We start from the raw sequence: 144,179 nt of genomic DNA, 5'->3' as shown, positions 1-144,179 counted from the left end.
GTCATTGGAGTCAACACAATTTCCATGACACAAGACGTGAAAGTCACAGAAGTCAAGATCGCCGCGCTTGTGATGGTGACAAAGCTACAATGTAAAGAATGAGTCAGTGAGTGTGTCGGTTTCAGAGTTGCCCTCAATCTCATTAATATCAGATCTTTGTTCTCGCTACCTCGTTCTCAGCGAGCCTGACCACCCGATCCCGTTAGTCGCCTTTTACGACAAGCATAGTCACCTTTTACGGCAAGTATGGATTGCTGAAGACCTATTCTACCCCGGAATCTTCACGGGTCTGTACGATTCGGGCTGTATGGGGTCTGCTTTTGCTACTCCACCTCGGGCAACTGTCATGCCAATATCGGATGCTGTATGACAGTCATTTTAAATGTCCATTTCGTTGAGATGTTGATCTTTTCAATACATTTTACTTCATGCATCTATCTTTTGTGTTTTGTAAACTATTGCGATTTAAAACAATGTGAAAGTTTCTTTGGTCGTCAATTTATTCTGGCCATATCACGAGTGGGACTCTATGAACGGGTTCCATAAATTCTACCCATGTGGGAAGTCAAACTCCAGTCTTAGTTTTTGCTTGTTTTTGTTTGTTGTTTAACGCTGCACACAGCAATATTCCAGCTATTTGACGGTGGTCTGTCACACAATCCAGTGATTGACATCATGAGCATCGATCTACGCATCTGGGATACGATGCCATCACGGAGTCAGCAAGCTTGAACACCCGATCCTGTTAGTCGCCAACATGGGTTGCTGAAGACCAATCAAAACCCCCTCATCGTGGCGTGTCAACGTAATTGTTTGGAAACTGATTTCTGGCAATAGCTTGGAATATTACTAACATGTTTATAAGATCCACAGCCCGCCTTTATCCTCTGGTGATGTGAGTCTCCACGAACCTCCAGATAACATCCCTGTAACGATAAATGTTAACCTGCCTTAAACAACAATTGATGACACTATTTGTAGTTAAACAAATTTGGTATTTTTATCAATTCTTTTCAATTTAATGACAGAACAATTTGACGAACACACAAACCCTCGCAACATTGAAGAAAATCTGTGGTTTAAGTCACATAAATTTTATGTATTTTCGTACTTTACACATGAATGTTTTATTATCATTGGCTAAGACCCATTCTGATATTTTCAATATACCCCGCTAGCATGTAAGTACATTTCTTATGCTCCCCTCGAATTACCCGAACTGTCAGCATTACCTTCGCAACATGCCAACAGCAATTTTGTATCTCGAATTAATTATGTAGACGCCATACTCCGGTACTTGACGATATTTTTTATTAAAATTGATTTGAAGGGAATAACTTTTAAGTTGGTTTTCTGTCGTCGGTTTCTTGGATGAATGTGGAACATATGGATGAATGCCTAACTGTGGTATTCTTACCGATTCAGACCAAAACATTCATGCATGAGACATGCGTTGTTCTCGTGTTCGCGGTCATCCTATGTGAATTGCACGTGCGAAAGGTACAGGGAACACATATCACGTTCACAATGCAACTCCCAATGTTCTCAGGAAAGACTTCCGCCCGTATCTCCCCTCAAAATTTTGTATAGGTATGCATTGCCGCTCAATCCTTTTAGTCATATATATTTTTGAGGGGGATATGGAAGTCTTACCGTTTTAATATTTTAATATCTGGTTTTGCCATCTTCCCGAGGCAAGGACCTCAACTGACTATATATGTACAGTTTCCACCGTAACCGAACTAGGATGGAATTTCGTGGTTATATGGTATTAGTATCTATTACGAGCTATGTCCCTTCTATGTTCCTCCTGTTGACCAATGAAACTCCACTCATATATCACTTGTAGTTGCTTTGAACAAATCTGCGGCGCCCAGTCAAGACGATCTGATCGAGAATCATGATCTCTTACCTCGCAAGCGCACCAAATCACTTTTGCACTTTGATTAAAATCATGAAGAGATTTGGATATATCTGTCGACGCCCAGTTCACGGGACACATGCTTTCCAAATCCTGCAGTCGACCGAAATCTGCACGTTGTTATCCATGTTGTTTCCGAACCGGATGTCGATTTCGTTACGCGAATTTGATTGGACTATGCATAGACTCGCTAGTCCTGCCTAATTATAACACCGGAATTCAAGCCAAGTTCGTCAAGGGTGGAATTGGCCTTAATAGCCAGTTAACTCTCTTGCCTCGGGACGATGAGATGTTTCAAGGGCGGATCCAGCATTTTTAAAAGGCCAAGGTGTTTTGCACGATGGCCAGAATGACAGATCCGTAAACGCAGTAAAATAGTGTAAGGCATCAGTCAATCCAAAACCCTCCGATTGACAAGGCTGACACTGCGAGAAAAGTGACGATTTTTATACGAAACAAACTCACCTCATGACATCCTTCCGCCTCTGTATAACTGCAGTCTGCAAGGTCGCTGACTTCGTCGCAATACAGACAGAAAAATTCTGTAACTATAAAATTTATGTTAGTGGGTTAATGTTGTTTTACGCTACTGTCAGTAACGTTCAAGCATTGTCGTAGTGGCATGTAATCTGGCGCGACGTGCATAGGTAAACGTGTGGGCGACAGCTCGAAGAACGATCCATGTCACCTGGGTACGATGGCACGCAATAAATTAGATTACGGGGTCGAACACATTTTGTCGTTCCCGTGAAGATCCGGGTTAGAGGGGCGGTCGGGTAGCCTAGTGGTTAAAGCGTTCGTTCGTCACGCAGAAGACCCGGGTTCGATTCCCGACATGGGTACAATGTGTGAAGCCCATTTCTGGTGTCCCCCGTCGTGATATTGCTGGAATATTGCTAATATTACAATACTCACTCACTCACTCACTCCAGGTTAGAATTGGTCTTTAGCAACCCATGTTTATCGTGAGAGGCGACTAACGGGATCGGATGGTCATTCTGATGTGGTTGATGCATGTCATCGTATCATCGTAATTGTATAGATCGATGCTCATGATGTCAATCACTGGACTGCCTGGTCATGATTCTCGGTCACAATTCGCTGTGCAGACAACCCATAATTTTCGGTTTGAATCCTATATTCGTACTGATTATGTTTCTAGGTTTGTCAGAGATCTATACCCGTGCCCGTGGGTTTCATCAAAGCGGTGAGTTTTCAGACCTGCATTCCATCGACACCCGTGAAGATCCGGGTTAGAATAGATCTTCAGCAACCCAATGATTGTCGTAAGAGACGCCGAACGAGATCGGGTGGTCAGGTTCGTTTGAAGCATATCATTGTATCCCAATTGCGCAGATTGATGCTCATGATATCAAGCAATGGATTGTCTGATCCAGCCTTGATTATTTACAGACCGCCGTTATGTAGCTGGAGTATTGCTGAGTGCGGCGTTAAACAACAGACAAAAGCAGTACGTCGAGATTTCATCCCACATCACGCTGATATGCCGTATTTTTTAACTGAAATGCTCTTCAAAGCGATGTTAAAATAAATCCATTCACTCACTCAAAATCCGCTATACTGAATAGCTCCTGACATCGCTGTATATGGACACATGGAGTCCATATTTTTAAGGGGTGGGTCTGTAGTCTGGTTGTTAAAGGGTTCGCTCGTCATGCCAGAGCTTCGATTGTTCATGTTGTTGGTACAGTGTTTGCAAATTTTGGTATCCTCGCCTTAAAAATAATATTTACAAACTATACACCCATACACGCCCACTCACTCCCTTAACTTTGTGTAGGGGAAGAGGGTAGCTTAGTATAAAAGGCGTTCACTCGTCACCTCGAAGCCCGAGGTTGAATTCTCCAAAAAGGTACAACGTGTGAAGCCAATTTTTGGTGTCCCCCCGCCGTGATAATGCTGGAATGTTGCACAAAGCGGCATAAAGTCCTCACCCACTCACATATGTTTCACATGACCCATACCTGGCATTATGAGACTGCTACATAGCGGTACAACCAGAATTAGGGCGATTCCTGAAAATAAACCAAATGCGATTGTATTGAACATGTTTCTCAATCTAAGGAATGGACTGGTACTTGATAGGCATTTGGACGTTGAAAGAACATGGAGAGACGAAAAAACAACAATTCATTTATATTAAGTAAAAACCTATTGATGTGGACAATAGCTGTAACTAGTGAAATATGAAAGAGTGTTTAAGAAGAACACTCTTATAGCCCCAAAATATTAATTCTAGACACTCTATTATATTTATCTATTAATTTGGACGTAATTCTCCACATACAGGATGTTCGAGTCTTAAGTATTTTAAGATAAGCAAGTTTATAATTTTAGTCAAATTTGAAGCAATTTGTTAACACTGGGGACCAATTCTAACCCGGAGTCCCAACAAAGCGCGTATTATATACTAATCATATATATACTCAGTTGTGTATACTCAAACACCCCGTGGTGATCTTAGGGCAAAACAGATAATGTCATTCGATGTATCAAGAGTCGACAAATGAGAATTGGATTGTTACAATACACGTCCTGGTTGACTGTGTGCCTCTTCCCGAGGCAAGGGCATTAACTGACTGTGACAGTCCAGTTTCAACCCTTGCCGAACTAGGCCGGAAGTATGGAGTTATATTTTGGCTGGACTAACGAGTCTATGTACAATCAAACTCGCGTTACGAAATCGACATCCGGTTCGTAAACAACATGGCGACTGCTGTGCAGATTTCGGTTGATCGCAGGATTTGCAAAGCATGTGTACCGTCAACTTAGCGTCAACAGACATTTTCCAAATCTTTTCATGTTTATAATTAAAGTGCTCACGTAATATGATGCACTTAGCGAACAAAGACCCGTGAATATAAATCTTGATTATCGATCAAATCGTCTTGACTGGGCGCCGCGGTTTTGCTTAAAGGAACTGGAAGTGATATGAGAGGTGGAGTTTGATTGGTCCACAGGAGGGACACAGAAAGGACTTAACTCGTAACAGCCACAGGTCGCGCTACGACTATGCCCAGAAATCCCGGCCTAGTTCGGCAAGGGTGGAGACTGGGCTTCCTTGCCTCGGGAAGACTCACATCACCAGCGGATAATGGCGGACTGTTTGTGATGACTCTCTTACAATCAACCAGTGTGATTGCGTCTGTGTCATTAAACTATGGCCGTGATCTCCATGCAGCTGAATAGCACAAGAGAGTGTTCGGCCCTGATGACCCCGTGAAGATCCGGGTTATCATTGATCTTCAGCATCCCATGTTTGTCATGTTAGGCGACTAACGGATTCGGGTGGCCAGGTTCACTGACTTGGTTGATACATAGCATCGTATTACAGTTGTGTATGTCAATCACCGGATTGTCTGGTCCAGACACGATTATTTACTCACCGCCGTCATATTACTGGAATGATTCTGAGTGCGGCGTTAAACAATAAGCAAACAATCAAACAAATAAATAATGAAGAACACGGTGACTTTCTGTAATCGCTGTTCTTTCCAACAATTGTTCCAAAACTGCAAAAGTCTCTCATCAGTCAGTGGAGCAGTGTGGCCCAGTGGTAAAAGCGTTCGCTCGTCACGCCGAAGCCGTTCGGTTCCACACATGGTACAATACGTGAAATCCATTTCTGGAGTCCCCTGCCAGGATCTTACTGCAATATTTCTAATAGCTTCGTAAAACCATACTCACCCACTCATTCATTTGTCACCTTAAATCTATATGTGGCCTTTCAAGATTTGATTTCTGCAATGCAGGTTGTTATGTCGTAATGGATGCTCGTTGTGAACATGAACCGGAACAAACGGGTTGACCAGACATCAAGGGTGCCTCAACAATTCTGCGACAACACAGGTACCAATCTGAACGTTTTCGATGCTATTAAAGCAAATATAAGTATACATACCAAGGAACATGTGGCTACATCTACCCATCTTTAGATAAATGTTAAAAATGAAAGATCATACCAGTAATGTGTATTTCGGTCATCAGTGGGTCTTATCTACCATGAAAATAATCATAGACTTGTCACGTGCCAAATTTCACTTGTGCTTATGTACGTCTACGTGAGGCTTAACCTCCACTCACTCGTGTGTACATGCACCTACGTGAGGCTTAACCTCCACCCACTCGTGTGAACATGCACCTACGTGAGGCTTAACCTCCAGCCAGTCGTGTGTACATGCACCTACGTGAGGCTAAACCTCCACCCAGTCGTGTGTACATGCACCTACGTGAGGCTAAACCTCCACCCAGTCGTGTGTACATGCACCTACGTGAGGCTTAACCTCCACCCACTCGTGTGTACATGTACCTACGTGAGGCTAAACCTCCACCCAGTCGTGTGTACATGCACCTACGTGAGGCTAAACCTCCACTACCTCGTGTGTACATGCACCTACGTGAGGCTAAACCTCCACCCACTCGTGTGTACATACACCTACGTGAGGCTAAACCTCCGCTACCTCGTGTTTACACACATCTACGTGAGATTAAACCTCCACTACCTCGTGTTTACACACATCTACGTGAGATTAAACCTCCACTACCTCGTGTTTACACACATCTACGTGAGATTAAACCTCCACTACCTCGTGTTTACACACACCATCGTGAGGTTAAACCTCCACCCACTCGTGTTTACACACACCATCGTGAGGTTAAACCTCCACCCACTCGTGTTTACACACACCATCGTGAGGTTAAACCTCCACTACCTCGTGTTTACACACACCATCGTGAGGTTGAACCTCCACCCACTCGTGTTTACACACACCATCGTGAGGTTGAACCTCCACTACCTCGTACACAACATCGTGAGGTTAAACCTCCACTACCTCGTGTTTACACACACCATCGTGAGGTTAAACCTCCACTACCTCGTGTTTACACACCATCGTGAGGTTAGACTTCCACTACCTCGTGTTTACACACACCATCGTGAGGTTAAACCTCCACTACCTCGTGTTTACACACACCATCGTGAGGTTAAACCTCCACTACCTCGTGTTTACACACGCCGTCGTGAGGTTAGACTTCCACCAAACCCTGTTTATCTCGTCCGTAGCCCCAAGTATTGACAAATAGAAAAACACCCAGCCATCAACGACTTTAATCAGAGGCTCTCATGTTTTTGGTGGGGACAAAAACTTCAAATGTGTTCTTTTCTCAGGGAGAACAGATATTTGTTATCTGAATTATTTTTAGACGCGTCAATGGTGACCTCGGAAAAGGCCATTTTCTCTTTTCTGCCTCACCCGTGAGAAAATAGATTGTATCAGGTCATGAGATGAGATAAAAGCGTTGTTTGGGAAGAAAATTAAGACCAATCCTGTTATCTATTGTGTACTTTCTACATGATATTAGAGAGAAATATTAGAGAATATATCGTTATGTTTCTAAAACGACGTAAATCTGTATCCTAAACATTCGCTCACTAACAAAACTGATGTTATCACGGACGTCTGCTGGTATTGAGATATCAAGGCCGCAGCTGTAATGTAGGAGTTGAGATATCAAGGCAGTACCTGCAATATCGGAGATGAGATATCAAGGCAGTGGCTGTAATATAGGAGTTGAGATATCAAGGCAGTGGCTGTAACGTTGGTGCTGAAAATATCAAGGCAGTAGCTGCAATTTTGATATTGAAAATATCAAGGCAGTAGCTGCAATATTGATATGGAAAATATCAAGACAGTAGCTGCAATATTGATATTGAAAATATCAAGGCAGTAACTGTAATATTGGTATTGAAAATATCAAGGCAGTAACTGTAATATTGGTATTGAAAATATCAAGACAGTAGTTGTAATATTGGTACTGAAAATATCAAGGCAGTAGCTGCAATACTGATATTGAAAATATCAAGGCAGTAACTATTATATTGGTATTGAAAATATCAAGGCAGTACCTGCAGTATTGGTACTGAAAATATCAAGGCAGTATCTGTAATATTGGTACTGAAAATATCAAGACAGTAGATGTAATATTGGTATTGATAATATCAAGGCAGTAGCTGCAATATTGGCATTGAAAATATCAAGGCAGTAGCTGTAATATTGGTATTGAACATTTCAAGGCAGTAGCTGTGAAATTGGTATTGAACACATCAAGGCAGTGGCTGTAATGTTGGTATTGAACATATGAAGGCAGTAACTGTAATATTGTTATGGAAATATCAAGGCAGTAGCTGTAAGATTGGTATTGAAAATATCAAGGCAGTAGCTGCAATATTGGCATCGAAAATATCAAGGCAGTAGCTGTAATATTGGCATCGAAAATATCAAGGCAGTAGCTGTAATATTGGCATCGAAAATATCAAGGCAGTAAGCGTAAAGCAGACATTGAAGATGTATTAGTATTGAGAATATTCAGGCAATAACTTTCTTACTGCTTGTACTGGGAATATTCAGTTTGTTTTATCGACGGCCTGAGTCAGTGTTCATGCTACAACATCTGGTTTGCCTGGGGCAGACTCAACTATTCACAGGACAGACCGCCGTGATAAAACTGCAGCACAAAACAACATCCACTCACTCACTCACTCATTCACTCACTCACGCTCCCACGCGCTCACTCACTCACTCATCCTATCACTCGCTCACTCACTCACTCACTCACTCACTCACTCACTCACTCACGCACTCACTCACTCATCCTATCACTCACTCAGCTACTCACTCAAGCACGCACGCACTCACTCACTCACTCAAGCACGCACGCACGCACTCACGCACGCACGCACGCACGCACTCACTCACCATGTAACTCACTCACTCACTCACGCACCCACTCACTCACACTGTCACTCACTCACTCACCCTGTCACTCACTCACTCAGTTTTAAGAACATATACATTCATTTCAACCTATTCGACACCTAAGTCTCTCACCAATGAGATTCCAGGAGGTGGCACGGAGTAGCAACTGTCAGTAACGGAGTAACCATACATTCACTGACCATACGTCAGTCCACACAGAGAAACCCCGTTAATCCGGACGCTCGTGTTCCCAGTGAAATCGTACGGATTAAAAAATGTCAAGTATAAATAGAATCATGGTTATGGAGTGTTGTTTTCAATTCGTTTGTTTGTTGTTTAACACAACACTCAGCAATATTCCCGCAATATGACGGCGGTCTGTAAAGCATCGAGTCTGTAACCGGACAAGCCAGTGATTGACATCATGAGCACCGATCGACACAATTTGGATACGATGATATGCAAGTCACACGAGCCTGACCACCCGTTCCCGTTCGTTGTCTCTAAGGACAAACATGGGTTGCTGAAGACCAATTCTTAACCCACATCTTCACGGGGCTGGAGTACTGTCTCTTTGTCCCTTCGTGTACACGTAACCCGTCCAAGCAGTGAAATGGAGAGTCCGGATTTTAGGGGTCCGGAAGAACGAGGTTTCACTGTACATGTTATGCATGTAGCATATACAATCGGAGATTAATATTTGACTGTAATGCCTCGTCTGTGATAATTTATCAACAGGTGCGCACTCAATTCATCAGCGACATATTGCAATAGGTATCTAACAATACAATCACCAATTAGCGCAGGTAAAACGAGCGGAGGTTCGCACCTTTACAGGCAGATAAACTCACAGCATCAAGATGGCCGCGATGGTGCCAAATGAACGTTGCGGGAGTGTGACAGCCCTCGGCGTATGTCGTCGCCTGCAGGGTATAAGACAGGGTAGGATTTTAACGATGTCACAAGCATCACTGCCTGGACCATGATATTCTTCATCGCAGTAGCAGCCTTTTGTATAGTTGGAGGTATGTATTTCTATCCATGGCCACAAATTGAGGCCAAGCAGGGTCCCGTTTCACAAAGAGGTTTAAGCGTTACGCGTGGTGAGGTGGTTATTGCACGAGTATATGGCGCCCGTGCGTGGCTGTGTGTACTTGTCCAGACTAGCCAGACAAGGATACCCCACTCAAACACAATATACTGACTCCGAGCCGACCAGTCCTTCTTGTTTTAGCCCCTTAATGCCGAGGGCCAGGGTGAGGTTGTACAAAGAGATCTTAGCGCTAAGGTGATCGTAACTCGCGTACCATAACACAGACTTACGACAGTCGTAGCGCTAAGGTTGTATTGTACAACGGCACCCAGGTGGGTAACAGCAAGTACTAGCTTTGACGGCCGGGGATCGAACTACCAATCAGGCAGACGCGCTATCCACTACACCATGGACGGATTCTCAAAGCATTACGACAGCCGCAGGTCAATGTATCTGTTTAACAAGAGTTTATTTCTCTACCGTGTTTTATTCATTAACACTGGTCACTTGTGCCTAAAAGACACAAAAGAACAGTTTTCACTTGTTTTTTCAATGTTAGGATCCCCTAAGATCGTTCGTGAAACGGGCCCTGAAACTGTTCAACCTCTCACAACCTTCTTGCAACAAAGCAAGGTAGTATGCGGTGAGCCCCAATTGGCAGAGTCGCTTTCATCAGACAAGCCCGACTCCTACGATCATTGGTTAAGGTTAAGGCACCGCAATTGGCTGTGCAGAGTTGTGCCCCTTGGGCACGCAAGCACCCAAAGATCGCGGGTTCGAATCGTGGTTCACCCCGGTTATGTTTCTAGGTTTGTCAGCACCATATCCATGCTCGTGGCTTTCACCAGAGTGGTAAACTGACATGCTGTGATATAACAGAAATACTGTTCAAGGCGGTCAAATTCAACACACTCACTCCGCCCTGATAATGCAAGAAAAGTGCTGTATGTGGCGTACAACCTATCTTACCCATTAAGAAATATTTGCCATGATTTCCAGGAAGCTCCGCTACAAACCTTGCCCTGAACAGGTCAGTGACCCAGAGCAGCTATTGGTCATTCTTCAATGGAACTCTTGCTGTTGATGGAGACACAAACGGCAACTTTGATGAGGGGAAATCTTGTTTCCTCTCCTCTGACGACGACGATGAACCCTGGTGGATGGTGGACCTTGGTCAAGCGTTCCCTGTCGCATCAGTGACCATCTACAACAGAGCCGACTGCTGTGGTAAGCGTTAGTGGCGATGTCTGGAACAGTCGAGCATAGCGATTATTACACCTATGACCTATATATATGACAGCCAATGTGTAAAATCAGCCAATGTGTAAAAATACTGACATGTTAACTTAGGCATTTCACAAAACGCCGACATATTTTAGTCGTATTTTACCATTCGCCTATGGTCTGAACCAATTCTATACCAGACTATACTAAGACAACCCTCCACTCCCCAAAGGGTCGATGTTATAGGCTGGTTGTTAAAGCGTTAGCTCGTCACGCGGAAGGTACGGTGACCCATAAGGGACATGGAGTCTGTTTATCAATATTTTGATATTTCACTTACCGTTATCGTAACCTTTTGCAAATGAACACGATTTGTCATACAAATATGTGATAAATCATGTATAAAGAAGATACTGAATAGCTGAAAAGTGAAGCGAAAATGTCAAAAACTAAAATGAAAATGTCAAAATCAAAAAACGAAAATGTCAAAAACGAAAGCGAAAATGTCAAAAACTAAAATGAAAATGCAGAAAACTATTTCCACCGCGGTGATAATATTTCTACCCCGGTGTTGTTTTTGACATTTTCGCTTTTGTTTTTGACCTTTTCGTTTTTGTTTCTGACATTTTCATTTTAGTTTTTAACATTTTCGCTTCACATTTCAGCGATTCAATAGCTACTTGAAAGTACATTTTCCATGGTTTCGGTTGTATTTATACATGATTTATCACATATTTGTATGACAAATTGTGTTAATTTGCAAAAGGTTACGATGAAAGTAAGTGAAATATCAAAATATTGACTCCATGTCCCTTATGGGCCACCGTAGGAAGGCCTTGGTTCAACTCCCAACATGCGTGAATTCTTTGGAGCCCATTTCATGTGTTCCTCACAGGGACATTGGTGGAATAGTGTTAAAAGCTTAATAAAATCACACTCACTCTCCGGTTAGGCTTGACACTATATGTCCAGTACATTTATGATGTCTGCATTGATAGGAGGTAAAGCTACTCAGAATTGATTTCTTTATCCTTAATCCTCAGTGAAAGAATTATTGCATTTACATATCCCTTATGTTTTTTTCAAATCTTATCATAATTTATAAAGATATGTTTTGTGCCAAAACACCTCGAAGTCTATACTCAATTTGGATGTTTTTAGCGTTAGTTATACAGCAAAAGAAAAGCAAAGGTTTGCAAGTAGTGATACTGTTTTACAAGGTCAATTCAACGTCATCATAATATCTGTTCATTCTGTTAAGGGTCAAGGTTAAATAATCTGGCGATCCGAGTATACTCTGAGAATCCCGGAAATGACCCCTCCACTGAAGGTCAGCTGTGCGGCGAGGTCACCGAACCTCAACCAAATGGCGCTGTGAAGGTCATCAACTGCCCAGCGGGGGTTAAAGGCCGGTTCGTCCGCATTGTCAAGGACGGTGGACTATTGAGCTTCTGTGAGGTCACAGTTGAAGCCAAGGAGCCCAGAGGTAAGGCAGAAACGTTGGATATGTTGATGGTAAGGGATAGAAGATGCAGATCTATTGATCAAGGAGATGCCGAGCTGAGCACGCCCATTATCACCTACTGGTCGAAGAAGGATATAGCCTGGTGGTCAGGCCCTGTGGCTCGATGCATTTCAACGTGGCGTGGATAGTTGCTCATCATTTCAGTCACTGGTTTTCCTGTTCCAGACGTGATTATTTACAGGTCGCCGTGCTAAGTCTACAGTAGTGATGACAATATCCGGGGGAAGACAACAGTATACCATAGGGTGATCTATTATGTGTAGAGTGAAACCTGGGGTATCCGGGACAGAATGGGTAGGCGTCACGTGGTCCTGTGCACAGCGCACAGGTCACAAATCAGGTGAAGTTAAGCAACGTCGGTCGCGGAGAGTAGGTGGATTGGTGACCGCGTACGGCAGCTTGACTCCTGAGTGTGTTGAGCTTCGATCCTGCCCCACAGATGCACATGTGACCCGTGAAGATCCGGGGTAGAATAGGTCCTCAGCAACCTATGCTTGTCGTAAAAGGCGATTATGCTTGTCGTAAGAGACGATTGGGTGATCAGGTTCGCAATTGCGTGGATCGATGCTCATGTCAATCACTGGATTGTCTGGTCCAGATTCGATAATTTACAGACCGCCGTCATATTGCGGAATGCGGCGTTAAATAAGAAACAAACAGAAGCACATGTGGTGTCTCCTTAGGCAAGTGACTTTGCTCGAAATGTACTACCTCTGTTCACCCAGCATTGAATGGGTAATGTGGCAGGTTAACTTCAATAGCTTGTATACTTCCCAGGGAGCTGAGAACGAGAAACAAGTTCACACTGATCTACTGACCGGGATAACAATGCTAGGGCTTTGAGCATGCACCTTGTGTATTGAGTACAGTGCAATATAAGTATACACATTATGAATAGATCTCCACCCCTCCATGTTGAAGGGGTTGATTGTGGCATTACAACAAACAAACAAACAAACTACCCTCACTTCATGTTGCAGTGTGTCCAAGGGGGTTCAACAATGTTGAAGATCGGTGCCTGGCTTTCTCCACCACCTATGCTACTTTCGCGGAGGCTATCGTAAGTTATCCACGACCAGGGCTGGAAATAAATGACCAGGTTACAATTACACGGATCATAAAAGTAAATTAATAACCATGTTTGTTGCATCCTCAATATTCCAGTGCATAATATCGCCATTATTTAATGTCCATTTCGCTACCGCAACCGATCCGTCCAATCAATAGGATGGAGTTACTGATAGGATAAGGAGGCATGAAGCGGGTGGCGTCACTCGCTTCTAAAATGAGGCTATGGAAGCGAATAGGTCCGGGTAGGCTAACGTTGAGTCTGTGAAAATATATATAATTTTGAACCAAGTAACTACTTTTAAATTGAAAGGAGCCCCAGTGAGACGGGATACAGAGACCTGATGAAATCTAGACTTGCTTCATTTAAGGTTATTGCATTGCTGTAAGGGCTGGGCGGTAGGGGAAACAATAGGGTTGAGGGACTGTGGGACAGACTAAGATCCAGGGTACTTATCACCATTGAATGGAAATATTAAATACTAGACAAACAATTATTATATTGATGTTGGGTATTATTTAAGTGGAAAAGACCCGCACAAAAAAACCAAAACGTAGGGTTAGACACGGAATTGGAGACCGAGAAGTACAAGGCCCGACAAGGCCGTATGCAATCACGGTTGAATGAGGAACGTAGTGTAAACAAACACGTGAGGCATTGACAAAACATACCATGGTCCAATGATGGTGTCTGACTCATCATAAATACCATTCATCATAAATACCACCTTCACTCACTCACTCACTGTTTTAGACCTACTGCGAGATGCTGGACTCCCACCTCCTTATGATCAAGACTGTGGACTTCGACAACGCCATCGCAGCCTACATCGCCGGCAACGGACTGGGCGGTAAACACATGAAATAATTCGTTCAAAAAAGTTACAAATTCAATTTTGGCATAAACAGTTTGGGACTTCAAATTTATGGAACTCGGTGCAGAGGCACAATTGTTGTTAGTTATGGTTCGTACCCGTGAAGATCCGGGCTAGATTTGGAAGTCAGCAACCCTTGCTTGTCGTAAGGGACGACTAACGGGATCGGGTGGTGGTGAGTCTCAATGACTGGCAATTGCTTGCTGCATATCAAAATATCCCAATTGCGTAGATCGATGTTCCTGTTGTCAATCACTGGAATGTCTGGTCTAGACTCGAATAATTACAGACCGCCGTCTAGCTGGAATAGTGCTTAGTGCGGCGTTAACCAAAGAACAAACAAAAACGGGGTAGAATAGGTCTTCAGCAACCCATGCTTGCCGTAAAAGGCGACTATGCTTGTTGACTAACGGGATCGAGTGGTCAAGTTCGGTGACTTGGTTGAAGCATGTCATCGTATCCCAATTGCGTGGATCCATGCTCATGATGTCAACCACTGGATAGTGTGGTCCAGACTCGATATTTCCAGACCGCCGTCATATAGCTGGACTATTGCTGAGTGCAGCGTTAAACCCAAAAGACATCCACTACCTCTATGAACAACTGGACGGGCGTTTAAAAGAAAGTCAAAGCAAATTATATTTATGAAAATGAACAATCAAAATATGAACATGCACTTGAACAAATTTCTCGCAGCTTTCATCAAAGGAGTAAAGGTTTGATACCCTCATTAATTCCGGTTTTCCTCCCACATTAACGGTGATATAAATGAAATACTGTTCAAAGCGGCGTAAAACCCAACTCAACGTTTATTTGTTATTTAATACCTCATCTATAACGCCACTCACTTTCAGGCCACAACTACTACGTTGGTGCCAGCGACATGGAGGACGACAATGTGTACCACTGGGTTGACGGCAGCTTGGTTGTATCCCCGTGGCACCCAGCCGGTCCCAGCGCCACTCTGCTCCCGGGACAGACTCAGGAGTCTGGGTGTGGCTACCTCAACACCACCAGCACATACACGTGGGAAGCAATGCCTTGCAGCGAGCCTAACTTCTTTATCTGTCAACAGTGATCTGTGGAAAATGTGTACACTGTCGCGGACTTAACATATATCGTGCGCAAAGGTGAATTTCATGCCCCACCTGTGTACACCTGTGTATGAAAATCTGTTTGCTGTTTAATAAATTCATCCGCTGAAAACATTGTCTTTGGTTTCATGTTGGAGTCCTTGCGATACAATTACGGCGTGTCCGCTTAGAGGTAGCTATCGAGTGTTCATTCCAAGCGCTGCTTTTTCCAAATGCATGGCTTACTTCACCGTGCTCTACTTCAATGGGCTTTGCTTGTGTCGTTTGCAGAAAGTTAATTCCACTGGAACATATTTATGTCACGTGTAATGTTAGGTCTCCCAGCCTATGCGTATCGATGGATGGTTTCCAACTCTGACACTTATAGCCCCTTAACTGGGTCGTATTTCGGATCCAAAATCACAACCAGAAAGACCTTTGAGGTTCGTGACGAATTAGGCTTGATTCACACGATGACCGTTACTTTAGTGCGATGCGTAGTGAAGTTCGATTTCTTAAACACACTATATGCGAAGTTGCATTATGAAATATTAAGGAGGATGTAATTTTTAAATTAACAGAAAAAAACAAATGCAATTTATAAATGTTAAAAAAGGAAATACGTATTTCCCGGATGGAACTCAACCCAAGAAAAGACTAGAATCTGTACAAAGAATCCAAAATATAACATTTGTTAGAAATATATATAGTAATAGTAGAAATAAATATTTACGATTTATTCTTTCTTTCAAATTCAGATTCATATTTTAATTAAATGAAATATAATTTGATATATGATATATAAACAGTTACATAAACAATAAGACTGAATACATGAACAAAATACATAAAACATAGAAAAATGATAGTTGATAGCTAGAGACATCATGTAAAACCTCAGGTACACACAAATATGAATAGACACACAAACACACAAGCCTACATACATGAGGTGAGGTGAAATGGGGTTTGACGTCGCGTCCAAGATTACATACACGAAGCATGGGGAGGAATTACCCTGCGTGCAAAATATGACGTCATGAAAGGAATTCAGCAGCAACTATTTTCAACGCGTCGGGTTCCATTTACTATAGGTTACACACAACCAAGTGTTTTCCCATAGACTTCTATAGTAACGTTATAATTTTTTTGTAAATAACTAAGCATTCAACAGCTATTACCTGTACGTGTGTGCACAGTTTGGCCTTAGAGCAGCAATAAAAAAATAAAAATGACTAGCTTAGCCAGCTCCTTTTCCGAGTACCGGAAGCTAAGTACCACCCCCAGTTTCGCAACAAATGTCACCTACTTGAAAATAGCTGTGGTCACAAGTCATCATGTTGAAAAAGACAGTACTAAATATAGACAAACATGGTCAGTTTTAATAACTGGATGGATGTACATTTGAAAGACATAAAAATCTTACAGAATATCCTCCAATCACAGCCTGCAGATATCTCTCGATCTGCACTGAAGGCCCTACGAAAACCGCACTGTCCAAACTGGTTCTGTTTTGGTGTAGTAGAACCTATATAGAAAAATATAGCGGGAGCCTTAGGCCACTCTGCCGTTCGTGTCACCCTGCTCCTTTCCCCGAATGTTCCGGGATTGGCTACTCCTTGGTGATGCATAGATGCATAGACGCCATGGGACTGCCATGGCTGTGCAAGTTGCTGTCTGGAACCTGTGTCGAAGATTCGCGGTTTAAATCCATATTTCTTGGTGAGGGTTATCATGGGTGAGTGGCCACTACGGGGACGATCTCTGATGTTGTTGACGTCCCCGACGGTGTCATAACGGTGTTCCTGTGGACATGAATGGACGTGATTAGAGCCGCGAGAAACAGGATTCAAACAATCCTTGGCTAAACATGTCATTTTCACTTAGGCGCGGCATGGTGATATCTAACGTAAATGATGTGTTTTTCTGAACACTGCACATCCGAGGATTCCTGAAAGTGGCAATGAAATATGACTGGATATCTGGCCTTCTGATGCATCCCAGCTTGTGGCTGAGGGAGCCTTTGATTAGATTCGGCCATCTTCCATACATTGTAGATTTCATACATAAATGCCCGGATGTAACCAATATGTGGTGTCTGAAGTGAGGTTGCAAAATCTCCCATGCAAAGTCAGTAGCTATGTTCTTTACAAGAAGAGACATGCCTCAAGATATTTAATTCAAGCTTGGGCCTAATCCAATTATTTTTGTACCTGAATTCAAATTTCTGGGTGTCTATTTTCACCAACGGCTTACAAAGCCCAATCACATTGCACAGCTACTAGTTGTAACAAAATAATAAACCTACTGAAATGTGTATCTAAGACCACATGGGGAGCAGACAAATCGTCCATGCTGATTCCATACAATTAAAACCGACAAAACACTTTCTATACTCACACGCAAAAGAAACGCAAGTCGAGTATGCAGTATACATGTTTTTTATTTTCAACAGTAAAGACAAGAAAGACTAATAGGGCAAGAGTGACCAAAATTTGACTGAAGGACAGTTTAATGGATTAAAAGGCAGAAGACATAATTGTTTTTTTTCAAATGTTAAGGGCTTACACAGTTTCGGGTCAATAACCAAAATGTCAGTCAATACCTTGTGTGACCACCATTAGCATTGATCACGGCCACACATCTCCTGTACATTGAGTGGATCAGACGATTTGTGAAGGCCCTAGGGATCCTCCTGCACACACCCAGAGCAGCTGTTCGTAGTTCATCGGCAGTTGTATGGACTGGGCGCACATTGTGCAGACGCCTTTGAACCTCATCCCACAAGTGTTCGATTGCGTTCTGAGGGCTAGCCACGGTAGAACACGGGGTTTGTGTTGTTGCAGAAAGGCCATGGTAGCTCTGGCAACATGGGGACGAGCGTTGTCCTGCTGGAAAATGTGTTGTTGATGCGCAAAAAATGGAACAACGTGGGGTCTGATCACTTGGTCGATATACCGCTGAGCAGTGACGCCGTGTCACCGACCTTGACCAACACTCAGAAAGCACATGGGTCCAAGTCTCGCATTAAGTCCAATCCCTGCCTATATCATGACGCTAGGTCCACCCCATGGATCCCTTTCCACAACGTTTCTGTCAGCGAAACGATCACCTCGACGCCTCCAAATTCTGACTCTTCCGTTTGCATGGGAGACAAAAAAGCTTCCACTCACGATGACGCCAACTGCGATGACCCTGTGCCCACTGAAGTCGTGCTTGTCGATGCCGTGGTTGGAGAACAGGACGACATGCTGGTCGGCCACATCATAGTTTGTTGAAACGGAGACGTCGGATCACAGTGTCCCGGCTAATGTGTTGATTATGTGTTCCTATGGTCTGTCGAGCACTTTCACTTGCAGTTAGGAACAGATGTTGCTGGTGTTGACGGGTAATCTGCCGATCTTGTCGAGGTGTGGTGACCCTAGGACGACCGCTCCGAAGAAGGTCATCTGTGGTCTGTGTAGCATTGTATCGATGCAGGAGACGGTAAATTGTGGTTATGTTAACGTTGAAATGACGGGCAACATCTTGGACAGACTCTCCAGCTTCCAAACGTCCGATAGCCTGGTTTCTCTGAATTTGAGTTAGGCGTGGCATTGTTGTCCAAGGAGTGGTAGGTCCAAGAATCTGCCACAGTTTTATACCCACTACAGTTCGTGACAGTTCGTGCATTTTCAATTTCGCGAGATATGGGTGCATGATACCCACATATTCATTGAAATGGAGCGTTTTGGGCGATTTGTTTTTTTATGTTGCGTTTTTACTCGGGGCTTCCAAAATGCAACCAAAAATATTGATAACACCATCATGCTTCACTACATGCTAAAACTCGTATCAATTTATGGTTCCGTGTTTGTTACCTATTTGCTTAAAACCACTTGCGTTTCTTTTGCGTGTGGGTATATATTTATAAGAAATATCTGCTAAAATCCGTGTGTATTGCACGAGTCCGACTATATCATGGTCACGTGTTTATGAATCACTATCAAATAGTCACTGAATTCATCCAGGGTATGAGTATGTTTGCCATATTTCCAAAAATGTTTTCATGAAGTGTCATTTAGCAAACCCTTTTCAGTCCATCTCCTTGAAGCGTGTGCACAGGAGAGTTTTCAACAACTTCTGTTTCCCATGCACATGTTGAATGACAACACAATTCCATTTAGAAAGCGGTCAAGCGTAACAAATGTTATATTTGGATACAACACTTTCTGAGTTAGTACCGTACAGATTCTAGTACTTTTACTAAGAAAGTGTTATTCCGAATATAACATTTGGTACATATGACTTTCTATATGGCATTGTGTGTTCATAGCTTTCGGTCATGGGAGCCGTGCCAATTTACCCTTGTCAGAGGGTTACAAGACCGGGATCTAGACAAAGCAGTTGTCGGATTTTTATTTTGTGGAAGCCTCGGTGGCTGTGTGGGTTAGAACACTGACTCTGTGTGCTGATTAGGTGTCTCACTCTGAGAGTGTGGGTTCGAATAACCCATTGAAGTACTATAACTTGTACTTCACAAAGAAAGTGTTATCCCAAATATAATAGTTTCTGCATGCGGAATGTTCATTGGCGCCTCTATGTCTTTACCGTCAGATGTTATCTTTGGGATATCATGTCAATGTAAATCAAACCAACAGATGTTATGAATGATGTTGCTGAATGTGCTAATGGTAAAATCGCTGTTAGATTGGATGTTCAAAGACCTGCATGACAACATGGGGTTCTTAATGTTAACATCGTGGAACCAGTTTCCCAACCACGTCTTCTCGATGGTGACTTCATAAATCAGAAAGAGGCGGCGAACCTTTCCAACAGGTAGTGAGCGAGTTGGAATCGGGTCTCAGACGTGTTTACCAGTTTGGTGAAACCGACGAGCACGGGTATGGTGCTGACAAACCTAGAAACATACCCGGGGCGATCCAAGATTCGAACTCACAAGGGACATAAGGGACATAACTCTGCACAGCGAATTGCGGCGCCTTACACGACTGGGCCACATGAGTCATATGTTGTCAAAACTGTAGCCAAGACTTTATTTCTGAAAACTATGCAGTCACCACACATTTTCAAAGATGTATCTGCGTTACCTCGAGCAATCAAATTTCTGGACCCTCTAAGTGGGTGTTTTGTTTATCTCCGCAATGAGCAATATCCCAGCTACATGATGGTGGTTTGTAAGTAATCGAGTCTGGACCAGACAATCCAGTGATTGACAGCATCGATCCACGTAATTGGGATACGATGACATGTTTCAACCATGTCAGAGTGCCTGGCCACCCGATCCCGTTAGTAGCCTCTTACGCAAAGCATCGGTTGCTGAAGACCAATTTTAACAAGGATCTTCATGTGGGAGGGTGGATGGTGGTCATGGCACTTAATAGCTCAGCCTATAGCGGACATCAACTATCTGATAAGACAAGTCAAATCGCCATCGTTTTGTCTCATACGACAAGCATGGGTTGCTGAAGACCACATCTACCCCGGAACTTCGCACGTCTGTCATTCGGAATACCCCGTGTTCACCTTTTCGAGGTTGCATGGTCAGAAAACACATTCCGACTGTCACTTTCCCGATCCGGTAAGCGCCGCTCTGATTGGCCGTTTTAAAGATCGTTCTGACGTGACCCGTAATGGGATGTCCTCAGATCTGTGTTTAGCGGGAGCGAGAACTAAGATCTGATTTTAATGAGATTGGAAAAAAATTATTTTCAACTGACAATGAATGAATACAAACTCATCAATGAATTTTTCCACAATTTTAATCCCCAAGAAATTATCACTAAAGTGGTCTCTGACAGATGAAGAAGTTAGGTTCACTACAGTACATGGCTTGCCAAGCTCCCGTGGCTCCGTTCAAGTAGCCACATGCTGCATTCTTTATTTCTTCTACTGCAGCGGCAGCGATGCCAGCGTTCTTGTTTCTCCAGGGAACGTCGACGGTGGAACCATCCACCCACTGAAACACTCCAGTCTCCTCCAGGTCCATGGCGCCCACGTAGTATGTGTCTGAAAGCATCGAGTGAGTGTGTTTTTACGACACGTTTTATATGTATTTTTTCGCTTTGTTCCAGCAATATCACGACGAGGAATACTTGAAATGGGCATTGTGCTTATGTAGGAATCGAACCTGGGCATTTGGCCTGACGAGCGAACACCACCCGGCTAACAAAACGCCCTCTCTGGGATTAGGATGATATGGCGTTTATGTGATTGGTTCTTATTGGATGGATAGAGCTAACCAGTAAGTCCCGACCCCGTTAATCAAGAAACCCTGTACTCTGGACCTTTGCCGTCGGGAACCTCTCTCGAAACATATAATGTAAATAATAGCCCCAAACCCATTTGTCTGAATGATGACTTACGTACAGTGCCATCTCTCCGCAAACAGGATTAGTTACAGAAATTAATTAATCTGAACCTCTTGATCTGTCAGACTCTGACGACCAAGGGCACCGGGTTGTACTTTTAGTGTTCAAATATCCAAACCGGTTTAGTACCGGACAAAACCTTAACTTTACTTATAATCCTTTGAACAAAACCGTTTAAAAGGCACGATAAATGACGCATAACAGTGAAAATATATTTTTAAACTATTCAAAGATAAACTACCTTAGTAGTAATAAAACAAACTTACCATTGAGTTTGTTTTCAACCATATAGTTTCTGACGGCGTTGTCAAGGCTCTCCGTCTTAATCATCAGCAGGTGTGAGTGCACGCTCTCGCAGTTCGTCTGCAACAAAGGTTTACCTTGACTGCAACGGAACCTCGTTAATCCAGAAAACCCCGTCTTCAGGACGATAACTGTTTCTACATATACTCAAGGCAAAAGTAATATATATCATATAATGATAGGGTGATATATATGTATTGATAACTGAAATTGATATTGATAACAATTACGACAATCACTCAAGGGGATGGTGAAAACTAATCAGCCACCCCCCCCCCCCCCCCCCCCCCCCCCCCCCCCCCCCACACACACACACACCCGTCTCCAAGGACCATCATTACTAGAACAATTTTCACATAGTGACCCAGTGAGGATTACGAAACAATTAGGGGTGCCAACAATAAATATTGCTGACGCAGTTGCTGCGTCATTAACGGCGACGGCATCCAAGACGACTGGGCCACCCAAAGCACAACTATCTAAGCGCTACGACTATCGTAAGCCTTTGTTAAAGTATGGGAGTTACGATCGTCTTAGCGCTACGACTACCGTTGCATACGTCAAAAGTTGTACCGACTTGCCCGTTCACACGATGCAATGTGTTGCATGCAACAAATTGTATACAACTAGTTGTACCGTGTGAATGCCCCTTTAGACCTGAGACCGTTTTGTGCAAATGGGCCCGGGTGGATACGGATTCTGAAGGGACCATAGAGTTGCTTCGCCTTTAACGTATATGGAGTCAAGAGAATCCGGTTCATAAGGTCTTCCTGCATCTAACTTATGATACCAAAGGTCCCAGGGCGATTTTGTGTCGAATATTTACTTGTTTCAAGCTCGCTTTCGAAACGGAACTCGAGAGATTTGCTTATGTCCTTGAACACTTACCAGGGCCTCGGCGAATGTGGCGAAACTCGGGACAAACCTCAGGCACTCGGTGTCTATTGGGGAAAACCCGGAAGGACACTTGGCTGGAATTGTACAGAAATGATTTTAGCATGAAATAGAAAACATATATTCAGGGTTTTCTATACAAAGTATTCAATTATAGATCTGTTCACCCAGCAGTGAATGGGTAGGATGAGATGGTTAGGTGGCAGGTTAACTTTCAATAGCTTGTATACTTCCCAGGGAGCTGAGAACGAGAAACAAGTTCACACTGATCTACTGATCGGGATAACAATGCTAGGGCTTTGAGCATGCACCTTGTGTATTGAGTACAGTGCAATATAAGTATACACATTATGAATAGATCTCCACCCCTCCATGTTGAAGGGGCGGCGAAGCAGCCTAGTGGTTTAAGCGTTCGCTCGTTCCGCTGAAGGCCCGGGTTCTATTACCCACGTGGGTATAATGTGTGAAACCCATTGTCGGTGTCCCCCGCCGTGATTTGCTGGATAATTGCGGCGTAAAATCATACCCACTCACTCAATCATATAGCATTTCACCGTTGACATTAATTTGATCATAATTAACGAACAGTAATTTATGAAAGTAGAAGGCATATGTCTTATTCTCCTAAATGGTGATAAACGTTATCGAAGGAATGAATGTCATTCTGCGATACTGTCGTGATAATATAGTTCATTCGGTTTTTGTTGTACAGTGAAATCCCTTTACTCCCAGAACTGTTCTTTGTGAAGTCGACCCGATTAACCGTATTCCGGATAAACGAGTCATGGGTATGGAGTTTTGAATATGTATCGTCGGATCATACAGTTCCGGGCATCATGCGTTTTCGGACGGCCATGTTTATCGCGATTTCTCGCGCTATAACAGCGGGTGTGCCGTCACACAGACATTGTAAATATACTCAGATGATGGCAGGGCAGGTTTTTAAAATAAAGTCGTCTTTTATAAGTGAGTGAGATGTTTTACAGTTCTTGTGATTAGCGAGAAAACTACGAATGTTTCTTAAGCGCCCGAAACCCATAATACGGGAATATGTAGCCGTTTCTGTAAGTGATCGTCAGGATTGCAGGGTTTTCGAACAAACAATGTTACACTGAGTTGATAGTTATCTTCTGATTTGATATCATGGGTTATTTTAAGAAGATGTAAATTGATTTAAAGATGCAAATATTTGGTAAACGCGAGTTTATGTGGACCAAGTTAAAAATTATGATTAGGAAGTTAGGCTACTTGGTTTTTTTTTCAATTTAGAAGTTTCGAACGTATATTTGATACCCCAGGGGGACCAATCAGAATGCCGGATTCTAAAACGTCGTGGAAGAATCATATTTTCACTCGCCTGACATCATTGTTGACGTTTTCACCAATAATAACGTCATTTGTAATGAAGATATTTTGTAATGACGTCGACAATTGTCTAATTCTGGATCCCCATCTACAAAGCGTTCGTAGCCTTACGACAGTCGTAAATAAGAAGTTGTATTTAGACTATCACAGCACTACTAACGCTGTGTGGATCGGAAGCGTGCCCTATACTCATACCTGTTACTTCCACTTCACAGAAACTAAGAAGGTCCAACTCGTTCTCCAAGCTCTTCTGCTTAGTGATGCGTATATATCTTCCGCTAACTTCGCCCTCGCACTGAAGGGTTACGACATCTTCGTCATCAGCTGGCCCCTCGAACGTCGCACACGGCGTTCCTTCAGCGTCACTAACGACGTCAGGGTTCTCAGTGTACACCGTTACAGTCAGCATCTGAAGCCTCTCGCCTGAAGAAGATATAGGAATAAAAGGCTCTTTGAACATTATAAGTCTAACCGCGGAGTGTCAGAGAACGCGGGAAAGTAGCCAATGGGCCACGTTTGAGGGCTAGCAATGTCTTTTTACGCATTTTACGCTAAATCATAACATTAATCATAATCATTGGCGTCAAATGAAATGGGAATTCTAGGTGAGAGTAAACCCGTTGGGGATTACGGATAAGAACGGTCCAGCAGCAGATACGTGTAAGACATGACAAGCATGGGATGCTGAAGATCAATTCCAACCCGGAACTTTAACGGGGGAAGACTTCATTAATTGCAGCCACTCTAAAATAAGGAAGATAATTTATGGATGTCAACTTCTTTATTATGAGGATCACAACGTTTCGGAGTATATGCTTACTCCTTCATCAGGTGAATGAATGCTATGAGCCAGAGAGCACATATATGTACATGTAAGTAAAACAAAGGTAATAAGATAACAACAAGGGAAGCCAAAAGATAATTGGCGCCGATAGGTGATTAGCAATAGACAATGGAAGCCAACACTTTACAGTAATTAGCGCTGATAGTTCTAGATAACTGGACGCCAGGACTAAATTATCACTGTCTGGTAGTTGGCAATGGAACAATAGGAAAACGGGAGGCCGGGGTAAGTTAGCACTGATTGGTAAAAGAATAGAAATAGCAAAGGAAAAATGGAAGCCACTCTAATATTGTTGCAATATTGCTGGCTGCGGCGTATAACGACATTCAGTCACTTTCTCTGTGGTTGCAATGAACGTACCGCAGCAGTCTGCTCTGTTGTAGATAACGACATTGTCGACGGTGATAACCTGCTCCAGATCCACCATCCACCAGGGAGCTGAGTCCTGTATGTTTGTAGCGAAGCAGGACTCGGATTCCCAGTCACCGTCGGTGTTGCCGTCAGTGGCGAGGGAGCCGTTATACGAAACCCATGTGCTGCTGGTCGTGGCTGGTTTACCAAGGGCGAAGTTTGTTGCGGTGGCTGAAACAAAGTGCCAGAAAAGCTCATAGTGAAACCTTGTTGGTAAGGACCCGGGTAATCTGGAAAATGGACCTCCCGATGAAAACAAGTCACTATGTGTAACAGGATAGCACTTTAACAAATACGATGGCTATACCAATAGGATCCCGGAATATATTATGTGTAACAAAACGTACTTACTATTCCTTTTTGAAGCAAGCACTTCTCTACTTCAGCTCAGATGAGGAGAGGTGAAATTGGGTTTAACGTCGCGTCCTAGGTTTTTGCACTTATGTCGCGACGTGCATGCACGTGTGTGTGAGTTAGTGTCTGCTTGTACTAGTCCGGACTGATGCCGATTTATAGTGCTAGCTCACTTAGATACCATGCCTCAGTTTAACATGAATACTCCACTCAGACACAGTATACCGACTCCGAGCCGACCAGTCCTTGTTTTTGCCCCTTAATGCCGAGCGCCAGACAGGGTAACAACAGGTACCACCTGATTTGAGAGTCGTTGTTAACTTGTAAAAAGCTGTTGATCTTTACAATAAAGTAGGACGTGTTTATACTTACCACTGCCAACCAGAGCTGCGATGAGAAGGTATTGGATCATTGTCGTATGAAAAGGCAATGTATCCTCCAGCTCAGGGTCAGGACGTTTTATAGTCCGCGTCCTAACTTTAATCTATGACCAGCCCATTAATTAGCCACCTTAAGAATTTCACTCCACTGTCCAGTGCTAAAGCAATATGTTACATTGACCGATGGTCAACGCAAAATCAGTGTTACTTTCATCTCTCCCGTGATCTGTTACATAATAACTCACCGCAGATGTTGCATGGGAAGATCTTGACTTGCTGTGCGAGCCCTTTGAACGAGCAGGACCCGATCCGGGTTGGAATTTGTTGTCAGCAACACAGGCTTGTCGTAAGCGACGACTAACGGGATCGGGTGGTCAGGCTCGCTGACTTGGTTGATGCATGTAATCTTTTTTCCAATTGCGTAGATCGATGCTCATGATATCAGTCACTGGATTCTCTGGTTCAGACACGAATATGTACACACCACCGTATAGCTGGAATAGACCAGAGTGCGGCGTTAAACAACAAACAAACAAAATGATGGAGTAGGTTCAACTATAGGTATCACAGATTCGTTAAGTCTTTTCATTTGCGGTGCAATATTCATATTGTCTGCGAACTGTGACGACGCTGGTTAGAATAGGTCTTCAGCAACCCATGATTGTCGTAAAAGAAGACTATGCTTGTCGTAAGAGGCGACTAACGGGATCGGGTGGTCAGGCTCACTGACTTGGTTGATGCATGTCATATATCCCAATAGCGTGTATCGATGTTCATAATATCAGTCACTGGATTGTCTGGTCCAGACTCGGGGCGGTCGGGTAGCCTAGTGGTTAAAGCGTTCGCTCGTCACGCCGAAGACCCGGGTTCGATTCCCGACATGGGTACAATGTGTGAAGCCCATTTCTGGTGTCCCCCGCCGTGATATTGCTGGAATATTGCTAAAAGCGGAGTAAAACCATACTCACTCACTCACTCTGGTCCAGACTCGATTATTTACAGACCGCCGTCGTATAGCTGGAACATTGCTGAGTTCGGCGTTTAACAGCAAAATAACAAACATTGTTCCAGTTTGGTGAGTAGAGTTATTCAGTAACCTACATTTGCGTGAAGTCACCTAACTTGTCATTTGACTTGTGTATACAAAGGATTCTGACGGGGACTTCGATATTCCGTCAACCCAAAATTTGGCACCTGTTTTTTTCATTAAATAATTATTTACCTTAAAACACACAATCACGCAACGAAAGTTGGTTATTTAGGAGAAAAACCTTCTGCGTTTTGAAATTTGATATAGTCCCACTGTAGAGTAGATCTAGTCCTCTTGCATTAATTTGACACCGCTTTAGCTCGAGGTTACAATTGTATAAATAAGAGGTATCTACTCTACAGTGGGACGACATCAAGTTTCAAAACACAGTAGGTTTATCTCCATTCTACCATGACAGCAACGGTGCTCTCTTGCAACGCGTAACAACACAGGGTACAAAGGTCCTATCTTAGAACATTCCGAAAAAGGGGTCATAGGTAGTTATATAAACAATTTATATGACTAAAGTTCACCATTGAAATACTCATAGTCTTAATTAGTTCAAAATAAATGTTCAAAACACATAGTTTTTCAAAAGGAAGTTGACAAATAAGCCTCCAAACTTAGTCCAAAGATATGTCATTGCAACCTGCGTTGCACTGTTTAGACTTAACAAGTCACATCTTGAAAATCAGCGGAGCAAGCCATTTCTTGGAAATCGAGTATGCCATTTCCCATTGAAGGTGTGAAAGGTTGTAGATAGAGTTGATGAAATGATGAAACGAATATATTTTTAAAAAACCCGTTATGAATTATTTATTTTACAGTGTAAGTCTTATTAGGTAGTTAGCAATTACCCCGAGTAAATAATAAACAAATCAAAATATATGCCTCTCCACCCCGAACTTGGATGTGGCAGAACTTGACCTACATCACGGTTACTGACTTCTCACAACTGTCAATGGCTGCCAATGTTGTTGTTAATATTCTCACGCCTCAGCCATGTTACAGGAAAATAAAAAAAATTCAAACTCTTTCGGATAATGTTATATTTTACTTTCATTGTCGGTTGTTTCAATGAGGAAATTGTGTGTTCCGAGTCTGTTCACCTTCGAACATTTCTATGCAAAAGATATCCCTGCTTACTAAAATCTCATCAAACCTAAGGAAACCTCTTACTAACCAATCAAGATGGTGCCTCTGAAATCTGCAACGGCGATGTGATGGTGCTGGGATCTATATTGAAAAGCCTAGTTACAGCTGACTCCCCTTCCTGCATTCGGCCTATGGCGTTGTTTCTTTGCTCTTTGCACTTCTGTTAATCTTGGCATGTTGTTGAACTGTCACTGTTCGATTGACACAGGTGCCAGGCAATCAAAAACCCTACACTTTAATACCATTCAAAGTGCTGCTGCACATGCAGTGCGTGCAGCTCCATGGGCATTTTGTTAATGCACTGGGTGCATTTTTCCGAATTGTACTGTTTCACGACTAATGGTTTGCATGTCTTTGTTTTGATCATTTTGATCCGGGAAATTTTTCACTGAAATTTGTGGCTTTCCACATGTGCAGCCTAAGTGGAGTGACAGGGTTACAAACACAAGTTCTTTCCCATGCCACGATCCAGACTAACATCTAGTCTCTGAAATGAGCATATTTTACAGAAGAAAACAGTGGTTTATTTATCTTAAAAATAATAATAAAAGGAGCCAAGAGACTCATAATTGAAACTGCAGTAACTTAGACTTGCCCACTATTATAGACTTGCATGATCTGCATTGGATATAATTGTTTCAGGGTCAGTGAAAGGCAGTGTAAAATCCAACTCACTCACTCTTCAAAGGACCTCCTTTATGGCAAGCGCCTCAGGGTGATGTGAGGTGAAATGGTGCTTAACGTCGCGTTCAAGATTATTGCACTTATCTAGAGACGTGCATGCACATGTGTGTGTGGCTGCTTGTACAAGTCGGATAGTGCTAGCCCACTGGGATACCATATGCCGTAGTTTAACATGAATACCCAACCCAGACACAGTACACTGCTTCCTTGTTTAACCCCTTAATGCCGAACGCCAGGCAGGGTAACAACAATTACCATCTTTTAACGTCTTCTGGTATGACGCGACCGGGATCGAAACCCCGGACCTTCCGCTCTCCGGCCAGAGGCTCTACCGCTAGACCATGGAGACAGTCGTGCGCCTTCAGAAAAGGCAGACTTGAGGTCACTGGATGCTGAGAGGTGGGAAGAACTCATCAAAGAAAAAAGGCACAGTTCGATTGCTTTATCTATATTTTTTTAAAAACTCAAGAAATTAAGCACCTGTTAATGCTAAAGAAAATAATTGAGCTCCAAACCATTAAGAACGAAAATGCTGATCTCAAACCAGACACACACCCAATTGATAATTTTATTTAATAAAGAAGGAAGTGTTGTCGAAATATGAAAAACAAAACAGATTTCCTAAAACATTTGTTATTTTACGGATTTCTTAATTTTTTGTCAGATGTGTTAAATATAAAGGTGAACGATTTCTTTTTCGGAATGACAAGTCAAAGCGGCAACGTGGCTTCCTTATATGATTTGTTCAATTACAGAAATAACAATTTCACCTTTTAGAAATCTGGATCGTACGGACCTGGAAAACCAAACAATTATTAATAAAGTTATTTCAACAAATCGGCATTTGTTCAAAACACATTGATCAGATCTTTACGCCATACAGTTGACCTCAAAATGACCTCCTAGTTTCCACAGCCTTTAGATGGCATCTCCACCACCACCAGATGGCCGTTATCCCGTGACCAGTAATATTTCAGGCAGACCAGCAATTATTCTTCCTCCTCCCCCATAGCTTATGAACCTACGTGATCTTTATATCCAAGTTTTACAGCTTGTTTGTGATGGTCATGCAAGCATGTTTGGCACACATTATGTCATTGCTGTGAGACCTTAAATCGTCTGTTCTTAAACCCCACTACAGGGTGAAGTCAAATGTCACAAACTTACATGATAACAGTGAAGTAAGTATTTTTGTTCGGATGTTTTTGCTAAGGAAACCCCTTTTAAATACATTAAGTTTTTTCACACAAAAAAGTGAGTAGATATACATCGATAGCCTACATATTGATTCATAAAAAATGGCTGCCGATCGACCACCCACAGGAACTGTAAAACGTATCGATATTTCCTCTGTTACTCGCTGGGTCTCTAATACAAGCCAGGGCCCCGTTCCACAAAGCCATCTTAGCGCTAAGGTGATCGTAACTCCCATACTTTAACACTGGCTTACGATAGTCAAAGCGCTGAGATCGCTTTGTGGAACGGGTCCCAGGTCCTAATACACGCTGGGTCAACGACTCTCGTGAAATTAATAGAGGGCATAGCGTCTAAAAGAGGAACTATGGCAGTTTGATATCGGGTGTTTTTAGCGACGATAAGATGTTCTAAGCTGTAAATCTGATTTGAGTAAGAATGGATATCTTTTACATACAAATGAAATGTTTATGAAATTGTTAGGGAGATGTTTGATGGTGAACAGACTCGGAACACGCAATTTCCTCCTTGAAACAACCGACAATGAAAGTAAAATATAACATTATTAGAAAGAGTTTGATTTTTGTTTATTTATGACAACATGTTGTTTACAAACCATTTTGTAATCAGTCATACTGTAGTAAGTTTGTAAATTGGTAAATTGTGTTATACCAGCAGGCTCATTCCCAGTAAATCTACAGGTTAATGTTGAACCACATCATTGATCGGGGTTGTCATGTTTCTTCCTGTAACATGGCTGAGGCGTGAGAATGTAAAAAACAACATTGGCAGCCATTGAAAGTTGTGAGAAGTCAGTAACCGTGATGTAGGTCAAGTTCTGCCACATCCAAGATAAAGGTGGAGAGGCATTTACCGGGGGTATTTTGATTTTTTTATCGTTTACTCGGGGTAATTCCTAACTAAGTTAAAACATATCTTTGGACTAAGTTTGGAGGCTTATTTTCAACTTCCTTTAGAAAAATACTATGTGTTTTGAACACTTATTTTAAACTAGTTAAGACTATGAGTATTTTAAAGTTGAACTTCAGTAATATGCGTTGTATATACAACTACCTATGACCCCTTTTCGGAATGTTCTAAGATAGGACCTTTGTACCCTGTGTAGTTACGCCTTGCAAGAGAGCACCGTTTTCAAAGCGCTCTTGCCGTCCTGGTAGATTGGAGATAAACCTACTGTGTTTTGAAATTTGATGTCGTCCCACTGTAGAGTAGATACCTCTTATTTATACATTCGCGCTAAAGCGGTGTCAAATTAAAGCAAGAGGAATAGATCTACTCTACAGTGGGACTATATCAAATTTCAAAACACAGTAGTCTTTTCTCCTAAATAACCAAATTTCGTTGCGTGATTGTCTGTTTAAAGGGTAATTAAGAAATTTAATGTGAAAAAAAACGGGTGCGAGAATTTGGGTTTGACGGAATATCGAAGTCCCCGTCACAATCCTTTTTATACACAAGTCAAATGAAAATTTAGGTGACTTCACGCAAATGTAGGTCACTGAATGACTCTGCTCTCCACCTGGAACAATGTTTGTTATTTTCTGTTAAACGCCGAACTCAATATTCCAGCTATACGACGGCGGTCTGTAAATAATCGAGTCTGAACCAGACAACCCAGTGATTGACATCATGAACACCAATTCACGCAGTTGGGATACATGACATGCATGAACCAAGTCAGCGAGTCCGACAATCTGTTCCCATCAGTCGCCTCTTTACAGCAAGCATGGGAACATGGGTAGCTGAAGACCTATTCAACCCCGGATCTCCGCGGGTCTGAGGCCGCGTCATACCAAAAGACGTTAAAATATGGTACTTGTTGTTACCCTGTCTGGCGCTCGGCATTAAGGGGCTAAAACAAGGACTGGTCGGCTCGGAGTCAGTATACTGTGTCTGAGTGGGATATTCATGTTAAACTGCGGCATGGTATCTAAGTGGGCTAGCACTATAAATCGGCATCAGTCCGGACTAGTACAAGCAGCCACACACACACACACAGACACATGTGCATGCACGTCGCTATATAAGTGCAATAATCTTGGACGCGACGTTAATCCAATTTCACCTCACCTCCACGGTTCTGAAACAATGTACAATCGATGCAGACAACACAGTACGAAGAGTATATTATGATCGGTTTATTGTTTATTTGAAAGTTCAATTTTTCTGGCAAACAAAGTAATTGGCGTTCTCACACTTGGTTGACTGTTGTTCATATCCTTCTCCTTTGACGAAGATACTGCAAAGACCTAGGCCGGCTGGACCTTTGACGTAGAAGCTGTCTGAAAAAAATATTTGGAGAATATTTAGTGAGTATGGTTTTATGCCGCTTTTAGCAATATGCCAGCAATATCACGGCGGGGGACTCCAGAAATGGGCTTTACACATTCGACCCATATCGGGAATCAAACCCGGGTTTTCGGCGTGACGAGCGAACGCTTTAATCACTAGGCTGCCCGACCATCCCGGAGAATATTTAGAGAATATGGGTTAGAAGGAGGCACTGAACAACTCTTCGATATCTGTACGTGCATTTTAACTATTTGTGTCTAATTGTTTAGTTTAAGCGAAATGAAGTGCCGAATGTTTTTTAGAAAGTACGATATGAGGTCATCTATAGTTCATGACGTCACAGATTGATAACTTTACGTCAATAGGAATCCGGTGAAGTTGGACCGAATGGTTGACGTTTCCTGTTTAAATGATGACAAACCAAGACTTATAATCAGGCCGAATCAAGGATGCGATCACTCGACCAACGATTCAGGCACGCCTGGCTACCAGCCCACTTTCGCGATGATGACCGCGATATGTTACGATGTGTATGATGCGTATTTTGTGATGTCGATGAAGTACACTGGACACTAACACGGAGTCATACGAGCACACCACGAGCTTACTACGAATTTAACACGAGTTTAGTACGATGTCAGTGCGAAATCATACCGATGATGGACTAGACTAGTTGAATACGTGTTGTGTACGAGTTAGTTACGAGCTTCCCACGACATGACACGATCTCCACGAGTTTATCACGATGTCCATTCGTGACCAACTCGTGTTATTCCGGCACAAGCCGAATAGCGACTCGTCTTCTTGCAGGTTACGGAAAGGGGCGAGTGGTGACGAAGTCTAAACCGAAACCGGAATAGGGCCTAATTTGGGGGCGTTTTACTGGTATTCGCGGCACAAACAACACAGTGCTTACGGCAGCAACATGGCATCTGATTTCCAGTACAGACGGTATGTGGAGACGTAAGCGAAGGGAAGAAGACTTCTCATTAAAATCAGATCTAAGTTTTCGCTGCCGCTAAACAAAGATCTGAGGGCATTCCATTACGAGTCGCGTCAGAACGACCTTTCGTGAACTTTGACAGAAAGCTGAAACGAAGGACAAGAAGTCGATATCAGCCAATGAGAAAGCAGCCTAGCTACTTCCATTTCAGACTACGCTTTATAAATGTTGACACAGTTCTCGATTGAAATTTTGAAAACTGAGCAAACGAACATTCCGGAATGTCTAACATATGGTTGCGATTGTTTGGCAGTGCTTCTCGCGTACTGTGCAACGCCTCCTCCGTTCAAATATTTATCCCACGGAAGCGATAGACAGACGATAACTTTGACGGAATCAGTCGTACGGGCCGTAACTGTCGTTCGGAATAGCCAGTTTTAACGTTTTCGAGGTTGCATGATTAGAAAACACATTCCGACTGTTACTTTCATGATCTGGTAAGCGACGCTTTGATTGGTCGGATGAAAGGTCGTTCTGACGTGACCCGTAATGTGATACCCTCAGATCTTTGTTTAGCGATAGCCAGAACTAAGATCTGATTTTATTGAGATTGAGGGAAGAGGAGGAACGACCTTATCGGTCAAGTGCAGTGCGAGGTTTGGGTGAGGACTTGGCTTCTAAGTCGGCCGAGGCACAGGTTCTATCCCTCCTGCAGAAGCTGGCACGAGAGGACAGGACAGGGTTTCAGAAGTTCCAGAGTTCCTGGAGCCTCTGGATCGGGTCGGTCCAAGGATAGAGGGTCCCTAACATTTCCCCTGAGACTCATCCTCGCGGACTATGGCTTGTCCTCGGACTGGTCCTGGCTCTGTGTGGGTGTGGGTGTGGGTGTGGGTGTGGGTGAGGGTGAGGGTGAGGGTGTGGGTGAGGGTGAGGGTGAGGGTGAGGGTGCGGGTGTGGGTGTGGGTAATCTCTTCAAACCGGGACTGTGGGTAGAGGACTGGTCCTGGCTCTGTGTGGGTGTGGGTGTGGGTGAGAGTGCGGGTGTGGGTGTGGGTGTGGGTGTGGGTGTGGGTGTGGGTTAGGGTGTTGGTGAGGGTGTGGGTGTGGGTGTGGGCGAGAGTGCGGGTGTGGGTGTTGGTGTGAGTGTGGGTGTGGGTGTGGGAGTGGATGTGGGTGAGGGTGAGGGTGTGGGTGTGGGTGTGGGTGTGGGTAATCTCTTCAGACTGGGACTAAGGGTAGAGAGTTGGTCCTCGGACTGGTCCTGGCTCTGTATGGGTGAGGGTGTGGGTTAGGGTGTGGGTGTGGGTAATCTCTTCAAACTGGAACTGAGGGTAGAGAGTTGGTCCTCGGACTGGTCCTGGCTCTGTGTTGGTGACGCGACCCGTATTCATACTCATGATGATCTTGCGTCAACTGCGCGTCCCCACGTGATCATATCGTAGCGCACTCGCGATAAGCTCGTATTCAGCAATTGATTTATGGTAGTAAGCTCGTGGGACTTCGTAGCTAGCTCGTACTACGGGTCCAGCTCGTATAAACATCGTATGATGCTCGTGACAAGGACGCAGTTTGCTCTTCACCATGAAAATTAAAACGTGTTGTGCTCGTATAAATCGTACTCACATCGTGTCTTTCGTGAAGACTTCGTACTCATATCGTGTCTATCGTGAAGACATCGTACTCACATCGTGTCTTTCGTGAAGACATCCTACTCACATCGTGTCTATCGTGAAAACATGGTACTTACATCGTGTCTATCGTGAAGACATCGTACTCACATCGTGTCTAACGATCTTTCACACGAGCTTAACATCGTGATATATCGCGGCCAACGTCGCGAAAGTGGGCGGATAGCGTAAGGGACCGACTCTGCACAGCTAATTGCGGCGACTAAGACGACTGAGTTTTGTGTTTGTAAATAGTTGGTTGAGAGATAACACAACGAAATGTTCTCCAGCCTACCATTAAGGTTCAATGTTTGGAGGAATGTGGACAAAGCGAGCTTATCGGCGTCTGTGGTAGGGGCAGCCAGCTGGCTCCTCATTAAACGGCAGAGGCTCTGCAAAAAAAAGAGTGAGTGAGTATGGATGTTTTTGAGTGAGTGAGTGAGTTATAATTTAACGTCGCATCGGTATTATTTCAGCCATATAGCGACGAAAACAAGTTGATATATATATATTATTGAGTCATGAATAAAATGTCAATATTTTGGAAATACCACGGCTTCACAATATGTAAGGAGTCGAACAAGGAATTTTGGTTGACAAGCGAACACTTTACCCACTATGCTACCGCACTGCAAGAGTATTATACTGCATTAGGTACACGTTTGATGACGTTTGTAAGTTTTGGGTCAAATCAAGAGTATACTTTCTTTTTGCTAGGCAGGATTGTTCAAACGAGTGAGTGAGTTGGGTTTAACGCCGCTTTTAACAGTATTCCAGTTATAACGCGACGTGTCAGCTTACTATGGGAAGAAAGACCGAAGTGATGCAGGTCTCAGACGTTTACCACTTCGGTGAAACCATCACGGGTATGGTGCTGACAAACCTAGAAACATGATCGGGGCGAACCGGGATTCGAACCCACAATCATAGGTTTCTGGCGTGCCCAAGGGACGCCACGCTGCACAGCGAATCGCGGCGCCTCAGACGACAAGGCCACCCCTAACCCCTTTGTTCAAATGATCAACATGAAACCCTCTATATATAGAACGGTGAATGCTTTGAGAGTCTCCATACCTGCAAATGTAGACTACGTTACAATGATTAGTTATCTGGACGACGTTGGTACTGCCCGGATAGGGGTGTTTCACCGTGTAACAACCACGGGAATAAAAGACTTAATTTTAGGTCTTGAACAATTAATATCTCAAACAAAGAAAGTTAGGGATCAATAATATTTTTGGTGATGTTTTATTCTTAGTGAAAACTGAGCACGCAATTTCATAAGTATATGAGTGATCGAACTTCAAACAGTATTTTAATCATATCGACGTTCACATCTTAAGTGAAACCGCATTGAAAGGAGCAAGTACATTAATAATAATAATAATAATAATAATAATAATAATAATAATAATTTTCATTCCCAGTCCATGGGGGAGTAAGTGAGTATGCTTTTACGCTGCTTTTAGCAATATTCCAGCAATTTCACGGCGGGGGACAGAAATGGGCTTCACATATTGTATCCATGTCGGGAATCAAACCCGGGTCTTCGGCGTGACGAACGAATGCTTAAACCACCAGGCTACCCGACAGCCCCGGGAGGACAAAGAGCATGCTTCATTTTGAGGCTTTTCTTCATATATAAACCTTTAAATTCTCTATTTTCAATTTAGTATTTTATGTGTATTTCGATAGGAATGTTAAGCATTTTACGGTGTTATCTGGGCACAAAGCCATCCACTGGACTACGTGTGATGGTTTAAATAGTAGAGTCGGCATTTATACATGTATATTATAACTGATATTGTACTCCGTGTCCCATGTTCCTGATTACAAATCCCACGCCCACTTACGTAAGCTTCAGCATATGTCGACTGTATGCGATGCGGGTGCACGCACATTGTTCCAACACTTGAATATCTGTCTGGGCAGCCTGAAATAATTTTCAGAAAAACGATACATTAAAATCCCACAACCTACATTTTCAGAAAAATGGCAGGTTTAGATATAGTTTGTGGAGAATAATACCCGGTATTTATACTAAAGGAGAGCTGGATGAACATGCAACAGACAGATTCGCAATCATCTTACTTCGATGATACCATATGATTGACTGGGCTCCTGTCTATCTTAATGCGCTTAATATGGCAAACTATAACTATGAAAACAGTACAGTAAAGTACGGTTATAACGAACTCAAAGGGACTACTAATTTTAGTTCGTTATAACTGTAGTTCGTTATAAGCATATATACAGCATAATTACAGCAAATGGTCGGGACCAAAAAAGTAAGTTCGTTATATCCGTCAGTTCGTTATAAGCGTGTTCGTTATAACCGTAGTTTACTGTATATATGAAATCGTGCATACATTAGTATAAATACGGTATAAAGGTCTATAATGCATACGTCAAATATGGAATCTTGACCTTCCCCATGATATTATTGTACGGAGTGAGACTGACACAGACAAATTTCCTTCAATTGGAGATTGGATTGTGAGCTAAATAAGACCACTAGAAAGTAATATGAGTGAGTGAGTATGGTTTTACGCCGCTTTTAGCAATATTCCAGCAATATCACGGCGGGGGACACCAGAAATGGGCTTCACACAATGTATCCATGTCGGCAATCGAACCCGGGTCTTCGGCGTGACAAGCGAACGCTAGAAAATAATATGAACTGTCATGATGTCGAGCTCCATCCCCTCTACACCAGGGACACGGTTCGAATTCATATGGGTAGCCTAATGTTGGGACACAGCTATAGGTCCAGGAAGGCATCAATCTTCTTTATAAACCCCCATATGTATAAAGACAAGGTAGGATACGGGCCCGCTAGTAATGGTTGGTTGGTATGTTGGTTGGTTTGTTGGTTGGTTTGTTGGTTGGTTTGTTATTTAACGCCGCGCTCAGCAATATTCCAGCTATTTGACGGCGATCTGTAAATAATCGAGTCTGGACCAGAAAATCCAGTGATTGATATCATGAGCATCGATCCACGCAATTGGGATACGATGACATGCATCAACCAAGTCAGCGAGCCTGACCACCCTATCCCGTTTTCGTGTGTGTGTGTGTGCGCGCGCGCTTGCGTGCGTGTGTGTGTGCGTGTGCGTGTGCGTGTGTGTGTGTGCGTGCGTGCAGTTCTTGTTTTTTAGCCCCTCAATGACGACCGCCAGGCATGGTAAAAACAAATACCATCTATTAACGTCTGTTGGTATGACACCCCTGACCTTCCACTCTCCGGGCATACGCTCTACCACTAGACCACGGATGCGGTACTTCCACGTCTGACATAACTGAACATGAGTACAGTTAAACTGAGTTACACAGGCTTTTCGAACTTCAAATGAAAATCCAAGACTGAGCAAGTCAAGACCCACGAAGAATTTTTACCATATCTCTGTACTTTTTGTAACTACATCTGCTATGAAAATCTACCCCTGAAGATCCGGATTAGAATTGTCTTCACCAACCCATGATGGTGGTAAGAGGCGACTAACGGGATCGGGTAGTCAGGCTCGCTGACTTGGTTGATGCATGTCATCGTATCCAAATTGCGGGGGTCGATGCTCATGATGTCGCAAGATTATCAGGACCAGACACGATTTTAACATCCAAAACTGGCTCCCACAGGAGATATCGCTTGGATGAGATCAAGCGATATCTACACTGTAGATATCGCTGCAATGAAATTACATCACAATGCTTTGCAGACCATTGTGACATCACTGGTTACCATGACGTCACAATCAAATGACATCACTAATGGCTCTGCTACTGAAGCTGTTAGCAGTACTTTTTTCACTAAAGACACTGCTAATTACTGTCTACAAATTGAAAAAGTTGGAAGAATGATGTTGGATGATAAATAAAATCTCACCCTCGTGTCTTTTGATATGAAATATATCAACACTCGTTGATAAAAGTGGCAAAAATCCTCGGCAAGCCTCGGAATTTTTCCACTTTTATCAACTCGTGTTGATATATTTGATATCAAAAGACACTTGGGTGAGATTCTCTATATTTACAGACAGCAAACAAATAGCTGGAATATTGCTGAGTGCGGGGTTAAACAACAAACGAACAAATCCTAAGAAAATCTGCTTCGGGCAAATCAGACATTTGGCACGTTTCATCCTTACTAAAACATCAGAGTTATCACAAGTCCAAAACATGCAATTGTTGAAATAAACGAAGTCTAGTTCTCATTCAAATGAACATATATAAAAATGTAAACCGATTTCAAGGTTTCCATAATTCTGAAATTATGCAGACCCGCATCTCGTCCTTTACGTGAATCCATTACCTTGAGCAACTGCGACGACGACAGCGAGGACGAGGGCGGCGATCATGTTGTCTGGTGTGGAGTGGTGGCGTACTAAGTCATCTTTCTTCTTATATACCCGCGTGGATATGCGAGCAGCACCTTGCGACTGATTGCTCACAGTTGGTCTTCGCACCAAGGGGAAATTAATTTTGGCCCGTCACACACTTGTCTTATTTGATTTAGTTTTATCAGCAAACACGTGTTGATGAAGAACGATAAGCAGATTGGCTGATTTTGGTTTTAAGCAAATCGAACATGATAAACACGGTTAACTGTATCGTATGGTCATTTGAAATAAACTTTTTGTTTGTTTTTTTGTTTGTTTGTTTGTTTGTTGTTTAGCGCCACTCAGCAATGTTCCAGCTATTTGACGGCGGTCTGGAAATAATCGAGTCTGGACTAGATAACCCAGTGACTGACATCATGAGCATCGATCCACGCAATAGGTATACGATGATGTGCATCAACCAAGCCAGCGAGCCTGACCACCCGATCCCGTTAATCGCCTCTTACGACAAGCAAAGTCGCCTTTTACGGCAAGCATGGGTTGTTGAAGATCTATTCTACCCCGGATCTTCACGGGTCCCGAGACCGTCCATGCGTGCGTGCGGAGTTTCATAAGATTTCCGCAATATCGCAAAAGGATAGTTTAAACAGCGGGTGTTGAGACATTGAAAGGGAAGAAGATCATCGTTGTTGCATACAGGGTTCCCTGCTCTCCCAGGTTGACAATGCTGGAGTCTAAACAATACTACTCAACCCCAGATAGGGATACTGTGCTATAGCTGACTCTTACGAAGTCGTGAGACAACAGCGTAAATAAATGTTTACTTTTGTTTATTATGAAAGCTAAACATACGTCAGGTCGCATCCTATTTGTACAACAGCTGCACTCAACGGTGCAACTATTGAGTTTAGCGTACATGACAAATACCGCGATATCCCGAGGTTGCAGGCTATACACATCTGACTGATTAAACACTTGAGTGAGTGAGTGAGTGAGTATGGTTTTACTCCGCTTTTAGCAAAATTCCAGCAATATCACGGCGGGGGACACAAGAAATGGGCTTCACACATTGTACCCATGTCGGGAATCGAACCCGGGTCTTCGGCGTGACGAGCGAACGCTTTAACCACCCGACCGCCCATTATATACCTGAGTTTAAAATGTAGCATTTCATAAGTTTTTGCTGCCATGACATAATTGACATAACCCGTGGAAATTCCAGGTATGATTATAAGTCCTCAGAAACCTATGCTTCTCGTAAAAGGCGACTAAATGAAGGGTCCCGAAGTTAGCAGCAGGTTCGTTATTCGTTATTTGTTTTCCGAATAACGAAAAACAAGTAAGCACCGGGTTCGTTATTCAAAGGCTGTATATTAAACAACTATAGTAATGTGGACAAATACACTGAAACTCATTTAATATATGACAGCAGGTTCGTCTTACATCATCGTCTAAAAGCTGTTAAGGTATTCAGTACATTTGAATAACGAAAAACAGGCCAGCACCGGGTTGGCGCCAAGAACACGGTACTGGCTTGTTTTCCGTTATTCGAAAAACGAACAATGAACCCGCTGCTAACTTCAGGCCCCTACTAAATGATTCGGTTGGTGACTTGGTCGATTGCATGTCATCGTATCCCAGTACTGAAGTCGATGCTCATGATGTCAATCACTCGATTTTCTGGTCCAGATTCAATGGGACGCAGCATACGCGTGGCTATTAAGTGAAACTAGCTATAAAATCAGGCTATAGAAATGTTACACCTTGTTTTCTTATAGCAATGTCAATTTTGTAAGCGAAAAAGCAAGATTGCTTGTAATTTCGTTCATGACTTTCCACATGTATTAATACTTCACTGGATGAAAACTTAAACCCCACACTATTTTGAGGTCATGGATCGCGTTGTAATATATAATATTCTAAGAAGTAGTATCTAGAGAGTTGAAAGCGCGGGCCAATTCGAACGGTGTTCAATTTTACTCGACTTATTTCATTTTTGCTATATTAGAACTTTACTGTGCTTTATATAATTATGCTGATATGTTTACACAAGGTTGGATTAATGTACAAAGATAACTATTTATGAGCAAGCCAAAGACATACTGGGAATAGAGTGCAAGGTGATGTCTTCTGTTGGATACAGTTCGTTCCAGCTACAATCACTAAATGTCAGGTGAGGTGGGGTAGTTCACCCAGTTAAATGCATCCCTTCCTTGATAATGGGCAGGTCCAAACTCCATACTCATAAGGATTGTGTTTGTTGTTTGTTTGTTGTTTGTTTGTCATCGTATCCCAACAGCGTAGATCGATGCTTATGATGTCAGTCCCTGAATTGTCTGGTCCGGACTCGATTATTTAAAGACCGTCGTCATATAGCTGGAATATTGCTGAGTGCGGCGTTAAACAAAAACAAACTAGTAATAACAAATAGATTTATTATTTACACATATGGAAATTCAAAGCCAAGGATTACTGACTTGATTAACTTGCCAGATTTCTGAACATAATGGACAAACCAAAAGTCAATTAATTATAAGGAGTTGTGTTTTAATAACTAAAGTGTATAAAAATTCACCTTTCATATAAAATCGCATAGATATGTGACCCTACTCACACACAGCAGTCCCCAAAAGAGGCAGGCCAGACGAAATTACTAAGGCAAGCCACCACGTTAACACTAAGGGTAGCAACATCAACATAATAATTGGGCGTCTTTTTACCCCCCAGTTTCAATTTTGAGTGAGTGAGTGAGTGAGTGAGTTGTGTTTAACGCCGCTTTTAACAGTATTCCAGTTATGTCGCGGCGTGTCAGCTTAGGTTTATGGCGTGGGGACGCAACTCTGCACAGCAAATTGCGGCGCGTTAGACGACTGGGCCACCCGTGCCCCCAGTTTCAATTTTGAAGGTCATTCATAAACATTTCATGCTTTGTTTTGAGATTTGAGTATATCGGAACTGGTTCGGCCGATGAGCAACATAGTGTTAGTGAGTTTGATTTACAGCTACTTTGGCCAGTATTCAAGTTACTCATATCACCCCTTGTCAGCTTAATATGTGAGGAAAGGTGATGCAGGTCTCAGACGTTTACAACTTGGGTGAAAACTACCAGCACGGGTCGAACTGGGATTCGAACCGATCGAAGGTTCCTTGCAGTGTCAGGGTTTATGGGGTCATGGGCAACATGTTGAAATATAACTGCTGATGCTGCAAGGGTCATGGTCATCCATGAAAAGTTGTTTCTTCATCACAGATGCGACAGTCTTGTTATCTTGGTTGCCTCGTGGTCCAGTGCATAAAGGTATGCCTGGAGAACGGAAGATATGTTTGATCCTCTGACCGTGTCAAACCAGAAAATGTTACAGCCATTACCTTGCACCCACCCTGGTGCACGAATTACGGGAAATAACAAGAACTGATTGGCTCTCAGTCTAATTTGTGGGTGTGGGGTGTTCATGTTAAACTTGGGGTGCACGGGTGGCCCAGTTTGCTGTGCAGAATTGCGTCCCTTGGGCACGCCAGAAACCTATGATTGAGAGTTCGAATCCCAGTTTGCCCCGATTATGTTTCTATGTTTGTCAGCACCATACCCGTGCTCGTGGGTTTCACCAAAGTGGTAAACGTCTTAGACCTGCATCACTTCGGGCTTTCCTCCCACATTAAGCTGGCACCCCGCGATATAACTGGAAAACTGTTAAAAGCGGTGTTAAACCAAACTCACTCACTCATGTTATACTGCATGGTCCGTCAGTGGGCAAGCACCATGAAACCTGCACTAGTCTGGACAAACACAAGCAGCCAAACACACACTCATCAGCAGGCAGGTCGCTACACATCAAAGTGCAACGCAACCTTTAACTCTATTTTACCTCACCTATTCTCTCAAAGACAGCTGGACAGTGGTTATTGCCTTCTTTTCTGCTTGTCCCTCAATGAGATACTCATGGTCATCATTTTGTACCAAACACAAAGCCATAACCTGAACTGGTTTGCTTGCAACAAAGACGCCCGTAGACAGAATAAACGTTTCTTTAATTTGATGTGCATGTGATTCTCTAAAACCCTGCGACACATAAAATGATTAGGTGAATTGAATTCTGATGAAACATGTTTTCATAAATACTACAAAAAATAGTTAAGGACTTCCCAATACTTTCACATTACTTCAGTTCATCTGTTACGAGAGTAACTATAGTTATATGAGAGAATCTGGTGGTCCTTCCTCAGCTTTTTTGGGTAGTATAATGTGGATGTTGTCAAATTTGATTGATGTGAGTGAGTGAGCGAGCATGCATGGTTTTATGCTACTTTAAGTAATGAGATTGAAGTCGGTCTTCAGCATGCTAGTCTCATCTTCAACAACTTGACAGCCCATCCCTTGATAAACATGGATCCAAATCATTTGAAACAACTCAGATATCATTAACAATAGACTTTATGTAAAAAAGTTCCACAATGTTGGGAAAGCTCTTGTCTTTCAATCCTTCCCATTTCATAAAAAACAATGTTCTTGTGTTTCTTGCAAGCTGACATAACCATGACAACAGGAACAGAAATTAATCATCTTTGCCTTCTATTTCCAACTGTCCATCCTCTCCAGTTGTAATTTTGGAAATTTTCTCTCCCTTTGTTGCCAGAATTTCTTCAATATTTCTGAAAGAAATACCATAGTATCAATTCAAAATGCAATCCATGGCTGCAGATCAAGGGAGAGTACTCTTAAATGAAAGTCAAATTCCATGAATGTACCATATAACATAATCCTGCATGTAATGCTTATTCACTGCCATTTACCGTGCGATACCTTGGTTTGATGTTTTACACCAGTCAGCAATATTTCACCTACACCATCGTGGCCTGTAACTAAGTTAGTCTGGGCCCAAACGAACCAGAGGTTGAGATGATGAGCAACATTCCACTCCGTCTTGGTGCGATGACATACAATCAACCAAGTCACCAGCTTAAGGCAAGCATGGCATACTTAGTACCTCTCCCTCCCCACCTGATGCTGCAGGCAGCAGTATTCCAACAGTATCTTGCCATCCTGCAATCAGTTATCAGCAAGGCATACCAGTGATTGATAGCATGAGCAAAACACCAGTCATGTCACACCTTCTAACTACTCCCTTCCTCAGCAGTCAGCTCTTATGAAACACAATGGATACTGGGAACCTAGTCTGCTTCATAATCCCTATCACATTTGAAGATAATATTGTAACTAGGCTGAAAATATCTTGCAGAGAGTAGTTTGAATTTACAGAATCCAATTTTGTGTAGGCCTACGGTCAGCAGATATAAAGCAATGTCAAGACTTTTGTTTCTCCTCATCTGGGGTGCGTGGGTGGCTCAGTAATCTAAGGATTGGCAAATTCACAGGGCTGACACACCTAGTATGATCATGGGTTCAAATCCTAGATTTGTTCCTTGGTTTGTCAGCACCATATACCCATGCTTGTTGGTTTCACCAAAGTGGTAACATCTAGGACCTAAATCACTTCAGGCTTTCCTCACAAATTAAGGTGATATGTCACCATACAATGGAAATACAGTACTGATCCCAATTCACTCTTATCACCTGAGTCACATACCTTTAACATATGTACCCCACTACATTCAGCAGAACTATGCTGAAGTTCCAGACTTTTGTTTCTACTAATTTGGGTGGCACAGGTGGTCCACTCATCTAGGTTCACAATTCACCGTGCAGAGTTGCATCCCTTAGACCTGCCAGAAACCTATGGTTATGGGTTTAAATCCCAGATTTGCCCTGACTATATATTTGCTTCTTGGTTTGTCAGCACCATATTCCAGTGCTTGTGGACTTCACCAAATTATAACATTTAGAACCTGAAACACTTTGAGCTTTCCACCCGTATTAAGCTGGCATGCCGAGATATAACAGAAATACAGTTCAAAGCAGCATTAAACCCAATCCACTCGTCAGACATATATACATACTTGTAACGTATCTGTACTGGATTAGCCCACAGGTGCTAACAATGAATATACAGGTAATACATACTTAGCTCCACCATCTTGAAACCAGCCAAGGTTGTCTGCTATTAAGTGGTGATTGTTGCAGCCTTTGCACTTGACAATGACAACCCCTTTTTCATAACTATTTTTTGTGAATGTTTGAAAGTTCCGGGTGCTGCAAACTTTACATGTGTATGCAATCTGCATTTTCGGTTCTATTTTCCAAACACTGTCAACATTTTGAGACTTTCCTTTATCGACGACCTTGTGTTTATTGTCACCATCGGAATAGAAATTTACTGGTATTCGAGAACCAAACGAACAATATTTGGGCTTAGTTTCACTAGAAAGTGTCCACACGCTTTTTCTCCTCACTGCACATCTGTCATTGACTGCGTTTGTGTTTTTATCTATTCTTGAATCTGTTGACGCCGTATTATCACCAATGTGTTTGTCTCGAATTGTTAAGATGCGACGAATAAGTCGAACACTGAAACTCCTAGCAATCACACCCGACATTGTTAACTTTGTCAAAAGTTGTCTGCTAAGCACATGCAACATCCGTTTATGACTACGCATGCGTAAAGAAATCATTGTACTATCAAGTTTAAACTATTTCTTTAAAATGACTAAACAAATAATTTTTAAAAACTCCAAGTATTGTTTCACAATCATTAATACACAAATGAATAAACAATCTGAGTATAATCAGAAACAGTATGTTCATTATTCTAATATACTTTACGTGGATGTGTCTTTCAATGTTTAATGAAAACATGTGTAAATTGTTGTTTACCAAGTAGTACAAGTATTTTAAAATGGCGTCTTGTTGGCGATTTCGACCACTTGTCAATTTGACATATTCCAAATATATGTGTCAGAGGCGAATGCAAAAGAATATTTTCTGTCAGCAATCACAAGTCATAATACGACGTTTAAAAGCAACATATTCTACTGGTAAAATGGGCTATGTCATTAATAATGACGAGAAATTGTAGCATGTGATGCGAGTGCCTCAGTTTTCGCGCAGATTTTGCGGTAACCTTCACTTCAGAGATCTTAGCCTCACTTTTTAATCAAATCAAGATTGGGGTAGATTTACAAGAAGCACAATAATCTTTCAATAATCTTAGTCCTTGGTATTTCATTTTATTTAACTGAATTCTATTTCAAAAGCGTTGCTGGATTGTTTTGAGAATGATATGAACCATATATTTTGTAACCACCAGAGTCGGAAAACTTGGATGAGAACAGGCAAACAGACGATAGCTATGAAGACAAGGGGAGACAACTTCACTATGATGACCTCTACCCTGGTCATATCCCAACTTCACTCTTTCAGAAAGCTGTACTTGCAGTGGGTTCTGCAGCTATGTGCATCATCAATCCTGCCAGAGATGGTATGAAATATCAGGCTTTTAAAATCTATAATAAAAGTTTTGTATAGATCATTTTTAGAGAGGCCAAGTGTTAGCCAAGTCGCCCATCATCTATAATTATTTATAATTTTTTTGTCTGTTGTTTACCACGTTTACTGCTGCAATCAGCACTTTTCCAGCTTTATGATGGCAGCCGGTAAATAATCAAATCTGGACCATCCAGTCCAGTGATTGATATGAACAACAATTTTTGCCGTCATGTAAATCACATAGGAGCTTTCATCCAGTACCTCATGCCTGTCCTTAAAGTAAACATTTTGGAGACTCTGGGTTAGAATCACCAGCAACCTATGCTTGTAGTATGAGGAGACTTAATGAATGGGGAGTACAGATTTGGTTAATTGCGTGTCATCATACCCTGGCCAGAGTGAATCACTTTACATAATATCAGTCACTGGTTTGTCTGGCCCCAACTCAATTATTTATCACGTTTATATATGCTGCCATGGTATATCTATAATACTGTTGCAAACAAACAACAGTAAAGTCGACTTATGTGTAATGTTGGGTTAGTCAAATGTGTAACGTGGCTAATCATGCTGATTCTGGGTCATCCTACCATGATCAGCGATCATGTGATCAACCACATGCCTGGCATAGACTCCTAATTTTACAGCCTGCTATTATGTAGCCAGAGCTCCACTCAGCTGTGTATATGCATAAATTAGGCAAAATAAGTCAGCGTTACCCGATTAAATTAAGTTGCTTGCCAATAAATTTGCATGAAAAATTAATAAAATTCAAAGTATGACAACCCTGCCAAATATTTCTTCACAGATCTTTATTTACTGATCAGTTGTAGGCATCTCACATGCATGAACTAGCCTACTGCTGTGAATAATGCTTGAAAAGGCAACAAGTCTTACTTGTTAATTAGACATACATGTTGCTAAAAAAGGGTTTTGAAAGTGAAATGTGAGAGTTCCTCAAGCATTATTTTACATTATGTACACGAATAACATTTAAATTTCTAGAAAACAAAACATGTATGTTCTGATGTGTTTGCAGACATGATATGTGCTTTGGGTGAGACAACAGGCCCCATAGCTCTGCGTTACATGAGACAGAAGATGCTGGCTGACCCTGTTGGTAGGCAGATTCTAGAGTGAGTACAAACACAATGTCTAGATAGATCATTATTATCGTGGCATCACACTTTAGTTTCTAGACGCTAACCATGATAACTCTGACAGCTAAAGCAGCCCCTCATAAGCCACATCTATCAAATAGAATGTGGACAGTAAAGATTCAGTTTCTGGATCATAACTACAAAGTATATTGATAGAATTTTACCAAATTTGATATTTAGATAGACCCTTATTAAAGACAGGTTTTAGTTCAAATTGGTTAATTGGTCAGGGTACGACTAAAACTTGTCTGGGTAACTGGATGATAGCATCTTCAAATGTTAAAAATATTTCAATGAAATTCAAATTCTGCCAAAAATGAGTTTGAAGAGAAATCGTTAAGTGACAAATTTTAGAGCCAGGTAGTTTTGTCAGTCTTATTGAGGACAGTATCCAAACACGTAGTTGAGCTTATGTCTGATGTTTGGTTCATGGACGTCAAGCATTCCCTCGATTCCTATTGTGTGACACAATGGATGAACTCACATGACATGATAAAGTGCATAGCACAGGTCAGAAATCAGGTGACGCCAGTCCTTCTATTTTCAGAGAAGAACCCCTGATAACAACAGAGACAATTTCAGTGCCCTACTTAAAGAGTCTCCCAGACAATACATTTGGAAAGGCCTACTGGAGATTCCTAGATAAAAATGTAAGTGACTGATAAGCATTAGTGATATAAAGAGAACATTTATTATTTGTTGGGAAGATAGCTTTTGCAAGTTAATCCTTAAGCAGAAATAAACTAGCATAATCAATATAATCAATATAATTTTGACGTGTGGAAGATTAGACCGCCTCCTTGGTCCAGTGGATAGAGCGTCAGTCTGGAGAAGGGAGGGTCAGGGGTTCGATCCCCAACTGTCTCATACCAACAGATGTTAAAAGATGGTTCTTGTTGTTACCTTGCCTGGCGCTCGGCATTAAGGGGCTAAAACAAGGACTTGTCGGCTCAAGTCGGTATACTTTGTCTGAGTGGGGTATTCATGTTAAACTGCGGCATGGTATCTCAGTGGGCTAGCACTATGAAATAGGCATCAGTCCGGACTAGTACAAGCAGCAGACACACACACATGCATACACGTCGCTATATTGTTCCAAAAATCTTGGATGCGACGTTGAACCACATTTCACCTGACCTTACCCGGATTCCAGGTGAGAATTGGTCTGCTCCAACCTATGCTGTTTGTTGTCGATTTCGCGACCTACCAATCTGAATATTGGGGAAAAAAATCTGTTACCCCCACAAAAAGTCTTGCCTAAGTGCCAGTATGTATTATGTGTTTGTGTATTTGTCATGATAATGTTTGCAATGTGGGTAGAGTATCAATGTTAAACTTTGTCATGGTATCTCAGCACTGAACACTTCGGCATAGGCTAGCACTGTAAAACCAGCATCAGTGTGGACTAGTACAAACGGCAACATGTATGCACACTTTGCTATATAGTGCAATAATCTTGAACACATCACTAAACCCTAATCTGTAAGTTGAACATCTTCGTAGATATATGGGGTTAGAATAGATCCTGAGCACCCCATGTCAGTTGTTGGAGCAACCTAGACAAGGACCCCTTAATAATGTGGCTGATCATGATCCATTGTATTAATATTCATACCAATCTGTGCCAAAAACATTCTAGTCCGCTATGTCGAAGTTTGTACAATTTTCAGTAGATTTTAGCAATTTAATAGGAACTACGAATATGACATGACTAGACCAAATATAGTTTTATTGGACTCGGGATTTGGACTAGTGGCCAAAGTTGCAGACTGTAATTCTATTTTAAGGATCAGATCAAGCTTGAATATTGTTGAAGGGATATAGAAACAACATTCATCTATCTTTATTTGGAGTCAGAGAATTTCCCACATGAGGTTGTTTTTATTGCAGGGGTTCTCTCCTGATGCGCGGCGACCTGTCAACTTCGTGGATGACCGCGACCTGATGTATGTGATGTTGCGGTATCGACAGCTGCATGACCTGATGCACACGCTGCTGGGGATGCCCCCCAACATGCTGGGGGAGATTGTGGTCAAGTGGTTTGAGGCCATCCAGACCGGACTACCGATGTGTGCTGTTGGGGCCCTGGTGGGACCTGTCCGGCTTGGGCCAAAGTATGTACAATGATCGCGTTGTAGAGATGAGCTACATTGACTCTACTTGAATGTGGTGACGTGAAATGGGGTTTAACATCGCATTCAAGATTATTGCACTTATATAGTGATGTGCATGCATGTGTGTGTGGCTGCTTGTGTTAGTTAGACTGATGCCGATTTTATAGTGATAGCCCTCTGAGATACCATGCTGCAGTTTAACATGAATACCCCACTCAGACACAGTATACCAACTCCGAACTGACCAGTCCTTGTTGTAGCCTCATATTGCCGAGCGCCAGGCAGGGTAACAATAAGTACCATTTTTTATGTCTTTTGGTATGACGCGTCCGGGAATCAAACCCCCAATCTTCTTTTGGGGCCGACGCTCTACCACTAGACCACGGAGGTGGTCTACTGAAACATGAATATACCTGGTACTATTTGAGTCTGTTTGCCGAACTCATCCAATTATGATGTATTAATAGCTCTACGTTTTAATACATATGGACTATTTTGATCTGACAGAGCAACTATTTTACTTGACTCAGGCTTTGACAAGTGGCTAAATATAGACTGGATTATTCATCTGTGTGATCGTGCCGACTCATGAAGTATATGGGGCAGTTGAGTAGCCTTGTGGTTAAAGCATCCACTCGTCACACCAAAGACCCGGGTTTGATTCCCCTTTCTGGTGTTCCCACAGTGAAAGTGCTTGAATATCGCTAAAAGCAGTGTAAGACCGTACTCACGCACTCATATAGATCGGGTGCTGGTAATCATTTCTTAGAAGAGCAGTTCCCACTGATTACTGTTGTATGGGGAACCTTCACCTACTGATAATGGTGACTATAGCTGTTAGATTTCTGATATATAAAATTCACCTTTGCAATTTCAGACATCGACAAAAGTACCTGAGCATTTACCTGCCCTGGGTGTTAAGGAGTGCCAACAGTTCCAAGTTCCTGATGTCTGTGTATTTTGAAAAACACTTTGAAAAAGATTTGGATGAATTTCGAAAGGAGCTGAATTTAGAGCCTGCACCTGTTCCCTTGATAAAGACTGGGGCAGGCACTGTCACTAAGTGATAAAACAGTCAACTCTTCCTATGTGATAGAATACTGGAGACTACTGACATACAATCATTGTTGTGGCATGCCAGGCCACTACTTGTTCTCCATCCAGCCGAACATTTGAAGAATTTCAATTAATGGATAAGTCTGAACATTAGGTGATTTCCTATTTACAGCAGAACACTGTATATGATATGCCAAGCATGCATTTTGCATTATGCCTCATAGCTTTTCTTTTCCTTTTAATTTGTTATTTCTTAGAATCCCAGTGTCATTTATGGAAGTGGTACCAAGAGTAGGACTTGCATAAAACTCAAAACATGCACACATATAATTTGTTATTGACGCATATCGTCTAAGGCGCCACGATTCGCTGTGCAGAGTTGCGTCCCTTGGGCACGCCAGAAACACACGATTGTTGGTTCGAATCCCGATTCGCCCCGATTATGTTTCTAGGTTTGTCAGCACCATACCCGTGCTCATTTAGCATGTTTAACTTAGCCACACACTGACCATCTCTGGCGTTTAGGGCTGGGACGAGTCCAAATTTACTACCCTGGTACCCTACCCCCTATCACCCGACCCTACCCAGGTACCCGCTGTAGGTCTCAAAAGATGGGTACAAAATGTCCGATTGGGAATAGTTGACTGTAGCCTGGGCAAAATGTATTTAGATACTCATATAAAACGACCTTATCATGCACACACTGAAGCTGACTGAAACTTTAACTTTTTTCAAACAAATGAAAGTCAGAAGGAATGCGTGCAGAGTCAGAAAGAAATGCGGACATTATTTACTTGTAGTGTCACCATGGAGTTCTTGATATTTTTTGTCATTAAACAATCTATTACGTGACTAACCACAGGTCTGGGTAGTCTTGTAGGTACCCGGGTCCTACTCAGTACCCACCCAACCCAAGTGTCTGAGTTACCCGTCCCAGCCCTACTAGAATTCTTACAGTTGATGAATTATACAACACATTTTAAATTATAAGTCATCCATTTATTTTGTAGCTGTGTAGATTAAAAATGGATAAATTGTTTTGAATGACTGTCGTGAGATTTTGTCCCTGGCATCATAAGCTGGTTTTCAGAGTCGACAACAGAGGATGGGGTGACCAGCATGGTCAGTCAGCTGACCGTGTGTCGTCTTGCCCTCATGGATTGTTGCTCATGCTTTCAGTCACTGGTTTATCTGGTCCCAACATGATAAGTACAGGCTGCTCCGAGTATAGCTGGAAAAATGCTGACAGCAGTGTTTAACAACATTCACTCACTCAACTTATTTGAGTATGTATTTTCACGGTCCAGTATACCAGGTTTGTGTGATTAATATTATGGATTTTTATCATTTGTTGAACTTCAGAAATAAATTTGTTACAAAAATATATAAGTACATTATCTTTTCCTGGAGAGATTTGTCCCTGTTGTACAAAACGATTTCCCTGTTCAGAGTTATGTCCCTTAGCTGTGCCAGGAACCTAGAATCATGAGTTGGAATTCCAGAGTCGCCATGGTTATGTTCATAAGTTTAATCAAACTGGTAAATTTGTGCCAGCATCACTTAGGGATTTCCTCTCATGTCAAGCTTACATGCTGTGATAAAACTCTTTTGAAAGTGAATAAACCAAACTCTCACACTCAATACCACCCTCACAGTTACATTTCCACAAACCGCTTGTTATCTATCACAGTGAAATAAGTAGGGTGTTGAAATACAATGGCAAACTTGTCTATCTATGTATGCTAAGGTGCGGGACAAGTAGAAATGTTATAAGCCTTAAGTTTAAGAATGTTGCTATTTGTGTGATTAGTAGCTGCTTACTTAACATGTTGATCTTGATATTACACGGGTGCTGGTTGTAAAAAAAACATTCTAGTGTATGATAAGGAAAGCAACCGATACTTCATGATAAAACCCACATTAACGTGTTTGACTCCAAATACAACAAGAGACTGAGCGTAAAAGATTCTTGTAAAAGAATATTTTAACATTTCACTTTTCCTTGGACAAGTGAACGTTGTTTTGAATTCCATGTCCCTGATAAGTATATTTAGAAACATTTGTATTTACTCACTGTCATGAATTAATATACGGAAAAAAGTTTGCATTTTGCAGAATACTTATTCAAGGCTTTGACAATCTACACCAAATCTATTTGACAATTTATACATATGTCTTGTTAACAACTATTGAGGACAAGTTACCCGAAAACTGAAATTTAAACACATTGTGGAAGGAATCTGAGAGAAAACCGCAGTAGATAAAGAAAAAAGAAATAAAAGATAAAAGAAACCATCACCATCAAGTCACATTGTAATTAAAAACATTCTTACCATTGACCTATTTCAAGTCATAAAACACAGGTTCAAATTAGTTCTAAAATCACTTTAATTTTGAAAGAAATATGTATCTTCTGACATGCAGTCTCGGGCAAAATGGAACCAGCTGCGATATTGTACATTAACGAACAAGGAAAATAACTTCCTACGCAGGTTTAGATCGAAATAGTTACCTAAATTATGTTTGTATTTTATTTATTAAATAGACAAATGGACCTGATCTAGGTCTACAAATCTGCGACGTTAGGCAGTTTTTGTCATGGGGAGTAGTAGTCAACTCGGCCACAAAAAAAGTAATAAAAAGCCGTTTTGACCTGCTCCCGGTATGGTCAAAGGGAGACAATTCAGTTGATTTAATGTTCCATGCGGTACAGTTTGTGGTCAAAGGGAAGTAATTCGGCTTGGTAGACTGTGCTCCTCTCTGGCCCAAAGAGCTAAATTTGCGGCGCGTAGCAACAATGTAACCAGTTTACTTGGTAAACTCGGAACATTCAACACGGTGACGGGAGTATAAGTTAAAACACTGTATGGAGCTAATACAAGGGACATTACTCTTATTTATTATTAACATTATCATTACACGATTATCTCCCTTAGACCATTACCTGCATTGATGGCGCGGCACGGCTTGTCGCCTTCACAACACGCCACGCTGGCGAGGTTAATCGTCTCGTGATGACTTCTGTCTTGATTCATTGTTCATTATTAATGTACTTCTATTGGCATCACGCGACGCCATTTTATGTCACACAAACAGACCAACCGGACATATCCTGAGCGTCTGATGCCTTGTTGCAAATATGATCAGTCTTTCAGAATATCATTGCAGCTGAGTGAATATGTCATAGTTACCAATTTACCCAAAAACATTTTGAACTCATGTCACGTTAGATCAAAATGTTGACGTCACAATATATCGTCTGTAATAACAAGTAAAGTGCCGACATAACGCACACTTTAGGAGTTACCGATTTAAACCCATGCAGCAAGTAACAGCGAGGGCAAGCTTATTTTTGTATTTCTCATCTACAAGATTTTCCCGGAGGGAAAAGTAAAAATGTTACTTATTGCAGAATACCTATTAAAGGTATTCACGATCTATACCCAATGATTGACAATTTGTACGTATGTATGGTCGACTATATTGAGAGTAGGCTGATCCCGAAAACCCGAATTTTAAACACATTATGAATTTAAGGGCGTCATTACTTATTTTTGTGTCTCATCTCCCGCCGCCTGCAAATTTCCCTCCTGCCAAAGAAGAAGCAAAAACAGATGGAGGGGGGATATTTCAGGATATTTTTTTTTTTTTCTGCTTGAGGGACATTTGAAGGCGACGGGTGATGATTAACACAAAAACAAGTAAGGACGTCCTAAAAATAATACACATATTTGGGGATGGTCGTGAAAAAATGGACATAATAAAGTAAAATAGGTTATTTTGAATTTTAATAAATTACCAGTCCCCAAGTACTGACCAAGATTCTTACTCCTTCATATATTTATTCTTATTGTTCTATTTGATTTTGTGGAGAAAAAGCATGATCGCAATTTAAGAAGAATTGTAAAGAAGAAAAAAACCACTGTATAGTTTCAGAGCTATAAAGGCAGGCCTACATGATATTATTTTTTTTCTGGTACAAAACCACATAAAATATTTTGAAAGTAGTCACTTTCGTCAGGAGGTTAAGTATTCGCTTGGAGCCGGGCTGTATCAGTCCCAAAGATAACACGTGTTTGTCATTAACCGGAAGTACGAGACGTAAACAATAAAGTTACTTCCCCTTGGTATGAATTTCGCCAATGAAATGACTCCTTCTATTGAGAAGATTATAGTATGAGCCAATCGGGATGATGCTTTCATTTTTGTTTCGGTTTAGCATAGCAACCTTTCCAAACACGCCGGAAACATCGTTATCGGCATTATTCATTTCTCTCGGTAAACAATAACAAAGATGGACCAGACTAAGAGACCGCTCCTGATTCCTCCTGCTTTTGCCACATATGCAGAAGAACATGGTGTTTTTGATATGTATAAGGTAACGATTTTAATTCATTAACCGAAATAATCCCAGTGGACAAATCGATGCTCGAGGAAGACTGCAATTCATCATTCATTCATAGTAGATGCTAGAATACTGAGGCGTTTATTTTTTAAAAAATTCTAATTTCGTAGATGTATATTGGCCCGAGATAATTAAATTAATTTCCTTTCTTATCCCACATAATACTATATAGTAAAGATGAGGTGGGCAAAACGGCAAAACTCCATTAGGCTCCCTTCAGAACTAACGCATCACTGTCGTTACACAAATAACTGATAATTTGCAAAAGAATATATAATTTGCTTCTTTACATAAAGACAGGAACCAGAAATGTACATTCTATTTTCAACCCATTTGCGAATTTATGTCCACACAGTTTTGGAGTAGAAGGTCTCTGTACAACTCATTTTATTATTGTCTACCTTTTTCAGAGACTTCTGGAGCAGTTGATCATCCATCGTCCTACTGACCCAATTGCATTCCTGATAGAAAACCTCAATCGAGACAACAATGATGGTAAACCCCATACCAAGATCCAAAATACTGGCCCCTCTTTGTACTTCAAAGGGGAAGTAATCGGTCTATGTTGGGGTTTTATTTTGTTTTGGGTCAACATATCGAACATGTTAACTTTGTTAAGTCAGGTCCGGAAACCTGGCGTTCAGGCATCCCTTCTGGCTTCCCTTCGGGCTTTCTGCCCACATTAAGCTGACACGCTGTGATCAATCTCATTAATATCAGATCTCAGTTCTCGCTACCGCTAAACAAAGATCTGAGGACATCCCATTACGGGTCACATCAGAACAACCTTTCGCGAATTTTGACTGACCAATGAAATGACTGACAAGAAATCGACATTAGCCAATCAGGAGGCAGCTTTTCTCGAGGTTTATGACACTAGTTTCAAATTGGCGACTATGCTTCGAAACATATTTTGACTTATTTTCGATTAAAAAATTTAAAACTGATAAGAAGAACATTCTGGAACAGCTTATAGATGGCCTAGATTGTATGGATATAATCATAAAACCCGTAACTGTCGTTCGGAATACCCCATGTTAAGTATTTCGTGGTTGCATGATTAGAAAACACATTCGGACAGTCACTTTCATGATCTGGTAAGCGACGCTCTGATTGGTTAGATGAAAGGTCGTTCTGACATGACCCTTAATGGAATGTCCTCAGATCTTTGTTTAGCGATAGCGAGAACTAAGATCTGATTTTAATGAGATTGCGCCGTGATATAATTGGAATACTGTTCAAAGCGATGTTAAACCAAACTCATTCACTCACTCTGCTTCTTTACATCATATGATACAGGATTTAGATATTTTAAATTTCTAGGACTATAACTGATATCATCCAAAATGTTAAATCACAGTGTGATATGGCCAAGTCCTTGTAACAGTATTCTTGTACCAGGTTTTCAGGAGGTAACAGTGTTATCACAGATATTTATAACAAAATGATCAATGTCATGTGTAGAGAGTTCCAAAAGATACAGGAAAGTTGAGGATGTAAGAAAGTAAAGCAGGGATGGTGCGTAATGTTTTCCCCGATGTACACATGGTATATGTATGTTGCAGTTCCACAGATCATTGTCTTGGGCCCACCAGCCTCAGGGAAGAGGTCTATTGCTAAACTTGTCTGTAGCAAGCTACGGACAGCCCACATCACAATGGAGAACCTCATCCATGATGCAGATTTGGACATCAGAGAACGGGCAAAGGAGTTCATTTCAAAACAACAGGTAATATTGTTTATGATGTGTATGACAATATGAGTCAGTCCATGAATAAATGACAGTTCCATGAGACTGGTCATTCAATATATATTGAGGACACTTACAAAGGTGGTCATGAAAAAATGTTAACAATTGCTGTTCAAGTTATGATCAGCTGCTTAATGGAACCTAAGTGCAGGATCGGCACATCCGGAAGCACTCATTAAATCTCCAACATCATCATCATCATCATCATTAATGGAAAGCAAATGAAATCAGTGATAGAAATGTATTCAAGGAACTCACAAAGATGTTTAGGTGTGACCATTGGAATTTAACAAGAAGAATTCTTTTGAACCTGCTTCCTACCCAGTGAATGTTATTTCAAGTTATGACTGTTGTCAGGCTGTCCCCACTGAGTTGTGGGTGAAGATTGTCCAGGAGAGGATGAAGTTGTTTGACTGTGTGAAGAAGGGCTGGGTGATGGAGGGCTTCCCCCAGACCAGGGAGCAAGCCCAGGCCCTACAGGAGATCGGGGTCTACCCCAAACACTGCGGTAAGTCATTCTATAAATAACTAACACCCGGGATTCCAGGTTAGAATTGGTCCCCTCCAACCTAGTTGAAAGAGGCGAACCAAATGGATTGGGTGGTCAGACTCGGTGACTTAGTTGATTGTGTGTCATCATACCCTGACTTTCCATATTTTCATGTATGCTGTACTATGGGCCTGTCGCCTTACAGTTGTATATGAATAAACTGAATTACAGAATTATAGTGTCATCATACCCTGACTGGGTGGAACGATGCTCGCAATATTTCCATAACGTTTTAAGAAATCGCAAAACTTTTATTTGAAATTGGATTTTTTATGTTGATTAATTTTACCTGTCAATCTTAGCATTTGAGCAAAAAATCTGTACCCCCCACAAAAAGGTCTTGCCTAAGAACCAGTATGTATTCTATGTGTTTGTGTATTTGTCATGATAGTGTTTGCAATGTGATGTATACAGGCCAGGATTTGGACAGTAATCAAACTAAGACCAATGAAAATTGTATCAGATTGCACTGAACAAATTGTACATTTCCACATGCGTACCAACTGCTGTTTGCATGCCATGTTGTGATGAATGTTGCCTTGTAGTGATGAATGTTGCCTTGTTGTGAGGAATGTTGCCTTGTTGTGATGAATGTTGCCTTGTTGTGATGAATGTTGCCTTGTAGTGATGAATGTTGCCTTGTTGTGAGGAATGTTGCCTTGTTGTGATGAATGTTGCCTTGTTGTGATGAATGTTGCCTTGTAGTGATGAATGTTGCCTTGTTGTGAGGAATGTTGCCTTGTTGTGATGAATGTTGCCTTGTTGTGATGAATGTTGCCTTGTTGTGATGAATGTTGCCTTGTTTCAGTGGTTCTCGACTCTCCAGACACCGTCCTTATAGAGAGAGCAGCTGGGAAGAGAGTGGACACCAAAACAGGAGGTGAGTAGTGGATGATATTAAAGTTGGACAAGGCAAGGGTAGTGTGATAACCTCATGGTTGAGTGCACATGTGTCATTCTTGAGGCCCAGGTTTGATTCATCTGCTGGGGCAAGACCATTGCAGGTGTCCCTCGGCCATGTTTCTGGAATGTTGCTTAAAGCAACTCACTCACTTACTCATGATGCAGAGTTGCATCCCTTTGGCACGCCAGAAACCTATGATAGAGCTTGAATGTATGTTTAAGAAGTGATTGACTTGACTTGTTCTCAGTCTTAGAGGTGTCTCTTGCCACATGATCACACTGAAGCAGCATGGTAATTTCTTCTTTTTTGAGGAATTGAAATAATTGTATGACTGCATCTATTTAGATGTTTACCACACAACTTTTGACTGGCCGACCAACAGCGATGTCCAGTCTCGCCTGGAGGTAGCGCCAGGATATACGGAGGAGGCGATGGTGGACAAGCTGGTCATGTACCACCGCCACATCGATGGCATCCTTCGCTGCTATGGCGACACGCTCAAGACAATCAACGCTGACCAACCTAAAGCCGACGTCTTTGCTCAAGGTACACCACTGTGAGAGCTGTCATGTGTTACGTGTTCATTCCCAAATTAAAACGGAAAGATTAACCCAGAAGATGTGAATAATCAATAAATTAAACTGAAATGCAATGGATTAGGTTTACAATCATAAAAGGTACTACAATGGGTCCAAATATGATGCAGCAGCAATAGATAAAAGACTCTATTAGTGCACTCATGAATGTCCAGTATTTGTCATCATGGAGTGTCTTTTATGAGGCACATGATCTGTTGTGGGATCCAGGAAGTGTTGGAAACAGACAGAAAAGTCAGTGTTTTCCGATAAATATCCTACCTGAACTGGGAAAGTACATTCTTAAGAGAAACAAAAGTCAGGTCATAGAAGCAAAGCGTCGATTCGCCCTTGTCGTACAGCCAGCCATCTTGAAAATAGTGCCTCAAAGCGTCTAGAACACAATGTTGTTGACAACTGTAAACAAATCAGCTCCTCTCAGTGTAGCTCTCTATATTGGGGGGGAACTAAGGTTTCAAGAACTTTGGCGAAGTTTGGACTGTAAACGCAAAGGGAGGTCACTCTATTACACGTGCTGCTATGGGCCGCTAAAAAATCTAACCACATCATGATGCTGAAGCACCTGAGTCTACTGCCACATTAATCATGAGAAAAAAACTTACTTTCAATACTGCCACGTAACATGGGAAATACTGTAAATTTTAGTTCTTTGACTCAATGCTTCGTCAGTAATGCAATATTTACGTTTTGTGATGGTTTGATATGATCATTGCAAGACACTTTGTACAAGTGCTTATCACTGAAACGTGATAACAATGATATGTTCAGTCTGTAAAAGAGAATGGAGTCATAAAACTTTCATCAGTTCTCCGAACATTTCAATCAGAACAGTCTTCTTTATTAATCCCCGCCATGAAGAGGAAGGGGGATATAGGAATGGGTGCTGTCCGTCCTGTCACGTTGCACATAGATAGGTCTAGTGGTGAACTGGTGCCTTTTGATAGTTTGGGATTTTTTAGAACATTTTTTTCCGAGTTTCCTTGGCAAGGACTTTGACTTACTCTGAAAATTGCAGAGCAGTTTTTGAAAACCGTACAATATTTCTTCACCAAACTTTGCACATAGATAGGTCTAGTGGTAAACTGGTGCCATTTGATAGTTTAGAATTTTTTATTTTGACTTCATAGACTGAAAATGGAGGTAGTGCTCGTTTCCGGAGGGCTTATGCCTTGCACACAACCAGACATGTCATATTGGGGATATGAGTATTTCATGCTTGTTTGAATTAAGTAAATGTAAAATTTTAACTCTCCCACTCACTCCTGATATCCACAAATTATTTGCTTGGAATTGGGAGTAATTAAATTTTGTTAGTCTGTTTATGTAAAAGTGAAAAGCCAAAGTATGCTTGAAACTTTTTCAGAATTGTGTTGACCCAATTATTGCAGAGGGGGTGGGTCAGAGATTTTTGATGCACTAATGAGCAGAAAATGACGACTCTCTCCTAATGCTTTTCATATTTTTGGATGGCCCTCCCCATTTCCTTGCAATTTTTTCATGACCCTTTCCAAATCTGTGTATTATGTTTTATAACTCTTTCTTAGAGACTGTCATATTTTTGGGAGACCCTACCCTGATTCCCTCTGACCCACTTCCCCCTCCATAAATGACCGGTCCCTTACAAAAAGATGGATGAGATAATAAGTGGACAACATTGAAATAGAGCTCATCAGGAAATGCAGCTGAGAAATAATATCCTTAATAAGTCTCTTATTAATATTGAAGATGTATTTTGACAGGGTAGGGGTAACGAACGTTTCAGCAGGTGTCACTATTTAGTCAATTTGGTATTTTTGTTGATCATATTTTGTTGATCATTGAAAGATGTATGAAAGCATAAAAAAGATGACAACAATGTCTATCAACATCTTGACAGGCACTCTGTTGCTTTGGAACATACTGCTAATCTTGTGATAGGGATTCATATTGTTCTGACTGCCTACGTGGTCTAGTGGATAGAGTGTTTGCCTGGAGAATGGGATTATACCAATATGGTACTTGTTCTCTGCATGGCATGGCTCTGCATCAAGGACTGTCAGCTGGGAGTCTGTATATACTGTGTTCTGATTTCCTTGGCTGTGAATGCTGGAATATTGCTAAAAGCAGCCTTAAACCATACTCACTCACTGCATACTGTGGGGTCTTCATGTTAAACTGTGGCATGGTTTCTCAGTAGGCTAGCAGAAGTTGTTGATGGAGTAACAGTATGAAGTATCTCAGTATTCCTTTGTTTGTTTGTTTGTTTGTTTGTTTGTTTGTTTGTTTGTTTGTTTGTTTGTTAAGCCGCACTCAGCTATATGGGGGCGGTCTGTAAATAATCGTGTCTGGACCAGACAATCCAGTGACTGACATGAGCATCGATCCACACAATTGGGACAGATGACATGCATCAACCAAGTCAGTGAGCCTGTCCACCTGATCCCGTTAGTCGCCTTTTACAACAAGCATAGTCGCCTTTTATGGCAAGCATGGGTTGCTGACGATCTATTCTACCCCAGATCTTCATTGGTCCTCAGTATTCCTATCATTATACAAAAGAATAATTTATATTTCTATCATAATTTCACGATTTTCTTTACTTCTTATGTTGGTACCATGGAATCTTTCTCTGCAGCGTTCACGTTCCTGTCCAGCCAGCCAAGGACCAATGCTCCACACACCCCACGCATCATCTTGCTGGGTCCTACTGGGAGTGGGAAGGGAGTTCAGGCTGCCCTGCTGGCCAACAAGTACAACGTTGTCAATGGTGAGTCGCAGACACCAGAACTCTTCACTCCTCCTCTTCTCCGGACATCAGAACCGCTTCCGTGGCCTTGGTCTAGTGGTAGAGTGTCTGCCTTGAGAGCGGAAGGTCCGGGGTTTGATCCCCAGCCATGTCATACCAAAAGACATTAAGAGATGGTTCTTGTTGTTATCCTGCCTGGTATTAGGCATTAAGGGGCTAAAACAAGGACTGGTCGGCTCGGAGTCAGTATACTGTGTCTGAGTGGGGTATTCATGTTAAACCGCGGCATGGTATCAGTGTATTAGCAGTATAAATCGGCATCAGTCCTAACTAGTACAAGCAGACACGCACGCGTGTGCACACACGTCACAATATAAGTGCAATTAAATCTTGGATGCAACATTAAACACCATTTCACCTCACCTCCCAACATCAGTGGCACAGGTGGTCTTAAGTGAGTTACTTTCCTTAGTTGTGCCAGGATTTGCTGATCATGAGTTCAACACTCATGACTGGAATCCCAGTTTACACTTGATAGTGGGCCACCTCCATGGTCTAGTGGATAGAACGTCTGCCCGAGAAGCAAAAGGTCAGGGGTTCGATCCCCAGCCGTGTGATACCAAAAGACATTTAACAATATCAAGGGGATAAAACAAGGACTGGTCGGCTCAGAGTCTCTATGCTGTGATATGTAGGGTATCCAGTGGCTTAATCTGCGGCATGGCATCTAAGTGGGTTAGCACTATTTATGGGCATAAGTGAAGCATCCACACACACACGTCGCTAGATAAGTGCAATTATCTTGAACACGACGTTAAACCCCATTTCACCTCACTCTATATATTAAAGACAAAACTGGAGCTGATAACAGCTAGACAGTGTAGTACTGGATATTTTAAACGTCAACAGTAAAATAAGACTAACATTGTTCCTATTTCCAGTGTGCTGTGGTCAGCTGATAAAACAGGCTATTGCTGATGAAACTAAAGCCGGCATGGCTGCCAAAGCTTATGTGGAAAAAGGCATCATGGGTGAGTATATCAGCTTGATTTTGTGGACTTTGTATGTTTGTGTGCACTCAGCAGTATTCCAGCTTTTTTATGGCGGATATGATGACATGCATCCGATACTGAAGACCATTTCTAACCTGGATCTTTAGGGTCCCGAGGGCTTCTGATAGTTACATATTTGGCTCTCATAATGCGATGTATCTGATTATGATCAATTAAAAGGTCGGCTCCATATTTCAAGATACTGACTGACATTTGTTTTATATCCCTTCACATCTACAAGTGAAGACTAAAATTAAGCCTCTGAAATGAAAATACCGCGAGTTTAAGATTTATTTTATACATTGTCTTTGACTCAAAATATAATAGAACGGATCGTAGAGAATATCTTCATTGCTGAAGAAATCTAGTCTTGCTATTAGATATGTTTGTTATAGGGTGTGTGTGTGATAAATTGATACTACAGAAAGATTGAAACCGTTTTAAATGTAAAGAGTTACCTCCCCTTGACCACGGAATTGAGATGTTATATAATGTCACACACTATATTACTGCTTTTTATGATCTGTACCAGAGTAACCATCACCACTGTCCATATCCTATTAAACCACAGCATTTCTGACGTTGGTAGATTTTGAATCCCCTTTTAAAAGAGATGTGGAATGTCGCTAGTGATCCAAACATTGAACTAACCTAACAAGCATGATAATGAGGGATGTTATTATGATGCAATACAGTTTTCTCTACCCCATGTGAAGTGAAATATAGTATAGTTTTGCCCTTAAATTTATAGTAAAAACATGAGGATGTGTACATACTAGTGATTGACGTTACAATCATGATAATATAGTGACCCACAGGATGTAAAACAAACAAAAGTTTAAAATTATTTATGTCTATTCTTAATATGTATGTGTAAAGGACAAGTATTTTGCTTTGTAAAACCCTTTTGTACTCCCAGAAGTCTGATCGTAACCATTCTCCTGTTTATGTAGTGCCTGACAACCTGGTGATGAACGTCCTTGAGGTGCGTCTGTCCCAGCTGGACTGTGTGACGAGGGGGTGGGTGCTGCATGGGTACCCTCGAACCAGGGAGCAGGCCGAGCAGCTGGCTAAAGCTGGATTCAAACCTTACAGGTAAGTCAGGGCGCAGATTGATTTCTACCTTGTGTTGTCCAACTGCATCTCTTTCATTCCATCTACCTAAGTAAGTAAAGGCTCTTTTTATCAACATTATTCTTGGAAATAAGAGTGAGTGGGGTTTTAAGCCGCCTTTAGCAATATTCCAGCAATATCATGGCGGGGGACACCACAAATGGGCTTCACACATTGTACCCATGTCGGGAATCGAACCCGGGTCTTTGGCGTGACGTGCGAATGCTTTAACCACTAGGCTACCCGACCGCCCCCCTTGGAAATAAGAATACCGATTCAAATACCGTAATCACTCGTAATGGTGTGCAAATTATTTCTTCTCTGTGGCATGGTTGCCATGGTAACATGACATCACTGTCCCTATGGTGATTTCAGCTTAGAATTTGTTTAGAATCCATGATTGTCTTTGGAGGCAACTTGATCAGATGCTCAGGCCTGGTGCTTTGTTGATTGTGTGGTATTGTATCCTGGCGTGAGACATTGCTCATTATATCTGTCCCTGGTTTGTCAGGGTCCTGTTCCACAAAGCCATTGTAGTGCTGCGGTCGTCGTAAGTCAATGTTAAAGTATTAGCGCTACGATCGCTATGTGGAACGGGGCCCTGGAACCTGTTCCACAAAGTGATCTTAGTGCTACGTTGGTCATAAACCATACTTTATCATTGTGGAACAGGGCCCTGGTCTAGTCTCAATTAGTGACATGCCACCATCATTTAACTGGAATAGGGAGTGCAGGGTTAACATGGTTAAACAACAAACAATTATGGTTATAAATACCAGTTCACGAGACCATTGCCTTATTTTCTCCACCAGGCAATTCTTCTTGGATGTCCCCAATGACTCTGTGCTTGAGAGGCTGACCCTCCGCGCCACAGACCCCATCACAGGGGAACGCTACCACATGCTCTACAACCCCCCACGCACACCCGAAGTCAAAGAGAGGCTCCAGCGCTTCCCGAAAGACAGTGAAGACGAAGTGCGAAAGAGGCTTGCTCAGTACCATGCATATGTGGAGGAAATTGCAGACTTTTATTTGGATGGCCAACATGTGAACGCCGATCAGGATCCACATACTGTGTTTGAGTGTTTGGAGAGTATGATCGTCAATCCATTGCCCAAACGTTTCAATTGAGTTCACAGGTCCTAACAGTATTATTTGTTGGTTGATATTTAATGTTATATAAGGCCATGAAAAATATTTTATTATCCTCATGCTTCATCTCAAACATCCTGTGAAGACAGAGGGTATTTTGGTGGTTTTTTAAAAAACAACCACATCTGCTGTAAAAAGTAGTTTGATGAAAGTCAAGGTTTTCCCGATTTTGACAGAGTTGTCTTTCCTTACCATGCTCAAAACTAAATGACCCCCAAGTTTTAGGCCCAGTGGAAAAAATATCCCTGGCACTCGGACCCATTTAGAATAAAGTTGTTTTAAATAAACATTACTTTTTTCATGGCCTTACATTTGTTATCAGATCCGTCCTGTGATATATAATATGTGATTTATGGTTGTGATAGTTATGGAGGGTTAATGGTTGATGTAATCAATGGTGATATCTTCTAATAGTAAAAGGATTTAATTTTGAGGTCAAAATATTGCCATTCCGGTCTATACTTCTTTGATTGCTGTACAAAATGGATACGGTACCGATACAGCGGATGACAGAAATATGCATCCATTTTCATATCGCTGATGATCTTCACAAAACACATAATAACAATTTGCTTGATGATGAAGAGGATTGTTTACTTGACCATGTTGAGTAGGATATTTGTTATATTAAACAATATCTTGATACAATTACCAAACCTGCATCACCTTTTGACCACTTGACAGATATATTGTTTCACAGAACAATAAATGAATTATTTGTTTATTCATAATAAATTGTTTATATGGAAATCTTAGTTTTGCATTTGTTTTTGCAAAATGAATCCCAAATCAATGTTACGTTTTGGAGACCTTTGTAAAATTTCTCAAAGTTTTATTGTCTTGTGATATTCTTGAAAAACTGTGGCAAATTTAATTATGTGTTTGTGTAGGTTCATAATGAAAACACTGTTATAGTCCTGTGTCATTCTGATGTAAATACTTGTATACAAAACATGAATATATTCCAATGCCAAGGAAGAACACTTTTCAACATGTTTGTCGTTATTGTCACCCCGTGGGATTCTGGGTTAGAATTGGTCCCCAGCAACCTATGCTGGTCACAGTGGGATTCTGGGTTAGAATACATCCCCAGCAACCTATGCTGGTCACACCGTGGGATTCTGGGTTAGAATACATCCCCAGCAACCTATGCCTGTCACACCGTGGGATTCTGGGTTAGAATACATCCCCAGCAACCTATGCCTGTCACACCGTGGGATTCTGGGTTGGAATACATCCCCAGCAACCTATGCTGGTCACACCGTGGGATTCTGGGTTAGAATTGGTCCCCAGCAACCTATGCTGGTCACACTGTGGGATTCTGGGTTAGAATACATCCCCAGCAACCTATGCTGCTCACACCGTGGGATTCTGGGTTAGAATACATCCCTAGCAACCTATGCCTGTCACACCGTGGGATTCTGGGTTAGAATACATCCCCAGCAACCTATGCCTGTCACACCGTGGGATTCTGGGTTGGAATACATCCCCAGCAACCTATGCTGGTCACACCGTGGGATTCTGGGTTAGAATTGGTCCCCAGCAACCTATGCTGGTCACAGTGGGATTCTGGGTTAGAATACATCCCCAGCAACCTATGCCTGTCACACCGTGGGATTCTGGGTTAGAATACATCCCCAGCAACCTATGCCTGTCACACCGTGGGATTCTGGGTTGGAATACATCCCCAGCAACCTATGCTGGTCACACCGTGGGATTCTGGGTTAGAATTGGTCCCCAGCAACCTATGCTGGTCACACTGTGGGATTCTGGGTTGGAATACATCCCCAGCAACCTATGCTGGTCACACTGTGGGGGTTGGAATACATCCTCAGCAACCTATGCTGGTCACCGCGTGGGATTCTGGGTTAGAATTGGTCCGAAGCAACCGTTGCTGGTTGCAAGAGATAACCAAAAGGATCAGGTGGTCAGACTCGGTGACTTGGATGAATAGAAAAAACAAAGAAGGAAGGGCATTTTGAAGCCATATATTTATTTATTGAGCTTATTTATAACAAAAATTTACTTTTTAAGTTGGTACCAGGCCCATTCCTGATCACAAATGAAGAAAGTTCATGTGTGAACTCCTTGGCCCCTTGAAGTAAAAAATATAAAAAAACCATGAGGGTTCATTTTCATTCACAGAATGGAAACAGTTGAAAGGTGAAACATGGTTATCAAAAGTACTGATACATTGCTGCCATTTTGCACCTGAGACAAATTCTTAGGAATGACAAAAACTAGGTGTATCAATCCATACTAACAAGGTCATCTGAGGCAATCCTGAGTATTTCATCACTCCTATGTTCCTATTGGAAATGGGCCACGAATATTCACAGTAACTTGGGCTGTAATAGTACACTTAATAGTTGTGATGTGAAAGTTATCACAGTGACCAACAAAGCAATGTGTATCTTTAGGCCAACTTTTTTTTAAAACTTGGTTTATCCGCCGAGTCACAAAAATTGACAGGTAAAAACATAAAATAAGTTAAAGCAGTGGTGTTTTTAATCAGCTGACAAGAAATAAGTAAAATGTTTTTAAAAAAAGTATTATACTGTCGCTTATCTAAAATACTTCAATTAATACCTGTTGAAAATTTATCTTCCCCACCCTCACAATTTCTTGCCTACCTACTTAACATTTAAGGAAAAATATAAAATATATTTGAAATTGGATTATATATTATTTATTTTTTCCGTTCCACTGACCTTAATTTATGGGCCAAAAATCTGTAAACAAAAAAAACATGATAGTGGGTCACTGTGGATTGTAGCTCATGTCACCAACAACTGCATGCCTGTCGCGACTCGATTTTTTACACAATGTTATTACAGTTGTAATATTGATGTTCGTGGCGTTAGATAACATACATTATTCATTAGCTGCCATCAGGTATATTGTAAACTCAGCATGTTGTTCGTCAAATCCCTCCCATTGTTCAACCATTAACAGGAGTGATTTTCTAAAACATTTAGTACTAAAAACAAAACACATTTCACATCAGAGTGAAAAGTTCTAGTCTGATAAACTGTCTAGCTCGGAGTCGGAAACCTCTTCAAACTCTTTCTTCAGCTTATCAATCTTCTTCTTTCCGCTGAACTCTCTCTTGACCCCTCGGGGCAGAGATCGGCAGGACGTCAGATTGATGAAGGTCAGCTTGGGGCACAACTCCAGCACCAGTCTGAAAGTAGGGGGTTCGATCATGTACTTACGGCCATAGGAACCATGCCAATTTACACTTGTCAGAGGGGTACACAAAGTATGTGATCTGGACTACCGGTTGTTGGACTTTCATTAGATCGCTGACTTTGTGTGCTGGTGATTAGGTGCCTCACTCTGGCAGGATGGGTTTGAATCCCAGATGGGACTCAGACCAAAAATGTACTAGAATCTGTACTTTCAGAGAAAGTGTTATCCCAAATATAACATTTCTACTTGGAACTGTATTTCAGTTACATCACAGTGTGTCAGCAAAAGCATGATGCATGACCTCTGGATTAGTTTGACAATCAAAAGAGCACAACAGTATGTCTATACTGAATCAGTAATAATTAACAAAAAAAGCTGAAGTAAATAAACACACAATGTGACGAAAGATTACACACACAGTTCATTAGGGATTGACTGTTTTGGGGGAGAGGGATGGGATATTTTTAAGAGATCAGATATTTTTCTGTGCCTGGAACAAGAATTTCTGTCCCTGTTGCCATGGTTGCAAGACATGCACGACATACATTCAGGACAACCAGTGAATCCTTATTGTTTATTTACAGCAAAACTACTTTTTTCCAGTATACACATGTATCATGGAATAATTTCATATTTATAACACAAACCCGTCATTTGATCAGTAACTAAAGATATTAAAATTGTGTACCCCGGTATCGTGTAGATTTAACAACAAATTTGTATGTAGCCAGCAGGGCTTAATCCTTTCAAAAGTTACTGGACCTCCTACAGACTAACTGGCCCTTCTCCAAACTAACTGGCCCTCCTACAGACTAACTGGCCCTTTTCCAAACTAACTGGCCCTTCTCAGACTAACTGGCCCTTCTCCAAACTAACTGGCCTTCCTACAGACTAACTGGCCCTTCTCCAAACTAACTGGCCCTTCTCAGACTAACTTGCCCTTCTCAAAACTATCTGGCCCTTCTCCAAACTAACTGGCCTTCCTACAGACTAAATGGCCCTTCTCCAAACTAACTGGCCCTTCTCCAAACTAACTGGCCCTTCTACAGGCTAACTGGCCCTCCTACAGACTAACTGGCCCTTCTCCAAACTAACTGGCCCTTCTCCAAACTAACTGGCCCTTCTCCAAACTAACTGGCCCTCCTACAGACTAACTGGCCCTCCTACAGACTAACTGGCCCTTCTCCAGACTACCTGGCCCTTCTCCAAACTAACTGTCCCTCCTACAGACTAACTGGCCCTACTACAGACTAACTGGCCCTTCTCCAGACTAACTGGCCCTTCTCCAGACTAACTGGCTGTTCTCCAGACTAACTGTCCCTTCTCCAAACTAACTGTCTGTTCTCCAGACTAACTGGCTGTTCTCCAGACTAACTGTCCTTTCTCCAAACTAACTGTCCCTTCTCCAAACTAACTGGCTGTTCTCCAGACTAAATGGCCCTTCTACAGACTAACTGTCTGTTCTCCAGACTTACTGTCCCTTCTCCAAACTAACTGGCTGTTCTCCAGACTAACTGGCCCTTCTCTAAACCAACTGGCCCAAAACTAAATGTTGGAGGCCATGACTGAGTTACCCAGGGTGATCTGACAATGTTAGAACGCCTCACCCCTAAAACATCTTTTCCTGCACTCTGAGATATAATCCTGGCTTCCATTTGACACATGGTGATTTTATATCATTCTACCGAGATTATCTTAGAGTTAACCATTCACAGGACCTCATCCTGCCTAAATATTTTCTCATCAAAATTACATGATTCATGAGCAGTGTCCAATTAAAATAATAAAAAATATACAGAGAAGGGGTGAAATTTTGACTAGCCAGATGGGCCATCTACTTTATGTTTCAGCAAGCCTTTCGTAATTGTAATGGGCCAACAGTTAAATTGACCACTAGTGTATGCAAGCTGAGAAGCTACATTGGGTACTTTTGCAATACTTCAGGGTTTTTTAAATGTCTCATGTCTTTTGTACTCCTGCAACTCAAAAGAAATTGAATCATGGTTATGTTACATATATTATTCAGTCTATCTGGAGTACGACAGGATAAAGAATACAATATTTGTGAACTGGTGAATCAGTTTCAGTACAATCAGCAACCAAGTGTTGTAATACCGTCGCCACTTACTTGACAGGGGTCACTCCAACTGAGGTGCCGGCAATGTTGAGGTGTTCTAGAGGCGAGGGTTGGTCCCCCTCTGCCAGGGCTGCCACGCCCTTGTCCAGGTTCTCGGGGAAACTGTTCCATGATAGATCTACATGGGTCAGACTGTGCCTCCACTGGACAACAGAGTAGCAATTGAGGTATAAGGATTAACTGACGGCCGATGAGATGGGTCGATGACAATACATCAATGACAAATATCAATCTTGACATCAATTTGCTTGATTATTGATAATATTGATAGGTGAAAATCATAGGTATAATCACCATGCCATGTTAATACCATATACTGTTAGAACATATTCATAAGTCTAAACTAGACTGTGAGTTACCTCTCTTAATCCAAGGATTTCAGTGGCCTTGCCACGGAACTTTTTGTTTGTTATTTTGCTCAAATTGGTGAGTGAAATTAAAGTCACTTCTTCAAGGTCATTACATTTGTTATGACTATATAGCATGAGTTAGGAAAGCTGTAATTCAAATTTTGGGATATTTACTGACACTAGCTGATGACTTGTGGATATTTATAGGCCTCTGAGCCAGCACAGATAAATCCTTGTAACAAGTTCCCTCGCCATCTACTGAATCTAGGGAGTGGTATAAGTGTAAGGTTTGGCCCCTTCTGGAATAGAGATTTACGCAGTGTTGGAAGGTAAAGATGGTCAGAGTACCATACAAATTCTGGTACAACTTATGTAAAAGTATTAATAAAGATATAGAGCTTTGTTTGGCCCTTTTTCTTGTAACATGCATGAATTGGTGATCTTTTCTGCCTTGGAATCTCGACAAGGGGACTGAGGACCTATTCTGCCCTGGAATACGCATGAGAGACAAGCAAAGTGTACTGGGGACCTATTCTGCCCTGGAATACGCATGAGAGACAAGCATGGAATGCTGGGGACCTATTCTGTCCTGGAATACCCATGGGAGACAAGCATGGTGTACTGGGGACCTATTTTGTCCTGGAATACCCATGAGAGACAAGCATGGTGTACTGGGACCTATTCTGCCCTGAAATACCCATGGGAGACAAGCATAGTGTACTGGGACCTATTCTGCCCTGAAATACGCATGAGAGACAAGCATGGTGTACTGGGACCTATTCTGCCCTGAAATACCCATGGGAGACAAGCATAGTGCACTGGGACCTATTCTGCCCTGAAATATGCATGAGAGACAAGCATGGTGTACTGGGACCTATTCTGCCCTGAAATACCCATGAGAGACAAGCATGGTGTATTGGGACCTATTCTGCCCTGGAATACGCATGAGAGACAAGCATTGAATACTGGGGACCTATTCTGTCCTGGAATACCCATGGGAGACAAGCATGAAGTACTGGGGACCTATTCTGCCCTGGAATACCCATGGGAGACAAGCATGAAGTACTGGGGACCTATTCTGTCCTGGAATACCCATGGGAGACAAGCATGAAGTACTGGGACCTATTCTGCCCTGAAATACCCATGAGAGACAAGCATGGTGTATTGGGACCTATTCTGCCCTGGAATACGCATGAGAGTCAAGCATGGAATACTGGGGACCTATTCTGCCCCCGGAATACCCATGGGAGACAAGCATGGTGTACTGGGACCTATTTTGCCCTGAAATACCCATGAGAGACAAGCATGGAGTACTGGGGACCTATTCTGTCCTGGAATCTCCACAAGTTTACCACAACTGAGAGCAAAGTCTCACCTTCTTAAAGACCATGTCAAGGTCAGCATATTTGGTGACGGAGCTCTGTGACAGATGGAGCTGCACGAGATGTGTGACGGGAAGATGTTGCAGTGACGTCGTGGACAGGTTGGTGCAGCCTCGCAGGTCCAGCAGTCGCAACTCAACCGATGACTTCAGCAACCTGGCCAGTCATAGGAGAGTGAATGAGTATCGTACCCAGCTGTCAGCAATATTCCAGACAGGGGATGCCAAACATGGGCTATGAATCTTGTACTCAAGAGATAAGTGAAGCTGTGGGTGATTGGGTTTAATTCTGATCTTTAACGGTATTGAATATCACTTTAAACAGTATTTTAACTGCATCATGGCATACCAGTTTAATGTGAATGGAAAGCCTGAAAAGCAGGTCTTAGATGGTCACCACTTTAGTACAACCCACAGATATGGTGATGGCTCTCACCAAAAACAAACAAGGGCAAAAGTGAGCGTGGCTCACTAATACCCCCAACCCGCCTAGTGTGTCAGTAGTTTCAAATTAAATAATGGATAGGGCTAGGGTTTGAAAAATTCATACAAAAATGGAAAATTAATAAAAGCAATTTTTTTCTTTTGACTGCGCACCACCATATGACACAGATTATATGTACTAAGTTTGAGATGAATCCACTGAATAGTTTACGAGAAATCGCGCGGACAAAGTTTTCGGACGGACAGACAGACGGAAAGACCGACGGATGGACGGACGGACGGACGGAACCTTGGTATAACTATATACCCCCGACCTAATGCCATGATCAAATACAAGTATGGCTGTTCTTGTTACTCAAAACACCATTCTAGTTATCTCCCCTGCCTTAGGCTGTAACAATATTCATCTCGATGCTCACCTAGACAGGAAGTCGTCATCAAACCCGAGTGATGAGTTGAGCCCCGACGTGCTGACGGCCAGACTAACTTGCTCCAACTGTGGAAACCCAGGGGACTCTGCCTGCAAAACAACAGCCAACAACATTCAACAACATTCAACAACAATTTGACTGAAGCAGACATATAGTCTTTGAAATCATTTATTACACAATACATTTCTCTTCACTGAAAAATATTATGTTTGTCCTCATTGCAGAAAGCTGGCTGGACATGCCTTTTCATAAAGTAAATGGTTTGGGCTTCATTCCACAGTCATGGAGCAGGAGTATGACTGGGCCTGAAGTATGACTGGGTAGTGATACAATACACATATATACCAAGAGATGTTAACGATGGTACTTGTTGTGACCATGTCTGGCGCTCAGCATTAAGGGGCTAAAACAAGGACTGGTCAGCTCGGATATCTTTCTCTATCAAAGACAATAAATAGAAACCCAACCACCATGTACTTATATCGTGGCGTGTCAGCTTAATGTTGGAGGAAAGCCCGAAGTGATGCAGGTCTCAGACCTATACCACTTCGGTGAAACCCACGTGCACGGGTATGGTGCTGACAAACCTAGAAACTTAATTGGAGCGAACCGGGATTCGAACCCACAATCATATGTTTCTGGCATAGCCAAGGGACGCAACTCTGCCAGCAAATCACGGTACCTCAGACGACTGAACCACCCGTGCCCCCTATTTATAGTGCATAGTCTGGATTAACAGGATCCAGACTACCGAGGTGTCCCTGTATTTCCTACCCTTCTATACCCACCTTGAGTCTCTGTGAGACATATGAAGCTCGAAACTTGGAATTCGTGAGCCGGAGGACTCGTAACTTGGAACAGTGAGCTTGAAATGCCTCGATGTTGAGGGACACAAAGTCTGCAGAGAACACTGCATTAGATACATCCAGGGTCTCCAGGCTAGGGCAGGAGTTCTGTGGAAGGACACAAGTGGGTTGATTATTAGCTTACTAAGACCACATTGTCTATGTGACATCATAGGCATAACAAAACAGGTGGGTGTCAAGTAATGAGAAACATCCCTGGCAATACTGTCCTTGTCTCCGTGCCCGGTAGAGATACCACATACCTTTGACTTGTAAGCATTATCTGACCCCAAGAGTATGCATTCTTTCATTTAGCTTGTTTAGCTGTACAGTCATAAATGTATCACCAAAATGTATCACCTCAGCGGTGAATCTATGAAACTCTGTGTCACTTTCTTCTCATGCCAGAATCGCCCACGCAGCTTGATCCTCTCTTGAATCCAATGAGCAGTGATCCATGCCATTGGGGTACGATGACACTCAATCAATCAACCGAGCCTGACCATCCGACCCATTAGGTCGCCCAACATGACTAGCATTCGTTGCTGGGGACCTGTTCTAACCCAGAACCCCATCGTGTGACCAGCCTAGGTTGCTGGGGGCCTATTCTAACCCAGAACTCCCATAGTGTAGACCAGCCTAGGTTGCTGGGGGCCTATTCTAACTCAGAAACCCCATCGTGTAGACCAACCTAGGTTGCTGGGGGTCTATTCTAACCCAGAATCCCCATCATGTAAGACCAGCCTAGGTTGCTGGGGGCCTATTCTAACCCAGAACCCCCATCGTGTGACCAGCCTAGGTTGCTGGGGGCCTATTCTAACTCAGAACCCCCATCGTGTAAGACCAGCCTAGGTTGCTGGGGGTCTGTTCTAACCCAGAACCCCCATCGTGTAAGACCAGCCTAGGTTGCTGGGAGGCTATTCTAACCCAGAACCCCCATCATGTAGACCAGCCTAGTTTGCTGGGGGTCTATTCTAACCCAGAACCCCCATCGTGTAGACCAGCCTAGGTTGCTGGGGGCCTATTCTAACTCAGAACCCCCATAGTGTGACCAGCCTAGGTTGCTGGGGGTCTATTCTAACCCAGAATCCCCATCGTGTAGACCAGCCTAGGTTGCTGGGGGCCTATTCTAACCCAGAACCCCCATCGTGTAGACCAGCCTAGGTTGCTGGGGGTCTATTCTAACCCAGAATCCCCATCGTGTAGACCAGCCTAGGTTGCTGGGGGCCTATTCTAACTCTGAATCCCAATCGTGTAGACCAGCCTAGGTTGCTGGGAGCCTATTCTAACACAGAATCCCCATCATGTAGACCAGCCTAGGTTGCTGGGGCCCTGTTCTAACCCAGAATCCCCATCGTGTGACCAGCCTAGGTTGCTGGGGGCCTATTCTAACCCAGAACCCCCATCGTGTGACCAGCCTAGGTTGCTGGGGGCCTTTTCTAACCAAGAACTCCCATAGTGTAGACCAGCATAGGTTGCTGGGGGCCTATTCTAACACGGAACCCCCATCGTGTGACCAGCACAGGTTGCTCGGGACCTAGAATTCTAACCCAGAATCCTGACGAGGGCACGGGACTAGAGACCAAGTCATAGAATTGAATACTGTACCATGAGTGTTGTCAAGAATGTAGGGAATCCCTTCAATGTGTTGCCGCCTATTGTCAGGTGACGTAGATTGCCGCCAAGTTTCTGAACCAAGTTCTTCAGACACGACACAGAGACAGCATCATTCTGAAAGTATAAAGTTCAAATATTTATTCATGCCACACCAAGTTGTGTTTTTGTTTTATGGATGATCCTGCCCTATGATGACGTAAACCAGAGTACAATAACAAGTACACAACAACATTTGTGAATTTTTCAAAATTAAAACCTTACATCATTGTAAAGAAGGCTGTTATGAGCATCAAGTGAAAACAATGTCTAATGGTTTCAGAGAAGAAGGGTAAAGGCTGTATTTCTCACCAAATCAGCAGCAGCAGCCATTTTGAAATTTTTAACATGAGCACTTTATTTTGTTGAAGCTAGTGACATGGACATGAACCATCCAACCAGTGGTTGATATGATGAGCAACATCTCAGATTTTTGAGGATGATGACACACAATGAACAAAGTCATCAAGTCTGACCACCTCATCCATTCAGTCGACTCTTTCAACAATCATTGGTTACAGAGGACATATTCTAAAGTAGAATATCAATGGGAACTGACCCCTGTGCAGAGATGACACTTACTGATGTAAACGACAGGTCAATATCTTCAATATCACAACAGTTGTTGACAAGGGCAGTAATACCCTCTGATGTCAATTTCTTGCAATATGACAAGTTAATGCTCTTCAAGAGGGGACACTTTTCTGACAGCACCTGAAAGATTAGAGTTAAAGAATGTTGTGTTACCCAGTCAGTAGTACTCCAGACATATAAAAAAATAATAGTCAACTTCTATCATGATTTCAACATACTGGTTTCCAAATTAAGCCGACACGCATTGATATAACTAGAATACTGTTCAAACCAGCGTTAAACCAAACCACTCACTCACTCATCTGTGAAGAATGCTGAATGCTCAAAGAGTATATTCACAGTGAAAAAAGTTGATCAAACGTTCCACAATACACAATAAAACCATCCCCAATAAGTTAAATTTGCTGTCAGAGATCGACTAGTCATGAAAAAATTATGTTCAAAGGTCAATGAAAATAAAGCTTTTTTTAATACTAGTTACTTTGCAATTATATACCCCTTCTATGCTGCTGTGTAATATATAGAGATTCTTATCCAAGTGTCTTTTGATATCAAATATAACAACACGACTTGATAAAAGTTGAAAAACTCCTAGGCTTGCCGAGGAGTTTTTCCACTTTAATCAACGAGTGTTGATATATTTGATATCAAAAGACACGAGGGTGAGAATTTATTTATCATCCAACATCATTCTTCCAACTTTTTCAGTTTGTAGACAGTAATAAGCAGTGTCTTAAGCATAAAAAGTACTGCTAACAGCTTCAGTAGCAGAGTCATTAGTGATGTCATTTGATTGTGATGTCATGGTAACCAATGACGTCACAATGGTCTGCAAAGCATTGTGATGCAATTTCATTGCAGCGACATCTACAGTGGAGATATCGTTTGATCTCACCCAAGCGATATCTACTGTGGGAGCCAGTTTTGGATGATAAATGCAATATACACAATGAAATCCAGACTGTTTTCTAAATGTTCGGTCTTAGTAGAGGGCGCATAGAAAGACTACACTTACAAATTGATAAGGGATCACTTATTGGAGCAGGGCGCTCAATTCAGCGAATACAGTAGTCTATAATACCAGAGACAGAATGAAACTGGTGTATTACAGCTTGATTCACAAGGATTACCTTGACAGCCTGATTGGTGAGGTTCTTCCACATCGACAAGGACAATGTCTGGCACTGACTCAGTCGTTGATTGGCTAGATATATCAGAGTCTGGTCTTGTGACTTGATCCAGCCATATGATAGGTCCACTGTGTCCCATAGCAATGGGTTCTCTGCAAGCTCACGCCACATGCAACACACCTTGGCTGCTCTGACAACATGTAAAAGCGGGAGTGTGATGTTATTGGTTGAGAGTGTTGTAGTAAACCCAGAATTTATTTCTATTGTCAAAGCGATCTTTTACCGTGTATATATGTGTGACCGCTTGTACTAGTCCGGACTAATGCTGGTTTTATAGTGCTAGCCTACTCAGATACCATGCCGAAGTTTATCATGAATACCCTACTCAGACACAGTATACCGACTCCGCATCCACCAGTTCTTGTTTTATCCCTAAATGATGGGTGAGGTGAGGTGAGGTGAAATGGGGTTTAACGTTGCGTCCAAGATTATTGCACTTATATAGCGACGTGCATGTACGTGTGTGTGTTTGTGTAGCTGCTTGTGTGGTTCTAGTCCGGACTGATGCCGATTTATAGTACTTTCTCACTGAGATACCATGCCTCAGTTTAACATGAATACCCCACTCAGACACAGTATACTGACGCCGAGCCAACCAGTCCTCGTTTTAGCCCCTTAATGCCGAGCACCAGACAGGGTAACAACAAGTACCATCTTTTAACGTCTTTTGATATGACGCGGCTGGGGATTGAACCCCGGACCTTCCACTCTCTGGGCGGACGCTCTACCACAAGACCACAGATGCGGTCCTAAATGATGGGCAATAGGCAGGGTAACAACAAGTACATTTACCATCTTTTGTTATGACATGGCTGTGGATCAAACCACTGACCTTCTGCTCTCTGGACAGATGTGAGACACGTGTTTGTTTTACTTCATCAATTGTGAAAAGTGAAATGTTGAATTGAAAGCTTTCCGTCTTACCACTTACACTGAATTTTTGGCCAACAAATTTGAAAAACAACTGATAAAAAACAAAAGGCATAAATTGTCATGAAAAAATATTAACTAATCACATCCCCATAAACATAATTCCAAGAAGCAGGAAGATGGTGGGTTCCACCATCACCTACCGACACAGGAAGGGCAGAGCTCCATCACTGTACACCACCATCTTGAATATCTTCAGCCACACTTCTGGTGGCAGACGGCCCTGGAAGTCAGATGTCAACACGAGAGATGCTTCATTTTGTGAAAGTCTTGCTACCTTCTTGGCCCGTGTGTCAGACTGGTCATGTGACTTCCTTTTTCCTGTCTTGTTACCATGGTTACTTCTTGATGCTTGCTTTCTTGTAGTATTCTTACTGAAACGGTTATAATATTTTTAGAGTCTAGTTGATGGATGAGTGAATGTTGTTTTGTGCCACAGACAACACTATTACAGCTGTAAATAATCAAGCTGGACCAGACTGCAGTGTAGTTGATGATACACACCCTGATTCCTGTGGGGCTTCTGGCATAGACCATGTCCCCAGTTGTTTTGTTTGTTGATAAACACCGCACTCAGCAATATTCCAGCTATATGATGGCAGTCTGTAAATAATCAAGTCTGGACCAGACAATCTTGTGATTGACATCATGAGCATCGATCTAAGCAAATGGTATATGATCACTTGCATCAATCAAGTCAGTGAGCTTGACCATCGTTCCTGTTAGTCGCCTACGACAAGCATAGTCGCCTCTTACGACAAGCATGGATTGCTAAAGACCTATTCTAACCAGTCACCTTAGCTTGCCGTAAGAGATAACTCTTATGAATTAATTGGTAGTCTTACTCAGTTACTTGGTTGATTGCATGATAATCTCCCTCAATGGCATAGGACAATGCTCTTGATACCAATCACTGGTTTGTCTGGTCCAGATTTGTTCATTTAAAGGCTGTCGTCATACAGATGAAATTTACTCAGTGTTGCGTTGAACAACAAATAATACAAAACAAACTTTACCACACCTATAGGATTAGTGTTGGGATTTCGTGAAAAATTGAAGATTGGTCAGCAATCAATGAATGACAATGATTGATCAAGCAATTGCATTACAGTATAGATCTCACATTTAGAGTTTCATTCTCTGTATCCATCGCGTAGATAACAATTAACAAAATAACAAAATGTTTCATTGAAACTTCACTATACTCTGCAAAACAAACACTACTCGCAAACATTGCAACAGCAATCAAGTCAATTACAGACTTGTTAAACTCAATAATTAAAGTATTATTTCCCAGAAACAAAGTGAAAGACATAATTTTCAAATAATCGTTAACAAATTTCACAATCAACTGCTTGGTTGAAACAAACCAATCAATCATCCTGGGACACCAAATATGGGCATAGCATCTTGTACTATCTATACCACACAGCAATAATTATCTTAAGATCGTCACGATGTGGCTGAAATATTGCTGATGTGACGTTAAATATTAACTCACACACTCACTCACTCTTAAGACAGAGACAAAAATGATTGTGCTGGTACTCAATGGTTTGTAATTTCTCTCAAAGATGACTTTTGAGTAAAACTCTTTTCATAATAATTATCAATTTACTAAACTTGGGTTATGGCTTCATTCGATGTTTGTTGTTTATTTAGTAATGAAGTGGGTACTAACTCGTCATCAAGACCTGCTCAAAGCACACTTTATCGAACAGCAATACCCGAAGATGACATTTTCTTTTGCGTTGTGTGTCACTTTTTGTCATGCAAAATGTTATTCATTGAGTCAATTCATTTTCCATGTCTATGGGATGAAAGAGAGAGAGAAAAGTGGTATTGATGTGAGGAAAGGAACGTCTGCATGACGAGGCAACGCTTTAACCACGCTGCTACCCCACCATTTACCATCAGTCTAAAACATGTTATATCAGACTAGTACCTATTGGAGGAAGATGGTCGCTCTTCATCAGAAGGGAGATAATCCGAGTCCTCTGAGTCACTTGTGGGACACTCATCTCCATCTCGAGGATTGAAGGAAAACAGGACTTGATTTTTGGGGTCTTTTTTGTATCCCAGAATTCCTCTCTCTGTTTTCCGTGGCATTGTGCATACAATCCCTTTCGTCCTGTAACAAGTCCAAATGCCATATCATAGAGGATCGTATATTATCTACCTGTGCCAGTAAATGACCAGTGACTCTTCAGCATAGTGGGTATTGTTGTTTTACGCCCAAGATTATAATCAGTCCCAGACGAAGTCTGTGGAAAAATTATCAAACTTCTGGTCTAAAATTACCAAAATTCTGTAGTAAAATAACCAAAAGTCTGCCGTAAAAAGAATTAACCATTTCCTTTTATTTTTCGTCCTATAAGAGTGAGTGAGTATGGTGTTACGACACTTTTAGCAATATTCCAGCACAATCACAGTGGGGAACACCAGAAATAGGCTTCACACATTGTACCCATGTCGGGAATCAAACCCGTGTCTTCGGTGTGACAGGCGAACAATTTTACCCCATCGGCCCTCATCTAGTAAGAAGTCCAAATGCCATATTATAGAAGATTGTATATTATCTACTCATATCATCTTATCAGTAAATGACTCTTGACTCTTCAGCAAAATAAGTGATGTTGTTTTATGCCTCAGTCAGCAATATTTCAGCTGTCAGAGTTGCCTGTCTATTCTGCCCCCAATTTCCCCAAGAATAGGAATTGTAAATGTTATAGAAAATGTCTTAGTTTCTCATCATAAATAGATCACATCTTGAGCAGCTGTATTTTCAAACACTGATAAAAGTCTTGCTAGAAGTTCACAACTACCACATTATTTCCACAGCGCCACACAACTTGAAATATAAGTGGGTGTCTCAATTTCTCTGGTTAGAAATTCTTCTTCATTATATTCATATCATTTACATGCAGGGAATATATGTAAGCTGTACAGGGCAAATTTATCTGAAAACGTCTAATCCCAGCATAATGGTAATTAATTATATGGTTCATACGATTAGAACATTTTAGAAATAACAAACTGATTGTGGAGTATTGCTTACTGTATTAATTTATACATATACATTGTGTTCATTTCATATGTTGGATTCTATTATACATATCATTTGAATCATATGCATGGCTTTACACAACCCAAAGATGCATGTCCACTACGCAGAAATGTATAGAATTGACACTGAAAAATTATTCATTGTACCCAATCTTTTATAAGAAATATATAAATATGTCACAATTAATTTCATGACATACTTAAAATATCTTCAGCTGTCATCATTGTCATTCTCTATTCCATTATCAAAAGAACGCAAAGAGAATAAGCAAACAATGATTGTAAATAATACTGTCAAGAATCAGTTTCTGACAATTCATTTTCTTAACAGTTAAGTATCAAATTAACCGAAGTTGTTTCTTTTTTTATAGACACATTATGCTTTTGTATATTTACATTATCGTTTTGTATGGATACATTACCCTTTTGTAGATACCGGTACATTATCCTATTGTATCAATACAATCTCACCTAATGATACAATCCTCATAACATGGCACATTGTATTGCGAAGCACAAAACCTCAGAACTAATTAAGTTTATTAAGCACATTTATTCAAAATATTTATCATTATACAAAGTAGCATAATCCAGTTTAAAGTGAGTTACAGAATTTACTCACAGTTTGTTGTGTGAGTTTCCTATATACATGCACAGAGTATAGAACATGAATGAGGGAATAGTGTTGGTTGTCAGTATATATTGCTAAATCTAGTCTGATCTAGTTGTAGCTGGCATATACTGGCATTTGTTCTATAAATAAAAAATGTCTTCTCAGCACTTTCTAAAAATGTGATAAATATATTGATGAGTAATAAGTTTATCATTCTCTTCGTTGCAACTACTTACATTGCAAGTTTGACAAATATTTTAGTGGAGAAAGCAAATTCAATTTCAATGTCATATCATCGACATTATTGTAATTTCCTATTTACTGATTTTCTTCCCCCAGTTTAATTACTGTAATCATAGTACATTCATCTGGAGTGTCCCGAAGTGAGCATGGTGAAAAATTCATAATTTAATTCATGTTCAATAAAAATGATTGATAGCACGAACATTATGTGTACATTATATATAATTCTTAATAAATGTACTACAATCTGAACTGCTGAAATAATTAGTCAATAACACGAATAAGTGTCGTGCATTAAGGAAATACTACGGGTTTTTTTCATAGATAATCTGTTCTTGATGCTAACGGGAGCGATCAAATCGGCCACTCTTTTATTCCCATCAATGGTTCACACCTTTATTTCGTCAAAAAACATGACCGACGTCACCCATTTGAAAGATGATATAAGTAGCTTTTATCACTGAGTCGAAAAAGTGGCACAAAGAACGTCAACACATTTCGCAATCTGGCGGGGATTGTAAACTTCCGGGTCCACTCGTTCATAGAGACTCTTCGCTGTCTACGTGTTTTCGTATTGGCTGGTTAACCGGGACACCTTTCTAAAATCTGAAATCGGATAACTGCTAAACCGGACACAGATCTATAAATGTTGCACTGTCAAACACTGGCAGTTCATTCAGTTGTTCCCTTCAAAATTCGTGACGGTATACTATAAGGACATTTATAAGGTACAAGGCCACCCCAACTAAAACTTTCCTTTGTATTACCTTGATAAAATTACCTGTAATCAAATCTCATAGTTTTCAATAGCATTTCTTTCTCAAAAATCTTTAATTGTTCCTGTCTTTATTTAAACGCCCACTGACAATTATTGAGAAAGAACAACTTTTCTATAAATATAAATATTAAATTTCTCGTTGGTGTGTTCTTCAAATTAAGTGCTTTTGCCATTAGAAACCCTTGACTGACCAATCAGAATCTAGTATTTACCAAAATTAGCATACCACCACCTCTTCTCTGTCAATCTGTTGTATACAGGGAAGCCTCACTTACACGTGTTTCACTCGATAAATCATTGAGTTCCACGAATTCAATTGTGGTGGCACGTGACGTTGGTCACAAGAGGAGATGGATGGGTGACCGCCCGTGTCCGGCAGCTTGACCCCTGGGCATAACGAGGTCTTCGGTCCTGCCCCACACAGAAGCACATGTGATGTCTCCTTGGACAAGTGACTTCGTTCGAAATATGCCTCTGTTCACACAGCAGTCGTTCAAACGCCACTACTTGCACAATATGTAACTGAACAGTCAAGGGTTTTCCTCTATGTTCCTAGCCACCTTCATATCGACACGATTGTCTAAAACCACTCCGCTTGTCTAGATTACCGATTTTCAGCATGTTCATGGCCTTGAGTACTTCGAGTTAACGATTTTTCATTGAAATGCGTTTTTGTAGATACCTACAGCCAAATATTCATTAATACTTCGAGGTTCTGCAGACAATACGTTCCTTCGGCACATAGGGAATTATAGCTAGAAATGTAATATTAGTGTTGGTGTGTTAGTGAAAGATATATGGCGTCTCAAGTCGCAATTTCTCAGTACAGAGTGAGTGAGTTGGGTTTAACGCCGTTTTTAACAGTATTACAGTTATATCACGGCGTGTCATTTCAGGCGGAAAGTCCGAAGTGATGCAGATCTCAGACGTTTACCACTTCGGTGAAATCCACGAACACGGGTATGGTGCTGAAAAACCTAGAAATATAATCGGGGCGAATCGGGATTCGAACCCAATTTCTGGCGTGTCCAATGGACGCAACTCTGCACAGCGAATCGCCGCGCCTTAGACGACTGGGCCACCCGTGTCCCCTCACAGTACAGAGTAATGGTTGGTTGGTTTGTTGTTTAACGCCGCACTCAGCAATATTCCAGCTATATGACGGCGGTCTGTAAATAATCGAGTCTGGGCCAGACAATCCAGTCATTAATACCATGAGCATCGATCCACGCAATTGGGATCGATGACATGCATCAACCAAGTAAGCGAGCCTGACCACCCAATCCTGTTAGTCGCCTTTTACGTCAAGCATAGTCACATTTTACGGCAAGCATGGGTTGCTGAAGACATATTCTACCCCGGAATCTTCAATATAAGGAACTTGATTTAACTTGCACCAGGTGCATATGTTGACATGAAAACAGTTGCACCAAAGAAAACCAGCGAGCCTGACCACACGATTCCGTTAGTCGCCGTTTACGACAAGACAGAGTAATGAGCAGAGTGGATATTCATTATGTAAAAACGTAATACTATTAATTGACTGTCCGCCATACGCTCAAATCAGCCCTCATCGTCTAGAAACACCGGAGTAACATACGGGATTTGAGCGAGCCAATACAGCTTTGACGGGTCAGTGCGCGTACAGCTATTGCGCGTGACTGCATTCCTCATATTACAACCACAAGGCGATGGACTGCTGTCGTCATACTTAGTTGGGGCTGGATCCTGTTATAACTGTGACATTTGTAAACCTTTACCTGATATCCCTGCTGGTACGAATTGGAATCATCTATTATATGTAGTCAAATGATAGATATGTCATTAAATGAGGGGTGGGGTGTGGCAAGGGTGGCCCAGTCGTCTAAGGCGCGGCGATTCGCTCTGCAGAGTTGCGTCCCTTGGACACGCCAGAAACCTATGACTGTTGGTTCGAATCCCGGTTCACCCCGATTATGTTTCTTGGTTTGTCAGCACCATACCCGTGCTCGTGGGTTTCATCGGAGTGATAAACGTCTGAGACCTGCATCACTTCGGGCTTTCCTCCCACATTAAGCTGACACGCCGCGATATAACTGGAATACTGTTAAAAGCGGCGTTAACCAACTCACTCACTCATATTGGCTGTTTTATGTGTGCGTGCGTGCGTGTAGGACCGTGAAGCACTGACGATGCTAATTGTTGCACTTGAACTTAAATTCAGAAGGACCAGGTAGTAACTACCCCAACCATTGTAATATCAGAGTTGCTTACATTAGATTTAAATGTTGTGACAGTTATGTTGAAGCGATTTTTGCTGCAACCATAGACAAATAAACAAGCAACGAAACATGAATACTTTATTCATAAATACAAAATGCAAAACAATATCGATAGCCAGTTGATTGAAGCATAATGACAAACACCATTGGCGTATCTATCTTTGACTTATTCAGTTAACTTCAAGGATCATTTAAGAATATAACATTGTAATCACTTCAAAATCATACCTTGTCCCTTTCTGTCTTGAATACATCCATTGGTGAACACAAAAGTCGGACATGTGGATAATACGAATGACTACTCCTTTCACATCAAAAACCCATTGTTGTGCTCTCAGAAAGACCTTAAAATCCGACTGCAGAACATTATTCCATATGGTTTATGGAAATCTGAACGAAATCGGTATGCCTTGGTGTGCTGTAGTCATTGTCAATGATTGTATATAACACGAAAGTATCGTTTGATGTTGGACTGCCTCCGTGGTCTATTGGTAGAGCGTCCGCCCGGAGAGCGGAAGGTCCGGGGTTCGATCCCCAGCCGCGTCATACCAAAAGACGTTAAAAGATGGTACTTGTTGTTACCCTGTCTGGCGCTCGGCATTAAGGGGCTAAAACAAGGACTGGTCGGCTCGGAGTCAGTATACTGTGTCTGAGTGGGGTATTCATGTTAAACTGTGGCATGGTATCTCAGTGTGCTAGCACTATAAATCGGCATCAGTCCGGACTAGTACAAGCATGCACGTCGCTATATAAGTGCCAAATTCTTGGACGCGACGTTAAACCCCATTTCACCTCACCTTTGATGTTGCGTTATATCAATATCCTTTAAAATTGACAAACCGTTAAAATTGTTATCGTAGACACACAAACAGCAGAGAAAACAAATCAATTTACATACTTGCATTTTAACCACTAAAGCTTAATTAAAAACTAATCTTTCAACAATAATATTAAAATCAAAAGAAAACATTTTAGACTTCACTGAATCTGTGTAATTAACCGTGGGTCGTTTTTTTAAGTCCATCGTCATAATGCTGGTATAGTGCCGATGCGATAAAAAGAATTAACTGATAAAAATTCAAACTCTTTCATACAATTTCAGGTGATACTCTTCTTTGAAATCATTTTAGTATTAATATTTTGAGAAATGTTGATATCACAAGTGTCCAACTCGTGAAGAAACCACACTTCCAGTCTATTATGTACATATACACTCCTATCTTGCATTTTGATATCTGTAAGTCGCTATCAGATGATCTAAAAACGATTCGGTGAATAATTGCCTCCCATGTATTTTACAACCATAAACGAAGACTTCTCAAAATGAATCCTTTTAAACAGTTTCAGCTTCAAGAATGAGATTATTGCAGGATGTACAATAACACACGCGTTCATATGTCTCCTGGGTCTTCTGGCCATGCTTGGTCGTCCCATTCTAGAGCGTCGTGTCTACCTTATGTCCAACCTGACCATTGCATATCTTCCTTATGGCCAAGCTTGACCATTCCAATTAAAGTCTTCGTTATGCCCCTGCTTGACCGAAACGCACCCGGGATAGTAACTCTCCACTACTGAAACAAAATGACTCACATATATGAGAAAATGGTTACTTTTCGACCAAAAACAAGAATGGGCCTCACTTATTGTACCCATGCGGGCATCGAACCCGAGTCTTCATCGTGATGAGCGACGGGTTTAACAAGTTCATCCCACAGAACCAACAATGTGAACGCCCTTATTACCACAGTATGATTTCTAGAAAGCTGTAAATTTGGGGATGAGGCAAATAATTGCATATATACGTTCGCTAGTATAAGGGTGGAAGCTGATGTTTTTCTAGTACTAGGTACTTGGACACTGGGTATCTCTTCAACCCAAGTATAGACATATGGTTGCACTTTGGACAGGGTCGCTTATTAGGCGGGAGAGGGTATTTGTACATACCTATAGCTGTTTGTCCGGGAACTGTTCCGCTAATTTCTTCTCAAAGAGTTTCTCACAGATGATACCGGACTCATAGTCTTCTGTGTTTTCCTGCTGATAAAACAGAAAATAAACATGGTGAATAATATCACCGTAACTTGTAAAATATACAATTATAACACATTTCCGACAGGGAAGTTTAGGAACATTGAACGCTCAAAATGAAATCAACCGCCTGGATCAAATCAAACCGTAAAAGTGATCATTTAACCACCGCGCTAAATATTCAAGCCTGCTAAATATTCAAGCCTTCGTAATGTAATTTGGTGTAGTGAAAAACAAATGCGTCAAAACAATTTGTCTCGATAATGTTTTCGTTGGAATGGCAGCAAAATGTTTCCACTTCATAGACTTTGTTTCGAAGAAGTCCATTTTGCGAGATCTAATATGGCTGCCGCGGCGGCCATATTGGATGTTTGACTACAACTGGTGTCACAATATAAAGAGCGTTGCTGCAGTGGTATGAACTGGTTTCTGACAATTAGAATACCACCCTACCGAACTGGTAAACTTCACCTCATGACTCAGGTATATATGCACATGTTTCTGAATACATATTTGATAGGGTATGTATGACGTGTTCTTGGCATGAACCTAAGTCATTCGTAACAAACTCATGTCATTCCGGGACAAGACGATTGGCGTCTCGTGCCTCTCCAGAAGGCTTTCATACATTCGTGCCCGACTCTTGTCATTCCTGGACAGACCGAATGGCGACTCGTGCCCATCAAGAAGGATTTCTTTCATTCGTGACCAAATCACGTATCTTCTTGCAGGTTTAGGAAAAGGGCGAGTAGTGACGAATGTTACCTCAGCTCAGTGAGGTAGCCTTCAACTTGATTCCATACAAACGTTTTAAAATAAAAATGCAATTTTTTAAAATCAGGTTTAATTTTTAAAATAAAAAATCACTTGTACCACGTATTCGCCGACTCCTATACACGAAAATGTTTAATTTTTTATTTTCATCCCCCCTTGTAGGGTTTACTAAGTTCAAAAGCAAATAAACCCTGTAATTTCGACCACATATTCAATGGTTTTGGGAAACATCCGTAAAAAAATAATTTAGAAAAAGACGGCCAATGAACACAAATACAGAAAAGGGCGAGTAGTCACGAATGATTCTTTTATCGAAGGTAAGGAAGCTTGGGACACTCACCTTATTAAAGAGATGACTATTCATGAAGACGAGCCTCATGTCGGCCACATAGTCTTCAAGGTGCTCGTACCTGCTTGACCTCAACTTGTGGGCAATGAGATCCAGCCACATGGCGCGCTTGACCATCTTGTAGTAGTCAGGGACATCTTTAGATTTGATCTCCTTGCAGAAGGAGTCACTTCGCTCGTGATTGTACACAGCGTTGAAAACCTTGAAACATGCCTGAAAATGGAAAGATTGCTATATGGCAGTAACTATGAAAAGTGATTCTTTTATCATTCTATTCGGCCATATTCAGCCAGAATATCCCCAATTAACATCACATATAAGGAAAATAAGTCTTGTCCTCAAATTCCAGGAACTATCTTAAGAAACTATGCACTTGATTATTTGAGCTGACCCCAAAAATACAAACGTTATCAAAGCGTTACCAGGCTGAAAACAGTCACCGAAACACTGCAATCTTAAGGTCCAAAACAACTCTAGTACCAGTATCAAATACATCACCATCGAATAACCATTTCATGTTTGTTTAAATTTTAGCTTCAATCAAACATGGGTATAAACTTTCTTTTGCCCAGGAGTGTATATTATTCTTGCACCTAACATGGAAACATACTTATGTGGAAGTTAGTTCTCTTCACTATATTGTAAATGATTTAAAGGTAAACATATCGACTTAAATAACATTATCTTATAATACGATTCAAAAGACAAACGCATCAACATATTAACTGTCAGATTAAGGTCCAGATTTACCAAATCGTTGCCATTGGAAGTCTAAGTAACAATGTGACTGTTTACTAATGGCTTTACCCGATCTGGAATTTGTCATCTGGTGACCAATGTCATCCCAGTTACTGAAACAGAATCGCACTCACATCAGTGTACTGAAAGCCTCGCTTTATTGGAGGAGGTATAATTTCCTCTGAAGAAGATGCATATATGTCTTTCTTCTTCACCTTCTTCTTCTTTCCCTTCACAGCATTTGAAGCGGGAGACTTGGAAGATGTATGTGGAGTCTGGCTGCCACTTTTCTGCCTCTGCTTTTTAGGTGTTGACCCACCTTCTGCTGTAGTGATATACAAAAAACAGTGACATATGCTGTGAGCATTACACCCCAGATATGGTTCACAACAACACATCACCATACAACATACATTATACTCTATGTTTCCACCGAAATTAATGGAAGCCATCGAGCGATACCCAAAGGCTGGAAGACCCGAAGTAACATGTGACTTAAGTACGTCACAATGGATTTCCTTTCTCCACACCATGTTATCACAATCATGATCAGCACCATGATTTATTGATAAAGGACTTGTGGGTACCACTCATGACGCTATAATGGGGTATAAGCAGCGCTTGAGTTTATCGCTTGATGTTTACCTTTAATCAAACAAATCTTATGTGTTTACAGTTTTGTTCAATATGAAAGATTGATAAAACACAATAAAATTGTGTTTCGTATCAGTATTTGAGGTGTCAGCTTGATGTGGGAGGAAAACGAGAAGCGATGCTGGCATTAGAGGCTTACCACTTTGGTGAAACCCACGAACACAGGTATGTTGCGGATAAACCTCGAAACAAATTCAGGGCGTATCCTGGATTCGAACTCACGATCATAGGTTTCTGGGATGATTTAGGGATGCAACTCTGCTCAGCAAATTCTGGCGCCTTAGACGACTGATGTACATTGGGTACCATGTACTATTAAACAAGTTAAAACATATATATCTGTAATACAACAGTTATATTTGGAACATTTGGAGTCTGCTCAAGCATTAATAACCTTCACCTTTCCAGTTTGACCTTGGCTTTGACTTTTTCGAGTCTAAATCACTTTCATCTAGGCTTTGCATCTTTCTCTTCCGCCCTTTGTTCTGCTGTTTCTGTACCGGAGAGCTGACTGCAAGATTTTCTTCGGCTTCATCATCATCTTCATTTTCATCTTCACTACTATCCGAATTGTCCTTGTCTGAATAAACCAGTAAAACATAGCATACTTCAAATATAGGAAAAAGTGCCCTTCATCGAGATCAAAGACAATCTTTCCATGGGGACGATGACAGAGTTTTGTTTATTTGCTTGTTGTTTAATGGAACACTCAGAAACCTCCCAACTATATGAGGGCTGTCAGTAAATAATCGATTCTAGACCAGACAATCCATTGAGATCATGCTCATTAATCTACCCAACAGGGATACGATGACGTGCATTAACCAAATGAGCGAGCCTGGCCACCCGATCCCATTAGTCACCTCTTACCAGAAGCCAGGGCAGACCATCAGATCCCCAGTTTTGTGGGCTCTTGAGGTAAACATGGGATACTGGGAACCTATTCTGCACGAATACCCAAAGGGGACATGCTTACAAGACCTTACATGCACAAGACGAGTAGAATCACAATTTTCTTAACAAACTGACATCCCATGGATGTAAATTACTGCTTCCACTCGAGTATGTAACCCAGTTATATTGTGACCTTAAATACTAGTACCTTCTCCGAAATATTGAGGATACGATTCTTTGCTATCATCCTGCAATGTGACACTCTCTTGTCCTGTCTCTTCAGGAGTATCCTTCTTGTCTTGGGGGTTATGAGTTCTCATCACATCTGACAGAGATGGAAGGACAGATTCCTTGCTAGATGTGTTCCCAATCTCAACATTTAGGGCAATGTCTGACACATGGTTTGTCAGGCTTGTCTCTGAGGTGGACTCTTCAAGTGGTAAACCCTGTCTTTCCTGAGGAATTCTGCTTCTGTCTGGTATCACTGATAATAATGGCACACTTTTCTCATTTGTTTGTAGTGAATTCAATTCATTAATTTGTGGCTCTGGTGACCTTTCATCAAATAACTCTGTTGTTAGAAGTAAATGTGTTTTAGGCTTCAGTTCTAAACAATCCGGATAACTGATGTCATCTTGCCAATATGAACTAGTAGTTACAGCTACCCCTTCATCTGTCTCAGGTACACAGAGTGCATCTCCATTCCGATGTCTATCTGTTGTTCCATTTTGAGGTCCATCTAGATTTCCATCCCTATCTGCATTTCCATTTCCATCACCATCTGTATTCGAGTCCTCATCTTCACATGCAGCAATATCCTTCAGTCCTGAGCTACTGACTTCCAGCTCATTACCATCAGTTGACGACTTGTCTAGGACCCGCTCATATTCGCTTACCAGCTCAGTGATAAAACCAATTCCTTGCTTGACAACCTGTTTAAACAAGTATCTCTGGGTACACATCTCCTTTTCTGTTTCTTTGCCTAAAATATCAGCATTATCTTCAAAACACTGCACTGACTTTTCACAAGCAATCAGTGACGAAACTTGAAATATTATCATATCATATATCTTTTTGCTTTGATGGTTGTAGAAGGATAATTCAGTGTGCACAAAGAACTTTTGGTTGATCTCATTCAACTTCCCAATTTGATAGCTGAGATCGTTCATATCTGATGTGACATCTTTCCCATTGCTTAGACCTGCTAGTTTTTCAAGTATGATTTCTAATTGTCTCTTTTCTGCTTTGACATGAGGTGGTGACATTTCATTCTGTCTGCTTAGTTGTACCTCATTAAATATCTCACTACTTGAAACTTTTGTAGAGCTGACACACCCAAGGATCGATTTTGTTTCTTTATCATCTTCCCTGTCTGTTTCTTTAGGGAGGGGTAATTTGACCATTCTTTCCAGCTCAGGAGGACTCCCATAATCAACACCATCTGTGCAAGTTTGTAGTGAACAGGATGCAGTAGAAGACAGGTCCAAATTATTACCAACTGTTTGATTGTACACTGACACATTAGTGTCTTTATAAAGTTTCAGTGAACATTCATCATCCCCAATCGAGGGTGGTCGCTGTTCACCAGAATCAAATGTTATATCTTCATTGAATACGAGATCTTGGGAATGATCCACCATTTTACCATGACAGGGTGACACTGAATCATGCAAATTGGTATCACTGCATCCCTGGGATATGATATGGTTTTCATTCCATGAACTCAGTTCACATCTTGAACTGTTTCTGCTGTTGTTGTGAGACATGTGCCACCCCAGAATGTCCTCAGGTGTAATTGACTCTGGTGAACTGAATGCTCTCTGACAACTCTCAGTAGAACTGCTTGCAGAGGGCACAATGGAAACAGAACTGTGTACACCCTCTGAACTCTTTGTGGTTGGTGTAGTGAAAATGCATAAATCTTGTAAATCTTGAATATTGTCCGTGATTTTCACACTTTCTTCTTGCAGTGTTGTTGATTCGAAACAATTTGGCTGAATGATTGATTTCGGGACTATATGTTTATCTGGATTCTCTTGCCCGAGAGATCCCTGGATTTCTGAGCTTTTGGCACTATCATTCCTGTCTTCAGTTTTGCATTTCTCACCATCAGACGATTCACTGTCCTGTACTGTAAGTATAAGCAGTGGCCCTTGTTCCTTGTCACAATATCTTTCAGTTGCAACTGCATCATTACTGGATGATCCTTCAGCCGGCTCTGGAATAAAAACTATTTGTCCATCATTTATTTCATAGCGAACATGTACCATCTCCGTTTCAAATGGACTCTCCCCTGAAATCAAATCATCAGTCCCAGGTAGGCTTGTGAACTGGAGTGACTTTACATCTGCTTCGTCCTCAGACTCCTTTGGACATATCCTAACAGGCTTTGAAACAGGGACAGTGTGCCCCACAGTTGACTTAGATTTGGATGTGTCTCGCTTTGTACGTGAGACTTTCGGTATGGTAATCTGTTGTCTTGAAAATGGCTGCAGTAGAGAATGCTGTGAGGGCATGATACATGTCATTGGGTATGCTACAGCAGCTGAGAGATCCTGCATGTCATGCTCTGGTTGCATTGAACATTCTGCTTGGTAGGGCTCAGCACTTTCTGATTCTGTTGGTGTAAATTGTACCTCAACTTCATCATTGTTTAGCCAAGTTTTAGGAACAACATAGAGGTTCTTTATTTCATTTCCATTGGGGAGCATGGAGTTCTTGACATATCCATAATTGTGCCGACTGGTTTCTTCCATTTCTGGTGGAGCAGGCTCTTCTTCCTCTGGGATCTGTACATCAGATACTATTTTAACCATCTGCATATCCGGAATATCGATTTCTTCTCTACTTTGCTGATAGTGTTCTTGCCTGATGGTGCTATAGCTTCTGTCATGTGTCCTTAGAACTGGCCCTCTACGGAATGGCTTCTTGCTTGACTTTGGATAAAATCTTTTGTAGAGACTTTCTTTCATTGATGGTATTTTTTCAGTTTCAGATTTGCCTGCAGGTTTATCAACCTCGATGGAAGCAAGGGCTGTCATTGTTTCCAAGTTGAGACTATCAATATCTGCTGCTCTAGGCAAGACACTCTTTTTTCTTGCTTTGTTGTGGTGGCTTTGTCTCCTTCCTTGTGCCTGTGGTGTATGAACAAATCCATCAAAGTGGTGACCTCCTTCCAACGTCTCAAATATCCCTCTCTGGTCAACAGAGAATGGTTGTAAGTCACTGGTAACATGATCATCATTTTCTTCCCCAATATGAATATCAACATCTTCAGGATGCCTCTTCATCAGATTTGAAGATGGCATCTGCCAGCTGTAGGACCCTGGATGGGGTTGAAGAAATTGTGACAGCTCAGATAATTCAAAGCTTGATAATGAATTTTTCAAACTGGAGGAATTTGAAGTTTCATCCATAAGAGGGTGTGTTTCTAAATTACTGAGACTATTATCCTCAAATAGTGATTCTCCTGGAATGTTAACGAGCTTAAGAAGATCCTGTACAGTGCCAATATCACTGTCTCCATGGTCACTGAACATACTGTCTTGGCTGATATGTTGTGTTAAACCGGAAATACCAGTCTCTTTTTCAAGCAGAGCTTGAAGGTTCATCACATCCATAGTCCAAGCCTTGGGGCACTTGTTCTCTGGGCCATCAAGGATAGGCAGAGATATTTCTGAATCCATATGCACCATATCAGAATCAGACAAAGTTGGATTTAAATGTGAACTACACTTGTTTGTTGTCTGGCTGATTAAAACATCTCTGCAGCCTGGATTTGTATGACTGTCGGAAAGGCTTGCTGAAATCTGGTTGTCCATCTGTGCCTTCCTTAGAACATCAGTCATGTTATTTCTTGCAGATTCTAAAGGTTGTTCCTCAATTTTCATGGGTGCCTCCTACAAAAGGAAAGTCAGTTCAGTTTCTTAGCTACTGTGTTCAAGTAAATTAATTGAGTATGCAAAAGCAATTTAGAAAAAACAAAATGTCTACTTTGAAAGTAGAAAGAAATAAACATTTAATTTAGATTTTATGCAAAATAAAATTTAGTAGTATGGTCTTAAATTGCCTTTAGCAATATTCCAACAATATCATGATATATGATATCTGTTTCAGATTCCGAGACCCTAATCATTCCTACAAACGATATTCCAAATTTGATATTTTGAATTACATTCATATTTTCAATGCCTTGAACAAATCTGAGTCCCATTATGGTTCTGGAGATCCTCCTTTAGACTCATGCCTTCGCCCAGTTCAGAGAAGAAGTTGAAATATAAAAATGCATGTCAGAAGATCATTTGGAACTTGAGTTGTTGTCTGATCAGTTGGGCCTTTCAACTCTTGAGACAATAGTTATATTATGACAACATTATCAAATCAGGAAACACAAACTTAGGCATCATACATTGTAATTGTTTTGGAAATTGTTTAAATGTATGAAAATGGATACCTGAGACTGTATACCTGATGTCAACTTTCCAGCTGGTACCAGACACGTGAAATATGTTTGCAATTTTGAGTGTCCGGTTAGTACTCATTTAATATTATATTTGGCGACTGATGATTTCAACATTACAACATAATAGTCATTGTCTTGTGTGATTTTCAGGAACCAATTCTCATCTTTCTGCAGGATCGCTCAATATATTATGTAAAACTGTAAGTAACTTAGTCTCCAATTAGTAACAATATAAATTAAAATTGTCAAACCATGGTACCAGTAAGATGAGTAAATGATGTTTTGTTTGTTATTCAAACTTGAAATGTAAGCAAATAATTCATACATTAAAAACAATTTAACTTTTGCTTTCATTGGGACATTGTCACTTGCTACTGAAATAAATGGTATGAGAGTTTACATAAGTTTACCATGAAGCAAGATAAGGACACAGTTGAAGATGATGCATACATACATTTTACATACTGCCATACTACTTAATATATTTAAACCGAATTAGTTAGATATAAGATGTTTCTGGTCATGTTCCATATTAGAACCATGCAAATCCATGAAGTGTTGTTCACTTACTTTATCAAAGCAGATGAGTATCTGGTCGGTGCATATCGGACAAGTGATCATGTCTGCATCCTCTGATACAGATTTACACCACTCTATCTGGATGCACTGCAACAGAACTCAATGTTATCACAAAGGCTAGTAGGTACAATACATCATAATACCAATCATATCATAAATGCTGGGCTTGAATTAACAAGAATTCATTGACAATCATATTCTCTATCTTTAACAATATGTTTTGTATGACTACATAACTACATGTGATTTGTAATATATTACAATATATATATCCAAAACAAGTATTTAAAAGTAATATTATTTTACTTTTTAAGTAAATTTAAATTTTAACAAACCATGAGGAAATGACTGCCCCAACAATTTCAGATGAAAGTAGTTTCTAATCATCTCTTATTGTGGTCTATTTTAATGCAATAAATTTTAGCTGACATGATGCATTTATTGAACAAGAGGTGTAAGTATAACAAATGTTATTTTTAAAAGAAAAGAGCATTGGCTCAAACTGGTAACCTTGAAGCAAACAGAGTGACCACAGGAGAGGTATGTTGGAGTTCCATCGGTGCCCAATGTGAAGTCCTGGTGGCACCCTGGACACTGCCCAGATTCTATGTCCAGCAAAGGCTCTTTGTCATACATCGCCATCTGAAACCTAAGTTGTCGAAACATTGTGTGAAGAGTTTCGAAAGGGACATAATCGTATTAGTGTTAGCACCTAATGATTCAACTTTACATGAGACCGATGCCTTTTCTCGGCCTAGAAACGAGCCAAGGGATAAGTATTTCTGGAATTAAATCAGGTATTAACGAAATTGGAATCTTGCAGAGAAAATAATTTATCGTTATAAATAACACCGTCACAGATGATAGGTTAATACATTTCATTCCTGCTGTAGTTTTTGGAAAGGGCGTGGAGTGTGGGACCAGGACTGAGCCATATAGGGAGCAGCCTAGTTCTTTTATGGCTTATATAGAAATCATAGATATGTTTAATATATATAAATATATTTTATTAGATAGAATAATTACATGTTTTAATGTAGACTTAGTTAAATCGTCACCGTAAATCAATAAATAAAGAGGAGGCTATAGGCCATAATATGTCTTGCACATGTTGTAGAGTAACGCCAATTTGGTAGCCTAATATAAACAAAGAATTCAGTTAATTCAAGTATACCATCAAGGTGTCCATATAGAACTATTACGATTCATACACAGCCAAATTTGTTAAAAACAGTTACATTACGCCAACAATATGATATTGGAAGTCAGGCTATTGGCCCTAGAGATCTAGGCCCTTGGCCTAACATTTCCGGCTCCGCCATGATGAAACCGTTTCTGAGAGACGGATGAATATTTCAAACGTGGTAGGCCGATTGCGAAAGGAAGGCAATGCATTTATATTCAAGAATGTACGTACCAAATCGGAGTTGTATTTATGAATACATTTGACAGAGTCAGGAAGCGGTCTGGCTTCTTTTACACGTTATGACAGGTGAGGTATTTGTTCAGCGTCTTTCGACGTCATAGTCAATTTTCGACGTCCGGCAGAAAATTTCTTTACGGAACCAGATTTTTAAAACTAACAACTCAAAATCTGACATATGATTGAAATTAATTCGATGTTATAACAGGAAATTTTATTAAGTGAAAAACAACAACATATGTTAGTGTTCGTTTATTCCAAAAGAACGACCGTTACGATCAAGGGAAGTAACTCTCGATGTTATTACAAGGTGTTTTTGCCTAGATACAGTAAACCTCTAGAAGATATGAGGTCGAATCCTGTGTACCTCCATACTTTTTATACACTATTCCTTTATGTAATTGACATTTTTGTTATACACATCAAATTACGTTATTTAGTACTAAAGTTCAACCTCGGTAAGAAGAGGGAGAATTTGAAAAAATAATTACGAAAACAGGTTTAATATCAATCGTCATTTGTTATAGTGAATACAGCGAGTGGGTGATCTGATTTGCTTATCCCAGAGGTCTGTGAATATGCGGCTCAGTCCAGATATTTTTAGCATTGGCAATAAATTTAATTTCCTTTCACAAGATCTTTTCGATACAGCGAACAATAATTTCGCTTTGGTAAAAGTGAGGACAGTATGTTTCCCTTTTTCCTGAAATAAAAAGAAATATATCTCTGTTACGAAATTCTTTAAACTGGGGGAAAGAAAAAGCAAAAGTATACATGTATGAATGGTTTCGTGTTTTTTTTAAAATATAGGATGCCTTACTTCTTTGAGAAAGAGTGTTTTGACTTAATAAAGTTAACGCTTCCAGGACAACTCTTAAAGTGAGCGAGTCAGTCAGGTTTAACGCCACTCTGAACACGATTTCTGTGATGTGAAGGAGTAACAGATTAATGTGGGAGGAAAGTGGGAGTGATGCAGAATTAACATACGAGCATTGGTATGATGTCTCCTTGCAGATAAAGACGCATAAGTCAGACCCCGATAACCGGGACATTACTGTTCGGATAGTGTCTCGACTGACGATTGAGAGATATACAAACTAAAGTCCCTAACGCCATTTGCAGCAATCGTCTGGTTCGGATCACTGGGGTTTCACTGGGGTTTCATTTGAAATATCCCCCCCCCCCTCCCCAAAAACGACACACAAAAAACAACAACAAAAAACAACAAAAAACCAAAATAACCTTATCCGCCACCCCCACCACCCCCAAAAAACAACACCCCAAAAAACCCACATAAACAAAACAGCAACAAACAAACGAGCAAATGAAAAACAAACAAAAAATAACCAAAAACAACAAAAACAAACAAACAAACAGTTATACCTAATCAGTCGTATGTTAAAAGATAACGTCATTTAGGACTGCATTGACCCATCTTATGTGTTCTATCGTCACAATCTTCAGCTGAAACTCAAAACGCTAATGATAGAGTCATGCAGTGACGTTGCGTATTCAATAAGACATGTTTTCAGACTTGCGACAATGGTAATAAGGATTTGAATCTACAGGCCAACTAAACCGCAGTATTCCATTCCGTGTATGGACACCGTTATCTATTTACTCTATACACCCATCTAGAGCAGAGACAAAAAGCAGGGTTATCAACCCTCACGCAGAGGGGTAGAGGGAGTTTCGGGAGGGGTGGTTGAGGACTATACATGTTGGTCTCACCACAGTTAGACATTCTACACTGCATACTGAATTGGGTTGGTTGTGCACTGTGTGTATTTCGTTGTTACGTTTCGGTGAGTATAGATCCGAATTTCGTTTTAAAAGTTGAACACTGAATTAGATGATTCTTAGTTTTGTAGACATCTGGTGATAGTGCTGTTGGCCAGTGTTTTAATTGTACAAACCCTATATATTGTTGAGACGTTCGTAGTATTCATACTCGCTACGCATGGTTTTCATGTGAATTCGTCGATTATATGTGTATCACAGGGCCAATGTCGTCTCAGTGAGAAAGTGAGTGAGTTGGGTTAAGGACTTCACACACACACCTGTTATTCTGTGTTAAGATTCGAACTCACACATTCATTGTGATAAGCGAAAACGCTAACCCATATCAGTCCACACAACAGCGGCAGGTATAACATAAGGGGTCGAAAGTTAAAGTTGGTGAGTGAGTTGGTTTTAAAGCCGCTTTGAGTTGTATTCCAGTTATATCAGTGCATGTCAGCTCAAGGTAGGAGGAAAGTAATGCAGGTCTCAGACGTTTACCACTTTGGTGAAACCCACGAGCACGGGTATGGTACTGATAAACCTAGAAACATAATCGGGGCGAACCGGGATTCAAAGTATAAGGCGCAGCAATTCGCTATGCAAAGCTGCGCGTCCCTTGGGCACGCCAGAAACCTTTGATTGAGGGTTCGACTCCCGGTTTAGTTTCTCGGTTTGTGGGCGTCATACCCGTGCTCGTGGGTTTCACCAAAGTGGGGAATGTCTAAGACCTGCATCACTTCGGGCTTTCAAGCTGACACGCCGTGATATAACTGGAAGCGGCGTAAAACCCAACATGGAGTAAGTTAGGCCGCTCACTCCGAGCCTCTAGGACATGCCCCAAAGGGGACAAATTGTACCTTGACTAAAATACAAATTAAATCCTCTCTCCCTCAATACAACAACAGAGTTATGGTTAGAATAGTTGACTGCGGCTTGAAACATCATTCATTAGCTCACTTGTCATTTCATGTCGGAATTAGAGTCACCTCCCTTGCAACGTAACGTATCGAAAACTCCCCACCACCCCTACTGCATTGCACTTTAGTTTCCCTCACGATATGATCCAGGTTGAAGAGGGCACCAATGTAGTTTTTACATAGTTGACTGTAGGATGTTTTATTATTATTTGGGGCATTTACAAACACACGCAAGTACGCACGCACGCACACACACACACTAACACACACACACTAACACACACAAACTCAACTGCCGGTCAAAAGAAAGTATACACCCATGTTTGATGGCGGCTAAAACTGAAACAATTACAAAAAATGCTTATTTTTACAGTGGTGATGCATTTGATACGGGTATCATAGTTGTGTTTTGGACCTTGAGTTTTCAGTGTTTCGGCGACTGATTTCAGCCTAGTAACGGTTTGATAATGTTTGTAAGTAAGTGTATGTTTCTTTGGCCCGGCAATTAATATTCAATGTATGTATAATATAGGTGTACGAATAACGTATGACGCTTGACCTCGTGCATCCTTTAGCTGACACCGGCATTAATCCTATCAATACTGTACCTACAGATCAACGAGTGGCTTAGTGTATGCATTAGATATATATGTCAGCTGGTCATATTCACGCTAGACATAACGGGACCTTCGTGACTGACTTCCCTGCGATAAAAGCCCACTATTAGATCTGCCCAGTCACAAGAGGGCGCTGATAGCATCTCGAGCGGGCCTTATTCAAAGGTGACTCAGACTTTTGTATGATTGTACTGATAAATATCAACTTAAAATAAATAAACAAGTACTTTAGGAAAGTAAGCTAAGCTACACTGTTGGGTTAAAACATAAGCCCTTTGCAGGTCGAGGTTTATCGTGTCAGTAGAGTTAGACTTTGAAAGGACAAACTTGACTAAAACGTTAAAATTTATTTCATTTTGGGCATTCCACATACAGCATGGCAGTGTGGCGCCCATCAACGTTATATCGGTTGCATTTCAACATCAGTGCAATATGGGTCGTCTTCACACACGCAGAATGGTGTTTAAACGTGTGTTCGAATAGCATACAGACAGACAATAGTTTATTAACGTCTCACTCCCGTACATACATAAAACAGCTTTGTACAACTTGACATAAATAGAATGTACAGAACCATTCAATAGAATTATGAGAGACAAATTATCACAGAATTTATACATAAAGGATATAAAGATGATATAGTAAAAAGTTATCCATATAAAAGATGTTTTCTACGATTAAGAATTAAAAAGCAGACTTTGGCAAGTATAAAACACACACTGGAGTCACTGAAAATTAAACAAAGTTTGTCTATATCAGGTATATCTAAAACATTATAAGATTTAGCAATACATTCATTAAAAAGAGTTGCAGAACCGTTACAAAAGGGGTAGATTAAGGCTTTGTCTCTGAAAATATATAATTTTGAAAGAAACAAACAACTCAATTTGAAGTGAAAAGGAGGTGAAGTGAGAAGGGAGATTCGGAAACTGTGGAAAATCTAGACTTGCTTCATTTAGGGCTATAGCATTACAGAAGGGCAGGGGGGCAAATCATTCGGTTCAGAGACTGTGAGAGACTACAAGAGGGGATTCTCCGGGATAAATCAAGTCACCAAAAACCATAAACCTCCATGCAGTGACGTCATCCTATTGTTCTCCAGTCGGGTTAAATCTCTTAGACAGTGATGTTGTAATGTCCCTGGGATTCTATAGGCATATTTGCTATGTAATCTGTTAATATAATATCTCGGGAATCTTACTAATATAACTTCCTTTCATATTGTAACATGAAATAAAATGTAAAAACAAACGACACAAATTATGTTTGAAACATAAAAATGTTGATAAATGTTGTTTTAAGTTTCTTTTTCGGTTTATCAAACACTTCCACTCGGATTTTTATGATATCTAAAAGCTTTATCCCGCGGATGCGGGTGGTAGATATCACAAAAACCATCGGAAGGGCTTTATCCTACACATTACCGATTAAAATGGAAATTGGGTGGTTACAATTTGATTTTTCTGTTTGTGTGTCATCCTACCCCAGGACAGTTTAACATGCCGATATTGCTGGAACTGCAGTGGAAAACAACAAGAAAAAAACCCAATAATGATTGTATTTCGTGTTATTATAGGAAACTATGCGTCCTAATGACTGGTGAATATTATTTTACTTTTATACCGAATGAAAACTTACATTCAAGTTGTCAGTGCCCTTCTTTCAGCTTTACGCTTTACTCACTGACCAGCAGAATATACTATTTACTATACAACAATTCTCCTTGAGATTTCAGGCAGCATGTGGGTAGTGCTCTTCCTCGGTTGTCTACACCTAGTAGAGTCGCAGGCAGTCCCACGCGGAGATGCACATCCTCGCGGGGGTGCACCGCTTCCGAATTTTGGAACTCAGCTGAGACTCCCTGATGGCATCCCATACTCCAAGAGTTCTGGCAGAGAGAACACTGTTAAAAATCCCCACCACGTCCCCGAGTTCCTTCCCTTCGCCACGAACGCTCAGGGTGTTCCACGACTCTCCATTAAGAACATACATGACAGTCTGAGAAAGCCAACCAAACAAGCGGACAAAGTGGTCACGCTGACGAAGCGCCCGAATTTGGACGGGTTGACCATTGAGCAGATTATAGAGAAGTTCGGACCCCCCGGGAACAAGCCTCAGCCCAAAGCGAGGAATCCACCCCCTGGATTTACCAAGCACCAAGTCTCCCCAGCTCTTCCCAAGACTCCGATCGGGGACAGGGTTGCAAAGGATGAACATTAAGTGGCTTGTCAAAAAGGTAACATGATACTAGCAGCAAATGGGTACCCGGTAGAATGAGATGGTACATTGCTAAACTAAGCGTCTAACGCTGACAACGACGTCGATATTACGTCGATAATGAAGAAGATAGCAATGATAAATGATGGGAAAACAATTATGAAAATGATAAAGTTTTTCACCTTCATTGTTGTTTGTTTGTTTGTTTGTTTGTTGTTTAACGCCGCACTCAGCAATATTCCAGCTATATGACGGCGGTCTGTAAATAGTCGAGTCTGGACCAGACAATCCAGTGATTGACATAATGAACATCGATCCACGCAATCATTGTTGTTATATATGTGAGAACGTATATAAATGTAGTATCATATATATTTCTCATTCGCCGTTTGTTTTCAGGTGAACTAACAACAACAACAAAAGTCGAAGTCAGTGTAAGATGTCGCAATTTAGAGCAAAGAAGAAGATAACAAAATGCTTGCGTCTTAAGCGTTGCTTATTCCTTTTTGACCAGGAACCAACTCTTTACAATACGTCATCTTTCATGACGGTAACAAAAACTGTATTTGTTAGCAGTTGTAACATGTTGCATGGTACGCTATATTGACGCGGGAGTTAACTTATAATGGATCGCAGTGGCGAACGGTTACTAACCTATTAAACATGTCATACGCCAAATGTTTCTTGTTCTTAATTCCCACTTTTATGACACATCAATTATTACGAGTGGATTGCATTGTTTACTTCACTTTCTGTTTGGGATTGTGCATAATCAGTATGCATACGACCTAAAGGTTGGGTCAAGGGACATCGTCCAAACAAATGAGTTCTTTCCTAACCAATTTCGAATGGAGGTATTCCACTTAAAAAAACATTCCACAAAAAAAGTTGACGTGTATACTTACGAGTAGCCGTGACATAGCGCAACGAGTCCGTTATTTGATCAAGCGATAAAATGTCGTGCTTAGATTTGCAATAGTAAACAGTCAACAGTGGGTGTGGATTACGAGATTTACCGATACCACGACAACACAGAGCCCGTGATTATATAGAGACACACTATATTATCCGTACTTTTACTGTCACATCTTGGTCCATATTCACAAAGCATAAAGGCTAAGTCCCACCCTTCTTTATTTTCACATATCTCCATTTAGGCTGTATCTCTTGGAAATCTACAAATGACATTCGTCTCATTTTGAATAGTGTCTATGGCACAAACGATACCTGTTGAAAAGTTGGTACAAGAAAACCGATGTTTCTCCAGATGGTCACGAGTACTGAGTCACAGCATATGTTTTACTGCCACGGATCATCACTTCATGCATAGGGGGCGCCGCGATTCGCTGTGCAGAGTTGCGTCCCTTGGGCACGCCAGAAACCTATGATTGTGGGTTCGAACCCCGGTTTGCCCCGATTATGTTTCTAGGTTTGTCAGCACCATACCCGTGCTCGTGGGTTTCACCGAAGTGGTAAACGTCTGAGACCTGCATCACTTCGGGCTTTCCTCCCACATTAAGCTGACACGCCGTGATATAACTGGAATACTGTTAAAAGCGGCGTTAAATCCAACTCACTCACTCACTCACTTCATGAATATGTCGCTCCGTTAACAAATACAATATCGTTTCGGCAGATAGTTAATACAGGATGAAAACATTTAATGCCTTTTTTATATGGAAATATAAAGCAAGCCGTGGCTAACGTTTTTTTTGAAGGTATAATTGACTTACGACTGTCGTAGAGCTGCGATAGCTTAGGTAAGAACATTTCATTTTCAAGATTTATCGTACAGAGAACAACATAAAGTTTAAGCAGAACACTATATAATCAATGTGTATAAACATGTCACTGTTTTAGACATATCTATCAATATATATATTGGTTCTAACTACCTATTGTCAATGGTGGATAAATATAAAAATACAAAGTAATGTGATGTGTAGACATGAACGTCGGGGCGATTGATCGCACATCCATGAGAGGACCATGTATGATAACGGTAAATTGCGACCCGCTAGAAGTGAGAAATTTCAAATGGAGACATGCTGTCGAATACTTCTTTGAAAATCTTCAAAAGAGTTTATATCCTTTCTCTTTTTTAATCAAATCAAATGATATTTATAGGAGATGTGGATAAAAACAGGGATGTGGTTTGGGGATAATTTCATTTTAATAGGGTGACGGACTTTTGCCCTTTTCATGCAAAAGCTAAAACTCTGCATGTAATTGATTATTTCAGAAAATATGCTAGCTCACTGTCATTTGAACACTTGAATTATTTTTTTTTAAATGGTTGCCTATGTACAAATCATTCTTCGTCTTTTTCTAGAAAATGTTACAATTCAATTTCTCTTTACCATGCATTTACAGATTTTAAAGGTACATGTAGTCAATATTTGTATGAGACAAAATAAAACACGACTTGAAAGGGTGAACATTTGAGCAGTCTGCACGGAGTGTTTTAGTTTAAAGGAAGGTTTACTATTCTAAATCAGGAAAGGTGGATGTGAATATGACAGTCACGAGCATGACATCAACATAACACGCATACAACGTGTGTTTATTGCAGCTTTACAATCAATTATCTTATATTATACATCTTATTATTAACTATCTCTGTAACAAAAATAGGAACCTTTCTGGATTAATAATGAAGTATTGCAGAAAAAAACGTCGTTATCCAATCTGTTCGTTCGCAAAAAAGCTTCATTATACTATGATTACATTCTGTTAATCGATCTTATACATATTTCCGTATATTTTTATTGTGTGGTTTTAGTGAAATATGTAAAACGTGAATAAAATGTATCTTATCGTTTGCCCATTGTTGTTTTCCAGAAGTTCATTATCATTGTAACATCAGATTGGCGTCAGATTTAGATGGTTAATTTCTTCCGGTCAGTAATTCGTTGCACCGATAGAGACGTCTTTATCAGTTGTTTAACCTTCTACCCTAGACAAAATGGACAGCTAATCAGGTCATCTGTATCCTTAGGACATATACCATGATGCAATGCGGTTAAGCTGATTCTTCAGCTATATAAATATGAGATGACACGAGATGTCATTATAGTCCACCTTTGCAGAATAGCAGCACTGACTCTCAGAGGTACCCTCATTGAAACGCACCACTGAGGTAAGAAACGTTGTCATTCGGCATCACTCGTGTCATTCCGCAAGCATGTTACGGAAACAGGCGAGTGGTGACTATACAATGCTATGTACGTATTCACATTTTGGTCAATACTATTTCCTTGTTGATGTTTATGTTATGATAATGATTATTGAAGGCGGGTATGGGCCGGTGTTTGTTAGGTCACTATTTGTCTCAGAGTCGTGCTGGGATCCGTTGATCGTGGGTTCGAATCCAGATTATGGGTAAGTGAATGACACCAGGCTTCCTTCATTTGTTTTGGGCGGTTACAGCTCCTCAGATCGTGACGAAAAGGGCAATCTTTGGAGAACTGACTTTAATGAGATTACAATTATAAATTTACTATCACCATATCTTCAAGGATGTTTGTTTAATGTGTTTGATGCTAGCTATCTGTTTTTGACACGTGGCCATACCGATATAGTGCACGTTTGTCTTGTTCTGGTAAACAGCTTCCATTTGCTAGATGTGAAATCCTACATATATCGTGACAGTTTGCAGGAGATAGATTAAGCTAAAAGGAAATCACACGGAAATCCTGAACATAAAACAGTGAAACACAGATACATACAGGATATTTACAAAGTTACATTTCCATTTCGTTGGGCTGAGTTTCAAGCATGAAAAGGCACCATCGATATTCAACTTGCGAACTTTCTTTAAGATCAGTTAATGGCAAATATGCAAAGTCAATCCTACATTAATTTCAATCAGAAATCCCTGAATAATCGATGGCGCCACATGCAAAACCCCAGTTTGTTTTCCATCCGTCACCAAAGAGCTCACTGTCTCAGCTAACGTGTGCCGAAAGTAAGATGGCGCAACTCTGCACCGCCAATTGCGGCGTCATAGACGATTGAGATGCAGCGAGTTTGGTTTTACGCCCCTTTTAGCAATATTCCAGCAATATCACAGCGGGGGGTCACCAGAAATGGGCTTCACACATTGTACCCTTGTCGAGAATCGAATTCGGACCTTCGGCGTGACGAGCGAGCGCTTTAACCACTAGGCTAACCCACTGTATCTACATATGCCCCTTCCCGATTAAGAACCTTGGCCTGTCAACACCATCGATATTCGTTACTTATCACCAATGATTAGTATGATGAACCAAGGATCATAATTTGGGATTCGAACATAGATTCTCCGGCTCCTTGTACAATTAAAGGACGTAACACTGCGCAGCTAATTGCACGCTTTAGTCCATGAAGCGGTATGAATTGAACTATTGTTTGTTGTTTAACGCAGTATTCCAGCTATATGACGGCGGCCTGCCAATAATCCAATCTGGACGAGACAATCAGTTAACTGTTAATGTTTTCTTGTCTACCCTTTGACACAGGTTGAAAGGGAAGTATTTACAAAAAGTGGCAAATTATACGGTAAAAGATATTTGTTTTTAAAAAATGGTTAACTTGGTAACGTATTTAAATTAAACACACCTTAATGAAGGTATGGTCACAAACGTTATTCATTCGACCAAGAATAAGTGAGTGGGTTTGATTAGCCTAGTGGTTAAAGCTTTCGCTCATCACGCCGAAGGCCCGGCCCGATCTCCCACGTGGGTACAATGTGTGAAGCCCATGTCTGGTGTCTGGTGTCTGGTGATATTGCTGAAATATTTCTAAAAGCGGCGTAGAACAATACTCACTCACTCACTCACTAACCAGATACTTCGTGTCAAGGTGTTGTAATGGTAGTTTTCACACTGGTGTCGTGTGCAAAAAGTGTGACGTAATTAGGTCACATGTTACTTTAGGTCTTCAGACGTTGGGGTATAGTCTCGATGGCTTCCTTAGGTGAAAATGGTCAAATTGTTTGATAGGCATTACTTAGAAGTTTACGGATGACAAGGTAGACACAATTTTATGGGTAACAACTTCTTTAATACTGTCTTGCTTGACAACGGTATGAGGATCTATACCCAAACGTCGCTTTTCACAGTATTAAAGAAGTTGTTATCCATAAAATTGTGTCTACCTTGTGAAAATGGTCGCTTGTTCAATTTGATACAGTCAGTACAGCTGATATATATATATACTCTTCATTATTTTATCATTGTTTCAGCTTCTTCAACTCTTTGATTTCACACTCTCGACATGACGTCACTTCTGACCTTGTGCCTTGTGATCTGTGTGGTGGGGTCCGCCGGGGCGGATGGGAGGGATTACTGGGACGGCACGCATCCGACTAACATCCCCCTGAAAAATTATCCCCCGGGATTTCTAACGCTTGAAGAAATTAAAACACTTTTCTCCACTGGTGTGGGTATAAGTGGGCCCATTCGTGTCACAGCTGAGCAAATCAAGATGTCGTTGATGGGTAAGGACTGAACACTGCAAACGGAAGTTGAAAACGTTCTTGGTGACGTCAGACATTGAACTGCCGCCTTAGTTGCAAAGGGGGACAACTCTCCTTCCTCTATAGAGTACCGTGTGGCTGTCATCACAGAGTAGTTCGCAAGTTCTAGAGTAGAGCTGTGCCGGCATATACGGAAAGGAACCTGTTTAAGTGTGACAAAACTTTAGTTTACATGCATACACGGAATACTGTCCTGAAACTGGAATTTATACATTTTTCACTTTTTGTTTGAATAAAATATGATAATATTTTTCACTGTGTTTCTTTTAATTGACCTTCGTTCACCCAAGTATGACGTCAACTCGCGGGAAATCCTCTTCTACGTCTGCTTTGTGATAACAATAACATTATATAATAAAAACTCCGCACAACAGTGATTCGTTCAATTGGAATCATCAAAATCGGCGATTTTAATGCGAACCATGCAGAGTTGCGCCCCTTACGTGTCCCCATGATCCTGGATGAGAATCCAAGATTCGACCTGGATATGTGCTTGATATGTAAGTAGCATACCCTTGCTCGTGGGTTTCACCAACGTGGTAACGTCTGTGACCCGCACCACTTCCGGCTCTCTTCCTACATAACGCTGACACGCCGTGATACAACTGAAAAAAAAATGCTAAAAGAGGCTTGAAAACAAACTCACTTTAACTTTCATCTTTCTATGTTATACCTGCCGCGGTTGTGTGGACGGATATGGCTCAGCGTTGTCGCTTATCACATTGAATGTCTGAGATCGAATCTTAACACAGAATAACAGAGGTCGTATGTGAAGCCCTTAAATCTACAATGCATGGGCTTAATGTATACAGTGGGCGTAGCTTATGTCATTCTTATTATCTACAGTCGTGATAATGCAGATCTTTCATTTTTGTTTTATCACCCACACACCCGTAAAGATCCGGGTTAGAATAGGTCTTTAGCAACACCTGCTTGCCGTAAAAGCGATTATGATTGTCGGGAGAGGCGACAAACGGGATCGGATTGTCAGGTTCGGTGACTTGGTTGACACAGGTCATCGTATCCCAATTGCGTATGTCGATGCTCATGATATCAATCACTGGATAGTAGGGTCCAGACTTGATTATTTGCAAACCGCAGTCGTATAGCTGGAATATTGCTGAGTGCGGCTTAAACAACAAACAACAACAACAACAAAATCTTATCACCCACAGTTAATTAATTTGTTGTTTTACGGCGCACTCAGCGATAACTAAGTCATATGTAACCAATCGAGTTTGGACCAAACAAACCAGTGATTGATACGAGCAGCGTCCCACGCAGGGCACGCAATCAACCAAGTCACCGAGCCTGACCGCCCGATCCGTTTGGTCGCCTCTTACGACCACCATAGGTTGCTGAAAATCTATTCTAACCCGGAATCTCCGCGGTGTAGACCAGTATAGGTTGCTAAACACCTACTCTAACCCGTCGTTATTGAGGACGATAATAAGAGATAATAGTAGTCAAAAAGCGATGCATTTTCAACTTCCAAGGGTGCAGTTCAGTTGCATCTGCAATGAACCAACGTGTTCAGTGGCTGAAATTTTATCGAAAAAAAAATAAAAAATTTATGTTTCAAACTGTTGAAAAAAATAAAATTTGCCTGCCACAAAAATTACATTGTTGCGAGGTGTTTATCTTGAAAAACTTAAATGCGTTGCCGCCTATTGTCAAGTGACGCAGATTGCCGCCAAATTTGTGAACCAACTTCTTCAGACACGACACAGACATTCTGAAGGTATAAAGATTGATGACACGCATCAACCAAGTCACGGAGCCTGATTACCTGATCCATTCTAATCCGAAATCTACATGGGTAGATCAAAGAGGTTCATAGATATGTTTTTGGGTAGATCAATATGTGCTACGGGTATAGAAAGTGAAAATTCCGAATATACGGTTTGATAACGAAAATTCCACATACCTGTTCCAAAACCTATACAATGCAGTGTTCTCTCGTGCATGCACGGGTAAGTGTATATTCATTCGAACTTCGTTTTCTCGAACACCGTTATCTCGAATGTGCCGATATCTTAAACCTATATTCTCCGGTCCCGACCGCCTCATCATGCCTGGTTATGTCGAATGTCGGGATATCTCGAAGTTACCACACGGTCCCGTTGGGTTCGAGATAACGGTGTCAACTGCATGTTTGAACTCAACAAAACAAAAGTACATTGCAATCTCGGGATCAGATGACAAGAAGGTAGCAACTCGTGTTATTCCGGGACAAGCCGAATAGCGCATTCGTGACCAACTCGGGTTATTCCGGGACAAACCGGTTACGGAAAGGGGCGAGTGGTGACGAATGAAGAAGGTAGTTCCTGATCGCCGGTCGGACTACTGGGTAAAATAAACAATTTAGGGACATTGTCAAAACTTACTTGTAAAGTTAGATAGTTTGGAGTTGGTTTCATTGTTCAAGTTATCAACCGTTAGTCGTTTACTCTTTAACGTAGAAGTCAAGAATGAGACTCAGACAATAGACAAATGTTGACAGAAGTGGTGTAACTGTCAACAACTAAAACCCGATATGTGTGTTTAGCGAACACCTTTATTGTTGTTTTTTGTTGTTTAACGCCGCACTCAGCAATATTCCAGCTATATGACGGCGGTCTGTAAATAATCGAGTCTGGACCAGACAACCCAGTGAATGACATCATGAGCATCGATCCACGCAATTGGGATCGATGACAGGCATCAACCAAGTCAGCGAGTCTGACCACCCGATCCCGTTAGTCGCCTTTTACGACAAGCATAGTCGCTTTTTACGGCAAGTATGGGTTGCTGAAGACCTATTCTACCCCAGATCTTCACAGGTCTCGCGAACACCTAGTACCATCACTATTTGATAATGATTCATTAACAACTGCTTATGATATAGACGGAATCGCACAGTGGAGTCTATTCTATGGGAATGGATTATGGGAACGTTGTTTGTCGCTTCTTATTTATTTGTGTGTATATTTTCGTTTGCGGGCAGTTTATGCATATAATCATTCCTGTGGGAATTAGTTGTTCATTTTAAAATACATGTTCTTGTATATATCTGAAGATACATCATCCCTGCTTGATGTATAATTTGTATAATTTAGGATAGTAACGGAGTGCACTGACTTCATTTGATTGATGTGAGGTATGTCTCACATAAATAAACGATCAACAGGACCTTGTTGATCAGCCGGTGTGTCCGACCATCCTCCATCCTGTGTAATAAATATCACTTGTATAATGACACATTCGCCGCCATAGCTTCTTTCCGGAAGTGATGTCACCATCTCCATCTCCCTGACCACTCTCCCGGCACAGGGATTCTCTCATTTGGGCGTTTATAGTTATTGGACAGCCATGATTAGCGTGCTATGGTAGCAATTAGGTCCATATAATATTTATCATGATAAATATCGAATGAAGATATAATTCACTCGATAATCGAGATTGGGTTCGAGAGTACACAATGTCTTTAACCTCAGGGGTCAGTGTTTATAATGCCATAAATATATGGAATGAAAATATAATTCACTGGATAATCGAGGAGACGGCAGTACACAATGTCGTAAACCTCAGGGGTCAGTATATTTATAACGCTATTTATATGAGATATAATTCACTGGATAATCGAGGATGGGTTCGAGAGTACACAACGTCGTTAACCTCAGGGGTCAGTATATATAATGCCATTTATAGGAGATATAATTCACTGAATAATCGAGGATGGGTTCGAGAGTACACAATGTCGTTAACCTCAGGGGTCAGTATATATAATGCCATTTGTAGGAGATATAATTCACTGAATAATCGAGGATGGGTTCGAGAGTACACAATGTCGTAACCTCAGGGGTCAGTATATATAATGCCATTTATAGGAGATATAATTCACTGGATAATCGAGGATGGGTTCGAGAGTACACAATGTCGTTAACCTCAGGGGTCAATATATATAATGCCATTTATAGGAGATATAATTCACTGGATAATCGAGGATGGGTTCGAGAGTACACAATGTCGTTAACCTCAGGGGTCAGTATATATAATGCTATTTATAGGAGATATAATTCACTGGATAATCGAGGATGGGTTCGAGAGTACACAATGTCGTCAACCTCAGGGGTCAGTGACCCGGGTCACGCTATAAATAACGTACAGCCTTCTGACCTAACTCAAATAGGTGTGCACAAACACATTACTGCATGATTAGGTGAATATTAATATGTGCATTGCATACTCGTTGGCGATTTGTGTAAGAAAATAGGTCCCAACAAGTTGGCAACAACCTTATTATATATACTTCTCGTAAGAGTCAACTAAATGGATCGGGAGGTCAGGTTCCTTGACAAGCTTAATTGCATGTATCTATCCAAGTTACGTGAACTTAGGCTTATGATATCAATCACCGGATTGTCTGGTCCAGACTCGATCATTTACAGTCGTCATATAGCTGGAATATATTGCATAGTGTGGCATTAAACAACAAACAAACAAAAATCATGACATTTGGGAATGTAAAATATACGGGAGGGTGTCGAAGATGTACACGTTTACAAAGAAGGGCCGTTTATGTTAGATCTATCTCATGTATCTCATTTGAATAGGAGTTCAGTAAAACATGTAAAGAACTTTAATAACTTGCTTCCGAGTTTCAGTAAAACCAGCTGTAGACAGTCAGTTCAGCTTTAGAAAATTCCAAAATACAAATGAAGTAATTAAGTTAACTATTAATTAAATATATTGTTTATTTTAAGGAACGCCATTCTGTGTGTATTGAAGCGCGTATAAATAATGATAAGTATACGCACATGAACAAATATATATCACTTTCGTCCCATCTTCATAATATTAGTAACTTCAACGACTTCACTAGTGTACGTGTCTATGTTCTCCAGTTTTATGTAGTTTTATTAATATTCAGCAATATGAATATAAAGTAAATTATTAATTACGCGTCGTTTTATAATTGACTTCTTCTTGACTGAACAAAATGTTTCCCTCGTTAATGAATCTAATTTCGTAAACATTCCTTACGCATTTCTACTTTTTATTACAGAAATTCATTAGCCACAAATCCGTATAATATATGTTTCCTTTTTAGGAGAGAAAGTTCAGATTGTAATATTACGAAATATCTCCATGTTTTAGAGAACATTTATAGTTGAATAATTTATATGAAATAGACTTATCTTTATAAAAATATTAAGCTCTATATACGAAACAGAGACGTCGTCTGCTAAAAGAGAAAATGGCGGTCTGTACCACACGTGCAGTGTCCTCATGCACAAAACATCTGTTTAACAGGTTATGTAACACCACTAGAAGGTCAAATCAAACGTTTTTGACCCAAAGATGTTGTAAACAATCGAGATCCTTTGGTCAAATGCCACCACAAGAGAGATTTTCCTCAGACCGAGAGCGTAAATCGAGGTGAGTTGTGACCTTGTCAATGAATGATACTCGGTCGCCGAATGCAATGAAGTGATGCAATGCGTCATCACTGTCGGATTCATAAACGAAGATGACCCCTTTAGTTTTGTTTTATGTTTCACAATGTCTCTAAATGTAGTTAACTTTGGTACAATCATAATTGATAATTTAAGACTGAAATCCTTAACTGATTGGACGCACAGAGGGGTAAATATATTTGGAAGCCACGAACCTATTTTCATTCAAAGATCCAAGGGCTGAGGATTGAGTTGGTATGACCTACCATAACCCTTACATAACTAACCCTAAGTATTGAAGATCACAATAGCCGTACTAAATAATTTTTCTTAAAATACATCTTGTTGATACTATTCGGTGGCAAACAGATTCTGTAATCACACCAATATTGATTACCTGTGAAAAAGGATGGGCCCTGTTCATTTCTTACTCTCTAAGTGGTTAGGGAGCCTGGCACTTGACAATACGAAGGACCATTGATACTTGTTGTTGTCATGTGTGAATTGTGGTAAACATTTCTGATAAATCAAAGTATTAGCAAATTTTGAGTTTGATGAAAATGTGACGAAGATGATGTAATCATAACCATATACTAATCATGCCATAAGAATATACCAGTCAAAATGTCGCAGTTTTTATTTTAACAAAACATGCCCAACTTTCTAAACCAACCTGATCATTTGCTGACCAGAATACTGAGCTGAGCTATTTACCAATGTTTACATTATTGCCATTTTCAGGATTATATTGAATGAATAAATATGTGATGAGTTTATCATTACTTTTCATGCAGTGTCAGAAATTAGGGTGGTGGTGGAGACGATATTTTCATGAAGTGAACATGGTGAAACCTTGTAAACTCGAAGCACCATCATCTCAGTGTGTATTTTAAGGTGTAAGACAACATACACCATGACTTGTACATGATTTAACGTGGTCATACTACTACTAACAGAATTTGTGATCTAACATGATCTAATACATGCTAATATAAGCAATCATTCAGGGATAGAAACTAACTGTTTTAGTCCACTAGTCTATAATGATAACATATAGCAAAACCCATAAAAATGGTAAATTTTACTAGTCCTTATCATGCTTATCATTGCTTATGATACCTTAACTATTGGGTAGTCTGGCAAGGACTACGGGACAAGTGACAATTTCTAACGTTGGGGTCGGATGGGGAAATAAGATATACATTTAAAATGTTTGACATGTCAAATTTATGTTTTCTGTTCTTTGAAAAGTTATTTGAATCTATGTTCTTGATGTTGGTCATGTCAATGGTTGTACATGTTAAATATATTGATGTTAAAAATATTGTTGTTTCAGATTCTCTGCAGGCTATGCTGTTGGAACACTTGCGTTTTCCCGGGGCTTGCTCATGCTGCTTGGCCTGGGAAAGAAAGAAGAGGAGGATCCAGTGATAAGTTTGTTCAGAGAAGCACGACTGGCACAGCACGAGAAAAACTTTGACAAAGCAGAATATTATTTTCACGAAGCGCTTAAAGTTGCTGCGGAAAATCACCGAAAAACAGACATGACAACTCGTGATTACCTCTTTGCCAAAACAAACATCTTTGACAGTCTCGCTGACATGGCTCTATCGAGGGGTCAGTTTGACAAGGCAGAGAAGTTATACAAAGAGACAATGAAATGCTGCTTTGAAGTAGGAGTTGAGAAAGATGATAACTCGGTGATTGAAATCTCCATCAAACTAGCAAGTATCTATGCCATGCAACATAGGGATGCAGAGGCACGGACAGGATTTGAGTTCTGTATAAAAACACAAGAGCAGAAAGTGAATGAGCTGGATGACAAAGACAAGGACACAGTGGCACTTCTGGGTCTTGCGTTGGAGAGTTATGGAAGGTACCTCATGTACCAGAAACAACTGGACAAGGCACTGCCGTTGATTGAGAAGGCTGTGACAGTTGCAACTTCGACACTGGGTGAGGAACACCCACAGACGCTCGTCTTGCACAATGACCTAGCTACACTGAATATTCTCAGTAAAAATTACGGGCCAGCAGAAAAAACTTTGAAATATGCCATAGAGGTTGGGGAGAGGGTTGAGTCAAGTGAGGTGCCAGCGTTGTACTGTAACTTGGGAGCGCTGTATATACGGAAGTCGGAATTTGAAGCTGCCAAAAGTGCCTGCAAGAAGGCTTTACAACTGGCAAAGAAAATGAAAGACACAATATCGGCACATCAAGCGCAGAAGTGCCTGGATAAAATTTACAAGGTTACCAAACAAAGTAAAAGTAGTTAATGATGTGCACTTTAGGAGATTATCTTGTTTATCACGTTTTTCATTTAAGTTAACTTATTTAATGCTGTTTGCCTTACTTTGTATGTTACCATTGGTTTGTATCATTTGAAGAGAGACCAAGGTTTATATTTATGTAAATTATGATTTGATAAGTATTATTATTATTGTTATTAGTGGTGTCTTGATGTGACATTGGGAGACCTGTTTATGATTTATGAGTTGTGCATTATCTCAAAGTCAACATGTGTGTAGTATGTTATTTCATTGTTTTACTAAGTCAATAGTTACTGTGCATTAAATTCTTGTCAGTGTTCAAACCAGACTGAAAGTCAAGGAGGTTTTCACAATCACATATTCTTATTGAGTTTGAGAGGGTCCCTAGACATGCTAGATTGATCATGAGATATACCATGAGATAGACCTCAAGGACCCCAAAACTCATCTTGATTTTGAACACTGATCATCATCATCATACACAGGTGTGGATAATTAGATTTAGATCTGGCGTTCAGTTCATCAGTATGGATCATTTCAAGTTTCATTATTATGATCCTTTTTGAAATTTAGTTGTTTTGAATGATATTAAGTGGTGCAATATGTCATATTTATTATTAAGACTCTTTATATTTTGAGACAATTTTTGTCCTCTCTCCCAAGCCATTCGTAACCCAGGTTTTGGTGTCAGCAATGTGGTTTAACATGTTTTCAGAAGTGGCATTTGTCAGTTTACAAGGGTTAGACTCCATGCAAGGTCAACTTAGGAAAGAATTCTATGTCATTCTGAAGGTGGCAGACCACAAGGTTGCAAGGAAATGTCCTTCCTGGGTATTTGTTTTTTTGTGTTTGCCCACTGCTCATTTCAGATGAGTTGTTTATTTACTATGTTTAAGATACTTGTTGTTTTGGTAGAAAACAACTAGTCCCTGAGGATTTTCAGTCGTGTAAATACCAAAGGCCAAGTGTGCAACATAATGTCTGCATAAGATTGATCAGTGCTTTTAAAAAGCAATTATCTAGAGAAATATTTGTTCATTCAAGTAAGTAACGACAGTTTAGATAGCAGGACTCTTAATCTTATATTTTTCTAAATTCCTCATCACACCCTTTGTCATACATGGGATTTTTTATGGTTAGGGCTCAACTCTATCAGTTCTTTATCCCTAATTTCATTAAAATGAACATATATCATTGGAACATAGTCAATGAAAACCAACTGTTATTAACACCAGATAACTAATGACATGTATGGATTATCTACTTTATTGCAATTGTGGCAAGGTTTCAGCATAGATTCCAACACCGTTATCAAGCAAGTACCTTGATCATTCATGCCATTTTGTCATTTGTTACATGTCCAAATTTTTTACAAATATTAATGAAATTGATTAAATGGAACTGCAAAAGTTACTACGACAGTCTGTGCACTAGCCCAAACATGTAGTTAAATCTTTTAGATATTAGTATCTTTATATACTGACTGGTACAAGGTGATCTTCCTAAACTGTAAGCAATATTACTTGAGAAAAAGGCATGTAAAGTCTCAGATTGTTACGGTAACTGGAACTACCAAAATTGACCAGTATAATGTGTTTTTTTCTTAAATTCTGCTAGTCCATGTGAATTAGAATTGTTAGATATCTGAATATGCATGTTTGATCCTTGTTCCCTCCATCAGGCCCATTACAACATGTACATGGTATGTTTTACTTTTAACTAGTACTTTTTCTTTCTTAGTATGCTAACATGGTTAAGATCATGTTCAACTAATTATGAGCTATTCATCCACAAAAGTTTTTCTGTAACCATGGTGATGAGGGTACCAACAAGTAAGTACATATATGTTAAAAACATGACATGCACAATGCCTTCAACCGTATGTCTACCATACCAGTATTTGAAAGTTTACGTATCCTAGCTTGCCTAGTTATAGTTTGAATTTTGGGGGACCTTGCTATAACAGTTATTGAACCTGGGACTGTATATAGGGTAACACCCTGTTTACAAGCTTACACCCTTTGCTGATGCAAGAGTAAAATCTGTCCCCAGCACCTTGTAAGCAGCAACTACAATGGATCACATTATGTGAAGCCAATTTCTGGTGTCCCCTTGATATTGTTGTAATATGGCCAAAAGCGGCGTAAAACCATGCTATCTCTACAATGGATGAGATGGTCAGGCATGGGGACTTGGTTGACAGGTGTCATTGTACCCTCACATCATGGGACATTGCTCATAAGTGTAACCACTGGTTTGTCTGGTCCAGAGTTGATTATTAATGCTGTGATATAGCTAGGCTATTGTGTTTAACAATGTTCACCCATCCTCCCCCACTCTGCTTACACCGTGAACTGGACCAGGGCCCCGTTCCACAAAGCGATCTTAGGCCTACGACTATCGTAGGCCTGTGTTAAAGTATGGGAGTTGCGATCATCTTAGCACTAAGATCGCTTTGTGGAACAGGGCCCAGTGCCTATTTATGAAGAATTTTTCAAGTGACAATCTTAGCCAAAGTCATTTGAGTTAGCAAGCCAAAACCTTGCTCTGTCTCATTTTCAATAGATTTTAGTTTTATGATATACTACCCAAAGCAAGTTAAGGACCACCCGATTCTTTCATATTACTGAAGTTAGTCTGTCATGGTATTACAGAATAACTATGTGACTGTTTATGAAATATTTGGGTGGTCCTTAACTTCTTTTCAGTTGTATAAATGGCCTTGTCATTAGTTGTGCTTACTAGGTTAAAACAGATTTGACTAGACTCGGGCTTCTGGGTACTGGTCAAAGTTGCAGACTGTAGTGATAACCATGATTAGCCATGTTGCCAAATGTCTACCATTGACAAATAGTGGCTTGTAAAAATGTTTTGCCATTTGTGATGTGTTTTTTCACTATCATCATGATTATCATGTACTTTATTATCATTGTCCAAACTACATCATGTATCAAGAAAATTATGCCAATTATTGAATGTCAAATCATGTTGCTAATAATTGTGATAAGCAATCAACATGATCAATGTATGTTATTTCATCACAACCAGTTGATGACAAGTGATTTATTATTTTGATTCATAATGGTGATGATTGAGATCCAGATGTCTTCCGAAATATATGGGGTACATAGATGGGCTTCGGTAGAGTTGTGCCCCTTGGTTTAGCAAGTATTAGCTGATTTTAGGTTCGTCTCAGAAAAATGAAATACGTTTTTCGGTTTTGTCAGCCATGCTCAGAATTTAGCAAAATAAGTACCAGTTGGAACAAAAGAAGGATTTTTATGCTCTGATTTAAAATGGAAATTAATTCCATTGTTCAAATCATAAATTCATTCATTGTACGAAAGACCGTAGACCCAAATACAGTGAAGGGAGTGGGGATTTATTATTGGAGTGGGTGGTAAGATTGGTCATGAGCATGACCCAAGTCCCTAAATGTTCAAATGTATATGACACTCCCACCCACCCCCCATAGTAAATGACAATCCATTAGTACTATTCTTCATTTGGACATACAGATGTTATTTTCATCATGTGGTTCTCAGAGTTCAGTGTATATATCAGTTTTCAAAACTAAGCATGGTGTGTTTTTCAGATTTACAGCCAGGGCAAGTTCTTGGGTTTCTTCTGATGGACACTTCACTTGTTAAATACACCAGTACAGCACTGTATGTTTGAGGATTTCATTTTAGTTTGGTGCTTGGCTGCACCAATCCACGTTTGACTTAAAATATGTTTGAATGGGTATTGCAGTGATCGCACCCTTATCAAGAACATCTATGTTTGAAATGAGATCTTTGAGATCAAATCTTAATAATATTGCAAGTACATAATAGATAATTGATATAAATTTACTCATGTTCAACGTCAACATGATGAATAGTGTAAATTGCTGGGAGAGTTTATCAAACATAAGTTACCTCACCCTATATTGATGATTTCGGCTGATACATTTACTAACACGTTTCTCTTACATTTCTAGACCTATAAGTGTCATCACCTCAGGAAAACAATTTTCATCATGGAATATACATATCAATATTTCAAGGTTTTGTTTACCATGTTTACACTATGTGAAGTATTGACAATTGGCATATATCATGATTTATCATCATGGTTGTATTCATATATGTATTCACGTTGTCAATGAATAGAAATTATTATAAAAATCTGTTTAATATTTCCTGTTCAAATTGTATGATTGCTTGGTTGTAAGCTTCTTCTAATATTTATTATACGTCTTGTTTACTGTTTGTTTTTTGTCAACTCACATTTAACATTAGGTTAATGGCAATCTGGTGAATGTCGTCTGTATTTGGTAATCAAGAAGTAGTCAGAGGTTCCATGACCTGTATGCAAATAAGACGTCCTTGTCCTTACAATCAAATGTACATGACAGTCTGTACCTGAAGGTTTTGAGTCAACAAGCCTGTTATGTCTCTTGGTATCATTTTCAGTAGATTGTAGTGATATCAGAAGAATTGTTATCAGCAGAACTGACTAGACTGGAAATTTTATATTTGTTATCCCTGCAATTCGTTTTGCGGAGGGTGGAAATTTTATATTTGTTATCCCTGCAATTCGTTTTGCGGAGGGTATTAATATGGACACTGTCAGTCTAGCCGTCCATGCAAAATGTAATTTTCGGGGCTGATCTTGATCAATGTATTTTATCACCAAACTTGGCACATGTATAGGTCTTGTGGTGAACTGGTGCCTTGATAGTTTGGATTTTTTAAATAAATATTTTCTTGGTTTCCATGGCAACAAGTTTCATATATTTATTCACAACAAGTATTTATCTTTGTGGGGGATACCGATGACTTTGTCCTCCCGTTAGAGCTTATAATGGGGTTGCAATAAGACACTGTAGTCCTGTACATATGTATTTTCAATATGTTTTGCACATCTGGCATGAAAAGGCCTTGCATGACTGGAAATATTGATAAGCTATCAGTGCCTGGCCGGTGTTTGGTGTTTTTACCATGTTATAACACAAATTATGCTTCACAATTATCCAGTGTGTCAGCATTCCGTATTGCACTTGGTTTATGAAATCTAGTCAGAGAGTGTAGTATGTCATAGTATAGCCTGAATTGAAACATTCTCAAGAGTAGAGGTTTGGCCGTGACAAAGCGAGTCCAAACTTATCCTGGACCTATGAACAACTAGGACAATCAGACAGTGATTAAAGGAGACATCAGATTCCAGACAGGGTGTGTTTGGTTTGTAATTTCAATGATAGGGCCTGACTGGTAACATGGTTGCCCTTTTGGCCTATTTGCCACATGATCTTGGAATGATTTCAGGTTTTCTTGGATGTAGCGAGACCTAGGGCAAGTGACAGGTACTTGACTTGCATATTAAACTTTCACTGACTTATACCTGATGCAGGTGAAGGGCATTGCTAAGCAATGTATCTGGTCCTGATTTAGTAGCATCCGGGTAATATTCAGAGAGTTTTACCTCAGTGTCATTGATATCAACTATATCAACACAAGTTGATAAATGTTTAAAACTCTCAGGCTTGCCAAGGAGTTTTAAACTTTTATCAATGAGAGTTGATATATTTGATATCAAGAGACACATGGGTGAAAATATATTTATCATCTGAAATCATTCTTCTAAGTTTTTCAGTTTGTAAACAGTAATGACCAGTGTCTTGAGTGTGAAAAGTACAGGAAAACAGCTTCAGTGGCAGAGATGTTAGTGATGCCATTTGATTGTGATGCAATTCCATTGTACTAATATCTCCTTGATCCATTGTAATTATAAAGTTTTGACAGTAGATGTGAAGTGTCCATATGCAACAATTGAGTGTATTATTCTCCAGTTATTCCATAGGTTTCCTTAACTTGTGAATATATCGATGAGAAGCCTTTTGTGATTGAAATGGCTACAGAAAACCATGTGGTTTGTGAGAAAACATGGTAAAACCGTATAGGAGATGATACTTGTACAAAGTGAAAAAACATATTCCTATTAGTCAGGATTCCCTAATTCCATGAAAAAATGTTCATAGCCAGTGATTGGTGACAAGGCTGGTGTACAACATATCTGGTGGCAGGGTGGACCAGAACCCCCATTGTACTTCCGATTTGTATTGTTGAGACTTTGTATGATTAAAGGATGGAACAACATTCCTGGAGTGTATGTATACGTTTCTGTAGGTTGTAATATCAATGAGTGATTGTCTGGTCAGAGAAGGATGCAATAGTAATGTGAGTTGGGGCTGATTGTATGTGATTGTTTCGGGCTCAATAAAACATGTGAAACTGCAAACAGTTGTTTGGTTTTATTTTTTTATTCCACTTTCTTTGTGGTACAGCATTTCATACATATTAATGTTCATACAGCGAATCTTAAAGCAACAACAGAATCATACATCATGGGGGCATATGAACTCAGATAATTCAGTATTTGAGTTGAAATCGTTACAAAAATAGTTTGTGGCAACTGAACCAAAATTTCACAAACTTGTTGTAGTTACAGTTATAGTAAGCTATTGCTTTAGTTATAAAGTAGTAGTTTGGCAACTCTCTCTGGATCAATTTGAAAGACAATCTTTCTTTTTAAGATAAAATTTAAATATATTATCCTTAATGACAAGGCATATAGCATTTAATGGATCATTTCCTTTAAATGGAAAGCCCAGTAAAACGTTTTCTTTGGTGAAATTGATCTGAATTTCCGCCTTATTATTCATCCATCTTTTAAGTTCGGCCCAGAGAGAGTTAGCGTTTTCACAATTCCAATGTCGGCAATAACTTTATCACAACTTGTACACAAGGGAGAATCTTTATATCCCACTTTAAATAGGTATTTACCAACTGGAAGTATTTGATTAATGATTCTGTACTGAAGCCAACGCAATTGCACACTATCAGTACATCGAAAGGGTATTTCATTTATATTTTTCCATTCAAATCTGTGTAATATTTTATATCATTTTCCCATTGCTGATTGGCTGATGTCCTCTGACATTTTGAACTCAATAACACATCATTGTTTGGTTTTATGCCTCGTCTAAGGATCTTAGGGTGAATAATCAGGTGGTTTCAGTGAGCGAACATGTTGATTGTGTCATCATACACAGCATGGGGATTCCAGGTTAGAATAGTAACAGGCGACTAAATGGATCGTGTGGTCAGGCTTATCGGGTCATTGTTTCCTGTCTGCATAAATCACTACTCAATATCAATCACTGAATTGTCTGGTCCGGACTTGATTATTTACAGGCTTCTGTCATATAGCTGGAATAATGCTGAACATGTCATTAAACAACAAACATAGCGATAGTAGTGCAGAGACGATCATAACATTGATGGAATGAAATTTGTTCAGGTTATCAACCACTGGTTAACCAGGCAATTAGCGCAAAAACGCGAGATTGCGACACTTGACCAATGTCGCAATCTCGCGTTCTCGTGTTTTCGAAAATAGTAACATACAAGTGTCAAAGGGCAATTAGCACATATACACGAGAACGCAAGATTGCGACACCTGACCAATGTCACAATCTCTCGTTTTCGCTTTCTCGTGTTTTTGAAAATAGTTACATACAAGTGTATAGGCAATTAGCCACAAAACACGAGAATGTGAGATCCCTACACTTGACCAATGTCGCAATTTGCGTTGTCGTGTTTTTGAAAATAGTTACATACAAGTGTATAGGCAATTAGCGCAAAAATACGAGAATGCGAGATCGCGACACTTGACCAATGCAGCAACCTCGCATACTCCTATTTTTTAAAATAGTTACATATAAGTGTACAGGGACTTAGCACAAAAACACGAGAACACGAGATCGCGACACTTGACCAATGTCGCAATCTCGCGTTCCAGCGTTCTCGTGTTTTTTTGTTACATATAAGTGTACAGGCAATCAACACAAAAACATGAGAACGCAAGACCGCGACAAAAACATGACAACGCGAGATCGAGAATCTTGACCAATGTAGCAATCTCGCGCTCTCGCGTTTTAGAAAATAGTTACATGTCACAGCGACTGATTTACGACACCCATTGTCTGAAGAACATTTAATTGCAAAGGCCCATTACCCTGGAGCCATGACACTTAATTGCTGTTATTCATACGATGCTAATCCTATTTGTTAATCCCCATTTTTTGTGTACATTGACCGTCTGCCATCCTGAACGAAATGTGCAAGTATGTCACTGATGATTTACTGTTTACATTTATATTTATTACTTACTAAATGTCAGGTGACCTTGGCTATATGAGCCTTGGTACAAGTGTGCAAATTATTCATTAATCAACGTCAGACCAATGCGTTGTTATACATATAAGTTTACAGGCAATTAGCACAAACACACAAGAATGTGAGATCGTGACACTTGACCAATGTCGCAATCTCGAGTTCTCAAAAATAGTCACATATAGGTGTATAGGCAATTAGCATAAAAACACGAGAATGCGAGATCGCGACAAAAACATGAGAACGCGAGATCATGACACTTGACGAATGTCGCAATCTCACGTTCTCATGATTTTAAAAATAGTATTCATAAGTGTACAGGCAATAAGCACAAAAACACGAGAACGCGAGATCGCGATACTTGACCAATGTCGCAATGTCGCGCTCTCACGTTCTCGAAAATAGTTACATATAAGTGTACAGACAATCCACAAAAAAAATGAGAACGCGAGATCGCAACACCTGACCAATGCCACAATCTCGCATACTCCTGTTTTTTAAAATAGTTACATATAAGTGTATAGGCAATGAACACAAAAAACACGAGAACACAAGATTGCCACAACTGACCAATGTCGCAATCTCATGTATTCGCGTTCCCGTGTTTTTAAAAATAGTTACCAATATGTGTACAGGCAATTAGCATAAAAACACAAGAACGCAAGTTTGCGACACCTGATCAATAAGGCAATCTCGAGTTTTCGTGTTTCTGAAAACAGTTACATATAAGTGTATTGGCAATTAGCACAAAAACACGAGAACGCGAGATCGCGACACTTGACCAATGTCGCAATCTCGCGCTCTCACGTTTTTGAAAAGAGATACATATAAGTGTATAGGCAATTAGCACCAAAACACAAGAACGCGACACTTGACCAACGTCACAATCTCGTGTTTTAAAAAAAAGTTAAACATAAGAGTACAGGCAATTAGCACAAAAACATGAGAACGCAAGATTGCGACAATTGACCAATGTCACAATCTCACGTTCTCGACTGTTTGAAAATAGTTACATATAAGTGTACAGGCATTTAGCACAAAAACACGGGAACGCAGGATTTTGACACCTGACCAATGTCACAATTGCGTGTTTTCCGTTCTCATGTTTTTGAAAAAAATTACATACAAGTGTACATGCAATTAGCACATAAACACAAGACCAATGTCGCAATCTCGTGTTTTCGCACTCTTATGTTTTTTTAAACAATAGTTATATATAAGTGTTTAGGAAATTAGCACAAAAATATAGTTACATATAAGTGTACATGAAATTAGCACAAATTTCGAGAAGGCGAGATTGCGACACTTGACCAATGTCGTTATCTCGCGTTCTAATGTTTTTGAAAATAGTTTTGTACAGGTTGCAATCTAGCGTTCTTGTGTTTCTGAAAATAGTTACATATAAGTGTATTGGCAATAAGCAAAAAAATATGAGAATGTGAGATTGCCATACTTGACCAATGTCGCAATCTCGCGTTGTCGAAAATTATTACATATAAGTGTACAGGCAATTATCACAAAAACACAGAATGGGAGACCGCGACACTTGACCAATGTCGCAATATCGCATTCTCTTGTTTTTTAAAATAGTTACATATAAGCGTACAGGCAATAAGCACAAAAACACGAGAACGCGAGATCGCGATACTTGACCAATGTCGCAATGTCGCGCTCTCACGTTCTCGAAAATAGTTACATATAAGTGTACAGACAATCCACAAAAAAAATGAGAACGCGAGATCGCAACACCTGACCAATGCCACAATCTCGCATACTCCTGTTTTTTAAAATAGTTACATATAAGTGTATAGGCAATGAACACAAAAAACACGAGAACACAAGATTGCCACAACTGACCAATGTCGCAATCTCATGTATTCGCGTTCCCGTGTTTTTAAAAATAGTTACCAATATGTGTACAGGCAATTAGCATAAAAACACAAGAACGCAAGTTTGCGACACCTGATCAATAAGGCAATCTCGAGTTTTCGTGTTTCTGAAAACAGTTACATATAAGTGTATTGGCAATTGGCACAAAAACACGAGAACGCGAGATCGCGACACTTGACCAATGTCGCAATCTCGCGCTCTCACGTTTTTTAAAAGAGATACATATAAGTGTATAGGCAATTAGCACCAAAACACGAGAACACGACACTTGACCAATGTCGCAATCTAGCATTCTCATATTTTTTAAAATAATTACATATGAGTGTACAGGCAATTAGCACCAAAACACGAGAACGCGAGATCGCGACACTTGACCAATGTCGCAATCTCGCATTCTCATGTTTTGAAAATAGTTACATATAAGCGTATAGGCAATAAGCACAAAAACACGAGAACACGACACTTGACCAATGTCGCAATCTAGCATTCTCATATTTTTTAAAATAGTTACATATGAGTGTACAGGCAATTACCACAAAAACCCGAGAACGCGAGATCGCGACACTTGACCAATGTCGCAATATCGCATTCTCATGTTTTGAAAATAGTTACATATAAGTGTACAGGCAATAAGCACAAAAACACGAGAACTTGAGATTGCGACACTTGACCAATGTCGCAATCTCGCGTTTTCGCATTCTCATGTTTTTTTAAAAATAGTTACATATAAGCGTAAAGGCAATTAGCACAAAAACACGAGAACACGACACTTGACCAATGTCAAAATCTAGCATTCTCATGTTTTTTAAAATAGTTACATATGAGTGTACAGGCAATTAGCACAAAAACAGGAGAACGCGAGATCGCGACACTTGACCAATGTTGCAATATCTCATTCTCTTGTTTTGAAAATAGTTACATATAAGTGTACAGGCAATAAGCACAAAAACACGAGAACTTGAGATTGCGACACTTGACCAATGGCGCAATCTCGCGTTTTTCGCATCCTCATGTTTTTTTAAAAATAGTTATAAATAAGTGTATAGGCAATTAGCATAAAAACACGAGAACTTGAGATTGCGACACTTGACCAATGTCGCAATCTCGCGTTTTCGCATTCTCATGTTTTTTTAAAAATAGTTACATATAATTGTATAGGCAATAAGCACAAAAACACGAGAACTTGAGATTGCGACACTTGACCAATGTCGCAATCTCGCGTTTTCGCATTCTCATGTTTTTTTAAAAATAGTTACAAATAAGTGTATAGGCAATTAGCACAAAAACACGAGAACGCGAGATCGCGACACTTGACCAATGTCGCAATCTAGCATTCTCATGTTTTCGAAAATAGTTACATATAAGTGTACATGCAATTATTACAAAAACACGAGAACGCGAGATTGCGACACTTGACCAATGTCACAATCTCACGTTCTCATGTTTTCGAAAATAGTTACATATAAGTGTACATGCAATTATTACAAAAACACGAGAACGCGAGATTGCGACACTTGACCAATGTCGCAATCTTGCGTTTTCGCATTCTGATGTTTTTTTAAAAATAGTTACAAGTAAGTGTATAGGCAATTAGCACAAAAACACGAGAACTTGAGATTGCGACACTAGACCAATGTCGCAATCTCGCGTTTTCGCACTCTCATGTTTTTTTACATATAAGTGTACATGCAATAAGCACAAAAACACGAGAACGCGAGATCGCGACACTTGACCAATGTCTCAATCTCACATTCTCATGTTTTTGAAAATAGTTACATATAAGTGTACAGGCAATTAGCACAAAAACAGGAGAACGCGAGATTGCGACACTTGACCAATGTCACAATCTCACGTTCTCATGTTTTTGAAAATAGTTACATATAAGTGTACATGCAATTATTACAAAAACACGAGAACGTGAGATTGCGATACTTGACCAATGTCGCCATATCGCGTTCTGATGTTTTCGAAAATAGTTACATATAAGTGTACATGCAATAAGCACAAAAACACGAGAACTTGAGATTGCGACCCTTGACCAATGTCGCAATCTTGCGTTTTCGCATTCTCATGTTTTTTTAAAAATAGTTACATATAAGTGTATAGGCAATTAGCACAAACACACGAGATCTTGAGATTGCGACACTTGACCAATGTCGCCATCTCGCGTTCTGAGGTTTTCGAAAATAGTTACATATAAGTGTACAGGCAATAAGCACAAAAACACGAGAACTTGAGATTGCGACACTTGACCAATGTCGCAATCTCGCGTTTTCGCATTCTCATGTTTTTTTAAAAATAGTTACATATAAGTGTATAGGCAATTAGCACAAAAACACGAGAACGCGAGATTGCGACACTTGACCAATGTCGCAATCTAGCATTCTCATGTTTTTGAAAATAGTTACATATAAGTGTACAGGCAATTAGCACAAAAACAGGAGAACGCGAGATCGCGACCCTTGACCAATGTCACAATCTCACGTTCTCATGTTTTTGAAAATAGTTACATATAAGTGTACATGCAATTATTACAAAAACACGAGAACGTGAGATTGCGATACTTGACCAATGTCGCCATATCGCGTTCTGATGTTTTTGAAAATAGTTACATATAAGTGTACAGGCAATAAGCACAAAAACACGAGAACTTGAGATTGCGACACTTGACCAATGTCGCAATCTCGCGTTTTCGCATTCTCATGTTTTTTTTATAAATAGTTACATATAAGTGTATAGGCAATTAGCACAAAAACACGAGAACGTGAGATCGCGACACTTGACCAACGTCGCAATCTAGCATTCTCATGTTTTTGAAAATAGTTACATATAAGTGTACATGCAATAAGCACAAAAACACGAGAACTTGAGATTGCGACCCTTGACCAATGTCGCAATCTTGCGTTTTCGCATTCTCATGTTTTTTTAAAAATAGTTACATATAAGTGTATAGGCAATTAGCACAAAAACTCGAGATCTTGAGATTGCGACACTTGACCGATTGGGACACTTGACCAATGTCGCCATCTCACGTTCTGATGTTTTTGAAAATAGTTACATATAAGTGTACATGCAATTATTACAAAAAAACGAAAACGCGAGATTGCGACACTTGACCAATGTCGCAATCTTGCATTCTCGTGTTTTTTAGAATAGTTACATATAAGTGTATAGGCAATTAGCACAAAAACACGAGAACGCGACACTTGACCAATGTTACAATCTCACGTTCTCATGTTCTCATGTTTTTGAAAATAGTTACATATAAGTGTACAGGCAATTAGCACAAAAACAGGAGAACGCGAGATTGCGACACTTGACCAATGTCACAATCTCACGTTCTCATGTTTTTGAAAATAGTTACATATAAGTGTACATGCAATTATTACAAAAAAACGAGAACGCGAGATTGCGACACTTGACCAATGTCGCAATCTCGCATTCTCGTGTTTTTTAGAATAGTTACATATAAGTGTATAGGCAATTAGCAAAAAAACACGAGAACGCGACACTTGACCAATGTCGCAATCTAGCATTCTCATGTTTTTGAAAATAGTTACATATAAGTGTATAGGCAATAAGCAGAAAAACACTGCTTATTGCCTGTACACTTATATGTAACTATTTTCGAAAACTTTAGAAACGCGAGATTGCGACATTGGTCAACTTTCGCAATCTCGTGTTCTCGTGTTTTTGTAATAATTGCATGTACACTTATATGTAACTATTTTCAAAAACATGAGAACGTGAGATTGTGACATTGGTCAAGTGTCGCAATCTCGCGTTCTCCTGTTTTTGTGCTAATTGCCTGTACACTTATATGTAACTATTTTCAAAAACATGAGAACATGAGAACGTGAGATTGTAACATTGGTCAAGTGTCGCGTTCTCGTGTTTTTGTGCTAATTGCCTGTACACTTATATGTAACTATTTTCACAATCTCGCGTTTTCGCATTCTCATGTTTTTTTAAAAATAGTTACACATAAGTGTACAGGCAATAAGCACAAAAACACGAGAACGTGAGATCTCTACACTTGACTAATGTTGCAATATCGCATTCTCTTGTTTTTTAAAATAGTTACATATAAGTGTATAGGCAATTAGCACAAAAACACAAGAACGCAACACTTGACCAATGTCGCAATCTAGCATTCTCATGTTTTTGAAAATAGTTACATATAAGTGTACAGGCAATTAGCACAAAAACAGGAGAACGCGAGATTGCGACACTTGACCAATGTCACAATGTCACGTTCTAATGTTTTCGAAAATAGTTACATATAAGAGTACAGGCAATTATTACAAAAACACGAGAACTTGAGATTGCGACACTTGACCAATGTCGCAATCTCTCGTTTTCGCATTTTCATGTTTTTTTTAAAATAGTTACACATAAGTGTACAGGCAATAAGCACAAAAACACGAGAACGTGAGATCTCTACACTTGACTAATGTTGCAATATCGCATTCTCTTGTTTTTTTAAAATAGTTACATATAAGTGTATAGGCAATTAGCACAAAAACACAAGATCGCGACCCTTGACCAATGTCGCAATCTAGCATTCTCATGTTTTTGAAAATAGTTACATATAAGTGTATAGGCAATAAGCACAAAAACACAAGAACTTGAGATTGTGACACTTGACCAATGTCGCAATCTCGCGTTTTCGCATTCTCATGTTTTTTTAAAAATAGTTACATATAAGTGTATAGGCAATTAGCACAAAAACACGAGAACGTGAGATCGCGACACTTGACCAATTTCGCAATCTAGCATTCTGATGTTTTTTGAAAATAGTTACATATAAGTGTACATGCAATTATTACAAAAACAGGAGAATGCGAGATTGCGACACTTGACCAATGTCGCAATCTCGCGTTCTCTTGTTTTTAAAAATAGTTACATATAAGCGTAAAGGCAATAAGCACAAAAACACGAGAACTTGAGATTGCGACACTTGACCAATGTCGCAATCTCGCGTTTTTCGCATTCTCATGTTTTTTTATAAATAGTTACATATAAGTGTACAGGCAATTAGCACAAAAACAGGAGAACGCGAGATTGTGACACTTGACCAATGTCACAATCTCACGTTCTCATGTTTTCGAAAATAGTTACATGTAAGTGTACATGCAATTATTACAAAAACACGAGAACGCGAGATTGCGACACTTGACCAATGTCACAATCTCACGTTCTCATGTTTTCGAAAATAGTTACATATAAGTGTACATGCAATTATTACAAAAACACGAGAACGCGAGATTGCGACACTTGACCAATGTCGCCATATCGCGTTCTGATGTTTTCGAAAATAGTTACATATAAGTGTACATGCAATAAGCACAAAAACACGAGAACTTGAGATTGCGACCCTTGACCAATGTCGCAATCTCGCGTTTTCGCATTCTCATGTTTTTTTAAAAATAGTTACATATAAGTGTATAGGCAATTAGCACAAAAACACGAGAACGTGAGATCGCGACACTTGACCAATGTCGCAATCTAGCATTCTCATGTTTTTGAAAATAGTTACATATAAGTGTACAGGCAATTAGCACAAAAACAGGAGAATGCAAGATTGCGACAATTGACCAATGTCACAATCTCACGTTCTCATGTTTTCGAAAATAGTTACATATAAGTGTACATGCAATTATTACAAAATCACGAGAACGCGAGATTGCGACACTTGACCAATGTCGCCATCTCGCGTTCTGATGTTTTCGAAAATAGTTACATATAAGTGTACAGGCAATAAGCACAAAAACACGAGAACTTGAGATTGCGACACTTGACCAATGTCGCAATCTCGCGTTTTCGCATTCTCATGTTTTTTTTAAAAGTAGTTACACATAAGTGTATAGGCAATTAGCACAAAAACACGAGAACGCGAGATTGCGACACTTGACCAATGTCGCAATATCGCATTCTCTTGATTTTGAAAATAGTTACATATAAGTGTATAGGCAATGAGCACAAAAACACGAGAATGGGACACTTGACCAATGTCGCAATCTAGCATTTTTTATGTTTTTGAAAATAGTTACATATAAGTGTACATGAAATTAGCACAAAAACAGGAGAACGCGAGATTGCGACACTTGACCAATGTCGCAATCTAGCATTCTCATGTTTTTGAAAATAGTTACATATAAGTGTACAGGCAATTAGCACAAAAACAGGAGAACGCGAGATTGCGACACTTGACCAATGTTGCAATATCCCGTTTAGCATTCTCGTGTTTTTGAAAATAAAAAACTTGGACGCATGACACTGAATTCCGCCTGAGTGTCTTCTTGACAGGAAATTGCCACTGAATATCCTCAGGAATATCAGTGCCTTCCAAGGTGATCTTCTGACGTTCGTGTCCACAGGGTGGCTTTGTGAATTGTGAATCGTGAATATTTTCCCGACAGTGAATTGCCACTGATCATTTCCGTGAAATTGAATTGCCATTGATTATCTTTGTGACAGTGAATAGCTTCGTGACAGTGAATTGTCTCTGAATCTCTTCGTGACAGTGAATTGCCACTGAATATCTCTGTGACTCTGAATTGCCAGTGATAATCTTCGGGACTGTGAATTGTTCCTGAATGTCTTTGTGACAGTGAATTGCCACTTAATTTCTTCGTGACAGTGAATTGCCACTGAATATCTTCTTGACGGTGAATTGTCAATGAACGTGTTCATGACACTGAATTTCGTCTGAATATTTTCGTGACAGTGAATTGTCACTGAATGTCTTTATGACAGTGAATTGTCACTTAATATCATGTTGACAATGAATTGGCACCTTTTATCTTCCTGACAGTGAATTGTAACTGAATATCTTCGTGACAGTGATTGCCACTGAGTATCTTCGGGGAAAGTGAATTGCCACTGATAATCTTTGTGACTGTGAATTGTCACTGAATATCTATGTGACAGTGATTTGCCACTGAATATCTTTGTAACTAATTGTTACTGAATATCTTCATGACAATGAATTGTCAGTAAGCATCTTGTGGGGAATCACTGCTTTCAGTGGCCGTTTTGGCATTCTCCTGCCTCCAGGGTGTCTTTCTGACACTCAGTTGCCACTGACCATCTTATCAGGAATTACTGCTTTCAGGTCTTTTTAACCCATTTTTGCCTCCGGTGTGTGACCATTGTTATCCATTGCTCGGGCATGCTTCAGGCGGATAAAGCGAGGCTGACACTGCCCCTGACTACCAAACAATCCCAGATTTTGGACCTAAATCTGCATAATTTAGAAGTGTCTTTATATAAAAAATGCGTCTATGTGCAGGTTGTTAGTGCGGGTTAGTGCAGTGTTAAGAAACTAAACCTAACGTGCCTTAAAAGCATGCCCGACCCTTGGATCGAGGTCTCCAGAGGACTTATCTGGGTACCACTGGCCATGGGAAGTGGGATACTTGTTCCTGGAGAATCTCCAGGTGATCCCTATTGCCTTATGTGGTGTCTTCTTGGCCGACATGTTCCTATTGTGGTCTTCTTCTTGGTCATTTTCTGATTCCAGGGGTCTTGTTGGCACTTTAATGCTTTCAGGGTGTCTTCGTGACAGTCAACTGCCACTGAATATCTTCATGACAGTGAATTCACACTGATTATCATCTTGAATATGAATTGTCACTGAATATTTTCTTGAATGTGAATTGCCACTGATTATCTTCGTGACACTCAATCGCAACTGAACTTCTTCATGAGAGTAAATTGCCACTGAATATCCTCTCGAAAAGTAGTGCCTTTTAATGTGAGCTTGGAATGCTCCTGCCCACTGGGTGTCTTCGTGAAAGTGAATTGTGACTGATAATCTTCGTGACTGTGAATTGCCACTGAATATCCTCTCGAAAAGTAGTGCCTTTTAATGTGAGCTTGGGACGCTCCTGCACACAGGGTGTCTTCGTGAAAGAAAAATGTCACGGAATATCTTTGTGACAGTGAATTGCCACGGAATTTCTTCGTGACAGCGAATTGCCACTGAGTATACTCTCGAAAATCAGTGCCTTCTCAGGGGATCTTCGGAGGCTCCTGCCCACAGGGTGTCTTTGTGAAAGTGAATTGTCACTGCATATCTTCCCGGCAAGAACTGCCTTCTAAGGTCATCTTGCGATGCTTCTGCCTACAGACTGTCTTCATGACAGTAAATTGCCATTGAATAACTTCGTGAAAGTGAATTGCCACTGATAATCTTCGTGACTGTGAATCGTCACTGATAATCTTTGTGACAGTGATGTCACTGAATATCTTCGTGACAGTAAATTGTCACTAAACATGATCGTGACAGTTGATTGCCGCTGATAATCTTCTTGACAGTGAAATGTCACTGCATATCTTCTCGGCAAGAACTGCCTTCTAAGGTCATCTTAGGTCATCTTGGGATGCTACTGTGTACAGAGTGTCTTCGTGAGTGTGAATTGACACTGATAATCTTCATGACTGAATTGTCACCCAATATCTTCTTGATTGAATTGTCACTGAAAGTCCTTTTTACAGTGTATTGCCAATGAATATCCTCTCGAAAAGTAGTGCCTTTTAATGTGATCTTTGGACGCTCCTGCCCACAGGGTGTCCTCATAAAAGTGAATTGCCATTGAATAACTTCGTGACAGTGAATTGCCACTGATAATCTTCGTGACTGTGAATGGTCACTGATAATCTTCATGACAGTGAATTGCCACTGAATATCCTCTCGACATCCTTCTATGGTGATCTTCAGTGATCTTCAGATGTTCCTGCCCACAGGGTGTCTTCGTGAAAGTGAATTGCCGCTGAAAATCTTCGTGACAGTGAATTGTCACTAAATATGATCGTGACAGTTGATTGCCACTGATAATCTTTTTGACAGTGAAATGTCACTGGATATCTTCTCGGCAAGAACTGCCTTCTAAGGTCATCTGGGGATACTTCTGCATACAGGGTGTCTTGTGACAGTTAATTGCCACTGATAATCTTCGTGACTGTGAATTGCTGATGAATATCCTCTCGAAAAGTAGTGCCTTTAATATGATCTTTGGACGCTCCTGCCCACAGAGTGTCTTCATGAAAGTGAATTGTCAGTGAATATCTTCAAGACAGTGAATTGCCACTGATAATCTTCATGATAGTGAGTTGTCACTGAATGTCTTCGTGAAAGTGAAATGTCACTGTATATCTTCTCGGCAAGAACTGCCTTCTAAGGTTATCTTGGGACGCTTTTGCGTACAGAGTGTCTTCGTAACAGTGAATTGACACTTATAATCTTTGTGACTGAATTGTCACTGAAAGTCTTCATGACAGTTAATTGTCATTGAATATCTTTGTGACTGAATTGTCACTGAAAGTCCTTGTGACAGTGTATTGCCACTGAATATCTTCGTGACAGTGAATTGCCACTAAATATGATCGTGACAGTTGATTGCCACTGATAATCTCCTTGACAGTGAAATGTCACTGATAATCTTCGTGATTGTGAATTGCCAATGAATATCCTCTTGAAAAGTAGTGCCTTTTAATGTGATCTTTGGACGCTCCTGCCCACAGGGTGTCTTCGTGAAAGTGAATTGCCATTGAATAACTTCGTGAAAGTGAATTGCCGCTGAAAATCTTCGTGACAGTGAATTGTCACTAAATATGATCGTGACAGTTGATTGCCACTGATAATCTTTTTGACAGTGAAATGTCACTGGATATCTTCTCGGCAAGAACTGCCTTCTAAGGTCATCTGGGGATACTTCTGCATACAGGGTGTCTTGTGACAGTTAATTGCCACTGATAATCTTCGTGACTGTGAATTGCTGATGAATATCCTCTCGAAAAGTAGTGCCTTTAATATGATCTTTGGACGCTCCTGCCCACAGAGTGTCTTCATGAAAGTGAATTGTCAGTGAATATCTTCAAGACAGTGAATTGCCACTGATAATCTTCATGATAGTGAGTTGTCACTGAATGTCTTCGTGAAAGTGAAATGTCACTGTATATCTTCTCGGCAAGAACTGCCTTCTAAGGTTATCTTGGGACGCTTTTGCGTACAGAGTGTCTTCGTAACAGTGAATTGACACTTATAATCTTTGTAACTGAATTGTCACTGAAAGTCTTCATGACAGTTAATTGTCATTGAATATCTTTGTGACTGAATTGTCACTGAAAGTCCTTGTGACAGTGTATTGCCACTGAATATCTTCGTGACAGTGAATTGCCACTAAATATGATCGTGACAGTTGATTGCCACTGATAATCTCCTTGACAGTGAAATGTCACTGATAATCTTCGTGATTGTGAATTGCCAATGAATATCCTCTTGAAAAGTAGTGCCTTTTAATGTGATCTTTGGACGCTCCTGCCCACAGGGTGTCTTCGTGAAAGTGAATTGCCATTGAATAACTTCGTGACAGTGAATTGCCACTGATAATCTTTATGACTGTGAATCGTCACTGATAATCTTCGTGACAGTGAATTGTCACTAAATATGATCATGACAGTTGAGTGCCACTGATAATCTTCTTGACAGTGAAATGTCACTGCATATCTTCTCGGCAAGAACTGCCTTCTAAGGTCATCTTGGGATGCTTCTTCGTACAGAGTGTTTTCGTGAGTGTAAATTGTCACTGGTAATCTTGGTCACTGTGAATTGCCACTGAATATCTTCATGACTGTGAATTGTCACTGAATATTTTCAGGAGAATGAATTGCCACTGAATATTTTCGTGAAAGTGAATTGCCACTGAATATGTTCTCGAAAATCAGTGCCTTCTAAGGTGATCTTCAGACTGAATATCCTTTTGAAAATCAGTGTCTTCTAACGTGATCTTGGGTCGCTCCTGCCCACAGGGTGTGTTCCTGAAAGTGAATTGCCACTGAATATCTTTTTGACAGTGAATTGTCACTGAATATCTTCAAGACGGTGAAATGTCACTGTATATCTTCTCAGCAAGAACTGCCTTCTCAGGTCATCTTGGAATGCTTCTGCGTACAGAATGTCTTTGTGACAGTAAATTTCCACAGATAATCTTTGTGACAGTGAATTGTCACTGAATATCTTCGTGACAGTGAATTGTCACCAAATATGATCGTGACAGTTGATTGCCACTGATGATCCTCATGACTGAATTGCCACTGAATATCCTCTCGAAAAGTAATGCCTTTTAATGTGATCTTTGGACGCTTCTGTCCACAGGGTGTCTTCGTGAAAGTGAATTGCCATTGAATAACTTCGTGACAGTGAATTGCCATTGATAATCTTCATGACTGTGATTTGACACTGATAATCTTCGTGACAGTGAATTGTCACTAAATATGATCATGACAGTTGAGTGCCACTGATAATCTTCTTGACAGTGAAATGTCACTGCATATCTTCTCGGCAAGAACTACCTTTTAAGGTCATCTTGGGATGCTTCTTCGTACAGAGTGTTTTCGTGAATTGCCACTGATAATCTTCGTGACTGAATTGTCACTGAAAGTCCTTGTGACAATATATTGCCCTTGAATATCTTCTCTGAAAGCAGTGCTTTCTAAGGTCATCATGGAACGGTTCCGCGTACAGCGTGTCTTCGTGAATTGCACTGAATATCTTCGTGACAACGAATTGCCACTGATAATCTTCGTAACAGTTAATTCCGTATGAATATCTTCGTGACAGTGAATTGTCACTGAATATCTTTTAGACAGTGAATTGCCACTTTTAATCTTCGTGACAGTGAATTGTCAATTAATATCTTCATGACAGTGAATTGTCACTGAATATCTTCATGACTGTGAATTGTCTCTGAAAGTCCTTCTGAGGTCATGATGGAAAGGTTCCGCGTACAGCTTGTTTTCATGAATTGCACATTCGTGACAGTGAATTGTCACTGAATGTCTTTATGACAGTGAATTGTCACTTAATATCATGTTGACAATGAATTGGCACCTTTTATCTTCATGCTAGTGAACTGTCACTGAATATCTTCGTGACTGTGAATTTCACAAAGACACCCCGTCTGCAGGAGTGTCCCAAGATCTTCATGACAGTGAATTGTCACTGAATATCTTGTGACAGTGAATTGTCACTTAATATCTTCTGGGCAAGCACAGCCTTCTAATGTGATCTTGGAACGCTTCTGCCTACAGGGTTCTTTTTGATAGTAAATTGTCACTGAATATCTTTGTGACAGTGAAATGTCACGGAATATCTTCTCGACAATGAAGTGTCACTGAATATCTTCGTGACAGTGAATTGCCACTGAAAAGCTTCATGACAGTGAATTGCTACGGATTATCTTCTTGGGAAGCATTGCCTTTGAAGGTCTTCTTGGCACACTGGCCTACAAGGTGTCTGCTTCGTGAATTGTCAATGAATGTCTTCGTGACAGTGAATTGCCACTGAATATCTTCTTGACAGTGAATTGCCGCTTTTCAACTTCCCGACAGTGAATTGCCAAAGATAATTTTCTAGATTGTAAACTGTCACGGATAATCTTTGTGACTGTGAATTGTCAATGAATGTCTTCGTGAAAGTGAATTGCCAGTGAGTATCTTCCTGACAGTGAATTGCCACTGAATTTCTTCGTGACAGTGAATTGCCACTCAACATTCTGTTGCAAATCAGTGCCTTGTAAGGTGATCTTTGGACTCTCCTGCAAACATGGTGTCTTCATGACAGTGAATTGGCACTAAGTATCATCTCGGCAATCTCTGCTTTCAGTGGCCGTTTTGGCATTCTCCTGCCTCCAGGGTGTCTTTCTGACACTCAGTTGCCACTGACCATCTTATCAGGAATTACTGCTTTCAGGTCTTTTTAACCCATTTTTGCCTCCGGTGTGTGACCATTGTTATCCATTGCTCGGGCATGCTTCAGGCGGATAAAGCGAGGCTGACACTGCCCCTGACTACCAAACAATCCCAGATTTTGGACCTAAATCTGCATAATTTAGAAGTGTCTTTATATAAAAAATGCGTCTATGTGCAGTTTGTTAGTGCGGGTTAGTGCAGTGTTAAGTCACTAAACCTAACGTGCCTTAAAAGCATGCCCGACCCTTGGATCGAGGTCTCCAGAGGACTTATCTGGGTACCACTGGCCATGGGAAGTGGGATACTTGTTCCTGGAGAGTCTCCTGGTGATCCCAATTGCCTTATGTGGTGTCTTCATGGCCGACATGTTCCTATTGTGGTCTTTTTCTTGGTCATTTTCTGATTCCAGAGGTCTTGTTGGCACTATAATGGTTTCAGGGTGTCTTCGTGACAGTCAACTGCCACTGAATATCTTCCTGACAGTGAATTGGCACTGAATATCTTCATGACAGTGAATTCACACTGATTATCATCTTGAATGTGAATTGTCACTGAATATTTTCGTGACAGTGAATTGCCACTGAATATCCTCTCAAAAATCAGTGCCTTCCCAGGGGATCTTCGGAGGCTCCTGACCAAAGGGTGTCTTTGTAAAAGTGAATTGCCACTGAATATCATCGTGACAGGTAATTGCCACTGATAATCTTCGTGATTGTGAATTGTCACTGAATGTCCTTGTGACAGTGAACTCCATCTGAATATCTTCATGACACTGAATTGTCACTGAATGTCTTCGTAAAAGTGAATTGTCACACAGGGTGTCCTCGTGAAACTGAAATGCGACTGAATATCTTTGTAACAGGGAATTGCCACTGATAATCTTCATGACAGTGAATTGTCACAGAATATTTTTGTTACAGTGAATTGTCACTGAATATGTTCCTGACAGTGAATTGTCACTGTTTGACCCCAGCACTGCCTTCTAAGGTGATCTTGGGAACCTTCTGCCTACATGGTGTCTTCCTGACAGTGAATTGTAACTGAATATCTTCGTGACAGGAAATTGTTACTGAATATCTTCGGGAGGGTGAATAGCCACTGATTATATTCGTGACAGTGAATTGCCACGGAATATCCTCTCGAAAATCAGTTCCTTTTAGGGTGATCTTGGGCTGCTCCTGCCCACAGGGTGTCTTCCTGAAAGTGAAATGCCACTGAATATGTACTTGACAGTGAACTGTCATTGAATATCTTAGTGACAGTGAATTGTCACTGAATATCTTTGAGACAGTGAATTCCGTCTGAATATCTCCTTGACAGTTGATTGTCACTGATAATCTCCTTGACAGTGAAATGTCACTGCATATCTTCTCGGCAACTGCCTTCTAAGGTCATCTTGGGATGCTCCTGCGTACTGAGTGTCTTCATGACAGTAAATTGCCAATGATAATCTTCGTGACAGTGAATTGCCTCGGAATATCCTCTCGAAAAGTAGTGCCTTTTGATGTGATCTTGAGACGCTCCTGCACGCAGGGTGTCTTCGTGACTGTGAATTGTCATTGATGATATTTGTGACTGAATTGCCACTGAATATCCTCTCGAAAAGTAATGCCTTTTGATGTGATCAAAATATCTTCTTGACAGTGAATTGCCACTGATAATCTTCGTGACAGTGAATTATCACTGAATGTCCTTATGACAGTGAATTCCATCTGAATATCTCTTTGACAGTAAATTGTCACGGAATTTCTTCGTGACAGTGAATTGCCACTGAATATCCTTTCGAAAAGTAGTGCCTTTTAATGTGAGCTTGGGACGCTCATCCCCACATGGTGTCTTCGTTAAAATGAATTGCATCTGACTATCTTCATGACACTGAAGTGTCACTAAATGTCTTCGTAAAAGTGAATTGCCACTGATATTCATCGTGACTGTTAATTGTCACTGGTAATCTTCGTGACTGTGAATTGCCACTGAATATCCTCTCGAAAAGTAGTGCCTTTTAATGTGAGCTTGGGATGCTCCTGCCCAGAGGGTGTCTTCGTCAAAGTGAATTGCCACTGATAATCTTTGTGACTGTGAATTGCCACTGAATACCCTCTCGAAAAGTAGTGCCTTTTAATGTGATCATGGGATGCTCCTGCCCACAGGGTGTCTTTGTGACAGTGAATTGTCACTGAATGTCTTTGTGACATTGAATTCCGTCTGACTATCTCCTTGACAGTGAATTGCCACTGGTAATCTTCGTGACTGTGAATTGCCACTGAATAACCTCTCGAAAAGCAGTGCCTTCTCAAGTGATCTTTGGAGGCTCCTGCCCACAGGGTGTCTTCGTAAAAGTGAATTGTCACTGTAAATCTTCTCGGTAAGAACTGCCTTCTAAAATCATCTTGGGATGCTCCTGCCCACAGGGTGTCTCCGTGAAAGTGAATTGTCGGTGAATATCTTCGTGACAGTGAATTGTCATTACATATCTTTTTGACAGTGAATTGTCAGTACATATCTTCTTGACAGTGAATTGCCACTGAATGTCCTCTTCAAAAGTAGTGCCTTTTGATGCGAGCTTGGGACACTCCAGCCCACAGGGTGTCTTCGTGAAAGTGAATTGTCAGTGAATATCTTCATCACAGTGAATTGTCACTGAATGTCTTTGTGACATTGAATTACGTCTGAATATCTCCTTGACAGTGAATTGCCACTGATAATCTTCATGACAGTGAATTGTCACTGGTAATCTTCGTGATGATAATTGCCACTGAACATCCTCTCAAAAAGTAGTGCCTTCTCAAGTGATCTTCGGATGCTCCTGCCCACAGGGTGTCTTCGTGAAAGTGAATTGTCACTGTAAATCTTCTCGGTAAGAACTGCCTTCTAAGGTCATCTTGGGATGCTCCTGCCCCCAGGGTGTCTTTGTGAAAGTGAATTGTCACTAAATGTCTTTGTGACAGTGAATTCCGTCTGAATATCTCCTAGATAGTGAATTGTCACTGATAATCTTCTTGACTGTGAATTGCCATTGAATATCCTCTTGAAAAGTAGTCCCTTTTAATGTGATCTTGGGATGCTCCTGCCCACAGGGTGTCTTTGTGACAGTGAATTGTCACTGTATATCTTCTCGACAAGAACTGCCTTCTAAGGTCATCTTGGGATGCTCCTGCCCACAGGGTGTCTTCGTGACAGTGAATTGTCATTACATATCTTCTTGACAGTGAATTGCCACTGAATATCTTCGTGAGTGTGAATTGACACTGAATATCCTCTTGAAAAGTAGTGCCTTTTAATGAGAGCTTGCGACGCTCCTGCCCACAGGGTGTCTTTGTGAAAGTGAATTGTCAGTGAATATCTTTGTGACATTGAATTCTGTCTGAATATCTCCTTGACAGTTAATTGTCACTGATAATCTTCATGAGAGTGAATTGTCACTGATAATCTTCGTGACTGTGAATTGTCACTTAATAACCTCTCGAAAAGTAATGCCTTCTCAAGCGATCTTCGGATGCTCCTGCCCACAGGGTGTCTTCGTGACAGTGAATTCCGTCTAATATATCTTCTTGACAGTGAATTGCTACTGATAATCTTCTTGACAGTGAATTGCCACTGAATGTCCTCTTGAAAAGTAGTGCCCTTTAATGTGATCTTTGGATGCTCCTGCCCACAGGCTGTCTTCGTGAAAGTGAATTGTCAGTGAATATCTTCGTGACCGTGAATTGTCCCTTAATATCTTCTTGACAGTGAATTGTCACTACATATCTTCTTGACAGTGAATTGCCTCTGAATATCTTCGTGACAGTGAATTGCCACTGATAATCTTCGTGACTGTTAATTGTCACTGAATGTCTTCAACACAGTAATTCCGTCAGAATATCTTCATAACAGTGAATTGTCACTGAATGTCTTCGTAAAAGTGAATTGTCACTGATACACTTCTTGACTGTTATTGGTCACTGGTCATCTTCGTGACTGCGAATTGCCACTGAATATCCTCTCAAAAAGTAGTGCCTTCTAAGGTCATCTTGGGATGCTCCTGCCCACAGGGTGTCTTCGTTAAAGTAAATTGCTTTTGAATAACTTCGTGACTGTGAATCGTCACTGATAATCCTCGTGACAGTTACATCACTGATTATCTTCGTGACAGTGAATTGTCACTTAATTTGATCGTGACAGTTGATTGCCACTGATAATCTTCTTGACAGTGAAATGTCACTGCATATCTTCTAAGGTCATCTTAGGTCATCTTGGGATGCTACTGCATACAGAGTGTCTTCGTGACTGTAAGTTGCCACTGATAATCTTCGTGACTGTGAATTCTCACTGATAATCTTCGTGACTGTGAATTGCCATTGAATATCCTCTCGAAAAGAAGTGCCTTTTAATGTGATCTTTGGACGCTCCTGCCCACAGGGTGTCTTCGTGAAAGTGAATTGCCATTGAATAACTTCGTGACAGTGAATTGCCACTGATAATCTTCATGACTGTGAATTGTCACTGATAATCTTCGTGACAGTGAATTGTCACTAAATATGATCATGACAGTTGAGTGCCACTGATAATCTTTTTGACAGTGAAATGTCAATGCATATCTTCTCGGCAAGAACTGCCTTTTAAGGTCATCTTGGAATGCTTCTTCGTGCAGAGTGTTTTCGTGAGTGTGAATTGTCACTGGTAATCTTCGAGACTGAATTGCCACTGAATATCCTCTCGAAATGTAGTGACTTTTAAGGTGATCTTCAGACGCTCCTGCCCACAGGGTGTCTTCGTGAAAGTGAATTGCCATGGAATAACTTCTTGAGAGTGAATTGCCACTGAATATCTTCGTGACAGTGAATTGTCACTAAATATGATCGTGAC

At 40.7% G+C, this 144,179-nt stretch overlaps 9 protein-coding genes across 14 annotated transcripts in view; 4 read left to right on the top strand and 5 right to left on the bottom strand.

Annotated features, from left to right (window-relative positions):
* Positions 1 to 5,954, bottom strand: part of LOC139458868 (integumentary mucin C.1-like) — a 9,548-nt gene extending 3,594 nt beyond the window's left edge. The window contains exons 1-5 of one of the 4 annotated variants that reach the window (XM_071240303.1): positions 5,905 to 5,954; positions 3,907 to 3,957; positions 2,387 to 2,469; positions 855 to 926; positions 1 to 84 (exon numbers count right to left, since the gene is read on the bottom strand). The exon at positions 1 to 84 is cut by the window's left edge and continues 25 nt beyond it. In XM_071240303.1, coding sequence (XP_071096404.1) covers positions 1 to 84; positions 855 to 926; positions 2,387 to 2,469; positions 3,907 to 3,957; positions 5,905 to 5,926 — 312 coding nt within the window. In that variant the 5' untranslated portion in view covers positions 5,927 to 5,954. Of the gene's footprint in view, positions 85 to 854; positions 927 to 2,386; positions 2,470 to 3,906; positions 3,958 to 5,843 lie in introns of all 4 variants that reach the window. The other 3 variants (XM_071240305.1, XM_071240302.1, XM_071240304.1) reach the window with 3 other exon arrangements.
* Positions 5,955 to 9,679: 3,725 nt separating this feature from the next.
* On the top strand, positions 9,680 to 15,500 carry LOC139459356 (collectin-12-like). The gene is made up of 6 exons (XM_071240820.1): positions 9,680 to 9,722; positions 10,730 to 10,957; positions 12,216 to 12,440; positions 13,460 to 13,539; positions 14,302 to 14,398; positions 15,277 to 15,500. Exons 1-6 carry the CDS (start codon positions 9,680 to 9,682, stop codon positions 15,498 to 15,500), a joined length of 897 nt encoding a protein of 298 aa, XP_071096921.1.
* A 5,777-nt stretch (positions 15,501 to 21,277) lies between these two features.
* On the bottom strand, positions 21,278 to 26,449 carry LOC139458867 (CD209 antigen-like protein 2). Its single transcript, XM_071240301.1, has 6 exons — positions 26,410 to 26,449; positions 25,633 to 25,854; positions 24,624 to 24,851; positions 23,058 to 23,140; positions 22,133 to 22,229; positions 21,278 to 21,504 (listed from the first exon to the last, which is right to left on the bottom strand). The coding sequence occupies exons 1-6, from the start codon at positions 26,447 to 26,449 to the stop codon at positions 21,278 to 21,280; spliced, it is 897 nt and encodes a 298-aa protein (XP_071096402.1).
* A 6,209-nt stretch (positions 26,450 to 32,658) lies between these two features.
* Positions 32,659 to 39,758, bottom strand: LOC139459363 (uncharacterized). The gene is made up of 4 exons (XM_071240825.1): positions 39,713 to 39,758; positions 37,257 to 37,336; positions 35,699 to 35,795; positions 32,659 to 32,783 (listed from the first exon to the last, which is right to left on the bottom strand). Exons 1-4 carry the CDS (start codon positions 39,756 to 39,758, stop codon positions 32,659 to 32,661), a joined length of 348 nt encoding a protein of 115 aa, XP_071096926.1.
* Positions 39,759 to 46,531: 6,773 nt separating this feature from the next.
* On the top strand, positions 46,532 to 52,799 carry LOC139458866 (ubiquinone biosynthesis protein COQ4 homolog, mitochondrial-like). Its single transcript, XM_071240300.1, has 6 exons — positions 46,532 to 46,670; positions 46,943 to 47,113; positions 48,161 to 48,257; positions 48,829 to 48,931; positions 50,172 to 50,395; positions 51,273 to 52,799. Exons 1-6 carry the CDS (start codon positions 46,532 to 46,534, stop codon positions 51,460 to 51,462), a joined length of 924 nt encoding a protein of 307 aa, XP_071096401.1. The 3' UTR covers positions 51,463 to 52,799.
* Positions 52,800 to 55,696: 2,897 nt separating this feature from the next.
* On the top strand, positions 55,697 to 66,617 carry LOC139458865 (adenylate kinase 8-like). Its single transcript, XM_071240298.1, has 10 exons — positions 55,697 to 55,829; positions 56,267 to 56,351; positions 57,422 to 57,602; positions 57,948 to 58,114; positions 58,965 to 59,036; positions 59,406 to 59,606; positions 62,271 to 62,402; positions 63,323 to 63,412; positions 64,387 to 64,528; positions 65,359 to 66,617. The coding sequence occupies exons 1-10, from the start codon at positions 55,746 to 55,748 to the stop codon at positions 65,675 to 65,677; spliced, it is 1,473 nt and encodes a 490-aa protein (XP_071096399.1). The 5' UTR covers positions 55,697 to 55,745; the 3' UTR covers positions 65,678 to 66,617.
* Positions 66,618 to 67,706: 1,089 nt separating this feature from the next.
* LOC139458863 (F-box/LRR-repeat protein 6-like) lies at positions 67,707 to 83,265 on the bottom strand. 3 transcript variants are annotated; one of them, XM_071240296.1, is made up of 11 exons: positions 83,162 to 83,265; positions 80,791 to 80,976; positions 78,989 to 79,219; positions 77,856 to 78,045; positions 76,714 to 76,845; positions 76,087 to 76,209; positions 74,422 to 74,586; positions 73,622 to 73,722; positions 72,753 to 72,915; positions 71,019 to 71,170; positions 67,707 to 68,882 (listed from the first exon to the last, which is right to left on the bottom strand). In XM_071240296.1, the coding sequence occupies exons 2-11, from the start codon at positions 80,952 to 80,954 to the stop codon at positions 68,717 to 68,719; spliced, it is 1,587 nt and encodes a 528-aa protein (XP_071096397.1). In that variant the 5' UTR covers positions 80,955 to 80,976; positions 83,162 to 83,265; the 3' UTR covers positions 67,707 to 68,716. The 3 variants fall into 3 exon arrangements, with proteins under 3 accessions (XP_071096397.1, XP_071096396.1, XP_071096398.1); XM_071240295.1 differs by lacking the exon at positions 83,162 to 83,265 and adding an exon at positions 82,761 to 82,807; XM_071240297.1 differs by lacking the exon at positions 83,162 to 83,265 and adding an exon at positions 82,761 to 82,807 and having other exon boundaries at positions 71,019 to 71,129.
* Positions 83,266 to 87,750: 4,485 nt separating this feature from the next.
* Positions 87,751 to 97,726, bottom strand: LOC139458955 (uro-adherence factor A-like). The gene is made up of 8 exons (XM_071240391.1): positions 97,702 to 97,726; positions 96,795 to 96,933; positions 96,276 to 96,371; positions 91,452 to 95,142; positions 90,750 to 90,929; positions 89,830 to 90,020; positions 88,949 to 89,170; positions 87,751 to 87,840 (listed from the first exon to the last, which is right to left on the bottom strand). The coding sequence occupies exons 2-8, from the start codon at positions 96,924 to 96,926 to the stop codon at positions 87,751 to 87,753; spliced, it is 4,602 nt and encodes a 1,533-aa protein (XP_071096492.1). The 5' UTR covers positions 96,927 to 96,933; positions 97,702 to 97,726.
* Positions 97,727 to 113,997: 16,271 nt separating this feature from the next.
* On the top strand, positions 113,998 to 118,825 carry LOC139458862 (tetratricopeptide repeat protein 19, mitochondrial-like). The gene is made up of 2 exons (XM_071240294.1): positions 113,998 to 114,179; positions 115,533 to 118,825. The coding sequence occupies exons 1-2, from the start codon at positions 113,998 to 114,000 to the stop codon at positions 116,470 to 116,472; spliced, it is 1,122 nt and encodes a 373-aa protein (XP_071096395.1). The 3' UTR covers positions 116,473 to 118,825.
* Positions 118,826 to 144,179: the final 25,354 nt, after the last annotated feature.

This window comes from Haliotis cracherodii, unplaced genomic scaffold (genome assembly GCF_022045235.1).
Source record: "Haliotis cracherodii isolate W230 unplaced genomic scaffold, xgHalCrac1.p SCAF_13, whole genome shotgun sequence".
Taxonomy (NCBI): Eukaryota; Metazoa; Mollusca; class Gastropoda; order Lepetellida; family Haliotidae; genus Haliotis; species Haliotis cracherodii.
This window is presented reverse-complemented; position numbering and strand designations above follow the sequence as displayed.

What these genes read in the sequence shown, in the direction of transcription:
- LOC139459356 (XM_071240820.1), top strand. Translation starts at nt 9,680, where the DNA reads ATGATATTCTTCATCGCAGTAGCAGCCTTTTGTATAGTTGGAG. An exon ending in CAACAGAGCCGACTGCTGTG is followed by an intron (nt 10,958 to 12,215) that starts GTAAGCGTTAGT and finishes CATTCTGTTAAG; the next exon opens with GGTCAAGGTTAAATAATCTG. An exon ending in CGCCGGCAACGGACTGGGCG is followed by an intron (nt 14,399 to 15,276) that starts GTAAACACATGA and finishes ACTCACTTTCAG; the next exon opens with GCCACAACTACTACGTTGGT.
- LOC139458867 (XM_071240301.1), bottom strand. Translation starts at nt 26,449, where the DNA reads ATGATCCAATACCTTCTCATCGCAGCTCTGGTTGGCAGTG. An exon ending in CGCAGCTCTGGTTGGCAGTG is followed by an intron (nt 25,855 to 26,409) that starts GTAAGTATAAAC and finishes ACTTTGTTTCAG; the next exon opens with CCACCGCAACAAACTTCGCC. An exon ending in CAACAGAGCAGACTGCTGCG is followed by an intron (nt 24,852 to 25,632) that starts GTACGTTCATTG and finishes TATCTTCTTCAG; the next exon opens with GCGAGAGGCTTCAGATGCTG.
- LOC139459363 (XM_071240825.1), bottom strand. Translation starts at nt 39,758, where the DNA reads ATGATCGCCGCCCTCGTCCTCGCTGTCGTCGTCGCAGTTGCTCAAG. An exon ending in CGACATATGCTGAAGCTTAC is followed by an intron (nt 35,796 to 37,256) that starts GTAAGTGGGCGT and finishes TTTTTTTTGCAG; the next exon opens with AGCCTCTGCCGTTTAATGAG. An exon ending in CCAAACATTGAACCTTAATG is followed by an intron (nt 32,784 to 35,698) that starts GTAGGCTGGAGA and finishes TATTTTTTTCAG; the next exon opens with ACAGCTTCTACGTCAAAGGT.
- LOC139458866 (XM_071240300.1), top strand. Translation starts at nt 46,532, where the DNA reads ATGGCGTCTTGTTGGCGATTTCGACCACTTGTCAATTTGACATATTCC. An exon ending in GTTGGTAGGCAGATTCTAGA is followed by an intron (nt 48,258 to 48,828) that starts GTGAGTACAAAC and finishes TTCTATTTTCAG; the next exon opens with AGAAGAACCCCTGATAACAA. An exon ending in CCTGTCCGGCTTGGGCCAAA is followed by an intron (nt 50,396 to 51,272) that starts GTATGTACAATG and finishes TTGCAATTTCAG; the next exon opens with ACATCGACAAAAGTACCTGA.
- LOC139458865 (XM_071240298.1), top strand. Translation starts at nt 55,746, where the DNA reads ATGGACCAGACTAAGAGACCGCTCCTGATTCCTCCTGCTTTTGCCACA. An exon ending in GTGTTTTTGATATGTATAAG is followed by an intron (nt 55,830 to 56,266) that starts GTAACGATTTTA and finishes TACCTTTTTCAG; the next exon opens with AGACTTCTGGAGCAGTTGAT. An exon ending in GCTGGATTCAAACCTTACAG is followed by an intron (nt 64,529 to 65,358) that starts GTAAGTCAGGGC and finishes TTTCTCCACCAG; the next exon opens with GCAATTCTTCTTGGATGTCC.
- LOC139458863 (XM_071240295.1), bottom strand. An exon ending in TTGACCTGTCGTTTACATCA is followed by an intron (nt 76,210 to 76,713) that starts GTAAGTGTCATC and finishes TTATACTTTCAG; the next exon opens with AATGATGCTGTCTCTGTGTC. An exon ending in GTTGGAGTGACCCCTGTCAA is followed by an intron (nt 68,883 to 71,018) that starts GTAAGTGGCGAC and finishes CCCTACTTTCAG; the next exon opens with ACTGGTGCTGGAGTTGTGCC.
- LOC139458955 (XM_071240391.1), bottom strand. Translation starts at nt 96,926, where the DNA reads ATGGCGATGTATGACAAAGAGCCTTTGCTGGACATAGAATCTGGGCAG. An exon ending in GCCAAGGTCAAACTGGAAAG is followed by an intron (nt 90,021 to 90,749) that starts GTGAAGGTTATT and finishes ATATCACTACAG; the next exon opens with CAGAAGGTGGGTCAACACCT. An exon ending in ATAGTCATCTCTTTAATAAG is followed by an intron (nt 87,841 to 88,948) that starts GTGAGTGTCCCA and finishes TTTTATCAGCAG; the next exon opens with GAAAACACAGAAGACTATGA.
- LOC139458862 (XM_071240294.1), top strand. Translation starts at nt 113,998, where the DNA reads ATGGCGGTCTGTACCACACGTGCAGTGTCCTCATGCACAAAACATCTG. An exon ending in GACCGAGAGCGTAAATCGAG is followed by an intron (nt 114,180 to 115,532) that starts GTGAGTTGTGAC and finishes TTGTTGTTTCAG; the next exon opens with ATTCTCTGCAGGCTATGCTG.